This window comes from Necator americanus, assembly GCF_031761385.1.
Source record: "Necator americanus strain Aroian chromosome Unknown Necator_2022.05.29.01.07, whole genome shotgun sequence".
Taxonomy (NCBI): domain Eukaryota; kingdom Metazoa; phylum Nematoda; class Chromadorea; order Rhabditida; family Ancylostomatidae; genus Necator; species Necator americanus.
Genome location: NW_026986548.1, coordinates 107,413 through 224,576, shown reverse-complemented (window position 1 = coordinate 224,576; position 117,164 = coordinate 107,413). Strand labels below are relative to the sequence as shown.

Sequence of the window (117,164 nt, the reverse complement as noted above, 5' to 3'; positions counted from 1 at the left end):
ATGTCAACAATAGCAATCTTATTCTCGAAAGGATAAACGTGTACTGGGTTGATTAATGCGCCATGGAAATGTACCTACACATTCTGCTTCATTCAGAATCGTTTGAGGTTCATGAACACTTGTGCAGCCTATACAGTTATATAGAATAGTATAGTGTAGTACTATACTATACTATATTATATAACTGCATAGGTACATTTATTATATAAATATATATGTACTAATTGTTATACAGGCTGACTAAAAAGTGGCTAAAGTAAGTCGTCTTCGCGTCTTTGGTCATATGTTAAAGAGAGCGGCAGATCGTCTTGTTCAACGAGTTCTGAGGAGTTTGCCGGGTTCGAGCTGGAAGAAGCCACTTGGCCGAAAACGAAAGTTCTAACTGAGGTGGTGAAAGCGGACCTGAGGACACTCGGCTCAGATAGGCAGTTCAGGGGAGACGTAAGGCTTCGCAGAATTCTGTGCAAGCTCTCGCAGAAGATCGGGAAGGTTGGGCAGAGCTGTGTTCAAGACAGATTGCCCGCATCTTCGCCGAGGTGTGACGGCACACCTCGGAGAAGATGCGGGCAATCGCGTCAGCCGATGATATCAGCTCGCCGATTAAGCCAAATAAGCCAAGTATCCAACTATTTAAAGTTTGGAATTTTTCTTCTCCAATCAATACAATTCGTGGATCACAAAGTACCTCCGGCTAGCCATGACTTTTGTGTCAATTGTATTGTGTTGACTTTTGTGTTGAACGATTCCTTTCGTTTTTCTCCTGCAAATATCTTGCATAAGAATTAAATGCTGCCCCAATTTTAAAGTATACTTCATACGCCCGCAATACGTAATACGTGATGATGGAGGAAGGGCATATCACACGTAGCTGCGGCATATTTTGCACCTTCTCTAGAAATCTTACAAAGATAGGATATTAGCAGAGATTTCAGGGAATATCTTGACAATTTTCCTATCTTTTTTACTCCTTCGCGAACTAGAACACAATAATTTAATATTTATAACAAAAACACCAACAAACAGATAAATAGGAATGAAAGATGTGTACTTTTGGATGAGTTACAAAAATCTCGCCCAGAACATAGGCACAACTTTTCGCCGGTGGCAAGCTCAGTTCGACAACCTTCCGGGTGATAGGCGTGAACGAGGGAGTCGTGCGGTAAGCACGTCATCGCTGTCGTAACGCCACGAGTCGGGTGTTGCCTTAACTCTAGGATTTAAAGAGGCAGAAAAGAAATAAATCAAAAGAAAAGGTAAAACAGAAACAAAATTCTTCAAAAAAAGTGGAATACATAGAATAGGCAAGGTGATGGAAAATAATGGAGTCTTAGAAAACAGATTGGCACGACTTCGAAAGAATCGTCTTTTGCTATCAAGTGCGGCATCAAATCTGTGGAAACAATCGAAGCGAGCTGTATAAATTTGATGCTCAATTACTTATTTTCGAAAAATTTCCTTTGATTTAGACAGAAACAATCATTTTTGTTGAAAACCCGAATACAAGAATCCTTTCTTCTCATTATACATTTTAGAAGCTTCGGAACTCAACGTTAAAGGTAGCATAGGTTTGAAAGATCTCAATTTATGTGTTTTACTATGTTGAACACGATCCAATCAAACGAGTGTCCGTCGAACAAACAAATATAAGTAGTGGGGTCTATATGAGATTTTACACTATGCTTTTCTCCGCAATGCTGTTACGTTTTTTCACTGAATCAGTTACCGTATTCTGACCACAGGACACGACCTCTTATGTGTTTGCGGTAATTAGAGTATTGTGTGCATTTGCTTTCACCGAAAGTTCCTTACTAAAACTGATTCTGGTACATTCTCTACAACTCGCTGTTGATTAATTTTATCTGATTTGGGAATAATTTAGTAGTCAATAAGTAATTTAATGTAATCTGTTGGCTTCGCGAACAACAAATCCAACGTCCCATGGTCCTGGTTGTGACAACATTAAGATGGAATGTTCTTGAGATTTCAGAGCACATTGTGTCCGGGTGGATTTCACGTATACTTGTCCTAACAATGTTTTTTCATCTCAAGAGTATCAATATCATTTCGATGGCTTTGATGCTTGGACGGGTTCTGAGCCTCCACATCTGTAAAAATCCCTAAACCAATGTTGGGTTCTTCCTCTAAATCTTGATCTGGGAAAATCTCCACGTTCAAAATTGTTGTGGTCTTAGTATAATTTTCCTTTATTTTAAATGTGTATGTGTTTCCTAAGAAACTAGCCTTCGGCAGAAAATAATTGTAAAAAAGAAAATATGTTTAATACAGCTGCAACGGTTTCATCTGAGGCTCAAGGGCGCATAAACATGGCTAACCACATTGCTCAATCCAATGGGTACCCAGCAAAGGTTTCCCATTCAAATCGGAGCCAAGCAACTGAGAGACGGTGCCACAGGGTAGAACAAACAACAAAGATCCCTTTCTGCCTTCCTTTTATGTCGGATGACATGAGCAATGCAGTACGAGCAAGCTTGCGACAGGCGGGTCTGCAGGATTCAGTCAGAATAGTGGACGTACCACCTGTGAACCTGAAGCAGCAGCTAGTCCGCAATCGCGCCTATGACAGACTTTATGAGACACCTAATTGCATCGTTTGTTCAAACGGGAGGCAGGATGACTGCGTGGTATCGAGAGTTATCTATCTAATAACCTGTCAGTTATGTGGGCTGTGTACATTGGCGAAACAGGAAGATCACTATGTACCCGCGTCAAGGAGCACCTAGACGGACTCGTAAAATCAAAAACATCATCCCCTTTAGGTGCTCATCGCAGACAGTTTCATGACAACACCTCTTTCAAGATAGCTGTCACGATCTTAGCACGCGAATCAGACGTTCTGGCACGAAAAACATTGGAAGCGTTTTATATCACGGCCAAAAGTCCAATCATGAATCGTATAGAAGAAAAGAAATGCATCGCTGTGACCAACGAGTTGGCGCCATATCAAGACCTTTGCGGGTTTTGATCTACGGGGTCAGAGGCGGGGGCATCGTTACTAGTGCGGTGAGCGCTATGGTGGTCTGCTTTTCTAGCGTTGCATTTGAATAATCTGTTTGCTAAGTCATATCTTGTGGGATGACGAGGCGTTTGAGAGAGTAGATTGCACGTGTCTTTGATTTCTCCAGGCTCTGAAGAAGGCGACGACGCCGAAACGTTAGCCAGAATAAAGAGCAATAACAATCTTGGTTCTGCTTAAAAAGTAGTACACAATTATAGAAACCTTGTCGATACTACAAAATATGTATGCTGACGAGCGGGCTACATTCGCCTACACACAGTCTATCGTGCATGTGCGGCGAAATCACAAGAGAATCAATTACTTCCAAGTTGGGAAGAAAAATTCATGAGTACTTCATAAAAACGGCTCGAAATTAAGCTCAGAGGATTTCGCAACTACACTTGATTAGATCCAACAGGATAAGATTTGGCTTAACGACTTGTTTTTTTCAAACTCTTCAAATATTCAAAAAAGAACGGCAATTGGAGTCGAGTCAACTCCTTTAAAATGGCATTTTAAAGATTTTTAGGGACGTTTTGTATTTCAGAAACACGTTGACATGAAACTGGCATTTGCCTATTGAACTTCATAAGAAGTACATGCATTTTTGAGAAATGTGCCCCACCTCTGGACACGAAGGCAGGCAGCACCTTCACAAAAAGAGCACGTTGCGTCGCAGTCGTTACCATCCACGCACCACAACGAAAAGGCTGGAAAGAAGAAAATGAATAGGAAACTCATGCATGCTTCTTCGTAGGATCTCTTCAGATGATTTTTGGATAGTCTACCGTTTTTGTGAAGGTCACTAGTTTTATTCTGAACGAAAAATTGTGTGCAGTTCTTTATATCGTAAAAAAATTCTTAAGATGTGATTAAAAATGTTCCTTAGTTTTCATGGCGAAGCAAAAAAACATCTTTGAGGAAATTTTATATACTCCCTTATTTATTTGGGTTATCGCATTTTTTTAAGACAAACGATATGAAAACAAACTGTATATACATAGTTTAAGGTCGCTCTGTGAACGAACAGAATAGGTGTGAAGTCGCTTCTTTGAAGACAGTACCTGGACTATCTGGACTACGAAGAAATTTGAATTCTTCTGTACCTCTTCCCTGTATATGCACAGGCATTTAAAATCCTGTCTGATCCTCGATTATGAAATCGCGTAGGAAAGTGGAAACATATATACAATAAAAAATCATCAGCGATTCCGACTGGAACTACATAACTTAAATGCGCTCGCATGAAGTTGAAAAAGAGGATATTTCAAAGTTCAACGCTGCTAAGCTAAGAGAGCTACGCTTGGGGATGGGTATCGAATTTTTAGAAGGGTTAATAAATAAAGAAAAAAGAAAAAATAAAGAATATTCCTAACAAGACTTTAACATCCTTCCACTTTAAATTTGTATTAACTCCTAGAGGCTCCAAATCAATATCCACAACGGAAAGCGTACAAAACAGTGTGGAGGTCGAAATATTAGAACTTACTTTTGGATATCATAATGAGAAGAATGATGGCGAGTTTCATCGGAGCATCGCAGCCGGATATTGTCCGACCAGGAGGCCAACGTCGTCGGCAATACTCAAAAGGTGAATTGGCAGTTACTGGAAATAATTAAATTCGAATAGGTGGTTGAGAGCATTGTCAATTTAATTATGCCGGGATTAACGAAAAGAGTAACAGATTTCGTTAAGAGGACACGCGTTATCTGCCTTATACAGGGCGCGCCATAAATATGATCACATTCTTCGTGCGTCGTTTTTTCTTCAAGCAAACGTTTCGATCCTTCGTTCATTTCATCATGTGGAGGACGGTCAGTAGATCAAATTATTTTTGGACCTCCCAACGTCCGTTGCCAGTTTTTATGTTCATGGAAATATTTCTCAAGTAGAACCTATGAATTAATTTTAGATCGTATGTGGTCAAGAAGAGCCGACAGAGGTCTTTTCTCAGCATATCAAATATTTATCAACTTCCACATCGAAATGCATAGAAGATGCATAATTTGCAAGCAACATCACTCATATCCCGAACACCCTTCCTAGTCCTACCCTAAGCGTCTGAAGGCTGTTGGTAGGGCCAAGGAAGGTAATGTTTAATAAAAACTTCTCTTGTTAATTAGATTATTTATGAATTATTACTCCATTTTGTTGTTTCCTGAACAATTTCGGATAAATAGTTTGCCTTTTGTCGACTGACCATATTCATGGAGCTTACAGGTTGCATAATGCAATACTTGGAGGTGATCGATGTCCAATGCATTGCTTACGACTGTTTCCCAAACGAGGTAAAGAAGTGTATGGAAAATGCTTTAACGATAAAAAGTGACTAATTTTTCTATGTAATTTTTACGAGGATTGAACAGAGAAGAGTTAAAAGATGTATGAAGTTAAGATAGCAACTCCTCATACAGAAACACAATGGCAAAGAGGTGAAAAGCACTATAAATGCAAAGACTTAGAATTGAAAATGAGAAGTGAAGAAAGGAAAATTCATTTCTGTCAGAACAAAGAAAGGTGTTCCCTGAGAAATTTGAGGACTGTGCAATGTCAAAAAAAAATTATAGCTTCGGTGAACAGTGGAATGCGCAGTTTTTCTCCATAATTTCAACTCATGAGAGAAGAAGAAAATGAAGAAGTGCACGAAGTTCAAGGAGACGTTGTTCGACAGCAATATTTATTAGGATATAGACAGCATGTAACGATTTTTTTGTGGGCGCTGGAAGTTTTGCATGGAAGATATCTGGATCATGTTTGGACTACAAGCTACCTTCTATCCTCTAATTAAAGAAATGCGAAAATCCAACCAAATTAGTTTGGTTTAGCACTTATACACTAAAATTATTCATAAATAAGTGAAGAAAAATCATTTAAACTTTATGGAGCTTTTCTGATATCAAATATATATCTCATATATACATGCATTGCTTTCAAAGAAATAAGAGCATACAAAGAATGGATGGAGAACATCGTTTTCTTATTCCTGTACTCTTTGTGTGTATGTTGGAGTTAGACTAATTGTGAAGGAAAGACAACGCATTCGTTGAGAAAATTTTCGATCAATACGAAGGCAACATTTTTTCAGTAAATTTTGGGTTATATGCATTAGCAGAGCGAGGTCCAGTAGGATGGAAAAAATTGGCGAAATTAGTGTCCGATCGATGACGTTCCAGAACGTAATAAGGACGTTAGAGTTTCGCCAATAAAACAACAAAAATAAAAGTTTCTCAAGTGTACAAGGACACATTAGCTCTGCCTCAGGTTATCAGCATTTTCGGTGCATGTGCGCCTTTCAGGAGCCTAATGGGTTCCTCTCTCGTACGAATCTGTATATAGCTTTGAAAACTACTACTGAGGATTTTTTTGTCTTGATCGACACACATCTTAGACATTCGTATCTCTTTATTTGTTGAACAAAGGAGAGTTAAGATTGATTAAAGTAAAAAAAAATAAAACTAACTCAACAAAGTGAAAAAATCAATTCTTTGAAAGGCGATGAGTTCATGTTGCTTCTTTAGTTCACCGTACCCTATCCCATCTAGTCACTCCCTAATTTCCTTAAATATCTTTATGACAGACGGCACAAGATCCTCTTCATGCTTGGAAGAGATACGTTATTAAAAGGATAAAGTGTTTCTTGATCGATTTTTTGGGAAGTGCAAACGAATTCAATTTCAACTTAACCCGTAAAAATTTATGACTTCCACCTGTGTGGACCATTCCAGTTTCTTTATTATCTCAGATAACTGTGGCACCAATTTTTCGACACTGCAGTATTTTGTTGGACGGCGTCGAAATATCGAGTGGTCAGGCGTAGTGCTGACCGTTTACCAGTGAGCTACACTTGCGTTCTTGAATACAATAAAACTGTTATTCAATAATGGCTGAAGATCGAACAGGGCGGGCTCGGATATGTTAAAGGACGACACATCCGGGCGAAGAAGACGCGTTGGCCCAAAACATCCGCCGCTCTTTGAGTCACGTAAGTCGAAGTCAATCAAAGTAAGGATAGTCGTTGGAATGGGTAATGTTAAACTAAGACACGGCACAATGGAGGGATGTGCGCAACAATTTTTCTTCAGCTGTCTGGAAGTAGGAATCACAATTTATCTCTCAGTAGCCACACATCGTAACTTTCTTCAGATTCTGCGAGCCAACTCAATATTCGTGAACGTTTCTTAGTTGTTGCATAATCTTAAAACTAAAGAGATATCAAAGTTTCAGCGCACTCATCCTTTTCGGCTTGTCTTCCTTCTTGTTTCATTACCCGTCAGCATTCTGTTTGTTTTCAAGAGGAACACTCTGAAAATATTCAGAGAAGGGCCTGGTGGGAGTAAAACTGCTCGATCCTTTCGTGTTTTTTCAGGTGCATCCAGGCACAGAGAGAAGAAGTAACAGGTAGCGTAGGAAAAAGCTACGCCTCAGAACATCGATGAGGGTGTCTGGCGGGGATTCAATGAAATGAGGGAAATGTCAACATTGCTGCATGCATTAGGTCGTATTAAAACTCATCTCCATAACTCGCATAATTCCATTCTGGTGTGTATAACAGATCGATGCAGGGAATCTGCCGACAGGGAAGCACGCACGTGCAGAAGTACAAATCACCCAAAATCTCTGCAAGTATCCAAGAGGACTTTTTGTGGTTTCTTGAAAGAAAAAGTGGTGATGAATGAAAAAAACAAATAGTTGCAGACAACGAAACGCAGCTTTAAGATCAGGCGCCGATGACCGAAATGCATTCTCAGAGTCGTAAAACTTTCGTAGCTACCAGACGAAAAAGAAAGAATGTAAGAAAAACGACAAAAAATGAGGGAATTTTTGAGAAAGAAGCAATAACACGAAGTAAGTTCCACAAGGAAGCGAAAAGAGATTTTCTCCTTCTTCGTGCAAAGCACGGAACAGCGTTGGGCTATATGCTCCGCTGTAGGGAACTTAATTCTTAGTTATGAGTGATATGTTCAGCGTATGACACTATCGTGAGACACCCAAGCGCACATCGAAAAAGTACACGAAAGGAAAGAGAACTGTCATGGAAATGACTCCCATCCATTTCACTTTCAGAGAATTTCAACACTGGGTGCACTGTGACTTCCGCCCTACTGCGCCACGTTTCGTCGTGCGCATCTTCACTCATTTCCTTTTGCAGATGACACTGTGAGGAAATGAGAGATACTCTCATCTGTCGCCGAGCCTAAATAGCCAAACCCAACAAAATATTGCGTCTAGTAGCTCCGCCCACAAAACTATATCTACTCGTTCGGATAGGGACAGGTGAAAAATCATGATCAATGATGTAGTAAATCATATCCATAACATTCACAGCTGGATGGAAGGAGACAGTTCTTTCTCAGGTTTCTCTTCGAGGTTGTACATGACTTTTCAGTGACCTGCGTTTAATTTTTGTAAGTTTTCGGTTGTTATCATTAGTAATCAATGTGGTTGACGAGAACCACGGCATAAGTGAAAGCCACGTTCCAGCAAAGAATTCGAACAATAAAACAATAATTGATTACTATTAATAAAAGTAAAATCATAGCAGAAACTGAAAAGTTGTTGTTCTTCATGATTCAGGTGAAGCTAATTGGTGGCTATATATAGGTCTTGCTGAAATTCTAATTTGTATGCAGTGATGAGTCCATGCTAAAACCGTTCTTTCTTCTCTGCGCCGCTTCTTCGCTTAATGGCCCATGTTCGTTTCGTAGAAGCAATGAAACGGTTGCATACACGAGGGCTGTGTGATAACTCGACTGAATTGCGTAAAAAGTTAATCGATTTAGGTGTGCTTTTCGCATAACGTGGAATTTAACAGAACGAGTTCTCAGCAACCACAACATTCCCGTGTTATTTTCGAAAAAATTCCCGCATACTTCTTGAAACTATGTAGTCCCTGGTATTCCCGAATGGGAAGATTTTGGCACTTTCAAACCTCATGTGGTTTCTACCGCCTATTTCTAGCGCCAGTAATTACGCCGGTGGCGGGCACAATTGCCAACGTTTACGGAACAATGCAGAATAGGCGAAAGCAGGTGTCTAGTAGAGTAGTATGTAGTAGGAAGAACAACAGGAGGTCACAAACATGAAAAGTAACGCTCAGTGCTCAGTATGGATGCCACAGAGCAATAAATTCATTGATGATCGGATAAAAAACCTTCAAAAGTAATTTCGCGTGTTCTTCAACTACATTGTAAATTATATAGAGAATCAATACAGAGTCTTCGGAATGTCTCAAGAGACACACGTTGCTTCTTACGCATGCGTTGCTATAGAACACTGACTACTAATAATTATGATTGAATTCGACATCAATAATTATGGATTGAACTACTGATCAATAATTGGGGAAATGTTATCGAGGAGAGCTTATCGTTTCTATTTTGAATCAAGAACAGGAGTGAAGAAATTGACAAGGGGTTTAACGATTCCAAGTTCAAATATGGACAATTAACCGAGTGCAACCTGAAAATCGAAATCTTTGCTTTCGAAACCGAGAGAAATGCAGAATTAAAATAAGCGTCTGGATGGTGACCAGCAAATGAGCACGAGGCTTACTGATGGTTCCAACGTGTAATTGCTGTGTAGGCTGTACTCCGGAACGTGATCCTACGCAAGAATGAAGAAAACGAGTGATTATCATGGTTCCTCTGGCACTGAGAAATCTCGCCTTTTTTGGCTCATGTATTTTTCAGCTGTTGACATACGTCAGGTGGTCTTCACGGAATAAATGCACAGGTCCTGGAGGGTATTCTACCTACGTCTCAGTAAACATATAGGAATATATGGAGCACTTACTGGTGATCAATTCACAAAAATTCCAGAAATCGATACTAGTATTCTAAACCCAAACAGAAAAAAATCACATTACATTTACACACATTACTACATTTATTTGCAGTAAATCAGGACGGATAAGTGTAACGGTAAAACCTTATCGTACGTTTTTGTGGTCAATGGTTCAATGCCTCCTTGATGCTGGCCAAACGTTTCACCTCATGAAGGTAAGTAACATTGTACCAGCTTGTTCCGGAGGGTAAAGACACTGGACTGACTGGTCGGTTGGAATCCGCAAGCCGTTGTATAGCCGTATACACGTTCGTAAACGATTTTAGCCTAGTCCGCTATCATTCAGCACACCCAGAAATGCTGAAGGAAAAACTCCATCGTAGGTAACACAGAAGGTGCACAGAACGGAGGCAAAGATTGCATCGCGCAGTCAGGTAAAGACATCGTCTAAATCCTTGCTCACTAAGTCCTTCTAGCCAATCAGACTGTATAGACTATATTACTCGACAGGCACGATTTCCCTCCCAAAGGCACAGCGTCGTGGGCGGCCAGAAAAGACTCCGTTCTCTCTACCCAACATATCTAATGATATGAGTAGAGCAGTACGGGGCTGAAGACGTTAAGCGGGTACTCAGAATGACGAGGGTGTTGTGGAAATACCACCAATAAACTTCAAATGTCGTGGAAATCGACCAAAAGCTAAATCAATAGCTGATCATCACATTGAACATGCTAAGATTCAAAAATATGGACGCAACTATCGTTTCTGAAGGTTATACCTTAATAATTCTGAATTGAAGCCGAATGCGCTGACGCACCTCAAAACGATTGATCAAACCCTCCGCTTTAGCTCATTTTTTAAACATTTCTTAGAAGTAATGAACTCTGGAACTTTAACACTGTTTTCTGTTTTTGTTTGGTTAGGTCTTTTTTTTTATTTTAGACTTGTCATTTCCAGTAATCATAGAGAGGCTCATAGGGAGAGAGAAATTCCTATATTATTGATAGTTATGGATGTAAAAGATTTTCATCTTCCTGTAATTTCTTTAGTAATTGTTTTGCTCGGAAGTCAGTTTTATTTAAAGAAAAATAATCTTTGTGTTGAATACAACCACTCGTAGACTACCGAAGTCCGCAGAAGCGCTGCATGGGTTTTGTTCAACATGGCATTGCTGGAACTCTTGGAAACATCACAGTACAACTAAAAGTAACTCGTATAAAGTACCCTTGATGACAGAAACAGGCCTAAAGACCACCAAGTACCAACTAAAAGGTGACATTCGATCTTTGGAATGAAAACTGAGAGAAGTAGAGATTATCAAGTAATGTACTTCAGAGGAATGCATGAGAGAAAATATGAAAAGAAAAAGAGGAGAAATAAGCGTGTTTAGCAGCATATCATGCTCGTATATCTTTACGTCTCACGTTCGTTCAAGCACCAGAACATGAGTACCGAAGCTGGAGTTCTTCTTGTCAAACGGAAGAGCATAAAGACGTGGCCGAGAAGACGAGAAGAATGGAATTGTGAATGGAACTCGCATGATGGACGTTAGGGGCATTGTGTTGCTAATGAGATGCCCACGTAGGCGAGGAGAAGCTAGCAACAGAAAAAGACCTGTAGTGGTCGGAGGCCGGGAAGGGAGTGAGTGAATTTTATGAAAGAAACGTTCTCTTTGTGAGCTACATAGCTCGCAAATAAATCAATTAGCTTTCGTCCTTGCATTCGAAATGAATTTAGTAGCACTTTCTTTGTTGAATAGCAATCATGTCTCAGTTAATATGAAGCTGGATATCGAATATACTCATGGAAATAGAAATTTAATGCTCTGCTTCTAGACGAGCCCGTGAACAAAAGGCACCGTGGCAGGAGAGTGTGACCTGTCGCTCAGGAGAAGTTGTCCGCTAATAAATTTATGACCCATCGGCGCGTGTCATCTGGACGATATTATTAAGCATTTATGCACGAATTGCTTCGCTTCACGTCCCTCCACACGTAGCACTGATGCGGAACGCAATCGCGTGCTATCGACTATGATCGCATGCTATCGCTCGCGTGTCTCCTGCATAAGTTCTGCGCCAGTAATATTAAACGGGCGAGTCGTGATTGCAGTGAGTTTCCTGTCTTGTGATTAGCGCTGGTAATCCTTTCGAATACGAATGGAAAGCGAAATAATTAGAGCCAATCGGGAAAAGACGAATAGAGCGGTTGTCGTCAGGAATTGGCCGACAAATGGAGACCTGCAATTAATGCTTCCATTGGCAAGAAAGGCTTAATCGCTATGACCATGTGAACAAATGCTTCGCAATGGTGAAGCTGTGAATTGTACAATAAGAATTCTGTGGCGAAATCTGGTGTCCTGGCAGTGCTCCGGCGACTTGGAGGCGAAGAAAACCCGAAGGTCATTTTCGAGGTGGTTGCGATCATCCAGGTGATGTTGAAGCGATCGGAAGAGGTGATAGTCGCTCGGGGTTAGGTCCGGGCTGGACGGTGGGTGCGGTAGAACTTCCCATCAAAGCTCCAGAATTTTCTGGGAAGTCTTTTTCGCGATGTGAGGACGCGCGTTATCTTGCAGCAGACGAACGTTGTCGAGCTTCGAGTGCTTCTTGCCGATCTTGTCGGCCAGTCTTTGCAGTTGGCGCAGTAGACCTCGGCAGTAACTGTCGTGTTGTTCGGCAACAGTTCGAAACGGTAGATTCCATGAATTCCCCACCAGACGCTCAGCATGACCTTCCCCTCATCGATTTTACCTTTCACGAAAGGATCCGGCATTTCATCGCCAGCGCACCACGCACGTTTGTGGGTGTGGGTGTGGTTGACGTAGAGGACCCATTTTTCATCTCCAGTGACAATGGTGTCCGGCCAGTCGAATCTGCGGCTTCTGGAGAGCAGCTGAGTGCAGATGTTCGGGTGTCTTTGGCGGTTGCCGTTGCTCAACGCATTTGGGAGCCAGTGACCGAGCTTTTCACCATTCCGAGAGATCACAGTCCACTGCTCAGGGTGGACACGGACAGCCAAGACTGGCAGCAAAATGCCGCACACCTTCATATGGATGTTGCTCCGCCAGACTCTTCAGTTAGTCGAACGATATTGCGGTCGGTCGACCAGAGCGAGGCTCATCTTCGAGTTTCTTGTTTCCGGCTTTGAAGCTTTGGAACCAGGCGTGCACAGACCGCTCAGAAGGGGCTTCAGTGCCGAATACTTGACTTAGGTTTCGATGAGCTTGAGCAGCGGGATGGCCAGATTCAAACTCATAAATGAGTACGTGTCGAATATGGGTGGAATGTTAGGCCATTATAGGGTGCAAGGAAGAGGGGGCCAGATATGTTATGTGGATACAACCGGTAATGTCCTTATATAATATATTCAAAACGTGAACTTTCAGCACATCTCAAAAAATCTGTGCTACCGCGAAATTTTCCGCAGATACTTTCCGAACGCCCTAGGAATTTGCTAGTTTCACAACTCCTGACTTTCTTCAACAAAGTACATAAGTAGACGGTGAGCCACAGAAAAACTATCCAAACAGTTCATCCCTTTGGAGATGGAAATTTAACGAAAAAAAAGAAATAAATACAGCAACATCGTTCGAGAACTGAATTTCGATGCAAATGCATTCGACTACGGATATGGTGGGAGTTGAACCCGTAGGCATCGAACCTATATTATACAGTGGTTTGAAAAAAACCAACAGAGAGATTTGAGCGAGCGAGCAATCGGTTGAAACGCGAGAATTTTGATTGAATTCTATTCTTGTTAAAATGTCCACCAGAGTCGAAGCTGTTGGAGATGATTCCTTTCTAATGAAGTTTCGCCAAAATCTCCAGAGAAATTTACCTACACTTCTCTATGAGATCTAATACAACAAAATATTTGTACTCATAAACATGTTCACGTGCAAATATGATTTGATGACATAAGCGAGTACATATATACCTAATACATCAAATAAGAATGTGTTGAGTTTAGAAAAAAAAACTAATGGTTCTGACTATGAATGTTATTTTTTAGAGTCACATATTTATAAATATTGTAGCCTTCCAAGAATTGAACAAAATAAAGGAAAAAGATTTAATCATTTTTTAGTTTTTGATTTACCAAAAGCTCTTTATTTCCGGCACTCCATTTGAAGTTGCTATTATATTCATTATATGTACTGAAACTCTTCGTGTAGAAGGTTGTTATTTTTGTCGTGATCTCGTTGACGGACTGTTATAAATTACGTGCTCAAGCTTCTTATTACATTGCATTGTGATGAAAGTACTACTATTTATGCAATTTTGGTTGGTTCATTCACAAACATATTACACACTCAAACATCTTGAACTACGCTGAAAGTGAAGGCTTCAAGGATTCCTGCAGAATGTTAGTATTTAGCCCGTCTAGGTGTTCTTCGCTACACATAATTTACCGAATCCTTATAGCAGTGTGACCCTTCTTCCAGCCCTACTGGCGCTACATATATATATATATATATATATATATATATATATATATATATATATATATATATATATATATATATATATATATATATATATATATATATATATATATATATATATATATATATATATATATATATATATATATATATAGTTATAGCTCTTCCCTGTCACCTTTTCCATACTTAATCCTTCTTACTTGGAGAGAATCGGGAGTGAACTTTTCTTATATCTCCTCTTGACACTACTTTACTCCTAACCTCCCCCTGTGTCCAAGGATAGAGGCGAGACGGAGATCTATTTAAAGGCTTCACCCCACGAATCTGAGGTAGTGCAGATTTCAGGTGGAGTATTCGTATACAGGATGGGAGACTACGGAGAGGGGGGTGATTCCGTCCATTTCTTCCTAATTGCCGTAAAAAACGGCCCGGAAAATACGGTTTCATTCGTTTTGGCGCACCATTTTGTACAAGAGATTCGATTGGAGCGCGCCAGTCTTGTGCGGCGCCGCATCTTCCGGGCCGTTTTTTACGGCAATTAGCAAGAAATGGACGGAATCACCTCCCTCTCCGTAGTCTCCCATCCCGTATACGAATACTCCACCTGAAATCTGCACCACCTCAAATTCGTGGGGTGATGCCTTTAATCCTAACTTCGACACTGTTGCATATTTGTGACCTATAGAAAAACTTTCTAAATCCAACTCATAAGAGATTTTTGTAAAAGCTGTAGATGTGGTCGGATTTTTTTTTATACACAGAGTGAATCAAAAGTTTATGTATTGATTCGCTGCAATTTCGCAGCATTCTTACTAGTTTCGAAATGAATAAGTGGTAAGATGTCACAAAAATGAGAATCTATCAATTTCAAAATATAGAAGCCACTATCATAAAGATGTGCTTAATTGCATGTATGTAGTGGTAGGAAAGCCCCGGCGCGACGACGTCTGGAAAGAGTGTGCGTTGCGGCAGCGTCGCGCGCTCATCTGGTGGAACAAATTATAGGGCGACTATGTATACATGGGATAACTGGCGTATTTTTATAAGTTCATGTGAAATAAGAAAGTGGATGAGACAAGTAATGAATGTCTATCCCCTTCTATCGAATATAACTTGATTGCAGTGTGAATTGAATCGGACATACGTGGAAATGAGGGCTGCGTGGAACTTTTTGTATCCAAAAATGCAGCATTAAAAATCCTATAAATTTCTGGGACTCGTCACATGTCTAGACTAAAATTAACCCCACTTTAAGCAACTTGAACAAGCTTGCTTAGGTTTCCATGGGGTTCTTTATTTCAAAATTCTTTTTAAACCGAACCTTTGAAGAGTGCACTGTTGCATACGCAATCAAGATAATAATTTGTGCCGCTTTTACAGACAGCTTCAATTCAATCTTTGGTATAAGGAACAAAAGAAGAAACTCTCGCATTGTTAAATTATGTAGAGCATAGGAGTTAGCAGAAGAAAGTATGAATATGCTTGATTTACGTGGGTGTTACAAGCGAGGAGAAAGAAAAGGAGTTTCCAAGTTCCGTAGTTTCCTAATTATTCTCTTTTGCGCAGAGCAACATGGAAACTAAGAAATTATCCACAATTCAATTACAACGCAGAAATGGATTGGCGAGCCACGCCTCGACGCTGTACTTGACATGCTGCGTGCGACAAGCAGTTCACAGAAAAAGGATGACCGCTAGGTTCGGTGATTTTGTTTGCCTATTTATTTTTGAATTACCTGGCTCGTTGCATACTGTTTCAATTCGAACATTACATTGCACTAATAGTGTTTCGATGTAGTTGTTTTTTTTCGGAAGAAATATCAAATAGTTTACACCTTGGGAGCATTCTTGAGAAGGAAAAAAGCTATACCGAAGATGACAATGGGCAATGGTATCGATGAGGAAGTGTTGTTGAAATTTGATGAAGTCTTTGGAGAACCTGGTGAACGTGAAAAAACAATGATCAAAATGGAAAATCAAATAATAGAAGAAAAACGGTAGAACGGCCAGGATAAACGGAAAAAAATGGAAGGTTGCGGAAGCTAGTGCACTGCATTGTCCCGCAAATTGAAATATCACCAAATAAGAAGTAAAGCAACGGTTTCTTTTTCTAGTGTATCGCAATTTACGAAGAAAAAATTCAAATAGAATACCTACGGAAAAACCTCTTCAAATATTTTAGGTCGGTCTGCGTGCATGCAAGACCAGCTGGGCAGGGAAACAGTTACTGCGACTACTGATAAGATTTGTGTGCACAATTTTGTGTTTGAGCACATATATGATCACTTTGCAGAACGATGGACGCAAATACTACTGTATCTAATACATATGCAGCGAGGAATTATATACGAAGGTCCAGAAGATTTTTAGCGAGCGCACTCGCTCTGAAAAAGCCAAGATAAAAACTTATATATAAAATTATCAAAGCATTCCGCGTTCTCTTGAACGTCAACGTTATTATAAATGTTTTTTTTGAGATTTCCACTTGATATCAATTCGAGAGTGGTACTGACATTTCTAGGAAACCTGGAAACACGCATTCTGTCTATGGAAAAAATCACTTGTAACGCACTAGTCTCCACTACTTTCGAGAATTTTCTGATAGGCCGGCCTCTTGAACTATCGCTCGCATTCAATTTCTTAATAAGAGTTCAGGATACAGCACAATCCTAAGCGGTCCCTACAGCTTTTGCGGGATCAGCGACATCAAATCGTTCCCCAATGATCATCAAGCCTTTCATTCAGACTGGAGACTGTAAACTGGTGCCAGATTTGCGTGAGAGGACCAAAATACAGGCTTGGTTTTGGTAACTGAAAGGCTTGACACTTCGCTTCACCCTTGCAGGCAATCGCGTGTGTGCTATGCTCTCGTATGTCAAATACGCGCCCATTTACCTTTACGGCTATGAATTGAAGTCAGCGGCGTTCGCGAATCCTAAAAGGACTGCTCGAAGTCGGGATTATTACCCGTTATCCTTTGGGTGGCTCCAACGTTCCATTTTATTTGTGTGTATTTTAAGCCTTTTTCAGTTTAGCCTAATTGAAAATTGATACACGTACGCAAAAATGCATGTTTGCAAATTTTTGATGCAGACTTAACTGAGAATGCAGAATAAATGCATTTTTAGCTACTAATAAGCGTTTTTTGGGGGATATTGGTGCTTGGATATTCGCATGTTTTCTGTGCGCAACGCACCTCTGAAATCGGAGATCCCATGCCAATCCTAGCATCTACAATTGGCCAAATAAATACGAATGAACCAGACTATATCCTTTCCCTCTCATCTCACCAAGCAAGAACAGCAACAGCCGGAGCGGCTCTTCGAGAGAGTTTTCTTCTGAGCCAATCGACAAATAATAAAAATAAAACAAAAATAAAATACTTCCTCTACAGTGACGCAGTTATCTTAAACGCAGTTAAAAAATCCCGGCTCTTTTTATCTGAATAAGACATGTTCAAACTTAACTCTGACGAGACAAAGAAAGCAAGAAAAAAGAAAAAAACGAGAAGTACACTTTCTTCTGTTCGCGAGACATATTTTTGTAGCTGACTAAAAGAACATTTGACTAGAAATCGCAGTCCTCCTGACTTAGACCTCTCCTTTCTTTCGCAAGGTGCGATGCTCAAAACTGTCAACCTCGTATGTAAATTCTCAAGATCACGAAACAATTATTTAATAAATAATAAATAATTACGAAACAATTAAATTTTGCTTGTCCGATCTCCTTATTTCCGTATTTTTTCCATCTCAGCTACTGCTCTCTTCTGCCTGCTCCCTCTATTGCCTGTTATGGTCCTTTCTTCACCTACAACCTACATATTGTAGACTTTCTTCGGAAGTGAAAACGTGTGGGCCTGTGAAGAAAACACTGCTTCGTATGCGGACACCAAGGATAGCAGTATATCAAAAAGAAATGAGAAACGAGAGAAGAAATAAATTGACAACAGGGGAGGGATATATCACACAAGTTAAATTGCCGACGAGGAAGGTATAAGTGACGCGAGCAGTGAAGGATTATGAAATGCTGTGCGGTAAATGGAAATTGCACCGAAAAAATTCCTGGTACTTCAAAAAAGGGAGCTTGGAGCAGGCAAATCCAGGTACAAGAACATTTCCAAAAGCTCTGCCGAACAAAAATCTTCGCGGGGAAAAGTACCAGGATAAGGGGATCGTGGCAAAAATCAAGAAAAGCGGGGTAGCATGCTGGTGCCGGACCACGCCTACCGGCCACGAGATGTAAACGCGCTAAGGAACTGGACTTGTATTACGAATTAAGAGAGGTAATTCAGTGAATGCGACACAGTTTGACATTGCTCGTTGTTCAGTGAGAGGGAGTTCCGCACTGCTAGTTCTTGGGGAGTGACTGACAAGTAAAATAGTAAAAATTGAAGCACAATATGTAAAAAATGCCGACGTTAATGTAGCGATGGCAACTTGGACGAACTAATCTGACTGAGATGGGATCATCTCTAGGGAAGTCTTCCAACTGCGGCACTTTTCCGAAGTAATCCAGAAAAGAAAGCTCACTGGTTAATCATTCAGCTTCTTTAGGAACTGTGCAGTGAAATTAGCATCGGCTGCTGGCCTCCGTGAGCTTGCAGCACTGCTGGTGTTATCATTTTCGCTATTATTTATTATTATTTGATTTATATCTGTATTATTATTTGTTATTACTTCTAAGATTACCTTTTCCTAGTTTTGATGAATCAGTAAAAATTGAGGAGTTCTGTTAAGGAAAGTTTCGTGGAAAATCGGTGAATAGTTCCTTAAAAATGCTAATTCACTGGGGAAAGAGTTTAAAAAGAGTAGTCGGCAAAAAGTGTGCGCGAGAGTGTTCTAACAAACTCAGAAAAAAGTCAGTTCAAATAATTTTTTCTGAAGTTCAATTAATTAAAAACTCACCTCACTAATTTCAATGCACTAATTAAAAAATGTTTGTGATCATTATGAAGAACGTTGAATTTCGAACAGGAAATGTACAAAAAAAATTCATGTGCTTGAAAACAGATCCTATACTTGCACGTTTTGAGATGCCTCAAATCAGTGAAATAAACAGAACTTCCTCCCCATAGGGATATCACAGCTCCACTCATAGTCCTAGCCTCGCCATGAGAAATAATTAGCTCCGAATTTAGCGAGTGCTTGTATGTTAAATCAACAGCGAATTTTCGTTGATGTTGAAATGTGTGGTTATATGTGTAAGGTTATACTGGAATCACCCTAATAAATGCGGCACTAACCTAGAAAATGATGACCATAAGTGGATGCGAAGAATCTTTCTCAAAAACTTTGTCAGTTCGTGCAAACGGAAGCGACCGATGATAATTCAAAATAGTCTTCATGAAATCAGAATTACGGTTTCCATAAAGTTGGTTTTGTTGAAAGTCATGAGACCTTCTCTGCTGAGAGTTCTGAGTTCTCTCCTTTTTTGAATACTAAGTTAATAATCGCATTTGTTAGTGAACATTATAGGTAGTCATTCACTTACACGATTCAAAACCTCAACCACCACGAGGGAACCTTTTTTCGATTTTTGAAAAGAATAATATTAAACAGACAGGACCGCCGCTTCCAAAGATCGGAGAGAAATTAGTTTTTTTTTGCTTTGTTTTGTCTCAATTCGGTTCTGTAACCAGAGTGAACCACTAGAACTTTATCTAGGAACATTTATAGCAAATCGTTTTCTCTGAGAATTAGAGTGACAGGGAAAAATATAAATCAGACAAGAGCCGAGGTTCCAACAGGAATCTAATATACTTGTTTATAACTGATTGATGATGATTTTAGAAGAAAGGGGAAGCTCTAGAAAATCTTTTAAAAATATGAAAACCAGCTTCTTTTTAAATATTTCATGAAGAAGACTAACACAACAGAGTTCCATTCCTAATACGGTTCAAATGGACATGCAAAAATGACTTGGTTTTGGATTTGCAAAAGAACTCCTTTGAGATAAAAACGTTTGTCGGTTCCCGAAACGATTGTTCTAAGGGAAGCCGTATGTATCGACAAAGGACGCGTGTGTATTTGCCCTTGGGTGAGCATCGGTCGGCGGTTATCGCAAATTGCCCACTTCATCACCATTTTCTTGAGCGTCGCAGTAATTGTTATTCCATAGACGCTGTGTGTGTCATTTCGTATAAGTCATGTCAGGTTGAGTGCGGTCCAGGCTGGGAGGCTTACAAATGAGCACGTTATACTGGTTATTTGTGACAAGTAAGAAAACAAAACGTTTCCCACTGCTGTTCACCACGTGTGGGATTTTCCCCCTTTTTTCAGAAGGAGTGTCGTGTAAACAACTGGGCGATAATAAATAGTGGACACTGTGAAGATTGTTTAAAGGCATCACCTCATGAATCTGAGGTGGTATGGATTTCAGAACGAGTATTCGTATACGGGGTCGTAGATTATGGAGAGGAGGGTGATTTCGTCCATTTCTTCCTGATTGCCGTAAAAAACGGCCCGGAAGATGCGGCGCTGGCGCGCTCCAATCGAACTCGTAGAAGATAGCGCGCCGGAACGCTCGAAGTCGTATCTTCAGGGCTGTTTTTCACGGCAATTAGGAAGAAATAGACGGAATCACCCTTCTCTCCAAAATCTACGACTCCGTGTAGGCATACCCCACCTGAAACCCGTACCACCCCAGATTCGTGGAGTGGTGCCTTTAAAGGCATCACCCCACGAATCTGAGGTGGTGCAGATTTCAGGTCGAGTATTCGTATACGGGATGGGAGACTACGGAGAGGGAGGTGATTCCGTACATTTCTTCCTAATTGCCGTAAAAAACGGCCCGGAAGATACGGCTTCATTCGTTTTGGCGCACTATTTTGTACAAGAGGTTCGATTGGAGCGCGCCAGCCTTGTGCGCCGCCGCATCTTCCGGGCCGTTTTTTACGGCAATTAGGAAGAAATGGACGGAATCACCTCCCTCTCCGTAGTCTCCCATCCCGTATACGAATACTCCCCCTGAAATCTGCACCACCCCAGATTCGTGGGGTGATGCCTTTAAACTGCATGATAAACTTGTCCGTTGTTCTCACACCATAAGTTGAATTTTTCTTAAAATTTTCAAAGATTCTGAAAACTTCCTATCTTTTCAATTTTTTTACATTAAAAAACAGCAAATCACGAAATTAAGGTTGCTGGTATCTCACCACGAATAGAATAGGGATGCAGTTCACGGTTCACTCGTGTGGTGATCACACACAACTCTCCATTGCAACCTATGAAAACGGCCTTGTGTGATACCGCTCGTCACGGATAAATAGAACGGTGGCAATCCGCAGTGTGTCTGCGATTGCGCAGGTGAACTATTCTCTGCTGTTTATTTCCGTTATATCACGTCGAATTGTGGACGTTTCGACAACGACGGAATTGTTTGCATTCGGCTACATAATAATTCACATCGCTGGTGAGACGGGATCACACAAAGCTGTTCCACACAACTTTTCTTTGAATTTCTAGGGAAATTTGGACACGGTAATTCTTGCGCGGTAACAGATAACCACGGCATTCGCGCAATCGCAATCTGGTTCGATACTGCGCAACACTAGTCGAACTCTTCTCTCAAGACTCAATAAGTTGGCACGAGATTCGTCTGGAAGGGTGAAGATAGTGACTTTTTACATCGGTTCGGCAACAACAAGTCATAGCAGAGAGTGCGTCCGAGCAGAGTTAATCACCGAGAAAATTTTACATGTACTCTATCCTTTATTTGGCTTCCGACGCAAAAACATACGTGAATGATAATGAAAGCTCTGAAAAAGGTAAAATGATTGAAGGATGAAACGTGTGAAGGTGCAGAATCGCTCTGAATAGTTTACAAGAAATGAAGCTCGATGAGTACGTTTTGTAGGTTGATAAATTGTGTGCTTAAAATCGAGGAAATCCCACAGATTCCAAGTGATTTTGTATTGAGTTGAGTTCTATGCCACTTGAGTTCTATGCCTGAGAACGCACCTATGAGAAAACACGGTCAATAATTCAAAAGTCAGAACTAACCAAATGTAGAAATAAAAATCTTAAAAGAGAAGAAACCGAAGAACTGTGAATGTTGCCGTGAGGTCACAGCTTACAGTTTCAAATTCGCTTCCATAAAGTGGACGAAATTGGCAAACCTGACATAAATGTTGGCATTGTTTACTTGGCAGATCTATTTAAAATGTACTGTCTGAAGACCTTCGGAGGAAAATGCGATTAGCTGCTTCGAGCGCACAACTGGATGGGTTATTCTCGGACCAATCCGCTTTACACAAGTGACGGAAGGGATTCGAACTTCTCTCGTACGTTAACGATCAGAAATCGTATGCAGGAAAGTGAGGTAAGGTGGACCGCGATCTCAAAAGCACTGCAGGGGAACCGCCGACCCGATGGTTAGGCCTCTTTACGAAGTTCTTCAAAGAGAGATGCGATGTTCTTTGAGTCTCTCGCGAGAAGAGAAACCAAGTCTTCCTTGCGACAAGTGACAGCACCACTGATGTCAGCTCGAGCAAGTCGACGAACAAGAGGGCGTAGGTGACAGGTGGACGGTCAAAAATGAGAACATTTCATCCTTTCTTCCATTCAGGAAAGATCGGCGCAACTAAAGGTGTTATTCCTTTATTCAATACATGCATTAGATTGTTTTTAATAATGAACAACTCAAAAAGAAGGAGTATGGCTTGTCTTACAGACTTTCTCTGAAACTGTCTTGTTAATTGGCGAACTACATACTCGACGCTGACTACTCTTTTTAAAATGTAGTGAGTAACAAAAAGTGCACCGTAAACGTCGAAACGAGGGCGAGGGGGACTGAAACTGAACGTGACCTTTTTCTTCTTAAGTCACTGGAAACTCGCTACCACGATGCCCTCGTGCAGAAACCCAAACATCAATGTTTTGGTGCAACACTGCCTTTAATCGCCCTAATTAGGAACCCAGTTGCGCATCACCTTCCGACAACGATGTACCTCTTATCTTGCTAAACTTTTGTTAAAAACGCTTGTCGTAAGAAGCAAGTAGGAGAGCAAAATGAGTACTTCCAGAATATTTTCACTCTCTCATCTCACACACTCTTTCGTCGAAATGTGTAACACTGTGGAGTTTAGACACACACTCTTATGGAGTGATATTGGTGTGGGTAACAGTAGTACATGGACGTAAGACGGAGTTGTGATAATCTTTATTTGTTGCATTCCAGTTGTGAAAAGAATGATAGCGCGCAAGCTCACGATGTCTCGCGAATCTGATGAGCTCACTCGTAACGATGACCGTTGCGAGGTGTCTCGGACTTGTTACGACCCATACCGTAACTCGCTTTGCGAAATGTTGTTCCCAACCAACTAAGAGGAGGGATTACCACGTGTGCAGACGCTAATTTCTAATTTCTGCTGAGGAAATCACAGTTTATACCATTTCTCACATAAATATAGTATGCACTAGACAAATATTGCGGAAAGCATCATTAATTCCATCTGCACATACTCAGAATCAAACAACTGCAAAAATATATTATCGTGAGATGGACGACCCCACTAGCATCCAAGGTTCCAGAAAATAGATCCTTGAGGAGAAGCGAGCCAGTTGGATCATCTTGGTTGAAACAAGATTGTAGCGCTCTTCTTTCCGTTAATACGAGACTTGGAATCCAGACCGTGCATCGTACTTTGCTTTGCGCTGATTTCTTTTACCGTCGATATGAAGAAGCGTCTGCCAAACATCTGTTTAATCACTGCGCGATACTCAGAACTGCAAAACAGCACCATTAAACGGTAATATGAGAATGCAACTAGTCTAAAAAGTCATAGAATCATCCACTGCATAGGTAAGAGAAAAGTCTGCATTAACGGTAACCGTGTGCTTCTCATCTCAACAAGGAGCGAGTCTAGTGCAACGATCTGAATAGCCTCCAAATCTTCAAACTGCCAATGAGTAAAGCTTCAGAACCAAGACAGCATAAGGTATCGCAATTTTTCATGTGACAGTTAAAGGTAGCGTGTCACGAAACTGATGTAGTTGGAAAACCTGTGGAAAAATGGAGTTCGTGATGAAGATTAGGAGTATGAGCGTAGATTCCCCTCAATCACCCAGAAAAACGGCGTAAAAACGGCGTTTGTTCTTTCGAGGTACGTTGGAACGCACCCTCTTGTACATCTTAAGGTGCATGCAGCAGGCTATTTATTGATTTTATTTAGAAAAAAAAAACCGCTGAGAAAACCTCATCGATCTACGGCAGCTCGCTCGTGGACGCGGCGCGAGCACAAAGATAGGGCGTTTTCACGTGTCTTCTAGGAACAATCGCACTCTTCCGCGCTGTTTTTGAGAACAATTAGGCGGACCCACACTTACACTTGTAATTTACACTCCGAACTCTATATTTTCCCACACGTTTCCCTTCTACATCATTTTTGTGTCATGCTGCCTTTGTACTCGGCATTCATTGGGTTCTTTGTAGCAGCAGGTACTTTTCGAGGATGGCAACGAAACAGAAGCACTTGCCATTCATTCAGGGAAGAGGTGGATCAGCAGAAATATACCTTTTAGTGCGGTCTCGAGGACCAAATGAGAATTGTGGAAATACTTCCAACAAATCTCAAAAAGCAACTAGTTCGAAATAGAATGTTCTGTCTTACTCCAGGCTGCGAAATATGGCCAGTGGGGCGACTGCATGGTTTCTGATGTGGTCTATGTAATTTCGTGCAAAACACGTGGGGACCAAAACATCGGCAAAATAGGTCGACTTTGTGTTTGTATTAAAGAAAATCTAAATGGGATGACGCGATCGAATGCAGCAAACTCTCTCGGAGCTCACCGCAAATAATGTCACGAAAATGCTCCTGTCTGCATTGCTGCCACGTTCCTATCGCACAAACCCGAAATTATAGCTCGCAGAGCTCTAGAGGCGTTTTGGATAAATGGTCCAAAAATTAAAGGAAGAGAGCATAGCCGTGACCAACGAGCTGTGTCTGTATCACGTCTCTTACGGGTCTTGGTCTATGGGGTTGTATGCGGGTCGCATCCTAATTGGTATTAACAGACCGATTCCACCTTGTGGAGGTCCGCTAACATCACGGCAATAAGGCTACTGAACTGAGCACTACCAATTTCGCTTTGATTCTTGGTTCCGGTTGTAATATCTTAGGGGATGATGACGTATTCTGGATGAAGCATTTGAGAGGACATGTTGCAAATGCTCTGACTTTCCAGGGTCTAACGGAGGCGACAACGCCGAAACGTTAGCAGTAATAAAGAGTGTTAACAGTCTTGGCTATTGGTTGACATTGTCAACCGCATACCTTTTAGGTTTGGCAACTCTTCACAGCTAAAGGAAAGGCAGACTAAAAGCGCATAGTAGGGATTCGTGCCAAATTTTTTTACACAAATCACCAATACAAATAATGGAATTGCTACCATAAGTTAATGAGTTGCTTCCTCAAGTGTACTGATCACTTTGGTGCTTCTAGCCCATCTTTTCGGGAGTTAATGTTGGCGATATTACGAATTTGTCAGTGGGGGATCTGACCAGGAATAGATGGGAGTGAGGGCGTAGATCAGTATTAGTGCAATCACGCTCAATTCCCCTTGTAATCCAGGAAAAATTGTCTTGTGTGATCCCGCCTCCTCAACCCGTAATTCTTACAGCCCGTAAGCGGGATGCCGCTAATTATGGGTTGTAAGACGATGTCAATCCGGGACGCTTCTACGTGCAGGTTGGGAAGCTTCGGCTGCTTATTTGAGTTACATTAGTGTGATTGCGAGCGTTGGACGACAATGGAATTGCTCGCGTAGCAGGTTGCATTGTTGGAGGGTTGAGGAGACACAGAGCTACTTTACACGACTATTTCTGAATTATCGGGAAAGATTGAATGAATACGTTCGTAGTCATGAACTACCCCTCGGCTCTTGCCTAGCTGGCAAGAGGATTCTACCTCCGGGACGGACTGACGGTTTTTTGTTGAGACGCTCGCTTTCAAAATCCCCTCATGGCGACAAATGGCTGCTTGTTAACGTTTTGTGAAAAACGCTACAGAACTCTTATCTGTGTCTACATATGCATGTAACTTTCGAAGGCTATGGGTGTGTGATAAACCACAATCATTGTCCTGTAAATCAGAATCGGCTTTGCAAATGAACGTACTTGATTGCGTAGTAAACAAAAACATTGGCAGCTAATCCGATGTTCACAGTTATTCCTGCATACATGTTGATCACCATTCGTACGTATGGATCTTCAGTGATCACAAAAGATAAAGTGTTGACGAGAAACGTTGCAAACCAGCCGACGATCACGATGGCAACAGTGACGAAAATCGACTTGAATACTGTCCTCATTTTTGAATCTGAATCATACAAAGTATGAAAATAGAATGAGGAACGTTTCCTCCAAGACATTTTCTAGGATACTCTCAACCCGGATAAGCTTTGACATCGAGGTGTACTGCTGCTATCGAAAGAACAAGAGAAAATTTCTTTGCTCGGTGCAGACTTCGTCGTGACTATCTGATGGTCCAAGGATAAAATTTCCAGTGTCATTTTCCCAAATGAACTCGATTTAAGGCATCACCCCACGAATCTGAGGTGGTACGGATTTCAGGTGAAGTATTCGTATACGGGATCGTAGATTATGGAGAGGGGGGTTCATTCATTTCTTCCCAATTGCCGTAAAAACGGCCCGGAAGATGCACGAGGCTGGCACGCTCCAGTCGTAATCCTTGTAGAAAATAGTGCGCCGGAACGTCCGTAGCCAGCACGGCAATTAGGAAGAAATGGACGGGATTACCCCTCGCTCTATAGTCTACGATCCTGTATACGAATACTCCACTTGAAATCCGTGCCACCTCAGATTCGTGGGGTGATGCCTTTAATGTGCGTAACGCTTCAGTGAATGCTGAAGTCATCGCACTAGCTACAGCCTTAATCTTGAAATGGTGCAGCAACTGCTCAGCTGAGGCCTATATCTAACATTTAGATTTGCAAGGAATGGTCAGAATTCCAAGAACAGATTACTTTGAAATGGAGTTTTCGTGTAAAGTTCACATAGCAGATGATCATCGTTTGTAGTGTGTTTCAGTGTTTTTCTAGATATTTCTCCACTTCATATTTGGTTGGGCTGTAAGTGCTGCAGTTTTTTAAAGGCAGCATACCACGAATCTGAAGTGGTGCGGATTTCAGGTGAAGTATTCGTATACGGGGCCGTACATTGTGGAGAAGGAGGTAATTACGCTCATCTCTCCCTGCAAACAGCCGCCTGCAATGAGTTGAATGTTTCGCTGAATGACTTTTTCGAGTAGGAACCAGGTAATTTCTACAGTCGGGCATTGCATAACTTGTTGAACGTTGGGAAGAAGTTCCAATAGTAATGAAGAATACATTGCTGTATATTTTATTCATTTCTTGTTCATTTTTGAGGAAATACAAACCTTGAAAGAAAAAAACCAGAACTTATGTGCAAAACCAGTAGTTTTGTTGTATTAACAAGAGAGAAAACTTACTTGCTTTGCTCTTTCTCAGCAGAAAATATGTTAAACAGTAGAGAATTACAATGATAACGTTGATAGCGAATCCAATTTGGTTGAGTAATGCGAAAGAAACGCTACCGAAAGCCTGAGGGACGGAGCACTGGACAGGTCTGAAATTGTTGAGGAAGAGATTTTGAGACTAGGGATGCTGTGAATAGGCGAAGTAATCTAGAGACTTGAAGGAAGAAGGAGTTCTCATCTCATCAGATTACTCTTTGAAGCACATTTTACGGTGCTCCTAAACGGTAAAGCCGAAGACACGGTAAAGCCAGCTGTCACGGTGAAGCCGAAGACAATCTACAACCGATCCTCGTTTTTTGACGATTGTAACCGGTGAAGTCTACTAGTGTGCTTTCATTTATAACAAATGAATAGCGATGGATGTGCGGTGCTAAAAAGGTTAGTAAGAAGAACGCAGCAAATACCCAGTTAGCACTGTTGTTGAACCGCTCAGTTTATGAAGAAAACGGAACCTCACGTATTATCTGCTCGACTTAATGGAGAGATGAAATTCAATTTTTATGGAAAAAAGTAAAAAGTAGACCTAAACTCACGAATCTTCTCTGGTTACTAAGGCCCATGTGAGAAGGTATATAGTATAAGCCATAGGTAAGGTCAGCTGGCATGCAACATAACTGTACGGTATTGTTTGCAGGAAGCGGTACCTGTCAACAAAAATAAGAAGCATTAGGGTGATGGAAAAAGTGTCAACAAAGGTTTTGGCGCCAGAATTCGCAATCTACAGAGCGCCACCAGGATGTCTTTGGGAAAGAGTCCTGCTAGCATTTCAAATGCAACTTCAGATTCAAACCTCAAAGTACAGGATGATGGTGCACTGCACTTCGTAGGACTCGAAAAATCCGGACCTCCTTTCTTCCGGCATTTTGTAGTTCTTCGTTATTTTTGGGCATAGGATTATGAAGTCTTGGTAGTTTTTTCTCTTGATTCGATCTACCACTTGTTCTGCTCCTAGGTACCTCTATTCTCTTGGTTCTTTTTTTCAAGAATTCAAATGCTTTTTTTATTCTGTTCTCTTCTCTTGTTTTACGTAATTCTGTATGACTAGAGATTTTTTCGTAATCTTAGTCGTAGTAATAAAATTCCAAAATCCATCTTAGAAAAAGGCTAGCGATGTACAGTTGAACAAAATGTAAGACTGAAGTCTGGTTTCCACAAACTGAGGTCCTCGAGGAGATGCCCTGGACCAAAAAATATTTCTTTAATAGTCTTAATATCAAAGGAGCAAAAAACGGTTCCTTTGACATTACGACTATTAAAGATCCCAACAGATAAAGTTAATGGCAGAGGATTTCGGTGAGACTAGCGGTTGTCTGGAGATTTGTTATTTCAATGGTACCGAGAAAAATCAGATTTTCTCTTCAGACCTATTCCACCACTTACACTAGTACACAGAATCAAAAATGATGGATACCACAAACTGCTAGAAGAAATGAGGTCCAAGGAGCTTTTCGCTCACTGCAAAGATGGGTTAGTTTCACCAAGGAGGGGTTCACGCTACTCCCCTACAAGACGTTCTACACTGATCGCGTGTATAAATGCGTGCAAATACATTTTATAGTTATGATATTATGGTTTTCTGAATTCTAAGAGAATTCAAAAAAACGTCGTGGAAAATAGTACAATTGTTGCCTGGATGCAGAAGGAAATGTGCAGATTTATGAAAATAAATTCTATATTTTGGTCCTTGGTAGACATGCGATGGTGTCCAAGAAACACGAAAGTATGAAACTACGAGATAAACCGAAAATTACTTGCGTGGTTTCCAGCTTTTAAGGTGGGTTTTTGCACTGCAAATCTCCTTCTTGAATAGTATTCTTGGATGCACGATTGTAGTTACGCTTTTTTGACATTTGAGTGTGTTTGTGCTCTCGGCTCAGGGGAAAAGTGCACGGATCGGATGTGTTCGGAAGTTTCGAGGAAACCGTCCCCCTAGTTACCATTGTATTGTTTGTGATGTATCCTTCATGAAGAACATTGTACCCACTAATTAACGCTTTGGTTTTCACCTCGAAGGGAACGATATCGCGATTAGACGATCTACTCCGAGGCTCAGTATCAGCGGACTTCCAATGCATGCGCCATACACAGGTATTAATTGCAGATAGAGACAAGTATGTTGGGGCATGTTACCTGGAAGAAAAATGAAGCGAAGAAAAATAGAAAAATAGACGAACGCATTTCTATCATTTTGTGCTTACTCCTGTTGTAGAAGTGATACACAAACGGATACTGGCCGAGTTCGTGAAGTAGATCAGAAAAACATGTGAAAGCGATTAGAATGTGACATGGAGATTGCATCCTTCTAAATAAAATAGGCATAGGTAAACATAAACACACAAGCACTGGTGAGGAGATAGATTGGAAATAGCGTTCTGGATCAGGGAAACAAAGTTCTTGAACTTCCATTTTTTGTAGGAGGAGAGCTACATATTTATGCCAGTATATTTATGTTTGTTTCTGTTTTTGATTTAATTATCCCACAGGAGTAGGACTGTGAGATTACAATGACAATAGATTGAGTGCGCCTTTTCCTTCTTAATTCTTCGTTCTCATAATGTTCTCCTCTTTTCTTTTTTTTTCCTCGGACATCTGGTGTATGTGAAGAAATAAATGATTATTTGGATGCGAACTTGCATCTCTTGCAAGCGGGTAACTGCATTTTTGTAGAAGCAGTACTAGGTGAAATAACATCTCCGTTCAGCTCAGCTTCACAAGCCTTCTAGTTTCTAATTCTTTATTTCTCTTTTTCTGCCAATCAAATGCGATGATCAACCGCGTTAACACAAATCATAGGTGGTGAGGGCTGGCGCCGAGGTTACTCGAGTCAAAACGGCAGGAAGCTCGCTGCAGTTGCGTAAGCGGCTGCGATTTGAGGTAGCGCGAAATTGTCTCCAAATTGCGATATACACTTTAGCAGAGCAATGCCTGCATCATATAGCGATATAACGCCATGGGTAGAAGTTGGTTGCCACATCGGTAGGCGATTATTATCGTATAAAATGTTGCTTGGTGTTTGTGTGACTTTTCAGGGGACCGTCATCTCTTCGTAACTTTTTATCCACTGTTCTCCTGTAAATACTACTCATATGGTAGAAGAAAAGACGGGACGTTAGGATCTGAACTTCCTTATGCGGTAAGGGGGGAATTACTGGTACTGGATCACTAGACGCTTCATGCTAATCGTTTCAATGGTTCTGTAATCCAGAATGCTTGTGTGTGCTTAAAATCCTGGAGATCCATGTCTCCTCAAAAAATTTCATATGGCTGTGAATATTTCTTTCTTGGCTGGGGCTCAGCTCTTAAGAAATGCGCAGGGAATAAGTTGTGTGAGAGATCATGTAACCAATAAGTTAATCTGAAAACTATTGTGCAACCATTTGAGGACAGTTTGCCTACTTTCCGCTTTGAAATAATATAAGCACAGCAAATCAAACGAACAAAATATTCTTAGACAGAGGTTCAGATGAGTGTTGTACGAGAAGAGTGCTAAGAAGACCAGCAAACTTACTTCGCTTTAAACGTCGCGATCACCATGACAGTGTTGCCGACAACACCAATAGTAGGAAGAGTGAGGAACATAAAAGTTAATGGAAGAAGCACTGGATCGAGTCCTTCTGCCATGGTAACGCTATCTAGGTAAGGAGTTAAATATGGCGCTTGAAAACCAGCAGTACCATTCGAATACAAAACGTTTGTTTGTGATTGAAACAAAAAAGTAGAAAAGTAAAACGCTGATAACTTAGGGTTTCAGCTTGAGTTTCAAAATTATTGATTAGATTGAAATACTCGTTCCTATGAATTGGCAGAGCTGCGAAACTGGGAAAAAGCTAGTTATAGATTCACTATGTATCAGCCATGAACTTTTCCTACTACGACATGCTTGACAGACGTAACTATTGTTACTGAAACTTTTTTCGAAAGCAAACAATAAGCTATTGTTCATACACGCAAGAAAAAGGCGAGAAAACCATGGAAAACGTGAATTCACGGCATTGGTTTCTCGAAATGTATGCTGGGATCAGTGGAACCTGCAATGTAAACCTTTCTAAAAGAAGTAACTACAGTGTTTCTCCTTGTCGGTTGTTTCCACCTTTTTGTAAGATTCCGAAGATAAATGGCACAGTTGGCTTTGGGATCTTTTATACAAAGAGGCTACAGAACAAAACTAAAGCATTCTAGAACATGAAAAAAAGGCGAAAAACCATGAAACACGTGAACTTACGACGTTGGTTTCTACGAAATGTATGCTGAGATCAGGTGGCACAAGTAATGTTTGTGCTTCTGCGGGAATTTCTCCTGATACGTAAAAATTATGCACCTGGGATCATGAGAACATGATCTCTGCTGCTAATGGGCACGATGTAGAAGGAGTATGAGTGCTGTGCTGATGACTTTTAGAAGGTACGAAAAATTGGTTATTAAATTTCACCTTGAAATCTTGTTAACTTGACTCGAAGCTGAGTTTTACGAGGATGTTTTATATTTGAGAGAAGGATGTTACAGAAGTAGATAACTTATTTAAATAGTGTCAGCAAACAGAAAATTACTAAGAAAGAAACGTTTTCGACATTTTCCGTAGAATTATATTTCTACTTCTAGCGACGCTTCTTTCGTTCTTTCCTTTAAATTCAAGCATTCATGAAATGATGATGCATTAAACTGATGATTTCATTGTTGTTTTCCTGAAGGTGTCAGTACTACACTTGGAGAGCATTCACACTTGATTTCACATCTACATATATCTCTTCGATGCCGTAACTGTTTGGAAACGTAATTCAAAGCATGAGTTTTTCTTCTCTTTACCCACTACATTTAGCTCAGAATAATGTGCTGACATGAAAAGAAATGAACGTCATCATCGTACTGATGTAGATAAGGTTCTACGTTTGATCATTTGAACTGTTCGCTACTATTTAAGCAGTCGGTTTCATTCATGTTTCCAATTTTTGAAGAAACGATGTTATCAACTTCATGTGTCAAACGCGCAACGTTTAATTCTTAAAAAAATTCGTTTGGAGTTATTGCGCGATACTACTGAATCGGCGCATAATAATTCGAAGCCGTGACACCCGATCTTACCGGTTCTTGGCGCTGGCGCACCAATTCGACGCCGTTGAAACTCACTGCTCTCTGGGATTTCGTCACACAAACGCACATCCGGAGGGGAGAGAGAGAGAGACACACACACACACACACACACACACACACACACACACACACACACACACACACACACACACACACACACACACACACACACACACACACACACACACACACACACACACACACACACACACACACACACACACACACACACACACACACACACACACACACACACACACACACACACACACACACACACACACACACACACACACACACACACACACACACACACACACACACACACACACACACACACACACACACACACACACACACACACACACACACACACACACACACACACACACACACACACACACACACACACACACACACACACACACACACACACACACACACACACACACACACACACACACACACACACACACACACACACACACACACACACACACACACACACACACACACACACACACACACACACACACACACACACACACACACACACACACACACACACACACACACACACACACACACACACACACACACACACACACACACACACACACACACACACACACACACACACACACACACACACACACACACACACACACACACACACACACACACACACACACACACACACACACACACACACACACACACACACACACACACACACACACACACACACACACACACACACACACACACACACACACACACACACACACACACACACACACACACACACACACACACACACACACACACACACACACACACACACACACACACACACACACACACACACACACACACACACACACACAATGAACCCGTTATTACATGGTATGATGATTGGAATGTCTTGAGTAATCAGAATATTATGAGCGGAGTTCCATTATTCCACTCCCATGAACAGATGAGGAGGACACTGGCTTTCATGAACGTTTTTTTATTGCCATCAAATGAATGCTGAACTTATTTGATGGGTACAAAAACTTTGTGATGAAAGATTTATTCTTCTAAGCATAAAAGACTAAAGCGCTAATCTCCAAGTCCTCTCTTCTTCAAACCTCGGGATTTGGAAGTGTATTTATGTTTTCTTGTTATGCCAATGAGGTTTAGGTGAAACTTTCTTATTGGCCTGACATTTCGACAAACTCGTCTTTTTTAAAGGCCAGTTTCACCGACTGGCGGGGTTGGAAGTTGTTCTTAAAGATTGCCACCAAGGCAAATTATTCATGCGAACGCGGCGGCGCATCTCAAGCAGGTTGATTAACGCTTTGTCACCAAGGATTCGCCTTAATCAACCCGTTAATCAATCTGCTTGAGATGCGCCGCCGCGTTCGCATGAATTCAGAACCGTTTGAGAATTATGAACGCTCTTCTAGCTTATACAGTGACTTACAGGAGTCAGCCAATGATCAACTCAGTACTCTTATCATCACATACAAGTCTGGTCGACCTCGAAGAGATGAAAGGTTTGATGCGTACCAGTACGTTTTCGAACCGTCGGTCGATGGTGGAGACACTGCAGAAGTTCTTACTGACAGCCGGCCTAAACGTTATGGAGCACATTCCTCGCACATTCATGGTGTGTTGTCAGGTCAATCTCCAGCTGAAGAAGGAGAGAAATTCCTGCACACGATTTTGACCATCACCTTTATGAAAATAGTTCTATTCGTTACCTGTTCTCTTGCAGTCGAATAGCCCTCCCAATTTGTGTGAAAGCCGCATCTCTTATGCATGCGCAAATGAAGTTAAAGGCGAAGGCAACTTCCTGTTTTTTGTCTCGGAGAATTTAATATTACTGCTTGCTACTGCACCAATGATAATATCGATCTCAACTGCACGCTTGTAATCTTGAATCTTGGAGCTATTCGCGCGATCCACTGTTTTGCATTAATTTGAAGCTTTTACAGTCGGTTCGATTATTAGGCGCATAGCAAAATAACCAAGAAACAAAAAAATAAACTAAGCAGTTGGCAGTATAGTACCTACGTATATTACCTCAAATAGCGAGCACAATTTCACTGCTGCAAGTCCTATCTCACGGCTCAGAGCGGCGCAGCGGTGCCCCTGGTCGTCAGACAGCTATGGTGGCGAGACTTTGTCTCGGCAGGTTCAACAATGCCACAAAGGTGCCCGGCTAGTAGGCCAGTCCTAGGGCCGAGGCCACAGGCTAGCTAAGTGACGAGGTACCACGATTCCGGTGCCAGGCTGCTAGCCTGCTAGTGCGACAACCCGACCCAGGATAACAACGTCGCGTCATACTGCTATTGTCTACTGTGTGTTCTTCGTAGCTAGGGCGTCCCTCAGAAGCGACGCGCACTGTCCTCGCCAGGGCAATGTGACAAATATGCGAGGGCTACCGGCTTGAGGGCGGAACCGGCCAAAGAAGTTAGTCAGTCTTCGCCAGCAACATCCAGTGTGCCTGGCAACACTTAACGTTGGGATGCTTATCGGAAAAAGTCGTTAACTGGCAGACAATCCTAGAAAACGCTGTGCTGACATATGCTCCGTACAGGAGACTCACTGGAAAGGCTTTAGAAACAGCGCCACGGTTCACCGACTATCGGATCGCCTAGTGACTGTAAAAGAAGACACAGGAGAAGTGGATCTGCGAGTCGTCTCTGCTTATGCGCCACAGATGGGCTGTAGTGAAGAAGAGGAGGCGTGCTTTTGGGAGGATTAGGAACAGTACATCCAATCTCTGGAAGGCGAGGAAGTACTTCTAATCGGAGGTGACTTCAATCGACATGTCGGTTCTCGGAAAGGAGAGAATCGAGAGTTGTCATTGAGGATACGGCTGTGGAGCTCAAAACGAATCCTGGAGTACATTGTTGCAAGTGACTTGATCATTGCAGACATGCAGTATTGGAAAAGAAAATCGCATTTAATCACGTACACCAACAGCAGTCGCGAAACACTAACAGATGTCTGAATGTTACGCCGACGGGATCGCTGACTTCTGCAGGATTCAAAAGTCATCCCTACAGACCATTTCGCCATCCTACACCATTTGCTCGTCATTAACTTGGAAATATTCCGTCCAAGGAGGAGACATCCAAGGACAGCGCATCAAACGGTGGGATCTGGAGGATCGAAAGGAGGTATTCTCCGCATGCGTGGCTCCGTCTACACTCCCCCTCCCTACCCGTGGTGTGGAGGAAATGTGGTGTCCTATTTCCAGCGTCATACGCTTGACCGCGGAGGACACTCTGGGAAAAACGACTCTAGGTAAGCTTAATATACAAAATCCTACGTGGTTTTGGAACGGGGACGTTCAGCCGGCAATTCATGTAAAGAAGTCCAAAAATAAGCTAGGCTATAAGCTGGTGGTGGACATGTCAGCCTGAATATTGTGGTGCCTAGCGGCGAAGAGAGAGGCTAAGAAGGCAGTTTCCAAGGCCAAGTCCGAACGCTACAAGGCTGCGACATGCTTGATGCCAGAGAAGGCGAGCGGGCAGTGTATTGTTTAGTCGGAGCGCGTCACTGCTCAACGTTGGATATGGAGCACACCAAGATCGTTAAGCGAGCTGATGGCGCCGTTCTGCGTCGCTCTGATCAGATCCTGGAGAGCTGGCTAGAGTACCACAATCAGTTGTGTAACAAAGAGTTTTGTCATCCCCCCCCATCCCAACTGTTCCCAGCATCGAGGGTCCTGTTTTACCAATTACTGCAGTCAAAGTCAATGCTGCTCTCTCAAAAATGAAGTCGAACAAGGCAACCGTTCCTAATGAAGCTGCTGGGAGATCGAGGATCCGTGTTGCTCACAACTTTATTTAACAAGATCGTTGCAGAGAAAGGGACTCAAGGCATTTGGCAAACTTCCGGGACCGTGCTTATCTGGAAAGGGAAAGGAGACATTGCTGAATGCATTTTGCACAAGCCTATATGACTGCTGTGCCACACGATGAACGTTTTTGAGCGTGTCCTGGAAGCTCGTCTGAGGACGACTGTCAGCGTTTCGCTCACTCAGTGCGGTTTTGTGAAGGACTGCAGCACTGTAGATGCTATTCATGCTGTCCGCATCCTCCTGGAGAAACATCGAGAAAAGAACTGCGGTGTGCATCTTGCTTTTCTTGATCTGCTTTTTGCTTTTGAAGAAAGCTTTTGACCGGGTCCCACATGAGCTATTATGGATGTCCATGAGGTCGCATCGAGTACCAGAAGAATATGTGCGGTGAACGAAACTGCTTTATGCCAAGCTTACCAGCGTTGTACGGTGTGCTGTTGGAATAAGCAGGCCATTCTTTGTACAAGTAGGGGTTTATCAGGGTTCTCACCCCTGCTGTTCATACTGTGCATGGATACGATGATGAAGGGAATCCAGAAGCAGCATCTGTGGACCCTACTCTTTACCGACGATGTCATGCTCGTGTCGGAGTCTCAAGGTGATCTTCGCAGTCTTGGAAGGATCGGCTGCAGCAACATGGATTGCGCCTCGATGTATCAAAAACTGAGTACATGGAGTACGGACCTAGGATAGAAGATGGCTCAATTCGTGACGATGGCACCGATTCACTTAAGGTGGACTGTTTTAAAACCCTTGAATCCAAAGTGACTTTCACAGGCGACGTTGATCAAGAAAAAGAAAAAAAAAGAGCATCTGTGGACCCTACTCTTTACCGACGATGTCATGCTCGTGTCGGAGTTTCAAGGTGATCTTCGCAGTCTTGGAAGGATCGGCTGCAGCAACATGGATTGCGCCTCGATGTATCAAAAACGAGTACATGGGTACCGGACCTAAGAAGATGGCTCAATTCGTGACGATGGCACCGATTCACTTAAGGTGGACTGTTTTAAAACCCTTGAATCCAAAGTGACTTTCACAGGCGACGTTGATCGAGAAAAAGAAAAAAAAAAGAGCATCTGTGGACCCTACTCTTTACCGACGATGTCATGCTCGTGTCGGAGTCTCAAGGTGATCTTCGCAGTCTTGGAAGGATCGGCTGCAGCAACATGGATTGCGCCTCGATGTATCAAAAACTGAGTACATGGAGTACGGACCTGGGATAGAAGATGGCTCAATTCGTGACGATGGCACCGATTCACTTAAGGTGGACTGTTTTAAAACCCTTGAATCCAAAGTGACTTTCACATGCGACGTTGATCAAGAAAAAGAAAAAAAAAGAGCATCTGTGGACCCTACTCTTTACCGACGATGTCATGCTCGTGTCGGAGTCTCAAGGTGATCTTCGCTGCCTTGGAAGGATCGGCTGCAGCAACATGGATTGCGCCTCGATGTATCAAAAACTGAGTACATGGAGTACGGACCTAGGATAGAAGATGGCTCAATTCGTGACGATGGCACCGATTCACTTAAGGTGGACTGTTTTAAAACCCTTGAATCCAAAGTGACTTTCACAGGCGACATTGATCAAGAAGGATAATGCGGCGTGGATGAAATGAAAAGTGGCAACACTCGCACTGTGCGACAGGAAAGTTGCTGTTCTACTGGAGTTGAAAATCTAGAAGACGGTTGTGCGTCCTGTTGCCCTTTACGGATGCGAGTGCTGGACGAAAGCCTTGGAAAGAGGGCTGCACGTTATGGAGATGCGGATGTTGAAATGAACGATATGTCTAACGCTTAAATACAAAGTAAACATCGAAATTGTACGCTCCATCTTCGGCGTCGTCCCGATAACTGAAATGATGAAAGAGGCGCGGCTGAGACGGTTTGGTCACGTCTTGCGGCGAGAGGAGAATTTTGTTCCAAATCTCTCTGAAGCTTGGCGTTTCAGGCGTGAGGCCGCGGGGCAGGCCTAGGAGTTGGACCTTGTGAAGCTGGATATGAAAGATGCGCGTTTGCGTACAACTAATGCGCTGGATCGAACCGAATGGAAGACAATAAGTAGAAAGGCGGACCCTGCAACAAACACTAGGAAGAAGAGGAAGAAGCGAGCACAATTTCAGCATTCCAGTGTCTCTTTGTTCAAATGAACATGTCAGACCCACTTGACAGGGATATCCACCATTTATCAGCACTGATGTTCAAAAATTGAGGTCCAAACGTTTCACCAATTAACTGATGTCGTAATCTTCCTCCTCAAAGCGAAATGACAGCATGAAAACGTGGTGCGCGATGATATCGCAATGGATGCACTAATGCCTTTGATTCCCCTGAAGCACTTCCCAAAATCAAGCATGTGTCTCGAGACTCTGGTGCTCCAAATATAGTTGATGGAGCCTCTAACAATTCTAGGGTAAATCTGAACGAACTCAATTTTCTTCTATTTCTGTAAGATTATCAGTTTTTAGGCAGTTTTTGATTCACTGTCCCAAGACTTTCCAGCGTTCAGTGCATTTTTCCTAACATTTCAATTGGTTTTCAAATTCACATGCTGTGGTAACATATATACGTGTGTTGCTTGTTTTATATTAAAAATATCTCTTTCAAGTCCAGAAAGGATTATAATACATGAGTCCTTGTTTATTTTTTACGTAGACCCTTGTGCCCACTGAACTTTTCAAAAGAGTCTACATCGTTAGAAGTTCACTACTTACGACTTCGATTTGCACGTTTCATTGTGTTTTTGCACATCTAATCTGTTGACGTGACGGCGAGACCAATGATCAACTAATTTTTTGTCCTTCTGCTCAAATGAGTGGAAGAATTCTGTTTCCTTACGGACTTTATCTACAACACATACCAGCCTCCACAGTCAGAAATTGTTTGAAAGAGTCATTCATTTGTCACAGCTGGTGTTCTGCTCCAAAAACAAGAACTGCTGAGAACACTTCAAAAATGCTCGGAAAATCATGCAAGGAATCCAATGAATCTCACATCCTGACGTCACCTATTCCTTCCTGGGCGAATGGGTCCTGGCAAGAAAACCGTTCATCAGTCCCTTGGTTACGGTGTCAGACTGGTCATGCATTTTCCTCCAACTACATTGTACTCCAATATTCCCTCCGCTCAAGTAACAACTAAACAGAACAATCACATCCGGTCAATGATGTGATCTCTCCGCCAAAAACTACACTTTTTGATTCAGCTGTACTTACACAGTTCTAGTAGTACGTTTAAGATGCTACTAGACAATGTCAGCCAAATGATGCCGAAGGAGGAAATGTTTACAATCATATTCACATCTGAATTGTTAAAGGTGAGCAGAACGACCCCTGACCCAGCAACCCTAACTGGTTCAGACACGGCCGAACCTCTCCGAACCCCAACTCTAGGTTTTCCCGCGGATTCTCTCATCACGTCAGATTCGTGGTATGCTGTGTTTAACATAAGGATTCATGAACGGGTGAAGTGGTAGCTCTGCGCACTCTTGCCTTAGGAGCTTAATTGACTCCTTCGATCGTGCACGACTCCCTTTAACGTTCTGGGTAAAAGTAAACAAAAAGCTTGAGCTTTGAAGTATGAACACCCTTTGACACGAATAACTTAATGTAGTAATTAACCTCCGTGTCAAGGTAACGTTTTTTGTCTTTATTTTTTCATTGTCATCTACGTCTTTTTTTCATCTTGAAACCAACCCCACTAGATGAAAGAATGTGTTTTAGATACATAACCTATCAAAAAGTTTCCCTGAAGCAAGGGAAGAGACTGACCATTGCAGTTTATATCTGCGGTAGAAGTTACAAGACAGTACAATATTCTAGATTTGCTCCACTTGACCAATATATATTATCTCAACTTGCGTAGTTGGTGACTTTCGACTCACTTTTAACCAATATAGGTAAGAGGTATATTTCTAGGAATTTGCTTTGAGATATCTAGTCTACTTCATATGAAGATTTTGAGCTGGTTTTACTACACAATTTTGCTCCGGCATTTTTCCTGTATACATTTTATACATTTGCAGAACGACATTTTATCGAAGCTCAGCTTTACAAATCCCGAAAAGTGTCATGGATTTTTCTGCATTATTTTTAGTGCTTCTTTTATGCCATTTGAGAATTTTGCCAGTCTTCATTTTCACTTTCTCCGGAAGGAATTGATTCGGTGTTTTCTGGATGTTCGGCTTGGTTTACAGCATCCAACAGCACATCTTCGGCCGTGTTCGGTAGCGAAGTTTTTTCGTGACTTCTAGACTCATTCGGTGAGTTGTCTTCATCTCCGGACTGATAAGGAGAAATGGAAAAGTGGACGGCTTCACGACCACGAGGTGGACGGATAGGAGTTGCGAAGATGTTGGGTCTAGCTAGAAGATGAGGTTTTTTAATTGTGAATGGCACGATGAGGGGTCGCAAGGGTTTTGCAGGAGCATCGGGAGTTTCCTCAGCGACAGCACTAGTGACAAGAATTTTTGTAGGCGGGTCCGTCTTACTGCTGCTAAGGCGCGAATCTCCTGTTTCCAAAACCGCCGAGGTTCTTGTGAAATATCTCATTGGCTTCATTGGGGTGATCTGATTCTCAATACCAGAATCTTGAACAATTTCAGAGTCATCAGGGTTGTCTCCAATTAAATGGGTCAGTACGTTCGCCGAAGCAGGTGCCTGGTTCACTTTGACGCTCTTTTTAGAAATCGCAGATTTCTCCGAAATGGCAGTGTTGGCATCCTCTGGGTACTCTGAAGAAGCGGATGGTGTAGTGCACAGCGACAGCATAACATCAGAGTTGTTAGGTTTCTGATAGGAAGAGCTTGTCAATGCCGTTTTGAAAGACACATTCTTTGGTGGAGATGCGGCATCGACTTCTTCCTGTTTGGAGGAATTATGCTGGTTAGTGCATGAGAGACTGGGAGGTGGGTTGCTAGGAAGTGGAGGAACAGAAGTGGCAGATGTCTCTGACATAACGACGAGTGGTTCAATAGTATCATTGCTCCTGCGCTTCCTCATTGGGGGCACCAGCCGAGGCATTTGAAGAAGCTGAACAAGGAATTTGTTTTATAAATTTTAGGACGCACTGAATCCAATGTTCATATGTCCAATGAACTAAATGTGACTTTCTAACTAGGTTCAATATTGGGAAAAAATGGCAAGCTTTTTCTTCTTTAGGATAAATATCAACCTTAGCTTTTTACTTCTTACAAAAAAGTGTGTGTGCAAAACATTAAGGCATAAAGTAAGGGGATCAGCCTTAACAAAACTTGCCGGTCATTAACTAGGATCAACTACCCCAGCTAATATTGCAAATGCACTTTTTCGCTATTCTAGTCTAGATGCCGGGCGAAGCAGGCGAAGCCACTCGATTCTGCACGATGTTTTTTACCACAGAGGCAACCAAAGCCAGAAAAATACATGCAAGCACTGTCTAACGTCGCGACACGTGGAATGGGCCAATCAACATGGCCAGTTTTTGGTACTCCACCATTTGTGAGAAATAATTAAAAAACCAGAAAGTGGATCACTCTAGGAATGATTCTATTCGTTTGTGTTCCAATTTGATAGACGTATTTTTATAAAATACTAAAATAAAAAATAGTAAATCAAACCTCTCTCTCGTAAACCTGGCAGGCTTTTGACGGCTCCACGCTTTGCTTACTTTTGAACGGGCGGAGCGATGAGGTAGCGCAGATCTTACGTTGAATACGAGCTCTAAGACTGGCCACACTTCGTTTTCCACGACGAACTGACTGCCTAGACAATAGTATCGTTTAGAAGTCTACTCAGAAAGACGAAAGCAAGGAAAATGAACAACTGACAGGGGTTCTCTCGCAGACACATCTTTGCTGGAACTTGAGATATAAGGAGAACCTACTGAAGATCTGCGACTTGGCTCCGTTTCAAGCTGAAAGTGCAATTTTTCTCGTCACATATTTCCTGCATATGACATCCCACAAGGTAACAATCTATATGTCCGACTTACTTACCGTTAGCTTAGAGGGCGTTCCTGTGCACACAACCGAATCATTGCATGGGGTGCTCTTTTGAGTTTCCTGGCACCTTGGCGACAGACAACCTTGCTTTTCAGAGACAGTATTGGATTCTGAAGATTACATTCTATTCGATGAGGTGTCTACAAAACTATGTGTGATTATAACCTTCAGGAAGCTCGTAGTAAAGACGAGAATATTTGTCGATAACTTCGTCAAGAGCAACTCTCCATCTGTGAATAGCATCATTGATAAGGAAGATATTGAGAGTTCCGAAGTCAAATACAATTCTGTAGCGGCAGACAAGCTGAAAGACTTCTCAAGTATTTTCCACTGCGTTATCGATGTGGTATCCAAACAAAATTTACCAAAACTCTTCCAGTATTCATAGTAACGGTCTGCGTAGTCACACTAGTCTTTCTTACGGAGTTTAGTGAAAGAATTAGCCCTGAATTATGTTGTTATTGTTAATTATTTTGCACTTAGGTTATCTTACGCGAAATGCGAACATGAACAGCAGCTTCAGGAGTATCCCTCTGTTACACCGAGCGCGATCGAGCATTCAGGTATTTCAGAAACATACGATTTATATAGCCTGCACAACTGTATGACGCAAAATCCCCAGAAAGCGAAAAACGGTACTGTCAAGATGTACTGCTGAGTGCCGTTGAGTGGACTCCAACAACCCACCTTCTCTTCACATTCAGGAAGACTTCCGCAATTTCTCTACGTCTCGTGCCCTTCAGGAACACGCATCAGAGACCGGGTCGTCTTCAGTATCGGAGGCTACAGAGACACCATCTACTGGGACATCCTTATCTTTTTTATAGATGATGTGGACACCATCCGTTTAGTCAACTTGTGTGAAGGGACAGGCCTTATAATTGATTCCATGTTCAAGAATAATCATCCATGTCGACTTAGGAGGCAATAGTCTCTAACGCCTGAGGATGAAAAATCTCAAAATAAGAGGATGAAAACTCTTAAACTTCAGCTCGGCTTGGTTTAATGAGCAGCATTCCCCAGTCGGAAATCTGGAATTGTTTGGGACGCCGCATTCGCCACTGACTACCGTTCGGTTCCTCTCAGATTCAAAATACGGTTTCACGAGAGAAGTCAGAGAATTCCTCCTGAACCGAAAATTGACGTAGCATGCTTGAAAAACGAAAAGTGCAGGATAAAATTTCTCCAACGTATATCTATCTATTCATGTTGGATACGGACCAGGGGTAAGCTTTGCGATTTACATCATCTAGATCCAGATTCTTTTGAAGTCTCTCGCGAAGTAAAAACAGAAGCTCTTCCGATTCTAAACTGACTCTGAACTCTATATTTGAGGTGAAAGTTTGCTTTCGCTTTTGAGGAGACAACATTCGCTTATAATTCTGCATATGCCACCAGCACTCAACCAGGAGAAGCGTCTGAGAAAGAATCTGCATCGTCAGCTGCAAAATTGCGAAAACGAATGGACGTCGAAACCAAGGGAGTTCGAAACGTTATACGAAGACAGAAACTTGGAGAAAGCCTATGCATTATTAAGAGAGTATAGCGGCCAAATGAAAATGTGTCTGTCGGCCTCAACATTGATAACTGTATCGCTCTCTTCAGGTAGAGATGACGGAATTAGTGCAGAAATGATACGATGTTTTCCTCCATCCGGGATTTGTGGAGTGAGGAAGGTCCTTTAGTCATTATGGATAAAGAAAAAGATACTTGGTTCGTGGAAAAATGTTATCAGAATTCTCCCAACGCCTTCCACTGCTTGCAGGGTGCTCAAGGCCAGTGCAGTTAACCTTTTGCGCTTCGTCCACTTGATGACATGAATCAACGAGCAGCTGTTATAGTGCGAACACCAGCCAGAGTAAGACAAGGGACAGTGGAAGAAGCTCCCCTTTTTAATTCCTGTATTGATGACATCATGCAAGGAACAGTCAAAGAGTGTCCTGCCGGAATCATCCTAGCATCATCAGAACGGCCTTTGGGCGGATCTCGACGATATTGTGACATTCGCAGGGGAAGTGGTACGAAACTTACACCAGTGGAACTGAAGTGAAACTTGTCGACCTTGTATCGGACCTTGATGTAAATATAGATTTCGCCAGCGAACTGATACGTATGAGCAGATGTGGGTCTCCTCAAAACCTTTGCAAAGGGTCAGTGGACATGAGCAGCCGGTCGAACTTGTGAATGAGTTCTGCTACCTCGGCTATATGCTGAAGAACAACCGGAGCAACGAGAGTGGCATACAACCGTTATTCAAGTCCTTGACCAGCCCTTTGTGATCGACCCCATCGCACGCGAAATTCGACTGTGAGCCTACCAATTCTCTAATCTAATAAATCTAATAATACTAATTTGCCCTATCATGATTTACGTATCTAGGGCAGCGCAGTCCAAAGTAAGAATAGACGTTTATAAATATGTAGTAAATGTAGTAACAAATAAATAATATGTACACCCTGTTCCTCTTCAAAGGAACGGGGTAACCTTATTGGTGAGCCAAAATGCGAGGAAACAGTGAAACCCAGAACAGTCTATTCGGCGTGCAGACCTCGTGCGATATCGTGAAATTACGATTTCCGAGATGCGCTTTTGTCGAATTCTAGAATCGCGGTCGTTTTGGGTGAGTAGAAATATCCTCCGAAAGCGAAAGTGATGGATAGACAAGAGACAGGGGTGTTTGGGACATGCGATGTCTATGTCGATGTGATAGTAATAATATTTTATATTCTCTCGATTACCACTTTTAATCGGATATGCTTTTTTTCACATTTTGATCATGACGTATACAATTACGTACAGCCGACTACAGCATTTCGTCTACAGATCACCTGACCTAGAGCGCTCATTCACTTGAGTGTTCCAGGCTCGAGATTGATAGTATGGTATGATAGGTTTCATACCACATTATTACTGTCGGATCTGGAACACTCAAGTGTTTACCTAAGTTTTTAGTGCTAGCACAATCTACAGAGCGAAAATACTCACCGTTTTCTGAAGTTTTGTAAATAATGAGGGTGTCCTTATTAGTAAGGGACAGTTGATATTTCGTAATTTTTCCAGTCCTCCGAAAAAAGGTTCTCTGAAACAAATGCAACGACTGAGTTAGCTCTAATACTTTAAAATATGTAGTAGCAATAGCACTCGTATATAAATACGTCCTATTTAAAGCAGAGCGCAATCAATCGTTTGGTTTGCTCCCCACAGCAGCATTTCCATTGGTTTTACTTAAATAAGTTGGTGAGCAGGGTCAAGGTTGCGTTGAGAATTTCTCGACAAGGGGTCGTAAGAGGGGTGTCGGAGGGGGGGGTCGTAAGGCTTGCCAAAAGAGGAGAAAAAATGAATAAAGGAAGAAGAAAAAGACGAGGAGAGTCGATTTCAAGTAAACTCATATTAAGAGATGCAAAATGTTAGAAAACTAGATGGCAGAAGTATTTTCTTAAAGATTTTGCTGGCATAATTTTACGCCTTTTAGTCCAGGACTAGTCTGGGAGAATACTAAATAAATGAAGGAAATCCGGATTATCATAAATGCGAGGGGTCAAGAGAACGAAGGCAAGAAAAAGAGTGTAAATTATGCATGCATTCTGAACGAAAACTTGAGTCTTGCGGCCTTGCTTTTAAGTGAGTTGTTAATAAAAAATATTGTAAAAATTTCACCAAGAAAATGGAAAATATTGAGTAAGAGAGAAAGAATCATAGTGGTTATCCGGTATCCATAGTCGGCTGGAGCTCACTGAGGTCAATAATACTTAGTACTCATGGCAGAAAGTGATGTCTAGCCAGTTTTTATTGCCACTGTCAGGGATCAATCCCTGACAAAAGTCAGATTTTTTGATCTGGTGTGCGAGAGTTAAAATAGTACATTTTACATACGACAGTAACGAATTTATTATCATAACTCGAAAAAGCAATTTCGATGCTGTTAGAGAAGAAAAGGCATCCACAGGCACAAATAGGAATAAAATTAGTGCAAAGTAGGCTCCACGAGTTTCTGAATATCGACACTCACCGTGAATCTCATCCAATAAAGCTGCATGCAATTTGTATTTCTATTTTTTTCTGCATTTTTCTTCTGTATTTGTATTCTGTCTGTACTTTTTTTTTGAAACCTAGCTGACAAAAATTCTAGATTTTTCCTCAAATTTTCGAACTTCTCTCAAAAATGAGGGAGAACCATAGCACATATAGAGACCAAAATTAGCAGCCGAGAGTTTTCCTTGATGCTCCATCAAAATATGACTACGAATTTTTCAACCGCGCTACCGTAACCTTGCAAGTGCGAAATCTCAGATTTTTGGCAACGCGTTAAAATCTGTGCGACTTCAAACGAACTTCAGTTACTCAACTCGTATTCCATAATGAAGAGTTCGTTTTGAAGTATGTTGTAGAGAAAAATTCTTCTATCACAACTCATTTTTACATTTTTCCAGATAAATTTCGTTCTTTCAAGACCTAGTTGAAAAAAGGTTGAGAAAAATGCTAAATTTCTCAAGTTTTCCTCAACTAGCATTCAAAAAAAAAATCAGAGGGTTCCTAAAAAGGATATTTTAACCTTTCTATAACGTGAATCTTCCTTAACAGGAAGCAGCCACCTTTGTCTTCCTCCGTCTCTTCTGTAGTCCATTATTCATATTTTTTTCAAGCTGCTAAATTCGATCAGTGAAGCAGTAATTTCCAATCAAGGTTTCGTTCTAGTCGCTAAAACGATCTCTGATAACACCTCAATGCGGTGAAAAGTGTTCTAAATCCAATTTCGGAAAAACTGGCGGTGGAGAGTTCTTTTCAGTAATTTTTATCAGGTTTTCCAAAAATTGAGATCTCGGCAAGGATCAAACTAATCATTGTCTGTAATCGGCCGCGTATACAAGTCAGATTGCTACCTATTCGTGATGGCCGTGCTGTAACTAAACGCAATCAGGTGTGTACGCATTGGGAAAGTACGAGCGATGTGACCTACACTGTTATATGGCGAAAAATTCCCATATGTTGCAAAAAGGTGCAGTCGTCCAGTACATCGCCAGAACCTACAACCTGAATGATCAGCTGCCTGAAGGGAGCATGGAATCTTCGGCAACAACTATTCGTTTCGTCACGCTGAACTGCCGAACACTATCGAGTGAGCTCCAACAAACCGCCCTGTTTAGGCTTCTGCAATATCTCTGTGCGCCCTTTGCTGCACTGCAGGAAACACGTGGGAGAGATTGCCCGTCATCAGAATCGAAAATTACGCCATATACTGCAGGTACTGGTGGAGGGATTTGGCTCAATGTCATCTAGATGTGCCTTCGTACGACTGCGGTATCGCAGAGGACGTAAACTCTGAATCGTAAGTGCCAATACACTTACTGAAACCGCTGAGGATAACAGTAAGGACGCCTTCTACGATGAAATTAATGCGTTAATGTCTAAAATACCCAACCAGCAGGTTGTCGTTGTCGGAGTCGACGCAAATGAAGGGATTCGAACAACAATCTGATGTGCTAGGAAAATGGTATTATCCAGCGGAGTGCACGTCGGACAACGGTGGCCGTCTGGTTGACTTATGCGAACAGACAGACGGGCCTCATCATCGCTTCCACATTTAAGAGGATTCATCGACGCCATCAGCTCATGTGGCAGGGTTCAACCCTTTTGACGCCTGAAGAGCAGCGCAAGCGGAAGATGAGGACTCTCAAACTTTACCTGGACTACGTTCTGACGAAGAAAATCCCCCAGTCGGATATCCAAAAACCCAGAGATGTTTGGAACGTTGCTCTCGACTCAGACCGTCCAGTTCTTCTCAGCATTAAGATACAGTTCCACAAGATTAACCGAGGTGTACCTCCTCAATCGAACATCGACATTACATCTGAAAGGCGAGAGTGCAGAACGAATTCCCGCCAACGTGTGTCTATTCATGTTGGAGTACGGACCAGAAAGAAGCTTGATTTCTTGCGGATTTCTTTGCAGAGTGCATCCAGGACGAGTGCGAAGAAAGCACTCCCGGTTCAAATGCCGCGGAAGAAGTTTGTCTTTGCATCTGCGGAGACAAGATACACGTAGAATTCTGTATGTGTCGCTCGCATCACTGGCCATTTCAATTCGTTATCGCGGTCTTGTTGCATAGCCCGACATATGCGGTTAGCCAGGAACCACCGACCGAGTCGGAGGTTCTGATCTTTATCCAAAAGATGAGAAATGGAAAATCTGGTGGAGACGATGGAATCAGCTCGGAAATGCTGATGTATCTTCCTTCGTCTAAGATTCGTGAAATGACAAAGATCATCGGTTCAATATGGATAGACGAAAGGATACCTGACCCGTGAAGGCTCGCTGTTATAATTCCTCTCCACTAGAAGTTCACAGACCCTAGGAATTATCGAGAAATCTCCTTGCTGCGTGTTATGTGCAAAGTTTTGGTGCGGATTATCCTGGACCGACTTATTAAACATCGCGAAAAAACAACGCACGACGAGCAAGCTGGATTCTGAAGCCGATCTACGACTGACCAGGTGTTTATCGTTAGGAGAGTGACCGAAATCTGGGAGCGGTACTCACAGCCGATGCAAATAGCCTTTCTGGACTTTGAAGCCCCTTTCGACCCTCCTCATCGAGGCCGTCTTCTCGACGTGCTCCGCGTCGATAGATTACCATGAAAGTTCGTTCATTTGATGACATGAATCAACGAACAACTACTGCAGTTCGAACACCAGCCGGATGTAGTGCTGCTTGGCTATTATTGGCCTAGGGTATCCCAAAATGAAGATCTTCACGCAGAAACTGATGTGGTACACCTGCGAATGACACGTGGAAGATATCAACATCTTGCACCGCCATCGAAAGTGGCTTCAGAAAATTGTCTTCGCTGCTTTGGTCATTTAATAAGGAGACCAACAAATTGCCTTGTTCAATGAGTTTTGAGGACTCTGTCGGATTCAAGCTGGAAGAGGCCACTTGCCCACAAGCGGAAGCTCTGGACTGAGGTGGTGGAATAGGACCTGAGGATACTCGGCGTGGACAGGCAGTTCAGACGAGACGCAAGGTTTCGCCGGATATGGAACAGTGACGAATGGATCGGTTCTGTGCAAACTCTCGCAGGAGACCGAGAAGGTTGGGCAGATATGTTCAAGGACGACACACCTCGGTGAAGATGCGGGTAACCGCCTAAGGCGATGACATCGGCCCGCCGGTTAATTCAAGTAAGTAATTGTCTGTAATCACTATCAATGAGTAGAATTGTGTAGAATCACTATCAATGAGTAGAAATGTGCAGGAAGTAGAAAATGGTGAAAAATGCTTTTAGAATGCATTCCCACGGATCTCCCTCTCTAGAGGGATCACAGCCGGTTAGTCGCGAGGCTACGTGGCGCGTCCCCGGGTGGAGGATAGGGGGCTAATCGCGGACCAAACGCGACCTTGCGCTTGCCCAGAGACGCAGGTGGATTCAGGGGATGGACTCCCTGTTTCTGCTGAGCCAGGACTGACTCATGACATTCTTGTATCCCGCACGTCGGTCCGGCCAAAAGCCTGCAATCAAGTGACTGGGAGGTGCAAGGGAGGCGGTTTGGAGTCGCCTCCAACAAATAAGCTCCACATGTCCACACCGGGAGAACGAAAGTTCTCCCAGAAACTCATGGGACTAGAGGCTTGCAACCTGCCCATGGGTTTTAAAATTTTTAAGCAAAACACAGTAATAGAAAAGAGTCTACTGATTCCGGAGGAAAGCCTGGTACGGTAGCGCCAGGTAGGACGGGGTTGCAGGAGTCATGTAGGCTACCAAAACGGAAAAGGACTAGGATGGCGATCTGTACTTATAACGCACGTACGCTTGCATCGGAAGCGGCCATCGAAGATCTGATGATGCAAGCCAAGAAGATCAAGTACGACGTCATCGGACTGACCGAGACGAGACGACGTCACCCTCTCAACGCCGTGTATGAAACTGGAGAAGAACTGTTCTTAGGAACATGCGACAGTAGAGGTGTTGGTGGAGTTGGCGTCCTCGTCAACACGAGTATGGCAAAGAACATCGACTCTTTTGAACAACTTACGACCCGAATCGGACGTCTGCGGATGAGAAGATGTGGCCCAATACCAGCTTTGACTATCTTCGTCGTTTACGCTCCAACATCAAGCTACGAAGAAGAAGAAGTCGAAGCTTTCTATATGGACCTGGAGAAGTTCTACCAAGAAGATCATGCCTTCTACAAGGTCATAGTTGGCGATTTCAACGCTAAGGTTGGCCCAAGAAGAACGCCGGAGGAACTTCACATCGGGACCCACGGCCTACAATGGAATGACCAGGGAGAGAGGCTCTCCGAGTTCATCATGACGACTAAGACCATCCATGGGAACTCGCAATTTCAGAAGCCCTCTTCTTTACGCTGGACGTGGGAGTCACCCGGTGGAGGGTACCGTAGTGAAATAGACCACATCATCGTCAATAAAAGGTTCTGCCTGACGGACTTCGGTGTTGTACCAAAGTTCTACACGGGATCGGACCATCGCCTCCTCCGAGGAAGATTTTCCTTCACAAGGAGAGCAGAGAAAGCCGCCAAGTTCAGAGAGAGAAATCCCAGGACTACCATCAACTGGGATCTCTTCGCTACGCTAGCCGGCTTTTGGGAAGATTCCGCAATGGACAACATCGACGAGGAATATGACCGGCTTGTCGAACACCTTCACGACTGCGTGAAGAAGGCTGAGAGTTTTAAAACCACCAAGAGGCGCCTGTCTCTTGAAACTCTTGAGCTGATACGCCAGCGTGGAGCAGCACGAGCCGCAGGGAACCAAGAACTCACGTCCGAGCTCGCAAGGCTTTGCCGAGAGGCGATAAAGGAAGACCTTAAAGAGAGAAGAGCAGAAGTGCTGGCTGGCTGAAGCTGCAGAGGCGGGGAAAAGCATCCGCTATGCCCGTCGAGACTTCGCCAGTCGCAAGACGAGGATGACTGCTCTCCGGAACCCAAAGGGAACAGCCATTGCATCGAGAAGGGGGATGGAGAAAATCATCTACGACTTCTACTCTGATCTCTTCGACAGCCATGTCCACTTGCCTCCTCACCATCTGAGGGAAGATGGACAAGTCATTCCAGAGGTTCTCCCGTCCGAAATACGACATGCTATCATGTCGGTAAGAAATCGTACGGCACCCGGTCCCGACAGAATAAGACCAGAACGCCTGAAGAGCCTTCCGCCAGTACTCATCAACACCCTGGCGAGGCTCTTTACACGTTAACTGTCGGAATGCAAGGTTCCTAAACAGTGGAAAACCAGCAAGACCGTGTTGTTGTATAAAAAGGGAGATCCACATGACATCGGCAACTATCGCCCAATCTGCCTACTGTCCGTCATCTACAAGCTCTTTACAAGAGTAATCCTTAATAGGATTGAAAAAGTCTTGGATGAAGGACAGCCATGCGAGCAAGCAGGGTTTCGAAAAGGATTCAGCACGATTGACCACATTCACACTGTTTCGAAACTCATCGAGGTATCACGAGAGTACAAGATGCCGCTCTGTCTCACCTTCATCGACTTAAAGAAGGCTTTCGACTCGGTTGAGACGGAAGCGGTCGTGGAAGCCTTGGACAACTAAGGCGTCCCTACTCAATATATAAAGGTACTTCGAGAGTTGTACAGTAACTTCACGACCGGAATTTCGCCATTCTACAAGAACATCATCATTGACGTGGAGAGGGGGGTCCGACAAGGTGATACAATTTCACCCAAAATATTCACAGCCACCCTCGAGAACGCAATGCGAAAGTTGGAATGGGACGACATGGGAGTGAAGGTTGATGGTCGGCAGCTACACCATTTGCGCTTTGCTGATGACATCGTACTGGTAACACCTAGCATCAGCCAACCAGCTGACCGAATTCGACGAAACATGTGGATGCATCGGTCTTCAGCTGAATCTACAAAAGACGATGTTCATGCGGAACGGATGGGTCTCGGATGCCCCATTCACGCTCAACGGAACGAACATATCCGAGTGCACCAGCTACGTTTATCTGGGTCGGGAACTGAACATGATGAACGACCTGACCCCCGAGCTGGGCAGGAGGAGACGAGCGGCTTGGGGAGCGTACAGGAGCATCGAGGATGTAGTGAAGAAGACCAGGAACACCCGGCTCCGTGCTCACCTCTTCAACACCACCGTACTTCCTGCTTTGACCTATGCTTCGGAAACCTGGGCATTTCGCAAGCAGGAAGAAAACGTGGTGAGCGTCATTGAACGCGCAATTGAGAGAGTGAAGCTAGGAGTATCCCGTTTCACGCAAGTGAGGGACGGGATTCGAAGTTCTCTCCTACGTCAGCGATCGAAGATTAGAGACGCCGCCGCGTTTGCCAAGGAAAGTAAAATAAGGTGGGCCGGACACGTGATGCGCTTTAATGACAACCGTTGGACCAGAGCCGTGAGCGACTGGGTTCCCCGCGATATTAAGCGCACTACAGGAAGACCGTCGACCCGATGGTCAGATTTCTTCACGAAGTCCTTCAAAGAAAAATATGATGCTCTTCGTGTCCCACGCGAAAGGAGGAACCACTGGGCTACTCTGGCACGCGATCGGGACAAATGGAAGAATTACTGGCGCCCGCTCGACCAGTTCGAAGATCAACGGGAGTCAAGGTGATCAAGGTGATCAAGAATGCATTCTGCCTCGGTATTAGTTTTTTTCTATTGTGGAAAAAAGAAAAATTCCGGCGCGGATCGAAGTCTCAACATTTCGTTTCCATTGTCGATGAGTTAAATTATTATATAGTAGAAATAGTGATAAGATGGTTTTAAAACGTTTGCAGCTGTTTCTTCCACTTTGCAAAAATATTGGTTCCTGCGGGGATTAAACTTCCGAACGTTTAAAATCACTGTCAAAAGAAGATTTGTGTCGTCGAATACTCTTAAAGGCTTCCTCATCTTTTCAATTTATATGTGCATATATGTACTGACTTACTTCTAATCCTTGCAGTAAACTATTAGTGACGTCCATATTATATTATATATTTTTATTTTACTTGCGGCACTTTATATTAATATTCATTATACCACTTATTATTAATATTTGATGTATTATATTGTTTGGTTTATTTATTAAGCGTCCAGTTTGTTTCTTTAACTCTGTTTATTACGACCACTTTTTCATTGCTATATGAGCGGCTATACTTGAAAGAATGAGATGAAGGTTCGTTTTCTGGTCTTCTGTGGAGGGGATCGTTATCGGGAAGGTTTCTTCTCCAACTACACGCTTGACCCTGTTGGTGAGGAGATCTCATTGACCTCTGACTGATCGGTCGTGAAGGCGGCGTGTACACAAGGGTGGAGCATTTACACGTACTTCGTTGAAAGAAATGCAGTCTTCCACGCCGTGTTTCAAGATCATTAGGGGGGACTGAGCGGGGATACACCCAGCTTCTGTTGCAATGTGCAACCATTGCGTCCCGCCCGTCTGCGATTCGTCGAACACCCATTTGGACGAAGCCGTCATAACAAACAGCGTTGCTAGGACCTCCGTTTGCACTGGTACAGGGAGAGATGAACGGAATCAGCGTCTTCCCCACAATCTACGACATTAGCATTAGCCGGCTGAAACCTGTACCTCCCCAGATTCGTGGGGTGATACCTTTAAGTGTTCGTTAGTATATAGAAAATAATTTGCTGTGTGAAGGTTGTGGTACTCATCAACTAACAGTTCAGGCATCTGCTAAGTCACTATCTAGTTTGAATTGTCAGCATCAACGATGTAAACCATGAACTTCGCTTGCCTTCTTTTTAAAGCAGCATTGCAACACTTCATTCAACACCACATTTGGAATACTGGCTGGTAGACACACTGTCTGAAATGATCGAATATCATCAACAAAAGCATGAAAAAACTGCTGTGGAAATGTTTGGTAAAGTGTTCATTACGAAGCGGCATCCATAATATCCATAATTTAATATCCATCGTACAACGAAATGACAGGTCTACACATTTCGAATTTACGTTTTCAGACTATACACAATCTTAGACTTTTTACAGGATTTCCTAGTTACTTCGCGTGTTACATTTTTTTCGTTCTGTATATGTTTCAGGAACGTTTGAGGTCTGGGAGTGCAAAATAAACAAGCGAAAGCAGCAGAATGACAATGAAGTAACGATCGTCGAGCCGTTTTTTGTTGGTTTGAGAGCATATGTGATTTTGCATTGAGAAGAAGCTACACAGATTGTAGGAGAATAATCAGAATGAAGGTAAAAAAAAGCATCAGCTGTAGTCTTCAAACGTTGTGGAGTTGATGCCAGAATTTGATGTTTCGATAAGTCTGATGTCAACGGATCCTATTCAATTCATTATTGATTCGGCTTTGCTAATGCTATGGAGGAGCAGGAATTACGGTTCCTCTAATGCTTAGGCAACAAGGAAAGGCAGCAAACGAGTATTCAAAAAAGGAGACACCCGAAACTTCGCGATCGTTGTTGGGATCTCTGGAATGATAGAGATCCATGGCCTGTGATAATCAATACGACCGATATTTCTGAAACAAACAGAAAACGAGCGATACAGATTGTGAGTCGATGCCTATCGATATCAATGTTATTATCTCATGATTCTCTTGATTACATTTCATTGCTGGAGTGATGCAGTTCCAGTAATTAAGCAGGAGTGCGCAGTGGAGGTTGCAGCGCACTCGCCCGAAGAGTTTGTGCACAGTTTTCGATGCAGTGAACTCCTGATTACTAGAAGGTCTGAAAGGCACCATCCCACTTCATTCACGGTCATTGCTTCAAAATTCCTACATCGATCTCTAGATTTTGTCTCTGTTAAACACAGGGTTTTATGCAACTCTGGTCAGCAGAGCGCCGTCTGCGTTTTACCATTACGTCAATTATATACTGCTACATTACAAGCTATGGTTTCTGTGCCAAATGACCTATTTCTGAAGGAGTGATTGCAAAAAATGTTAGATTCTGAAGTAGAATGAAGATAGAAGAACTGCGCAATAAACTCCAAATTAAAATTTCGAAGTGTTGAGATCAATTTTTTGGAGTTTCAGAGAGTAGCACTGTTTTGATGGAAACAAACATTCTAAATAGAAAAAGACAACTCTGAAATGTGCTAACATCATCAAACGAGCCGGATCTCATTCTCTCCAGTGTCTCCTTTAGCCTTTCCTGTACGTCATACTTGTAGGATTCAGAGAACCGGGAGCGGTTGGAGACGTCACCTTCGGCAACTGAATTCGTTCGTTCCACGTTTTCTTCGTTTGTTTTTTCCTGAAAAAGAGCCTTTTGAGAGTAGGAAAATACGCAAAAGTCGTCTTAGATTGACATAAAGTAGATGCATCCGAGGCAAACATAGTGAAAACGCACACTGTCGTCAGCAAAATCAAGTTCTTCTTCTTGCGGTTCTGTGAGCATAAAGGCCCTCATCATCTTGTGAATGACTACACTAAGGAATGAACATTCCTGATCGACTTTCATTGAACCAGGATCGTTATACGTTGTTTACGTGATAACTGATCCACTGCAACGAGTGATATTTGGAAAGCAACGGTATGGGCCGTCTGTCGCTGTGCATGGAAAACATTGCGTGAGCAAGGTGTGTTCTCATCGGCTTTTTCTTTGCGCAAGCGGGCTGAGGGTAGACCAAAGAAGCGGAGAAAAGACTAAATCTGCAAAAAAGAGATAAAGCGTGAGGTTATTTAAAAACAAAAAAAAACAGAATGGTGCCAATAATTCCTGTCTCTACGAATCCACTAGTGTTACTTCTACAAAGTGTCTAGGTATGTATGAATAAAGGATAAAAAAGGATAAAGTTTCTGGCGTCAATCAATCCGCTTGCGATGCGCCCCCACGTTCACTTCAATTCAGAATCGTTTGAGGTTTACGAACGTGTAAGTGGCCTATACAACGATGACTTGCGGTGGCTAGCCGATGTGTCAAGTCAGTGTTTTTATCCTTCCAGACAAGTCTGGTACCAATTTATCGACCCCGGAGGGATGAAAGGCTTGGTGAGCACTAGGGCGGATTCGAACCTCCGATCGATTGTGCAGTAAGCGGAACCTCTAGCCGCTACCTTACACCCGCCCCATGTATGAATAAGGTGGTGATTATATCGACATATGTCGCCTGGCATTTTTTTACGGTATTGTTGTTTCAACACTCTCACAATGATCCGCTACGAACTAAAACAGCGCAGTCATTCACTATCTGAAGACTTTTGCTTCACATAATCGTCCCTCAGAAATTGAAGGATCCTCGTGCGCCGACCAACAAATTACGTGAAACCGCGAATTGCGCACTAAGTCAAGTCACCAAGTGTTGAAAGTGTAATGCAGCGATAGAAACACCTTCCAGGTGCCTGAGTTGATCTAATGTGATGCACCTCAGGCAACACTCAACTTTTTGCTTTGGAAAGATGCTATCTACAGAGGAGAGAAGAGATGAAAGGATTCCAAATTTTAGAGAATTTTGGAAAAGGACTGTTTCAGCATGAACTCAATTTCCTGATAATGATACGAACAAGAGACTTCAAAACTACTAGAACACTAGGAACTACGCCAGTGTCGTAAACATTCTGGATCTGGGAAGCAGCAGTAGTGAGCGGAAGCGAAGCGTCACCACTCTCTTCGTTGGCCAACGACATCCAGAGACTTTTGTTCGCATTCAAAAGCTGTGTCTGAACTACTATCGTTAAATCATCACAACGAATGCAGATGTCCCTAACAAACTTTCTTCATTCACAGCATCTGCGACCGAACCCGACAGCGCATGCACTCTATCGGCGCCCACACGCACTGCGCCAACTTGGCAACACTGCTATGGTCGTTGTTCTCCTTGAGGAGAGTCAACAACCTTACGATTGCGAACCACCTTCAAATGCGAACACATGAGGAAAAACTTTGATGGATAGAGAGGACCGCTACTTATAATTTGTTCTCGTGAGCTGTTTTGATTTAGAGAAAAATAAACGTGCTCAGCCAGAAATGTAGGCAAAAAGGTGACGTCATAAAGAAAATACGTTTCAATACTGTTTGTACTTACACTTGCTTAAAATGAACTTCCCGCGAATTCTTTTTGAACTTCCATGTTATTCCTTCCAAACATTTTTGGCTACTCATAGTAATTTTCAAAAAAAAAATTGAACTACAGCACATAATAAGTAATGAAAGAGCAAGAACCCTGCTGCAAAAACTTGGCGAATATACGTAGACTTTTATTGAAATCTTTACTTGTCGTTTTGAAGAAAAGAAACTACTTTAATATGAAGTTATTCAAACCACTAGCATTATCGCATATTGAATCAATTTTGAACAACTGTTATTTGAAACCGACAAATATCTATAAGGTATTCTCATATCGGGTAGGAGCCCACGGTTATTTCTGCCCTCCAGTGATCATTAGGCAAATCACTAAGACTGCAGTACTAATGATTCCCGGTTATTGTTGCAGGTTTGTTTCGGTTTATTTGTTGTTTCCTCGCTATTTCCTAGAAAAAAATGCCTTGAAGAATTGTTACAGGAATGTTTAGTCCAACGCTAAAGTTCAAATTCAAATAAGATCGATATCGATATAAAGCCATCTCACGGATTCTTATTAAAATTCTTCTTCACGAAGTGTGCATCTTAAACACGCACAAGCATGGGAAAAGACTGAATCTAGATAAATTCTGGATAAATTTTATTCAGTGAAAACGACAATTCTTCAACAGAGCTTTCGTCATTTCGTCTTTACTGTTTTCGCCCTTCCTCGAAACCATTTTCGCTGTAGTACCACTGAGGACGTTGAGATCATACATATTTCTCGAAGGGGCACAATGTCCTATTTTCTTTGCTTCTTTCTCATTTGGACTCTAACATTTGTGCCAATCAATAGTCGAAACATAGATGAAGTTTAAAAATGAAGAGTGCAGTGGAGTAAAAGCGAAGAAAAATCATATTACCTCTACACTACATAGTTCAACAAGCCATAGGTTCAAACAATAGCACAGATGTGTTTCACCGGGCCTTCATGTCCCATTCCGATGAGCGCTTTGTTCTGGAAGCACCGCATTCCTTGAAATGTGCCAGATTTGGGTCTGCTGTGATGTTTCGGACAGATGAGAGAGCGTGAGAGAGCGTTAAAAAAAAGTGTGGAAATAAGTGGTTGTACATTATCCGAGCGTGGAGGAATAATTTTTCTTGACGGCATAACCAAGACGTTCTTGGCAGGGTGAACTTCTCCTTTCTTATCTGTCATTGTTTCTTTATGTTGATCTTGAGCAGTTTTTTATAGTCGGAGGAAAATTTTCATCTCCAATCATCCATCCAGTACTCGCATTGTTCGACATTTTTTAAGATTAGTCCGCGGTTAAGATCTCTTTGGATAGCCACAAGGATTCCGCTGACCAAGTAATATGGAACCTACTGATGATCATACGGAGTCAGGTCCCTTTCATTAAAATTCTGCACGGAGTATATTCGCTGTTGCTGATGTTTTTCCCTGAAAACTAATCAATCGCTGCTTATGACACGTGTAATGAAACGTGTGCATCGACGAACGATTCACAACAAAGTGCACTTGAAAAGCGGTCTCATATCAGTCGAACAATAAAATTCGATTTTTAGTAATTCAGTGGAAAAAAGAGCAAACGAATATTTTCTTTTCTTGTAAGCGGCGCACAAATGAAAGAGTCATTCTGTGGCTGCAAGCCACCACAGAATGACTTCTGAAAACTTTTTCACTTCATTTTATTTTCACCTCGTCTCTCGCAGCGACCCTTCACAAAATCTGTTGTTTGCTTTAAAAGTGTTCCAGCGGGACAATATTGATAACGAGTGTTGACTATACACAAAAACAATTTTTGACGTACATTTTTCTAGGTAAGAGTCACTTTCATTTGCGTTTTCTTATTTTTTTTTTAGCCAGTGAATTAGTTAAAATTCTTCGAGTCCTATCGTTATTGTATCGTTATTGTAAATACACCAGAAGCTTTCATCATTTTTTTTTCTCGAAGACGACTAGTGTTTAAAGGATGTGGAATGCTGCTAAAATCAAACACACCATAACATGTACCTACTCCGGGATCTGCATATAAATCGAAACAAGAGATTATTAGTCAAGTTTTTCTAGCCGTTTCATTCAAAACCAACTCATTTCTTATGCAGCGAAAGGGAAATTAAATATCGCTCCGCTAGCGAAAACTTACATCTTCCATCATTTCTCATGATTTTGCAAATAATTCAGTTTTCATTCCTATAGAGCTGCCTGTGAGTGAGATTATGTTATGAATTTTGACCAACCTTCCATTCCATTTATGAATCAAATTTAATTTGCATTTTGATTGCATTTGTTTCTGCTGAACATGTAAGTTTATTTACAGATTTGATTTTAAGAAAACAGAAATAAAGTATCTACAAAACAGCAACTAATATCACTTCTTCTCTCGATAGGATGCTGTTCACAAAGTGTGCTCTTCCATGGGAATAATGTCGATAGCAAGTATTGACTCTACACAGATAAACAACTTTTGCCTGCATATTTTTCTACAGTAAAGCTTTTTGAGATTTCACAGATGAGCATTAGGGTTTACGTATTCCAAAGTAACTGATTTGCACTGTTCGGAAGTCTTACTATTTATGAATAAGATCATTTGGAGACTATTTTTTAGACTTGCTCTATAAAAGACTTTCTGCTATAAGAAGTCAAAAAATTCACTTGTGAATATGAACCATAACCACCTGCAAATATTTTATGTAGAGATTTTGAAGAATTCGAATGCCAAGTTTTCGACAAGTTGAAGTTTTGTAGAGAACTGTAGGGAATATCGCATTTGAAGCAAAATCATGAATGCTTAGTGAATACTCTCACATACGTGTCCGTGCTTCTTCGAGTCATAAAGATCGTTTCCGTTATGTGATACGGATGAAAGTGAAAGTGTCAGGACTTGAATCTTTGAGGATAATCTTTACCCAACACAATTGGCTTTTCCTTGTCAAACAAACTTTCCTCAGATGTTGTCGTCTTTGTCGCTGTTACACAGCAGTGAGCCAATGTGTCAATTTTTCGGTCAATTCCAGTTGTAATCGCAGGCTACAAAAACATAATGCGAACCAGCTGAGCTGTTTTGTATTAAGCAACTTGAAAAGAAAATAAATCTGGTAAAAAGGTGAAAAAAAACAGTGAGAAGTTAATGGAATTTTATGGTAAAAAGTTACAATAGATGAGACTCAGAATAATGTCTTTGGCACATTGCTACAGTTTTTTACGACACCAAATCATCCCAATGCAGGTACAACGATTGATTGGGCAGCCAGTTTGTGTTGGGCAATCACAGTAAGTGGAAATTGAGAAATTTCGAGTAGAGCAATAGAATGTATCCGAAAAATCTATAACCAGGCAGCAGAACGTATGAAATATCCCAGAGAAAATCAATATCGCCAAACGGAAACGAAACGGCGATCATTCAGATTCGGTTTATTGTCGTTTATTTAATCGCTGGATACGGCACAGTGAACGTCATAGTCAGTTACCTGAGAATTTTTCCTGTACAAGAGCGCCGCTTAAAGCTGCCGCCTGAAATAAAGTTTCTCCAGAACTCCTTTAGTATTCAAAGAAACAAACGAAAAAATTTCGTGTTGAATTTTTGATAAACCTTCGCATGATGGTGGCTGTGTATGTGTTTCTCTGAGTCGAACCGTACAGACGATTGTTACGATCCTTTTTCTTGGGTTACGTTTCGTTGAGTTCACCTTAAAAGATCAGAAAGGTAAATCCAGAAGAGAAAAGAAAAGAAAGTCTGCATCGTAAGATTCACCAGTGATACTTCAGATGTGTCGAGCAATTTAATTTTTATCGTCTCATCTTTTTATTTCCAGCTTAAAATGTATGTGCACAAGCGCGTTTGCTTGTCGATATGTTGGTCTCCACGAGCACGGTTTTTCCTCATCCATACAAACCAGATCTCTCTCGAAACTGCAATTTGTGAATCGCACAGTTGTGTGATTATTTAGGTGGCTGCATTCATTCGCTTAGTACGCAGGCTAATATTCTGCTGCCACCTGTTTATGCAGCCGTTGTTGTGGCGGTTTAATTTTGTGGTAGGCGCTACCGGAACTGTACTACTACCTAGCCTTGTCCCACCAGTTCACTGAGCATGTGCAGCTAGGGTTTCCTCCTTTTGTATGGATTTTTGTTCGGATGTCACGGATTCCTCATATGTTCTCTTATTCATCCCTGATTTTGCAGTTCGTATCTCCTCTTCCTACTGTTTTTTCTTTGTTCTTGTTGAATAACTCACTTACAGGAGATGAAACTACTCGTTTTGGTCTTAGTGTTTGTGTTGGTGGTCGAAGCTGCAGTGGACAAGAAGAAAAGCGAAAAGAAGGAGGCCACTAGTGCGAAGAAGGAAGATGCAAAGAAGAAAACCGACGCGAAAAAGGAAACGAATGTGAAAAAGGAGGATACAAAGAAAAAGGCCGAAACGAAGAAAAGTTCGTTCTCGTTCGTTGGCAAAGACACGTGGGGCGAAGAGTCGTTGAAGATGTGCTACAAGAAGCAGCCGTTGCCGGAAGGTAAATCCAATAGAACACCTGTTTTTTTTTCTGGAATTTCGTTCTGGTATTCTGTGTATTTCATGCCGGATGTCTGTTTTTCTGGACCTAGTCATGAAGAGAACGAGTTGAAAAATTGCAGCGATTTGTAAGAAAGTGTTATGAATATTTCAGACTACAAGTGCTACGTGTACTACTTTAACTACGAGCCAGTTTATGTAGATCCACTGAGCACGAATCCTATCATCATCATCTATCGTCGATTCATTCCTAAGAAGTTCATCGACGACTTTTTGTATGACGTTGAAAGAAAGCAGAAAAGGAAATCTGAGGTGAGAATTATTGTAGATTCCCGGTGAAAGTATAAAGATACAGATATTTGACTTGTGAGAATGAGCAATATTCTACATATTCTACGGTATGCTTTGGTACAGTATCTAGATGAGCAGAATCAAGGCTCTTTCGATATTTTAAATCATGTTCATTGAGTTCTGTGCGAAATGTTATGAAGGACGAAGTAGAGGGAGACCTTGCGAGGTGAAGCACCAGTGATATCACGGGTTACTCAAATTTCTTGGAACTCTGCTGCTCGGTGTTCCACTAGATCTACTGAACTCTGATCAGCATTAGAGATGTAAAAAATAACAGATTCTGACTTTTATTTTCATTCACTTTACTCTTTTTTTATTTTTAGATTACAGAACCTTCTCTTGCTGATCCTTTTCTCTTTTGTTTTTTTTTATATGTCATTACTATTGCTGTCTCTTGAGTAGCCCAAGTCTTCAAAAGAAAGACACCGAGGTTGGAGTTTGCTACTGACCCGCTGATGACGGGAGTACACGTAAACGTTTTTCTTCCAACGCTTCAGCAGTGATTATCGATGGAGCAGTAGTCCAGCCGTGGCTCAGATACGATGATAGCCCGGCCGCACAGAAATTAAAGGGTCTCGAATCATTTTGAAAACAATACCTTTCTTCTTTTTCTTTTTTTGTGAACTAAGGAGTGTAGTGTTCACATAGTTCCATAGAACCTACCCAAAATCCTCTATATCCTTCTCTGCAATGGAACGTTCTGGAAATACGGTGCTGTAGGAGAGCAAGAAAATCCACCCACATAAAAACCAGCTTTGTAAAGTGAAGTATATTACGCTCCAGTATATCTGCTTTAGTGTCTTCAGTTTGGACTTCTAGGGAATAGCGGAGGTCCAAAGCAGAGAAGAAACGACAGAAACAGACGAAAAGTGGGATTTTGAAAGATTGTGCTGCTGTAATGTACGATCGGAGTTCGTCTGTTCAAATACAATAGAACATCATAAAATCCAGATATTGCTTAGTTTAATCTCGGTTCTATTGGCTTAGGTTCTTTTCTCGCAGCAAAATGTTCAAATTAAAGGGAAACCAATATTTCACGCAATGATCAAGATCGCACGAGTGAGTAGAAAAAGAATAAGTCAGCAATTTTGCATTGTTGATTTATTCTTTTTCTACTAAACGATAAACTATGAACGACTTTTCGATGGAACTCAAAATGACGAATATTAGGAGATATGAATAGTTCTGGAATTTTTATTTTGAGACCGGATGAAAGCGAACGACGGTGGCTGACGGTGTCGCAGCGTGAACATCGGTTTTTCAACTCTCACATTTAGTATTGTACTCTCCAGTACATTCTTGGAAGTATTTACTTTTTTTCCTTATTTCAGTGGATACAAAGAAAACCTAATGAAGGTTTACTCACTAAATTCTGAAGCTTACACTTCAATCGAGTAACAAGAGGAATCGCTTTTTTCTGCTTAGTACGTGGGGACCGATAGGAATTCAAAAAAGAACGGACAGGAAAAAAAACTGAAGTTTATGTAATTTCATGAAAGGACATGACAAAATTCATATTAAGTAATTCATATTAAACAAACCGAAGGGAAATCTGTCAGCATAGTCACTCGAAAATCCAGTTTCCACAAGTAACAAGGAAAAGATTGGATTTTAAGTTAGATTCAGATGAGTTGCTGACTTTCTAATTGGAGGAAATAGATCCAGTGGTTCAATAAAATCTTCTGAGACACAGCAAAAAGAGGAACAAACAGATCATTCCGATTTTGTACGTGTGATAAGCAGTATCTGGAGTTTTGCTATGTTTTTGGCGTCCTTTTTTTAAACTTTTTCTTGCATTTATCAGTGCGCTTATCGCTGTGAAAGTTGGGTGGGAATCCAGGATTGAAAGAACAAATTAAGGTTCAATTTAAAACTTGTTGTTCTGCAACCGGGTATGATAACGGGATTTCAGAAGAAGGACGATGAAAACTTCATGGCCGAATACATCAGGAATTTCCAAAGAAGAATTGCTAACGAAACGACTGTTTCGCACAAAAGCATGAGCGGAGTAGCGAGAGTGTTTCGCAGAACACAGGCACTCATCCCTATGCTCAACTTCTCGAACAGTGGACCATGGCAGGTTAGTGTAGAGATAACGTTATCCCTCTTACTTGCACCGGTGAAAGATTCCGTCTCCTGGAAAATGACTCGGGTCCGTAAATTCAGGCCTTCCATCCATGAGCTAGTAATATGAGCTAATAGATTTCCCTGTTTTAGGTGCTATCGTACAAGAAAGGTGGTCATCATTCACCACATTACGACTACATAACCTATTCTTCACCAGACCAGTACAGTCGAACTACACGTAAGAACGGAAATCGCTTCGTGACATTTGCACTAACTCTGAAGGCTGCAGATATCGGAGGAGGTGAATTCATATTTATAGCCCTATAAAAGTTACAATGCGGTGCGCAACTGCTTATTTTTTTAACAGCAATCTTGTTGTTAATGTTGATTATAGCGACTTTCAACTTAAAGGCATCACCCCACGAATCTGAGGTGGTGCAAATTTCAGGTGGAGTATTCGTATACGGGATGGGAGACTACGGAAAAGGGAGTGATTCCGTCCATTTCTTGCTAATTGCCGTAAAAAACGGCCCGGAAGATGCGGTATCGAGCGTTCGGGGGCGCTACTTTTGAGGCGAGTTCGATTGGAGCGCACCAGCCTTGTGCACGGGCCGCATCTTCCGGGCCGTTTTTTTTTACGGCAGTTAGGAAGAAATGGACAGAATCACTCTCCTTCCCACAATCTACGACCCCGTATAGGCATGACCAACCTGGAACCGGCACCACCTCAGATTCGTGGTGTGATGCCTTTAAATGTCAAGTTTTTGAGGAAACACATTTCCGAGTGGTTCGCAAACCCCAACTATTCATAAACCCGAAAACAGGATTCAAGATACTATATTGAGGCAATCGAATTGCAATGTTTTCAAAAGCGCAGGGTTTGCAAGCGTCACCTTTTAGCGGCTTACGATCGGCAAGTTGAAAAAACCCAAAATACTAATGCTAGCTTAGTTGACTCCCTCCATAACTCCGTTTATACGAAATAGCGGCAACTTCCTGCGGGTCATTTTAGTCCAACGCTGCTGGTCTGATGAACTGCTTTGGTCATCACCATCATTTGTTTTCTTTTCTTTTCTAATTGATGTGTTTTATTTTATTTTAATATTTATTGGGTTACTATTCATTATTCACTTTATATTATTACGAACTTACTTTTATTAATATAATTTTCAATAACCGCATTATTGAACGTTTTTTGCCAATATTGTTTATTTGTTTTTTTTAAACTTATTTTTAATAGACTACCTGCAACGTATATTACGCTCGCTTTCCTACGAACGGCATGAGGCGGTAGAATGTTCACGAATTATTGTCAGCCGATTCTGGGCGTGGAATCCATTTTTTAAACGTTCAATAAACCTTGAGTTATCTTTCCGGTCATATGATTCAGGTAATGCACCACCTGCGTAATTATTTTAATAATATTTTTTTAAACAGCTATGAGTGATGTGTTTCTGAGCGCCTGACCTATTTTCCCCCAAATTATTGGTCGTTCTGGCTAGTAACTTCTCGATTTTTTTTCCAGAAACTATATTCGTATATGCGAACCAAACGGCGGAACTAGAGGCAGGCGACGCGTTGCTCTTCACGCTCATAAACAAAGACATGACTCCGGTAAGGCACTTGGTAATTGTCAATTTACAATTGACTTGCAAGTAGGAAGTATAAGAAATAAAATAATGTGCGCAAAGTGCACGGCGTTGATCAATCCCTCCGGAATGCACACGAGTTCAATCGAGAACCGCTTGAGGTGTATGGTCGCACGTGCACCCTGAGAATGACTTCAAAGGGCCAGTCAATTTCTCTAGTCAGTGTTTTTATCCTTCCAGACAAGTCCAGTAGCAATTTATTACCCCAGGGGAGAAGAAGCGCCTGGTAAGTCCAGAGCTGTTTCGAACTGCCGACCGTGCAGTTGTAGCCTAACTTCATGCCAACTACTACTTCTAAGCATGGGCACAACGCTCCCTTTCTTTTTTACTTTCAGTGAAATGGTAATGGCCAATGATTTTGAAGATAAATAAAAACTTAAAGTTTATGCAGTTCCCAAGTATGGAATCTCTAACGAATTAGCTACTTTCGAGTTATAAACAACTCTCATTGAGTTACTATCCTATACATGTCTGATTTGGAATACAGCACAGGAAAAACCAAAAAGTCGGATGAGTCGGATAAGTCAACACACAACGGACACACAACCTATCGAGCGTCTCAAGACAGTCTCAGGGTCCAACTCGGTGTCAACCTCCGAAATCTCCATTTCTTGCTCAGCGGTTCAGATTAGCGTAGAAAGTTACAACTAAGTTTACGCATATGTTTCCCGTCCACATTTTTTTTGAACTTAACTTTTCGAGAGTCTCCTGATTCCGGAGGAAAGCCTGATACGGTAGAGCCAGATAGGAAGGGGTTGCAGGAGTCATATAGGCCACCGAAACGGAAAAGGACTAGGATGGTGATCTGTACTTATAACGCACGTACGCTTGTATCGGAAGCGGCCATCGAAGATCTGATGATGCAAGCCGAGAAGATCAAGTACGACGTCATCGGACTGACCGAGACGAGACGACGTCACCCTCTCAACGCCGTATAAGAAACTGGAGAAGAACTGTCCTTAGTAACATGCGACAGTAGAGGTGTTGGTGGAGTTGGCGTCCTCGTCAACACGAGTATGGCAAAGGACATCGACTCTTTCGAACAACCAACGACCCGAATCGGACGTCATCACGCCTTCTACAAGGTCATAATTGGCGATTTCAACGCCAAAGTTGGCCCAGGAAGAACGCCGGAGGAATTTCACATCGGAACCCACGTCCTACAATGGAACGATCAGGGGGAGAGGCTTTCCATGTTCATCATGACATCCATGGGAACCCGAAATTCCAGAAACCCTCCTCTCTACGCTGGACGTGGGAGTCACCCGGTGGAGAGTACCGTAATGAAATAGACCACACCATCGTCAATAAAAGGTTCTGCCTGACGGACGTTGCTGTTGTACCAAAGTTCTATTCGGGATCGGACCATCGCCTCCTCCGAGGAAGATTTTCTTTCACAAGGAGAGCAGAGAAAACCGCCAAGTTCAGGGGGAGAAATCCCACAACTATCATCAACTAGGATCTCTTCGCTACGCCAGCCGGCTTTTGGGAAGATTCCGCAATGGACAACATCGACGAGGAATATGACCGGACCGTTGAACACCTTCACGACTGCGCGAAGAAAGCTGAGAGTTCTAAAACCACCAAGAGACGCCTGTCTCTTGAAACTCTTAAGCTGATACGCCAGCGTGGAGCAGCACGAGCCGCAGGGAACCAAGAACTCACGTCCGTGCTCGCAAGGCTTTGTAGAGAGGCGATAAAGGAAGACCTTAAAGAGAAAAGAGCAGAAGTACTGACTGAAGCTGCAGAGGCGGGGAAAAGCATTCGCTATGCTCGTCGAGACTTCGCCAGTAGCAAGACAAGGATGACTGCTCTTCGGAATCCGGAGGGAACAACCATTGCATCAAGAAGGGGGATGGAGTGAAGAGGAGAGGAGATGGAGAGGAGAAGGAGAAGAAGGGATAGAAGAACCTTCCGCCAGTACTCATCAACACCCTGGCGAGGCTCTTTACACGTTACCTGTCGGAATGCAAGGTTCCTAAACAGTGGAAGACCAGCAAGACCGTGTTGCTGTATAAAAAGGGAGATCCACATGACATCGGCAGTTATCGCCCAATCTGCTTACTGTCCGTCATCTACAAGCTCTTTACAAGAGTGATCCTTAATAGGATTGAGAAAGTATTGCATGAAGGACAGCCTTGCGAGCAGGCAGGGTTTCGAAAAGGATTCAGCACGATTGACCACATTCACACTGCTTCGAAACTCATCGAGGTATCACGAGAGTACAAGATGCCGTTCTGTCTCACCTTCATCGACTTAAAGAAGGCCTTCGACTCAGTTGAGACGGAAGCGGTCGTGGAAGCCTTGGACAACCAAGGCGTCCCCACTCAGTACATGAAGGTACTTCGAGAGTTGTACAGTAACTTCACGACCGGAATTTCGCCATTCTACAAGAATATCATCATTGACGTGAAGAGGGGGTTCCGACAGGGTGATACATTCTCACCCAGAATAATCACAGCCACCCTCAAGAACGCAATGCGAAAGTTGGAATGGCACGACATAGGAGTGAAGGTTGATGGCGGGCAGCTGCACCATTTGCGCTTTGATGACATCGTACTGATAACACCTAGCATCAGCCAAGCGGAACGAATGCTGACCGAATTCGACGAAACATGTGGATGCATCGGTCTTCAGCTGAATCTGCAAAAGAAGATGTTCATGCGGAACGGATGGGTCTCAGATGCCCCATTCACGAACATATCCGAATGCACCAGCTACGTTTATCTGGGTCGGGAATTGAACTTGATGAACGACGTGACCCCCGAGCTTGACAGGAGGAGACGAGCACCTTGGGGAGCGTACAAGAGCATCGAGGATGTAGTGAAGAAGACCAGGAACACCCGGCTCCGTGATCACCTCTTCAACACCACCGTACTTCTTGCTTTGACTTATGCTTCGGAAACCTGGGCATTTCGCAAGCAGGAAGAAAACGCGGTGAGCGTCATTGAACGCGCAATTGAAAGAGGGATGCTAGGAGTATCCCGTTTCACGCAAGTGAGGGACGGATTCGAAGTTCTTTCCTACGTCAGCGATCGAAGATTAGAGACGCCGTCGCATTTGCCAAGGAAAGTAAAATAAGGTGGGCCGTGAGCGACTGGGTTCCCCGCGATATTAAGAGTACTACAGGAAGACCGCCGATCCGATGGTCAGATTTCTTCACGAAGTCCTTCAAAGAAAAGTATGATGCTCTTCGTGTCCCACGCGAAAGGAGGAACCACTGGACTACTCTGGCACGCGATTGGGACAAATGGAAGACTTAATGGCGCCCGCTCGACCAGTTCGAAGATCAACGGGGATCAAGGTGATCAAGATGATCAAAGTTTTCGAGGATTTTCAAGAAGGAGCAGAGATTTTCGCGGCGTCAGAGTCATCTACCCTGGTCAGCCGGTAGGAGAAACAGAACCACAATAGGGTTATTTTTTGGTGGAGATTTTAATATTGATTTAATAATAATTCAGAACAATTATTATATCCCAACCTTCTTCTTTATGTTTCTTGTGCGTGCGGTAGGCGCAAACTCGAATCCACGACGATAGTTTCAAAAAAGGAGAAGAAATCGGCTTTCATAGCCATTCAGGTCCAAACATCAAATTCCTAAACCCTAAGCATGCTAGCCTGGAACAATTTGAGAGCGAAAATTAGTTACTTCTTTCACCTACCTATCAGTTCTTCCAGACACGATAAGAACTCGTAGCTTTCTTTCAGGAGAAATTCTGCTAGTCTCCTCCATTTTTAAGGTGACAGACATATAAATTCCTTGAACTGGTGTATGGAGAATGCGTAAAAAAGGATAAGTTCTTGGCGCAGATCGATCGTTCTGTGATTCTCTAACGACTCGATTGACGTCATCACAAAGTGGGAAGTGTTATATACGTTTTTAAGTTTTAAGAAAAATTACTCTTCCATATGGTCGAAAATTTTGTGCCTATACGTAAATTCTTTGGTTCCTTCCTATCTATTCCACAGCATTGATTTTATTGGTTGGACAGTGGCTTTGCAAATATATTCTCGCTTGTTCGTGATTATTAAAATATTCTTCTCCTAAAATTATTCTCTGCTGAAAATGTCAGTGAAAAAAGTCTTTTTTTTGTAGTCTACTTTTTTTCTTCTAAGAGCAACAACAGTCTTGTAGAAGCTTTAAGAATTGTTTCTCATGATTTTTAAGCAGCTGGAATAATTGAAATATTTCGCAGAAGGAGCCAAAAAGGTGCCTAACAAAACTATCTAAATTTGAATGTATTTCACCCTATCCTAATTTAATATTTAGGTCATAGTAGACATATATAAATATGCAAATAATGCAACATTCTACACACTGCTTATTTTTCAAAACCAAAATACGCAAAAGTCTTCTGAGATTTAAGGCAACTTTTCTTTTACTTCCTTCCTTTTTTCTCTTTCATTTCTTGCAATCCTTCGTACTTCCTGTAGACTCCCAGGGCCCCTCTTTTAAAATTCACTTCTCTGTGGCGAAAAATACTCTTGGGACTGATACTCATGGGACTGAAAAAACCCCGCTATTCATGATTGATCCGATAAATCTTTCCGTGGTTCTCACTTATTTGTTCGTCCCTGTTACGACCGTTTTGTCTTAAACGAACCAATCGAAAAAACGAAAAGCGATCAGTCAACGCGCTAAGTCAAGCTCTTCATGGAACGTTTCGCAGATAACTTTCCCATTGATCATCACGTTCCGCTCCGTTAATTTATTGTTACCTTTCATACTAAGATATTCAGAGTTTTTGGACATCAGCGAAGTTAAACAATGACAGCAACAGGTGCGATGAATCTGGCATGTTTTGCTGTCATTGAATTTTTTTTTTCTGTTTGGTTACGCTAACACAACACAGAACTTGTTCCGGAAGAAAGCTTTTCATTGTATTTTCAACAACAGCTTATCTATCACCGTGCTTATCTATCACGGCGCTATGACAAAGTGATGCTCTTTAAAACATCAGAGGTGTACATAATTAGGTAATTAGTGTGCTGCGGTAGGTAGGATATTCGGCTTTGGTTGCACGATCGATCAGAGGTTCGAATACGTCCTCGTGCCAATTTTGTCTTAAATCCTTCCGAAGTCGATAAATTGGTACCAGAAGAGTTTAGGAGGTTGGAGACATTGGCTTGTCATTGTAAAGCTGCAGATGTGTGCATAAACCTAAAACGATTCTGGATTGAATTCGAACGCGTACTCCCAATATGTGTCAACACAGCACACATTATCTCCTTATCCACTTAAGATGTAAGATTCACGAAGAATCCAACTGAACTACTGCAGCATTTGGCGTCAACAACGTGAGTCCTACTGCTGGACGTTGGAGTGCTTCCTATAACTAAAAACTAGTTTCTAACTATGGATTGCCTTTTGCAAAAGGAAAATTATGCTGTTCATTTTCATGCAATTATTTAGGCGATTGGTGCCGCCCATGCAGAGTGTCCTGTACAGAAAGGGGAAAAAATCACGGCCACTCTCTGGTTGCGTCCCAGGGACCAGGAACTCTTCTATGCTCACCCTCAACAGGAGAATTTGTTCGCTTACGACATTGAGAAACTCATTTCACCTAATATGAATTTCTTCTGGAAGAGTCCATTCTATGACTTTTACGCATATCAGCAGTACATGATAGCGGCACTCCAACAGCAGCTTCAAGAGGAAGAGGCGGCAAAGAAAAGGAAAAATCCGTTTCTTTAGAACAAAATAGAAAAGATTAGAATTGGATTGTTTGAAAAATTTATTTTGTACTGTTTGAATCAAATATTGTCTTCGAAGTATCTTGTCACTCGTTAATCGCAGATCACGTATCTGCTCACTTTTCTGCATATTTCACTTCTATTTTCATTCCGCTTCTCCTTCTGGATGTTTCGCTTTGCAACATTAACGGTAAACCTTCTCTAGGTGTTGTATTGCTAAGTGTTAAGAAATCTTGGTAAAAGGATTATTACGAGGTTCAGTGAAGTGATAACGTTGTTGGTTTATGTGTATGAACTGTGAATAAAAAATTTTTGTTATGTTACTGTATCACTGCGCAACTTCCCAACGAAAAATAGAGATGTCGCCTTCTCCAACGACAAACACAGAAAGGCCCCTCACAAGAAAAACAGAATGGGCAACGTGTCGTGGTGTCCTGCGAGGCGCCGAACTCGCTACGAAACGCCAAAAGACGCGCCACGTCTGCGAGAGCAAGATGACACGCCGTCTCTGTCGATGAGTCGGCACCGGCAGTGAACTGACCGTCCGTCCGCTCGTTGGCGTGGCGCGTCGGGTACTCTCGCAGAGGATTTTGTGGGGCGGTTCGATGCGACAACGTCGTTTCCTACGCCGTTTTCCTGGATAATTAAATGAACTGAAAGGATTGATCGCGCTCATACTCGCAAATTATACCCTTACCTTACCTATTTGTTTTAAAGGTTCGCATACTTTCAATTTAGTGCTATGCTGGTTCAGAAGAAAACTAAATTTGAAAGAATGATTGAGTCAAAGACTGCTAAATGTCACTCAGAGATTTACAAACCAGTGTTAAAGTAATGATATTTTGACTTAAGCAATGGAAGGAGGAAGTAGAAGCAAACAACAGCTGGAAGCTCAACACTTAAATAGCGCCAAATTTTTCAGATTTCAAGGAAACGTTTCCTCGTGGAGCCCACCTACACAGCTCGCAAGTCGCATAATAAACAGGAGCATCCAACTCACTCTAATCGGCGTATCCACCATGAAACACCTAGCTTTGCATTAACACTTCGACAGGGTTACCAGTTTCGATTTGACCCAAGTAATAATTAAAATCAATTTTACGGTAAATTTACTCCAACGTTTTTTCACCGTTTTTTTTTCGATTTTTTTTCTTCCCGCACAAGAAATGTCGACTAATTAATGAAAACGGGACTTCCTTTGTGAACTTCTCAGCTTAATCATCGTATTGATTTAGTGAAGGTTCTCGAAGATCTAAGGATTTAATCAATCAGTCGCGACATAAAATCATCTGTTTACAATTGTTTATTGCTTTAGATTAATCAAGAAAGTGAAAGATTCTGTTTCTGCTTTTTTGTTCAACACTTCCAGAACTTCTTTTTCACTTCAGAATGCATCGCAGTCTGCATCAGATAAACTTTAGATGATTATTAAGTCAATTCAAAAAAAAAATTGCTCTATATTGTTTGTTTCATTGCTGAAAATGCCTTACAATACTACGAGAGGATCCCAGCAAGATAAAACTAAGGAGGCTCCCATGCTTCCTCTTTCTTCCTACTTTCCCTTCTTTGATGTGATTATTCCATAAAAAGCAAAACGTTAGCTGAATCTATCCATTCTTTGCACTTTAGTTCCATGAGCGTCGAACAAATCCTGACTTTTTCCGGCCACCATATCGAAAATGACATCCATTTGGATTAACCGTCATTGCATTGTTGGTATTCGCTGCAACAACTGAATACCTGGACAGGCGCTTTGTGTCCGGTGAGAACTCGAATTCTATTTTGTTCGATGTAACTGCAAGTCTGCTCTTCTCTTTTTTTTGAAGTTTTCCGTTATTTTTCTGGAAAATGGTTTTTAGCGCAGTACTCTCGAATCATTGTCACTGCAGCGTCTCCCCCTACAGAGATGAAAGTTGCAATTTTCGTAATTTTCGTGGCCGTGGATGCTACTGATCTGGAAATGCTGAAGGAATGGAAGGATTATGAACTGGAACAGTGCGACGGCCCTCCTTCAACTGACGACTGTGAGCATCCAACTGACATTGTGTTCTAGCTGTCCTTGTGGAACCTTGGAATCGTCCTGCGAAACTGAGCGAATCTCTACCGCGCTGCTCCAAATGCACCTCAAGTCAGGTCACTTCGGCCTGATTACACATTTGCTTGGATCTTTGCCTAATTGATATCAATCAATTATTATCTACATACATTGACTGTTTGTCTCTCCATCACCTCATAGCCACGGTAGCCCCGATCGATATCATAATGTTTGGAGATTTCAAATAATTTCGTCTCTTTTTCAGTATTCCGTGTTCTAAACACAGTTGATTACCATTCGATAGATGAGAATTTCCAGTCTACCAATGTTTTTCGTACTTGTGGAACTACGAGTTGGTGAACATGGAACTTCTGCACTCTGAACCTCCTATAATCGCTTATCGTGATTTGCTGCCAAGAGAGCATGTCAAACGGTTTCTTGCTGATGTTGAAACAGAACAGGTGAAGCATTTTTATTTTTCTCATTTGGACGGACTTTCTAGCGGAGAAAACACTGCCAGGTCGTTTTCCCAAGATTTTTTTTCCTAAGAAAGGGCATTACACTATGTAAGTGTGAGGATTAGCACGTAAGAATTTCATACCATGAGGAGTTCGATTCCACGGATCACTTTTTCCAACCATGGATAACTTTTTAGAGGGTATTATTCACCGATGTTTTTCTCTTCTGCAACAGTTTTATAGCGAATACGGAGAAAAAGGTTTAGATAGATTCTTTTAACGGTCGACAAACTTGTAAATTTTGGAATTTATTTTGATTTATTTATTAATTTGGAATTTGGAGTTTACATGCACAGTAAATTTGAGAACACTAGGAATAATTTGGGCATTTATATACATTTACCATATAAGGGGCGCAATGCTTTGAAGAAAAAAAAACAGAAATTACAAACCTCAGCAAAAATTTCTCCTTTTCTCCAGAACTAGTGGCCATTGATGCTGATGAGCTAAAACAAATTAAAGTCAGAGTGAAAGCGGAGAGAAAAAGGGAGAGCACACTGATTCAGGAAGTTTCACCTAGAATGTGGTTATCGCTCCTTTTCTTATTATACAGAACCCCGTATCATACAGAAGTCGTAGGTCTTCCGAGAGGGCATCCACCTACAGAGTTCTAAATTTGGGCAGTTCTAATGAAAAGCGGTCATGCACTGTAAATGTCAGCATTTTGTTCGCTTATGACCTTCTTTTTGTTGCTTTCAGAACAAACTCGGAGACTCATGAACAATAATTGCAGAAAAAATCTCAAAAGGATCTGAAAGGTCCCCCGTATGCCACAGAAATTACAATTGGACTTAGGGCAAAAGATGGAGCACGGCGAGTGTTTGAAAGGATATCTCGGCTAATTCCTTTCATCGATTTCAAAAACAGTGATCCATGGCAGGTTTGTTTTTCTTCCTGAGAATACGGACAAGCAAGAGCTGGTATGGACCGATCAATCAGTTTGTCCGCTCATAATGTCACCGTATAAAGAGCTACTTTTAAATAGGTGCTAATTTTCAAAAGAAACGACCATTTCGCTCCGCGCCATGAATATCTGGAGACCAGTGCTGGAGAAGAGCTGGATGCATTCACGAAAAAGCATGGAAACCGATTTGCAGCATTTTCCATAACACTGGAAAAACCGGAAAGTGGAGGAAGTGAGCGATAAAGTTCACATCTCAGCAACTAGGGCTAAATTTCATTACATGGTAGACAACCTCTGAGGGATACGTAGTTAGTTTTCCACATAGTTTTCCAGCAATAAATAAGGTATCAGTGAGGTTGTAAATGATTTTGTTGCATTACTGCACACTGGTTTGAAAAGATTTGGTTTAATTCATCTTTTCCTCGTTTTACTTTCACTAATCCCCTTGTAAAATTCTCCTTCGATTCCCGCTATTGAAGTCACCTCTAGGACCTCGAAATAGTGTGACATGGGGTTCGGTTTCGTTTCTGAAGTACCCGTTTGAGCCGAGGCGACTGCGATTGTGGTGAAATGTTCGATAGAGCGCTAATTTGTGGTCTTCGCGGTAATTTGGATGGAGTGTTCGCATAGAAGGAAAAGGGAGAATCGGAACATGTTCGCACTTGAGTACTTAAGTGACATCTTAGATGTGGAAGAATAAAAGTCATATGTGGTAGAATTAAAATATTTTTGAAAATAGGAAATAATATGAAAATAGCAGAAACATACGAAGGATTTTATGAGTACAGACGTCTACCAGCGAATCGTTATACGAATTGTCGAAATTGTTGAATTTTTAAGAACATGTCTTTCCAATTACATCGAACACATGTGAAATGGAAGTCGGAGATGCGCTATTGTGGATCAACGTGGATGTGGATAGAAATAAGGTGCCTTACGCGTGAGCAAATGAGATGTTTAGCCGTGGAAGAATACTCATCAAGAGAATATTCACTCAGGAGTTTTCAATGATTCACGGAGACTGCCCGGTGAAGGAAGGGACGAAAATTACAGCGACTCTTCGAATCCGCGAAAACGGACAGTACCTTTTGATGTCTTCATATCCAGGGGGATTTTACAACTACGATATGATTGTTGCTCCTAATCTCCAATACGCTGGAATGTGTATGGAATAGAGTGTTGTTTAATAGAAGCATTAATATCAGCACAAAAATCTAATTAGTTTTTCTTTTTAGGACGTGTTTATTGTATTTGTTTTGTATTTATCTTTTCCACATCCTCTTTGCCATGCTATTGAGCGGAATAAATGAATTAATACATTAATTAATTAAATTTTTAGAAATTAATCGGTGAAAAATTAGTGATCAATCGTTGGTTCTAAGCCGCCCTACTGCCAATCAAGAGTTTAATCCTCTGACGCGAACAGGTGAACGCGTTGGCACATCCCAAGCAGATTGACTAACGCCAGACATTTTATCCCATTCAAAGGCAGGTATTACGATTTTGACGTTTTTACGACGATTTCAGTAGCAACGCAAACACACAGAACTCTTGTGCACGCGCCGCAGTCAAGTGCGAGCGGTCGAAGGTCAGTGATTTCTTGCTACCAGCCTATTCAAGCGAAACCAATGAATAGGCTGCTGAAGGGACTGGAACGTGTACACATTTGCGTGCCAATCACTTCGTAAGAATCAAAGCGATTCCCACGGCATTCTCTACAGTCAGCAAAAGATGAGCGGAACAATACTGGATTCCGCAACCTACTACCCAACTCAACGCTTTCGCGGTGGGTTCCGCTCCGCGTCAGAATTGTGATAAGCTGCCTTCAATACCTAGGGAGCCAAGTTTCAAAGACTAAGGCACTAGGTTTCCCGTCATTCCTATACACAGCGTAGCGAGCAACAGTTGTCCGTCCATCTGTCTGTATGTCCGGAGCGGAGTTCTTTAGGGAGGAATTATAGATGGGCACAACGGGACCTGGACCACATAAACTGTCGTTGGAAAACGAACACCACAGTTGCTTTGCATGGAGCAATCAGGTTCGTTGACGAGCGCATTTCTTGCAAAGCTCGATAACTCCACCTATTAGGGTTCCTGAATGAGGTTATTGATTACCTTCACGAGGAGAGCATAGAAATCGATTTAAATATAGGAAAAACATCGACAAATTGCATTTATTATTTCGGGGCACCGAAAAAAAACAAACACAAGACCTCAAATGATGGTGTTATCTCACACACCGGTACGAGAATTAGAGTATTTCTCAAAAAGTTCTCTTACATAAGGTGCGAACGTCACAGAATGTCTTTAAGTTCGGCGTCATCGACTGGAGGTGCTGTTATCCGGAACACAATGAGTCCAATCACATGACAACAACTTCTTCGCCTCCAAATCCCTTTGGCTCTCAAGTCATCTTATTTATAGGTGACGAATCCGCTGCAAACTGGAAATGAATGACTGCCATGAATCGCGGTGACTTCAGCTTAATTATCGTCTTTGAAAAAGAAGCCATATCTGCTCGTCTTACTGCGTACTTCTTTCACTGACCTTCTGTACTATACTGTAGTAGTTCTTTTTATGTATAGTCCCAGTTTCATCAAGGTATGTTAATTGGCAGTGACACATAAAGCGACAATGTGGAAACCTGGTGGAACTCATAGGGTGTTCGGGGTGTAGACTGCGAATCTAAAATAAATTTAGTGCTGCTAGATTTCCCCTGATAATCCTAAAAACAGCGTTCGTTCCTACGAGGTAAGCTAGAACGCGCCATCACTTTGCCCCGCATCCATGAGTGTGCGGTCAGAAACAATCAGATCTTCTCGGCAGTCTCTTCAGGTAAAACCAACGAATAGGTTGGCTGGGGGAACTGCAACGAGTACATGAATAGTGCGTTGTAACATGCCTCGTAGGAACAAACGCTGTTCGCGAACCGTTTCTCTGGAGGTTCAGGGGTTAGGAGGAACTAAACGGGGCCACGCTCATATTTGTAATCTATACGTCATCTATTTTCTCCAACAGGTTTCCACACTAAGTCATGCGATTTAGCTTGGCGAAGTGGTATTGTTTTCTCGTGAAGATTCATCATATCAGCTCATGTGCGTTCGCCAAAGGAATAAATACCGAATTCACGTCGTTGATAAAGAGCCATACTTCGAAATTGTCGATGAACTGTGTGCATGGAGGACACATGTGCCTGCAGAATTACATAATTCCCTTTAGGTACGTGAAGCAGAGTCTGCGATAATTTTCTAGCTGGTGATTTCCTTCCCCAATGTAGTAGCTTTTTATTTGTTGAATTTGTAGAAATATTAATTGGCTGCCACAGATGGCGCTGTTTTTGACAACGGACGACCTCATAGTAACGATTTTGTGCGTTGCAAAATGCCCTCGTCGGCACATTTTCCTACTTCTCGATAGGGATCAAACAAGTGAGCACCGGAAATTCTTGGATTTGGCCACTGAGGCTTGTCCTCATAAATACGGGAAATACGAATAAAAACTACTACGCTTCACTAACCGCCTCCCTTCTTCTCCTGCATTTTAATGCCCGAATATTTAGGGTCCTTCAACCAAACTCTATACAGATGGTTTATTTACGGCACTGTACCTTTACTTGAGTGCATGCTTAGCTTAGACCATCAGAATGTGTTATATTGATAGCATTGACACAGTAATGGATGTGAATAATGCTTTTCTTTGGATTTTTCTGTCCTTTCTCAGTTTTTGAAAAATTTTCTGGTGTTATAATGACGAAATTCCTCAGCTTTTTAGTTAGTTTTTTAATATGTTGCTCGGTCGGACGTAATTCTTGTAGAGAGACACATCCGAGCCACTTGAATCCAATGATCACTAAAATGTTATCTTGAATCTGTAAATGAATATCACGAAAATGCCACAGAACGACTTTATTTTGATAGGTTCGCAAGCGCTTAACGTCTTGTTCCATCCTCGAAGAAGACACCACCGTCCAGTGCGCAATACTTCGGACAGATTCCGCGCTCTCCAGGTCGTCCATCCATTCCAGGAGGTCCTGGAGGTCCATCTTCTCCGTCGTTTCCAGGCTTTCCGGGGATGCCGTCCGATCCTTTCTCGCCGTCCATACCAGGTTCGCCATCCTTTCCAGGTGGACCCATTTCTCCCTGTGGTCCAGGTGGACCAGGTGGTCCTTGTTCGCCGTTTGCACCAGGCTTTGGCTCGTCGCTCTTCCCAGCCTCTCCTTGCTCGCCCATAGGACCGGGACTGCCAGGAGGTCCAGGTGGTCCCTGCATTCCTTTTGTTCCAGGTGGTCCTCTCGATCCGTCGGGTCCCTTCTCGCCCACTGGTCCTTGGGAACCGGGGTTGCCCTGCGGTCCTTGTGGCCCAGGTTTTCCGGCCGGACCCGGCGGACAAGCAGGACAAGGAGGTGGAGTGATAGGCTCACAAGGTTCCTGTGGAGGTCTTCCTGGGTTTCCTGGTGCTCCCGGGGCGCCGTCCTTACCGGGACGGCCAGGCTTGCCGGGTGGCCCTTGTGGTCCTTGTGGTCCTAGAATTAACAGAGTTTTGTTGCAATCCTCAGTATCTTTGAAAGTGGAGTAGTCCACAACCTCGGACACAAGTACCTGGAAGACAGCAACCCTGGCAGTAGTTTTCAGTGTCTGCCTGACGAGCCGTTCGATTACGTGGGATGTCGGGAAGGCCGGTGACATCCTTGAAGATGTCGTTCGCTTCCTGGCGGCATTCCATCAGCTCAAGGTGGACGCTGGCACGGGCATTGTGAATGTAGTTGTAGACCATAGGCAATGTCACGCATACGGATAACACGGCTACCGCCGAAAAGGTCAGCGCCGCATAACCGACAATGCGATACGCCTGAATGAAATGGTTCAGTGGCATAAGAAATAAATCCTTAGCAGTTTTCTATAACTGAAGACGGTTGACTTACCGCAGCTTTGGTGTCAGTCTCCATGGTGTACATAAAAGTACTCTGAAGGTGGCGCATTTATAGCGTAGCTGTCGACGAACCGGTCTCAATGCCAGCTTTTTTTGGTCACAAACCCCCAGGGTTTCACATTATAAGTGTAACGCGTCGTGAAGAAAAGCCGCTCGGTTACGCTTACTTTTTTTGCCGGAGACGAAAACATTTACTTGTGTGGATGTCGTTCTTGGCAGAGAACGAAGTCTGCGATATCATTTTTACACAACTTTGAGTGGTTTTTAAAGCGCTAATGAAAATGCATTTGGCAGAATGTCGTTAAAGTACGGTTACTCATATCGATTCTAGCCAGTTTCTAAACAAGCTTTAAAAAAAGCTTGCGCTAAGCACAGTGTGGTAAAAGTCAACGTTAAGTAGTTGAAGTTTGTCCATTTTGAAAACTGTAACAGTTTTCCTCAGTATTCTAAAATGGCGGTCACCTCTCACTATTTACATTCTAGCCTTCTCAATTTATAAAAACAAATTCTACAACTTCAGCAATAGATAACCTTTTATGTCTTGCACATACTTTTAGAGCCCTTCAAAGAAAAGTTTGACGCTCTTTGTGTCATACGCGAAAGGAAAACCCACGAGATCGGGGCAAGTGGAAGACAGGACAGGCGGTCGGTCGATCAGTTCGGAGAACAGTGAGAGTACACGCGATCAGGGTGGTCTACTTTTGCCTCAATGCTTCATAAGCGAAGCATAAAGAATTAAGGCCTGAGTTTTTGGCGTTAATCAAGCCACTTTGGACACCACCCCTTTCACTCCAACTCAGAATCGTTCGTAAATGGATCTGAATTCTTTTGGGGGTTACGAACGGGTGTTTAGCCTATACAGTGACTTGCGGGAACTAGCCGATGTATCATGCCGAAGGGCTAGAGGGTAAGGCGCGAGTAAAACAAAACATTCACGATGCAATTCAGTGTAGACGCAGATCTTTTGTGAAATGAAATGCGTCTACGTTCCGTACCTCACTGTCCGGTCATTGATCATCGGTGTCTGAAAGGTAGCTGTACATTCCATAGTGTACCCACATTGTATCGATGCACTGCGTGCCTGACCCATTTTGAATTCTAAGTTTAGGAAGATCTTTGGAGTAGGAAACTCACACAGCCGTGTTCAGAGAACTGCAATGTAAAACAATGACGAAAGCAAATATTTGAGGCCACAAAGCATTCGTTCACTATAATAATAATAATAATTGATCAATAATAATGTTGCTGACGTTAGTCAACAACGCAGAAACACCTCTTTAAAGGCATCACCCCACGAATCTGAGGTGGTGCAGATTTCAGGTGGAGTATTCGTATACGGGATGGGAGACCACGGAGAGGAAGGTGATTCCGTCCATTTCCTGCTAATTGCCGTAAAAAACGGCCCGGAAGATGCGGCGCCGCAGAAGACTGGCGCGCTCCAATCGTACCTCTTGTACAAAATGGTGCGCCAAAACGAATGAAGCCGTATCTTCCGGGCCGTTTTTTACGGCAATTAGGAAGAAATGGACGGAATCACCCCCCTCTCCGTAATCTCCCATCCTGTAAAAGAAAACTCCACCTGAAATCTGCACCACCTCAGATTCGTGGGGTGATGCCTTTAAGAATTAAAATCGACTCTGATCAATTAATCGATCCATCTGGTGTGACTCAGAGGACTTGGTCCTATGAAGAACTCTTTAAAAATTCTTCAAAAGCTGGTACAACAACGAAATTGTGCAAAAAATAATTGAATTTTACAAGTTGTGACTATATAAAATATAAATTTATAAATTGAACTATATGAAATTATTTTATATACACGAAACTGTTGAGAGCGAATAAGTAAAAATTTAGAAAGTCTCTGGCAGTTCAGCTTAGCGAATTGGAGAGTTATCATAGATTTCAGGTATTGCAGAAGAGGGATTAAAAAAGAAACAGCTGACGATTCCACGGCAAGGGAACCGAGGATTTCGAAATATCATGAGAACGCGGATCGGTATACAAGCCGAGGATCGACATTGCACTGCTTCCGCATTAAGCTACTGCTTTCCCGACGGCTCTTTTCATCTTGTTTACCGTAGTTTTCTCGTTAAAGGTTTCCTATGCTTACTCGGTTGAGCTCACCCATATGTTTGGTTCTGCTTGGTCTTTGCGTTGCTCCACTTGATCTAATCTTTCTGAGGACTTCGTGATAATCGCGCGATCGTGTTTGTGTGCTATGGGTTTAATTACTCAAGTTTGAGGACTAAAATTGAGAAAATAAATATCCACTGAATTCGACTGCTACAAAGACCCGTGTGACAACTGCGACAGTCAATCCTCTCTACCACATTCCTTCCAGGTATTACACCTAGGTGTTGGCTTTACAGGACAGCAACACTTTTTGTAAGTTATACAGCTCGTACGAGTCGTGAGCGTACACTCAAATCCCTGATTACATTCAGTGTAAGCAGCAGGTAGCAATCAAACTCACAACTCCAAAATGATTCAATGTCCAGTGTATGTAACTTTACGCAAAAATTGTTGCGAGCTGCGCACACCGGAACCAAACTTCAAACTCTGCACCTCTTCTCGGTCAATGCTTTTTTTCTCTAATGATTTTCTCGAAGTCGTGAATTTTTTCGAGACAACATTACACATTGACGAGAATGTAAAAAAGGTCGTAACACCAGCGTACCCTGATCAATGCGTGTTCCAAAATACACAGTACCCTTAGACTCACCCTAGCGAAATGTTACGAATGCACACACATGTTGTTAGAACACTGAGTCTCAGCATCGGTCCTGCAGGATCGCTCAAGTTACAACGTCTGAAGTTGGATGCGTCGAACATGCCTCACACTGGACACAACGAAAATGTCAGTACGGAAAACAGACACTGAAAGTACTACTTCGAAGAAAGTTATGTTCAATGAACTGAGTATTTCAAAAACCTTGAACCAGGTTACGTCTTAGATGGTCCTTGAGTCTTCGCGTGTTGAATACAGAGTTTTAAAGGCATCACCCCACGAATTTGAGGTGGTGCAGATTTCAGGTGGAGTATTCGTATACAGGATGGGAGACTACGGAGAGGGGGGTGATTCCGTCCATTTCTTCCTAATTGCCGTGAAAAACGGCCCAGAAGATACGTCTTCATTCGCTTTGGCGCACCATTTTGTACAAGAGGTTCGATTGGAGCGCGCCAGTCTTGTGCGGCGCCGCATCTTCCGTGCCGTTTCTTACAGCAATTAGCAAGAAATGGACAGAATCACCCCCCCTCTCCGTAGTCTCCCATCCTGTATACGAATACTCCACCTGAAATCTGCACCACCTCTGAATCGTGGGGTGATGTCTTTAACTGATTTGCTTGAGCTGCAGCAAAGATTGGTGTCGATCTTTATTAACAGCTGACGTTTCGCCTTCGTCAGGATTTCATGTCTTCAATCTGGTAACGTAGCAGACCAGTACCACGTGAGTTAGGTTGAATTTTTGATCATTTATAATTTTAATTAATTCAATATTTTAAGTAATGCTGTGAGCTTACGAGACAATCGTTTGTACCCATACATTTTTAAAATTCAAATTAGTTAAATGTTCACTAAGAACCAAAAGTGATCATGCATCTTCAAATTCCGGTTGTGTTAGTTCGTTCACGTCGAACAATTTGCTCCCATCGTTGCTGCCCATCATTTGTTGATCTCTTTCACGAATCCACAGAGTAGCAGCAATTTTTTCTCCGTCGGTGATAGGGCAAGCACCATGAAGAGAGTTGACATTCTGCAAATGGAAGTTCAAAAAAGTAAGGAGATTCCACTTAAAAATATTAAAATATTATTAAAATCTTTTTTTGTTCAACTACGCACTGCATGTGCACACACAGTAGAGGTTTCATGAAATTCTATCAGAAAAGAAGCAGCCACTACAGAAGCAGAGAGACATTGTGATACTTCTGTTAAAGGAGCACCTGAGATTCGCTCATTTTCTTTCCCACTTTTTTTTTGAAGGTTACGTGACCCTTTACCGGAGTATAGAAGCGAATTTTCGGGAAAGACAACTCACCTCGCTATAACGAAATAACAGATTCGCTAGTTTGGTCCCACTGTGCTGGTTAGCGTATAGTGGCAAGTATCGCAACAAGTATAGTGGTACCCACGTAAGGTGTACATGTGATGGCTGTATTGTTTTAGGTTGACGAGAAAGCCTTGTCAATTTTGTATCTTTTTGTATTTGTATTATTCTATCCTCAATGGAAATCAATCAACAATATGGTCGCGTTTGTTGGTCACTACAGTGCTCCATCTACTGGGCAAATCAGCGATGCCCTTCTCCCAGAAATAGAGAGGCTGGGAGTCGGAAAAGTCAGCGACCGAATGTCATCGAACCAGGTGAAGGTTTCCTCAGTCAAGAAAGTCCTAAAAGGAGAAGTAAGTGGTGATCAGAGAGGGGTGTGTCAGGAAAGTAGGAGGTAGGTCATCTCCAGTATCTAGTCTAGCACTCCGATTTTTTCTTAGCTGAATGGGGCTTCGCGTTACCATTAAGGAGAAGCACCGAAGCATGTTTCGGCCACTTTTTTTCCGAGCAGCTTTTGCGAGTTTCCGGAGTTGAGTGGCGTGAATAACAGCGATGAACGTGTGTCTTTGTGGGAGCAGCTCGCAATACAGTATTCCCTCGAATCTTCGTGTGGAGGCGTCCCGACCGGTGCTTGTCTTCAAAAACAGTGTCTCCTCTTCCAAAGCCAAGCAGCGGTGGACAGTAGTGATGGTAGTGGTGTCCTTCCCCCAAGGCGCTGTTGATGTCGCAGACTGCCGACGTCGCTCCACTGCCGCGGCGTCATTCATAGAAGATGAAGGCTGGAAACTGCTTCGTGGAATTAACATCACGCTTAAAGGGGTACGCTCAATGGTAGTCGGCTATGCGTATCTTTTGCTGGGAAGCTTCCAGAATTTTATACACTTCCCACATGATACATTATAGGTATCGGTCAAGAATCGAAAGGAGTTCCTTATCGACCTAGTAAGAAGCTTTGTATCAAAATGTCAGGACTAAAACGAGCATAATCTTTTATGGAACAGTCATAATCCAACTCATAGCATTCGTATTATCGTCTCTTCCTAGCAAAGTGCTATAGCACTAAAGCACTCATAGTTGCACTGAAGCCATCCTTGATAACGAAAAAAGTATTTAACGCCATGAAATGCCACGTGCATGCACATGCTGGTCCTTCTTTGTATGCTTTTTTAGGAAAAAACTTCTCACTCCCTTTCCCTGTCGGTCTAGATTTGTCCAGAAGAGAACGTCTCCGACCTTTGGAGTAATTGTCCTTTGAAGAAGAGGATACACAGTTTCTGAAAGCATCTTGGTGTTATCAACTGGGCTTTGCTATTTATTATCCTAATGTGTCGCTTTAGGTTGGAATGAACCTCCGCCTTCTTTTGCTGTTTTCAGGACCAGAAGAACAGTAGCGAAACGATTTCCGTAGTCCTTCATAATCTGATCCCAGTGGTCTTCAGATTCATATTCGTAATAGTCGTGATGAGGTACATAGTGTCCTCCAGGCAAGTATGAGAGAACCTGAAATATTTGTTTGTTTATTTGTTTAAAGGCATCACCCCACGAATCTGAGGTGGTGCAGATTTCAGGTGGAGTATTCGTATGCGGGATGGGAGACTATGGAGAGGGGGTGATTCCGTCCATTTCTTCCTAATTGCCGTAAAAATCGGCCCGGAAGATGCGGCGCCGCACAAGGCTGGCGCGCTCCAGTCGAACTCCCTGTAGAAAATAGTGCGCCAGTACGCCTAAAGCCGTGTCTTCCGGTACGTTTTTTACGGCAATTGTGAAGAAATGGACGGAATCAACCCCCCCCCCCCCTTCATAGTCTCCCATCCCGTATACGAATACTCCACCTGAAATCCGTACCACCTCAGATTCGTGGAGTGATACCTTTAATTTTATGTTTGCTGAAGATAAAGATAGGTGGCATCTCCAAATTTTTCCACAATTTGTCATTTATAACCCATGATTGGATCTGCTAGAGGTCCTAAAAAGCTGGGAGAATGTTCACCACGCAAATTCTAGACTTAAATCCTTTTCTTTGAAGATTCGAGAAGCTGTGCCTGTGCTCTACTTTGGTAGCAACAAGTTCGTATAGTTAAAAATCGCTTTTTTTGCAGAGCTTTTCACTGCGTATTGGCGACAACTAAACCATGACACATTTTTTGACAAAATGTCTTCAAAATTTGTCCTGCCTTGTGATTAGCTATTAATTATCCCTTCTGAGGTATCCGATTGATATAAGAGAATTTCCTTGTCAAGAAAAAGTCTCAGCATGTTTATGTGAGAAGAGAACAGAAATAGAACATTCACTGAAGTAAGAAACTGAAGAGAAATAGAACACTTATATCTATGTCAAAATTTAAAATGAAATTTTCCTCCTGAGAGATGTCTTCAGTGAAAGTAAGGAACGATTTTTGTCGAACTCGTACCTTTTACCCTCTCACGGACCCTGGGAGATGTGAATAAGTCAGCAACTATAAGCCAGTTTCATGCACTCCGTTTGAATTTCTGTGTATCTATGACGTGTTAGAGTATGATGTTCTTTATTCCTTTTCATAAGCTGTCCATAAGCTAATGTCCAAAACTACGAACTCACTAAGAGCAAAAAGAAAGTTTGTCCAAAAAAAAATACGACATCAAACATGCATGTACAATGCACAAAGCTCCACCTCAGTCCATTTTCTAAAAAGTTGATTTGGAACGTTGCAGAAATTTCCTAAACTCCTTAAAACAAAAAAAAACAAGTCACATGTTATTACACTTTCAGATGTTATCATCAACAACTTATTTGCAAGTTTAAATGCAATACACGAATTTCTTAAAAGAATTATTTAAAGCGTTTCACACCTGCCACAGCTCACTACTTCCAAAATCCACTGCCGGGATTGATTTTTTCATTTTTCGAAACAGTGCTCCAACGGCTCTGCCTTCCTCATGCTCAAAACTAGTCCCATTTGCTAGGCGATGCCTGGTAACGCTTTCGTTTCCATGTCCACGATAAACTTTCTGCAATTAATAAGTGGTACGGTAGGTGAGACGTCAGTCGCTTTTTTGCGTTTTGTTTTGACCCATGGAAAGGGTAGTGTTAGTGTTGTAGGAGATACTCACGAGGGAAAACATCTCTTTTGTCTCGGCATCCGTTAAAAATCTTTTTATTTCTGGCTTGCTTGCAAATTGATGATAGATAAGTAGGATGGGGTCAAGATTAAGCACTTCGACTTTCACAATCTCGAACTCTACGCGATAGGTATAGCAGGAAAGTCCTAGAAAGTAAAATCACGAAGAACTTCTTCATGAACATGAACTTGAAGAGCTGCATCTATTAAGACTGGACGAGAAAGGTAAAGAAATTTGTCTTACCTGACGGTTCATTTATTGGGATCATGCATTGTCTGAGAAAGTCGTCGTCCCAGAGATCGTCACCGTGAAATTCAGGAAAGTCGAACGGATCTTCGTAATTGATATAACACAATATAGAGATAAGAGTGAGAATTGTGATACCATGATACCACTCGAAATCGCTCATCTGATCCTGGAAATTGGACGAAGCTACTTTTTGTCTTTGGAATCAACTTGAGTAAACTTTGCTAGATATCTACAAAGATAGGTAAATATGAAAATCGACTCTTTTATCCGCTTGCTTAATTCCTATTCAATCTCTTGCAAATATTTGGTACATATTTGGAGAACACATTGAGGAACTAATAACAATACATTATATTGTTAGGAGGTGACTAACTGAGTTTGTTTGTATGGAACGACCTTGAGGGGAGCATGAGCATCTGATGTAAAAATTGTGCACTCACAAAAATATATAAACGTCTTCAAAGTATAACTAACCGCCAGATAGGTGCATTAAGGTGAGAAATTTTTACTAGCACTACAATAAAAATTGGCACGCCAACATTTTCGACGTTTTCGAACATAAGGGTGTAAAGCTGAACCTCTATAAAAATCATGTTGCCGAGTACTGGTGGAGTTCTACTTTTAATCCATGGCAGTATTTTCCTGCATGTTTTTTTTTGCATTTCTCCGAAATAACTTTCTTTATATAACGGAAATTACATAAATCAGATCTGTATGCGCGGCCCTATATAAGCCCGCCTTTACAAGTCTGATTGCTAGCTACTGGTGGTGGCCCCTCTCCCACTTAACGTAATCAGGCATTCGAGTTTAAACGTGAAGAACCCACGAGGTATACAACCTGTATCTGCCAGAAGATTCCCATATATTGCAAAAGGTACTGTCGTCCAGAACATCGCCAAAGCCCATAACCTGAAAGGTCAACTGCTTGAAGGGAGCATGGGATCTTTGGCAACAACCACTCGTTTCGTCACGCTGAACTGCAGAACATTATCGAGTGAACTCCAACAAATCGCCCTGTCTAGGCTTCTGCGATATCTCTGTGTGCTCTTTGCTGCACTGCAGGAAGCACGCGTGAGAGATTGTCCTATCATCAGAATCGAAAATTACACCATATATTGCAACGATGCTGATGAGAACAAAACAGGTAGCTGCGCGATAGCTGTGAGGAACGATTACAACAATCTGGTTGAAGAATTTGGCTCAGCGTCGTCTAGGTGCGCCTTTGTATGACTGTGAGATCGCAAAGGACATAAATTCTGGATCGTGATTGTTGTCCTCAGCACAAACTCTGGAAATTTGTGCTGAGGACAACAAAAGGTACGCCTTCTATGACGAATACAATGCGTTAATGTCTGGAATACACAGCCAGCAAATGGTCATTGTCAGAAACGCTTCTATGTTTAGGAGACATCACCGACACCATCAGCTTACGTAGCAGAGGTCGACCTTTCAGTTGCCTGAAGAACAGCGAGCATAAAATGAGAAGTCTCAAAGTTCAGCTCGACTAGGTTCTGACGATGAACACTCCCTAGTCGGATGTGGGAAAATCTAGAGCTGTTTAGGACGTTGCATTCAACTCTGACCACTGTCCAGCTCGTCTTATCTTCATGATACGTTTCCACAAGAGATACCGAGGGGCTTCTCATATAACTATATTATCTGAAAATCGATAGAGACGAAGAATCCAGAAAGAAATTCCGCCAACTTGTGTCTTCTCATGTTGGAGTAAAGACCAAAAAGAAGTTTTGTGATGCGGATCCCTTCACAAAATGCATCCATTACTCTGCAATTGAATGGCTCCTGGTTCTACTGCCACGGAATCTTCTGCTAGCTCGCATAGAACCATGTATCGCGATTCGAAACTTGTAATTATCTGAGAGAATACGGTGGAAATCAAACTTTTACGGACACCTCGGAATCACGTCAATCTGCCATATCTGGCCAGTACAGAATACACGTACAAATACGCCAGCGACTTCACTATTATCATTTACATCTTACATTAAGTTGCTGTAGCTTGCTCTATATATTTTGCTTTCGTTGTAACGCAGATCACTTTCCAACAACACAACTTTGTGGAATCTTCTGAGACCGAGACGTTCTCAACCGCTACTACCTAAATTATTCAAAGGAAAACATTCATCCTTTGGTTCCTCGAAGATAGTTGAGATATACGTTCATACATATGTCTGAACATATGTCCGGCTAAATCCTAGGTAATTAAACCCAAGTTTTAAATTGTATCTATATTATATTGGAATCAAAGGAATGTTTGAGGCTGAATACTCTGAATGTAGAACTGACGCGTTGACGTGCGGAGATCGACCACATATCCACCAACCGGCGGCGGTGTCTACTTGACGTCTCAGTAGTACCATCCTTTTGTAGTGGTTCTGATCACCGTCTCTTTCGTACGAAAATACGACTTAGCCACACGAAAACATCTGCTATCGGCAACGAAGGAGAAAAAAAGTCGTCTGAGACGATTGCGTACTCGAGGACTCCTTGTCCCAAGGTGACTGGCACATCGAGGAGGACCCAAACGTGGACTACGAGATACTGCTCAGAGGATTACGAGCCTGTGCTGAACGTGCCTTGAAGCCGCGCACGACAAACTTGGATCGAATTTCGAAGACCACTAAGGAACTGTTGGAAAAAAGAAGGGCTTTGTGGCTTGATCCGAATGCATCGCACATTGAGCGGTTAGTAGCAAATACTAACTGCAGATAAGCGCTGTAGGAGGACCTTTGAAGTAATATATAGTAATATTCCGCTAGCAGTCTTGCTGAGCGAAGACGGGACTCGCACGTCTTCTCGTCGTGAGATGGAAATCATTACGGAGAGGTTCTACTCGAACCGTTCATCAACTCCTGTGTCAAGCCCGAACATCCTCACTGGCGAAGCTCCACCACGGATTCTCCCTTCGGAAGTACGAGTCGCTATCAAGAGCATGAAACCTGGCACAGCCTCCGGACCTGACCTGATTTTATATCAGCAGACTTTGTCCGGGCTTGTGACCATCCGCTTCATGTAATCTTAGCAGCGCACATGATATCCTACCTTCAGAAAGAAAGGATCCCAGACCAGTGGAAGACCTCGCAACCGTTCTTATCCATAAGAAAGGAGACCGAGAGGACCTTCGAAACTAAAGACCGATATGCTTGCTGAGCGTGTTATACAAAGTATTCACTAAGATCATCCTGTTGCGCATATCTAGGACGCTGGATGAAGCCCAGCCTCAAGAATAAGCTGGATTCCGCCAGGGGTTTAGCTGCTTGGACCACATCCAGACCGTGTCGAGGGTCATAGAGGTTTGCTGGGAATACCGCCTGCCCCTTGTTCTAACCTTCGTCGACTATGATAAAGCCTTTGACAGCGTAGAAACGAATATAATACTGTCAGCGCTGATCGATCAAGGTGTGGACGCGTCGTATGTGAGGACATTAGCCAATTGCTACGATCGACGCACGACTAGGATACAGCTTTTCCACCGCCCTCTCACCACACCCATTGGAGAGGGGGTACGACAAGGCGATACTATGTCGCCAAAGCTGTTTACGGCTGCATTGCAATGCATAATGAAATCACTTTCTTGGGAAGAAAAGGGCATGTGTGTTGGTGAAAGATTCCTCTCCAATCTTCGTTTTGTGGACGACATCGTTCTCTTTTCGTGAAGTACCAATGAAACAGAAACAATGCTCAAGGAACTGAACGAAGCAGGGAAGAAAATAGGACTACGGATAAACAGAAAGAAGACACAGTTCATGAAGAGCGCCCACTGCGAGGACGGAGGAGTACAACTTGAAGGCTCCCAAATTGTGGAAACTCCGTCATACGTATACCTCGGACGTTCTATGAACATGGAAAACGACTTGAGGAAAGAACTGAATAGAAGAATGAGAGCAGCGTGGGCAGCATTCGCAGCCGTCAGGGAAGCTAAGGACCAACTGACGGACCATGATCTTCGTGCCCATCTGTTCGACTCGACAGTCCTTCCAGCGCTCTGTTACGCAGCGGAGACGTGAGCAGACTCCGCGGCCACGTCTAGGAAGCTACTTACTACCCACAGAGCCCTTGAGAGATGTCTCCTGAAGTTTAACCGGCGCACACAACACCTAGCCGACTTAAGAGGAATGCCCCGTCTTCGCGATTCAGCGGAATATGTATCGAAAGCAAAACATAGATGGGCCGGTCACATCATGAGAAGAATCGACGATAGATGGACTAAAAGAACGCTAGAGTGGATCCCAAACGCCCCCGAGGGAGACCGCCAACGAGATGGGGTGACGTGTTCACTGCACGGATAGACCAGCTGAGAGCTCAGCTGGATACGGCTCAGAGACCTCGTCAACGTCACTCACGAAGCTTGAGAACATCTTGGATGACAATGGCGAGGGAACGAAACGAGTGGAAGAGATGCTGGGGCCCGCAGGTCTAGTGAAGACGGGCCATCTAAGTATCTAAATAAGTACAATTTAAAAGCATTACTCGAATTATGGGTGTTCCTTCTGATTTCCCTCAACAGTTATCACAGAATTATGTTTTAACATAAAATGACTTGAACAACACCATCGTTTTGAAAAAGATAAGTTCCACACCAGATCCTTTAAATTGTTGGATACTATTTAAACAGCCGTTTGTGTGGATGTTTCCACTTTCTGAAGAAGGCAAACTACCAATTTGAGGCAAACGTGCAAGGAAATGGATGCGCGGAGGTGTCAGGGGTACAATGCAACAGATGCAGTGGACATGGATATGAAACGGTTACAACGTCTCATTTACCTTCCACAACATCCGCACGAAATTACGGCTCACCAATTCGACGCCGGTGGACCACCCCCTCTTGGAATTTTGACACACACACACACACACACACACACACACACACACACACACACACACACACACACACACACACACACACACACACACACACACACACACACACACACACACACACACACACACACACACACACACACACACACACACACACACACACACACACACACACACACACACACACACACACACACACACACACACACACACACACACACACACACACACACACACACACACACACACACACACACACACACACACACACACACACACACACACACACACACACACACACACACACACACACACACACACACACACACACACACACACACACACACACACACACACACACACACACACACACACACACACACACACACACACACACACACACACACACACACACACACACACACACACACACACACACACACACACACACACACACACACACACACACACACACACACACACACACACACACACACACACACACGTGACAGACTAAGCCCGTTATCATATAGCATGATATATACATGTATATGTATATATAAACAATTATGTGGTTTCAACATGCCTTATTCTCTTTTTCTCCAAAACGTCGCCTTTTTTCTACAGATTTTGTCATCTTCGTGTCATCCCGTTTATCTCCCTTGTGGGTGTCCGAGTAAGCGAAGAAGAAGCTGATGCACAAGATCAGGAGTATTTTTAGCTGTGTAGAAAAGCGAATACTTACAAAACTATTGCTATTCATTAGTAATGAAAGTAGTGAACCGCTATCATTCGGGTGTATTTGTAGAAGTTGTGCGAAGGAAGCGCCAACATTCGAGACTCTGTTAAGTTTGACCGTTCAACTAAAAGTTCAAGCTAGGTGTATTTAGCAGTTTAGGTTCCGGATCAGTTCTTATGGTTCTTCGCTTTCGATATCTACATCTCCACTTATTTTTTCGCAGCCGTAGTGTTCGTCAAAATATTTCGTTAATATTATATTTTGTATTAATACTTCATAACACTGTATTGTTGTCAACGACAAGAAACTTCAAGAAAAGGATGTGTTTCGAGAAATTCAGGCTATATGCACAACCTCTTTGGTGTTTCTTCTTTCGTTTATTTTTTCACAGGCATCATTTTTTTAGAATCAGGAGAGCTAAGAAAGGGTTCTAGTAGGTCCGGGAACAGACGAAACCTCATAACATGTGTATGGTCGCAAAATGTTCTTTCTACATGGTTGAAGCAATTAGACTGCATATATAAAATGATAGAAAGATCACTTGTGGGATGGTACACAGTTGTGAGGAAATGGAGATAATTTAACATTTTTATGAATTTTATGATGATTTCAACATTGATGGATTTCTACAAGAACGACTGAATGCGTTTTAGATGAGAATAGAATAACACGGTCTCGACTCCATAGGATAACTGACAAAACTAAATGAAAATGAATTGCCGCTGTAAGGAGGATGGAGTTACACGAAGAAAATGAAAGCCGAAAGCACGCTGCTTTGAGCGATGAGGAGACGCATAATTGCACAGCGATCGGATCGCAACTTGTTCTCGATGACTTTGTTTTCACTTGATCCCGATGTCCGCTAAGAAATGTCAACCATGCGAACAAAATGGAGCCATTCAAGCATATGATTTTTTTGATGAGCTGCAGATGAGGTTGTTATTTCACTCCATTGGCAAATTGTCTTTTTCAGAGCCTGTAATGTGGAATATCTCCGTTTTGCAATGAAAGAAGGAAGATACTTATCAGTTAGTAGCAAAACAGAACCAGTTAGCAGCATTGTGTTATGCCGAGATTCATTGAAAGTCGAACAGTCATTTCATGCATAGTTTTCTGCAAAATTTAAAGTCCACATCTTGAATGAATTCACCTTCTGAAGAGTCTTTTAGAGCTCAGCTTACCCTCTTTGAATTGTTTTAAGCTTTAGAAAGAGAGCATTCCTTTGAAAGAAGGAGCCTCAGCCTTTCCAACCAGAAATTGGTGTTTCAGCGTTGTCTGAGATGCTTATGAATTCACTGGGTCTCTCTTTTGCGTTGAGAGAAGGTGGATGCTGATCAACCAGTATTATAAAAGTCTCTGGAACGGAATGCATCCCTCAGTGTGAGTCCCACAAACTCATAGTACAAACGACTGAGTAGCCGTTCTATATCAGCCTCTAGTTGCTGTTGTACGGCGTAATACATTCTATTGGATGACTACGCGTTAGAAACAGAGTAGCTGACGAGGCTGTGATTTCTGTGGGCAAATACAGAGTTCGGAGTGCAGATCACGAGTATGAGGGTGGCCCTGCGCAGTTGCCTCTAGTCGCCTTGAAAAACACGGTGAAAAACGGCGTTTTTTTCCTTCGACATACGTTAGAAGACGCCATCGTTGCGTATGAACCGTGTCCACGAGAGAGCAGTCGAAGATTCGTTAGGTCTCCTTGCCTGTTCAAGTAAAACTTCAAGTGAAACTAACGAATTGGCTGCGCATAAAACCGCGCAAGTATGAGGGTGGCGCAGCTTTCACGTACCTCTCACTAACTAAGGGCGTTCCCACGCGCTGCTTCAGGACGATTAGGGGCAATTGAACGGGGATACGAGACATTCGTAATCTACACCCCAACTCTATAGTTGCCCACAGAAACGCCGACATTGCCAGTTTCGTGACACAGTGCCTCTAACGAAATCAAGTACGAAAGTATTATCGGTATCATAGATTTCATCTTTAGTATTTGATTTTTGATCATAAAATTCCACTGGGATTCTATTTTATGTGGATACCTAATTGCTGGATGTACTTATTCGCAACATGAACGCCTCCGAGAACTGGTAGACTCCATTTTAGTTTAGAAATCGCGATCAAATTTACTTTTTTGTTATTATTTATTGAGAGATTCTATCGTGTCCAAGATTGCCGATACTCGGGACTGCTGGCGGATAGATCAGCAGCGGTGGTTGATCCGGTCAGGGTTGCGGACAGGAAGTGTGAAGACATTCGGCTGCGTAGTGGTAGGAAGTGCTAGAGCATTTGTGCAGCTCATCCTTCGTAACTTGTAAACGACGACTACAGCCACGTGATACGGTTGCTGTACGAAAATCATCGAAATTACAATAGGTCCTGTTACAAACTGTGCGGTACGCAGAATCCATTCTGCACGAACATCGTCGTCTACGGTAGTCGCCCTTGTCAAGTAGAATATGGAGAACTGCACTGGAAAGAATTTTTCATGATCCATCGAAAATATCAAAATAATATCAGCAATGCGATGCAAAAGTGTACCATCCAAATCATAAGATCATTTATAACTCTATTTAAAAAATAGAATTATAAATATAATGTAAAATTATGGAATAAAACATATAATTTATAAGAAAAATCTACGTTAACCAGATTTAAGTGTAACATTTGCTCAATACGACTTGCTTCGACTGCTACTGAAAATAGATTTCCTTATTTGACTCTCCACAAAATTTTCTGTTAACAATTTTTAAAAGACTCTTCAGCTTTTCGTTCTGTTTTCTTCCAAGGATGCATGGCTGCAATTACTGATAGACTGGTTTAAAAGTCCAATTAAACGCAGTACTTGTTATGTTATAGTTAAAAAATGCGTTCAATGGAGCTTCCATCGAATATACGGTAGACGCGATGGGACCTGTGCTGGGCACGGTCTCGCGCTGAAGGCCACTCGCTGGCTTCGATATCCACGTGGTCAGCTGCGAGCAGTTGAGTGAAAACTTTGCATACCTTTGCTCCATAGGTGGAAACTTTTTGACGGCACCAAGGAACCGCATAAAACCTTATATTCGCTCAAACTCTCAAAACAGATAGTGCTAAAGAAATCCACCCACAAAATAATCAGCGGGTAATTTTGTCTAATAACTGCTCAGAAGTCCTACATGGAGTGATGTTTTCAGCAACAAAATCAGTTGTCCGAGCCCACTCCTGATTTTGGAAAATCTCCTGTCTGCGGTACAGTGGAAGGATATCCCATTATTCGTCTAAGCATTACATGGAACGTGGTTGCATATTTATGGATATCATTCGGTATCTAGATATATTACTTTGTTTTTTTTATTTTAAAACGACATAAAGTAGAAAATTATTCTTTAAAAACTCACGAAGGCTATACCAGTAGGGAATCAAAGATATCGTTAAAGGCATCACCCCACGAATCTGAGGTGGTGCAGATTTCAGGTGGAGTATTCGTATACGGAATGGGAGACTACGGAGAGGGAGGTGACTCCGTCCATTTCTTGCTAATTGCCGTAAAAAACGGCCCGGAAGAGGCGGCGCCGCACAAGACTGGCGCGCTCCAATCGAACCTCTTGTACAAAATGGTGCGCCAAAACGAATGAAGCCGTATCTTCCGGGCCGTTTTTTACGTTTTTTTAGGAAGAAATGGACGGAATCACCCTCCTCTCCGTAGTCTCCCATCCTTTATACGAATACTCCACCTGAAATCCGCACCACCACAGATTCGTGGGGTGATGCCTTTAAAGCAAAAATAGCAAATGCAAGTCTGGCCCTCGCTTCTATCACCACTGGATCTTTGGACGAACGTTTCCGTTTACAACAAAAAAGTGAAACCAACGACTGAAACATACTAAATTACTTGTAAATATAAACCGGTTGAAAACAATAAATATCTCAGTTAATAACGAGGATGTGCTTGAAATTTTCTGAGAAAGCCACAAACAAATACAAACTGTACTAAGTAAAAAAAACAGTCACTACAGTCTCCAAGTCCTCTCTTCTTGAAACCTCGGAATTTGATAGTGTATTTATGTTTCCTTGTTATGCCAACGAGGTTTAGGTGAAACTTTTTAATTGGTCTAACGTTTCGACAAACTCGTCTTTTTCAAAGGCCTGAAAATGGTTCGAGTTCTTTGACACCATGCATATCCCATCAAACTCCTCCTCCCTCCCAGCCAACCCTCGATATTGTTCCAAGTACACCACGCAAGACCTTAAAAGGAAAACAACTGACCAGTTTCACCGACTAGTGGGGTTGGTAAACCACCACGTTCTTAAAGATTGTCACCAAGGCGAATGAGATCTACGCACTGTGCAGCGTCCTTAAGTACTGGTGTGTGGATAACGTTAAGGAACTGCATGTGGGACAATCTTATAGCTCACATCGGAGTTATTTACCAAATAGAATGCCTAACGTGCAACGCCATTTATATTGGAGAAACTGGAAGGATGCTGAACGAGCGTATCAAGGAACATTTGGCTGGTAAAAGGCGAGGGAGTGCGATGACACCGTTAGGGGGCCACAAAAATGATAAGCATGATGGAAATGAGTTTGAAATAAAATGTACAATATTAGCGCACGAGAAAGAAATATCTGCTAGAAAGGCATTGGAAGCATTCTGGATTTCCGTCAGAAATCCGTCTATGAATAACAAAAATGAGTGCTTATCAATTACCGACGACTTCTTGCCGTTCGTAACACTCTGTGAGCTATAAGAATGTCCCACATGCAGTTTCTTAACACCATTCAGACACCAGTATTTAAGGATACTGCACAGTGCGTGGATCTCATTCGTCTTGGTGACAATCTTAAAGAACGCAGTGGTTTACCAACCCCGCTGGTCGGTGAAACTGGTCAGTTGTTTTCCTTTTAAAGTCTTGCGTGGTGTACTTGGAACAATATCGAGGGTTGGCGAGGAGGGAGGAGGAGTTTGAGGGGATATGCATGGTACCAAACACCTCGAACCATTTTCAAGCCTTTGAAAAAGACGAGTTTGTCGAAACGTCAGGCCAATAAAAAAGTTTCAGTTAAGCCTCGTTGGCATAACAAGAAAACATAAAGTCATTACAGTATTCGTTTAAAAACTCAGAACACATACCAAAATAGCGAACAAAGTTAGGACAAGACTCGTTAATAAAACACTAAGTGTTTCCATAAATTTTGGTAGCCTTTGATACGGTTTGTCGATAAAATAATGATACAGAGTCAACAGCAACGCACCAGTTGTATCGTAGAAAATCCAACCCTAGGAATTTAATTATATTGTGTGACAGCTCTGTGAGTACTGCGCGTTTTTGTGGTGGAGGCGTTTGCGACACAACTGCGACTCTCCCAACGACTTAAAAATAGTGGAACTTTGTATGAGCAATATGAAATTTTTGGGTCTTCTCGAAAAAAAAAAACATCTTTCAATCAAGGAGGATTTCATGTGAGCAGAGCTAATAATTCCCAGGACTTGAGAAGAGATGCTGGTTTTCATAGATCGCCAGCTACATAACTTATTTCTCTAAATTATGATTATAAAACCTATAGAAATAATGATGTAAAGTACTACTGCAAGCGTTTTTGTAAATAGTCGTAAAAAAAACCTTCGAAAACGCCACGCTCCAAGTTTTTTTGCACTTGGAAAAAGCAGGCTGCTGTCAGCAGAAAGCTCGTGGGGCGGACGAAAAGACTTGGGTTCTGCAGCGAAGTTTGAGAGAACACAGTTTTCAGACAAGAGATTTCTCGGAAAATTCCAAATTCGGAAGGCAGCGAGGCAACAAATAAATAATCGCCAGACATTTTCGGGCGTGGAACTGCTATATAAATCCTTTGCGTAGCTAATAGTAGGAGTAGTAAATACGCGCAGAAGATGTGTTTTGTTCATTTCTTCGAAACAAAATAATGAATCAGCTTCGACCTGAGGACCGTGAAAAACAGCATGCCTCCCCTTACCATTCTAAAAACACTCGCACGTCCTCGTTGAGGATTTGGAAAGCGTGTTGGCCTACACAATGACTTGCGTAGGCAGCGATGACCAAGTCAGTGTTCTTATCCTCTTAGACAGGTCTGGTACCAGTTTATCTCTTACTGACTGCGCTACACCCGTCTATTCTACAGTACGGTAGTACTCAATAATAATGGTACCAACAAGATAAGATTATAGTAATCAATTCGCAATACCAACGTTTCACTATATGCAGCAGTCGAGAGAGGTACACGAACCACCGAGTTCACAACACTCCACAACTTCGTATCGTAGAAGCGGATAGTGGCACCATAAGTGCGTTTGCGAATGCTTTAGTGAAATCCTTACTGTCCACTTGCATGTTGATCACCCAGAAGATGACCACCAAAAGCAGCTCAAAACCAGCAAGTGCAGTCCCGAGGGCTTCTGCAAAATATTTTACAAAATGAAGTTTTTTATAATTTGCTACACTGACGGCATAGCAACGGTCAGGCGCTTAGGGTATATTATAACAGGGATTTGGCATGAAATACCCCGATGATGATCCCGCATGTTTTTCTCAAACCTCAACTGGGAGTCACGCATAGGCACCCGTTCAACTCACTCGCTCTTTCTGCAAGTCCCATCATCACTGGTTTTCGTTACCAGATCACAGGAAAACAGCTCTGAATCGCGAAGTAGAAACTAAAGTCGTTTTCGAGCCACTTCTTGGTTGTTGACGCAGTCGCAAGGGAAGCGACCTTCTCTTCAGCTGCAGAACTGATCAGTACCAAGACGATAATGAATTTCTCCACGTCTCCTTGTGTATTTGAAGAAACCGTCGCCCAACGTTCTAACAAGGAGAACTAGAGAGGAGCTCGGTGGGAAAAAATGTGCGGTCGGGAAAATTCGGTCAACATGAAATGATTATGTATTTGTGTCACTCTCTTACGTTGAGACAAGAGGGAAAGCGCACAGCAAAGATTGATCAACGCCGCGCACTTTATCCTTTCGTCCACTCTAAGATACGCACAAATTATTCCACTGAGCAAGTGCAGTAATTAATGTCTACAATGCAAATCCTACTGTTCGACGTAGGGGTGCATCCTGCATTCTTTTGAAACAGACTTATAATTTAATGCTACATAATAAGGGGCTTAGTCTGTCAGCTTAGCTAAAGCCGGACGTTCAGACTTTCTGTGGTGATCAAAGAAGGTAGTAGCGGCATTTTCTGTGAAACTAGATTGGGGTCTTTCTAACAATACTTTCTTCTTTTTTGTATGAAAATAAGTGCAAGATTTCATAGTTCTCTTTCTAAGTGTTCCACATTTGGAGATCATCCAAACTTCAGCTTCAAGCACCCTTTCGGTACCAACATAATATAGAAACAATTTGAAAATATTACTTGCAGTATGGGTTTTCTTCCTGTTTTCCCCCAAACGGTTTTCACAGAATCATGTTTTCACGTAAAATGATTTGAACAACACCGTCGTACCGATAAAAATAACGTTTCACCTTTTGCTTTCGCTACTATTTAAGCACCCGTTTGCATTCCTGTTTCCACTTTCTGAGGAAAGCAGGCTACCAACCTGAGGCAAATGTGGAAGGAAACAGAGGCAAGAAGACTCACAAGTGACAGACTAAGCCCGTTATTATATAGCATTAAATTATAAGTCTGTTCCAAAAGAATGCAAAAGCACTCTAACGTCGAACTGTAGGATTTGCATTGTAGACGTTAATTACTGCACTTGTTCAGTGGAAATGCGTTAGGGGCTTACAATGCGTTAGGGGCTAGCAAAGTCAGTATTTTTGTCTTTCCGGAAAGTCTGGTTCCAATTCACCGACGTCATCGCGGTTATGAAAAGCTTGGTTGGCACCACGCCAATTCCAAACCATCGATCGTGTAGTCAGAGCCGAACTGCCTACTGCGCCACACCTGCTCCTCTATTTTATCCTCCTGCATCTCCATTATTCTCTGCGATTATAAGCACGCAAGTTATAAGCAAACTCATCCTTGACGACTACATTTTAGCACAAGGTAATCCTGATATGCAATTTTGCCGATTAAGGGAGGCAGTCTAGTTAGCGTTCTATTCACTTGAATTAAGGAATATTCTTCTTCTGAGAAAATGAATCACGGTTAGCTCTTTTTCAGATGTTCACTATTCAGCCAAGCGCAAAAATCAGAACACAAGGGACCCACAGTCGTTCCGTTACCTACGTTAGTGATGACCTCATAAATTATCAAATTATTACATCTTTTTGAGAAAATGAGTCCGTTTAAGTTCAGATGTCATTTGTGATTGACTTCTGATTATTATATTTATCGTTTTAGAAAATTATCCCCCTTAATTTTATCGCTGCCACTTAAAGTCCCCAAATGAGCAATGTCTGATGCTTGGATGAAATATGCAGCTGACTACTCACCAAGTCCCTAAGGTGTACTACATTCCGCCAACAAATTTCAAGATTTTTAACTCGTGGAAAACAAAGTTTTTCTCAATTTCTCTTTCTTTTTGTTTCAAAAGTGCACGCGTACGACATTGAGAACTCAAAAAAGGGAAGAGATTCCCCTTGAGATTTCCTCATCACTCAAGAAGTTCATAGATGTTTTTCTTCACTTTGGTGTAGATACTATAGATTTCGGAAATGTGAACAACTAAGAGAAACATTTTTCCTTTATTCTATGTGAACTGAATGTTTTTCGTATTTTTAACACATGTGCGTCTAAACAGCGGTCAAAGCTAAAATATTTCTGCTAGAGCGCAGTTTCGGACTACTCCATGTGCGAGTTTCGATAAACCTTAAAATGATGGTGATTCATTATTTGCTTTCTTGAAGGCATCACCCCACTAATCTGGAGTGGTACGGGTTTCAGGCGGGTAACGCCTATACAGGATCGTAGATCGTGGGGAAGAGGGTGATTCTGTTCATCTCTCCCTGTATTATTGTAAACGAGCGACCCCAGAACTGTTTCTTACGACGGCTTCTGTTGCCGCCCCCGCCTGCAATTCGTCTGAATTGGTTTTCGACGAATCTGCGGGGGAGATGAACCGCATCACCTTCTTAACCTCTACGACCCCGCTTAGGCGTTTCCTGCCTGGAACCCGTACAACGCCGGATTCGTGGGGTGATGCCTTTAAGTTCACTCGGACGCAAGGTTCTATTCTACATGAAGTATTGCAGCTTTGCCCGCAGCTTGAGTGCATATTTACGAGCCACTGGCATGAAACACATTCATTTCACATAAAAAGAAGGAAAATTGCTTCACTTGATTGTTCACGTCTCCGAAATCTATAAAATATACCAGCATAGAGCGGAAACATTGTGCTACTGGTGTACTTCTTGAACTACTTCCTAAACTTCTTAAACTACTGTACTTTTTGAGTCGTAAAGACACTATCTGCTCAGTAGGAGCTTGGCAGAACAAGGACTGTGCAACTCATCCAATTTAGAAAATCTGACTGAGAAAACGTTACGTAAGAAAAAGGTTTTTGATCGTGTTGAGAAAAATCAAACCAGGAATACTACAGCATAGACAACGAGTGATTTAGAACCTGTCCCAAGCCAAAAACCACCGGCATCCTTAATTTTTCCAAAATTTACTAGGGATCTCTCCTTACGCGGCGCTCACCTATATCCACTCATTTATCAACCGAAACAAGGAATTTGTGGCGTTTCTGAAGATTGTTAGTACCGTCATAATTTGACTCGAACTAGAACCTTATTTTTTTTAATTTTTGACTTCTATTCTAGCAAATCCTATCCACAAATCCTTGTTCTGATGTTTGAAAATTGTTAAAAGAGGCAAATAGAGAGCTATCTGCATATAACCCTTCTAAAAGGCCTCGGAAATTAAATTAGTAGAGAAGTCGGCATGAATTCTTTCTCCTCGTTCTCTTAATTTCTTTCCAAAAAAAAGGGGAAAAAATAAATAAATGAATAGAACAAAAAATGTTTGCTTTTAAGAAAGATTAAGCAGTTATCTAGTAAACAACTCGGTTTCAACTCATTTCCGCACATATGCGTGCTTTTATCTGAAAGATCAGAGAACACCAAAAATATAATCGAAGCTACGGTCGCAGTTCTTAAGGACGGCAGCAAATGCTGAATTTCCTTTTCTGCGATCATTCATTTCCTACTAGATAATTTCAATCTTGAATGGTCCGCAATTTTCTAGTATTGAAACTGCTTCCTAACTTATTAATATGAATAGTTTATAAAAGTACGAATGGAGCCGCGTATACGGGGTCGGATTGCTACCTGCACGTGGTAGCCCTGCCCTAACTAAACGCAATCAGGCGTTCGAGTGTTCGCTTGGAAAGTACGAGCTATATAACCCGCACTGTTATATGGCGAAAGATTTCCATGGGTTCCATCTGGAAGAAGCCACATGGCCGAAAACCAAAGTTCTGGACTGAGGTGGTGAAAGGGGACCTGAGGACACTCGCTGTGGATGGACAGTTCAGGAGAGACGTAAATTTTGCAGAATATGGTATAGCAACGAATGGATTGATTCTATGCAAGCTCTCACAGAAGATCGAGAAGATTGGGCAGAGTTACGTTCAAGGGCGGCATACCTCGGTGAAGACGCGGGTAATCGCGTGAGGCGATGACATCAGCCCGCCGATTATGTCAAGTCAATGAAAAGTACGAATACAAACTTACATGTATTCTTATAATCAGTCGTTTTGTTGGTTTATTGAATGGTGGTGCTTAGGAAAAAAAATTACAACCATTAAAACTGGATGGAGAAAAGACACAAGTTACTAAAACTGCAAATCTTTCACTGCTCTGGAAAGATCCTTGTAAACAGCCTATTTCTTCGGCCCTAAAATACTGAAAGCCATGGCCGAGCAGCTGCTCATGATCTACAACTGAAGATCAATCACTCTTGCCGCGTTGTCATTGTGGCTGCGCTACCACAAAACATCTGGTTTATTGCTTTAATGTGTAGTAGGGCGCGGAAAACACAGAAGAAAAAAAGAAAATTCACTGACCATCAAAACGTAAAATGCAACAAAGAGAAGAGAAAATCTACAAATGTGCCGCCACAATGCGTTTCACTCTTTCTAAAAATGTACAATAGGCGAAAATGGTCTGTACAGAAAATGAGTATCAAGCGGAGCTGGTCTGCTGCATTTGAAGGAGCATCTTTGCCACCGGCGCCTTAAAATTTCCGACTGAGATTTGGAATTGTTTATTTATTATGTGTAAAAAATGATGAAATTAGTGTTGGAGTTGAATGGAAAGTTACATAAAGTATTCTTTGTAATTTTTCAGTAACTTTATCGTTACTCCAGTATTGTGATAACTAGTACACTCAAGTAAGAGATGAAAATTCACTGATAGACATCTATTGCCTGGAAATTAATTAGTCACGAGATCTAAAAAGATGAGATTTTTTGGATGTTTTCGTTGGAAGTTCAAATTATTTTGAGTCAACTTTTAGATAAGTTTGGTTCTTTAGGTCTCTCACTTAGTCTTTTTTAGGACTAGAAGTGGTGAGTCCATGCAGGCGTTTAGTGATTTCTACCGGTAAGTTACTCCGAAATAAATTTGTTTCACCCAACCACTCACCTGTCCATTTCTGATGAGAGCGTCAGTCATTGGTCCAACCCAGTGATTTTTCGTCTTAAGCAAGCAGATCAACGCATCCACCTGTGCTTGAGTGGATTCCTAGATTTGGATAGAGATTTAATCAGCTCTTGAATTTAAAAAACGATGTATGAAAGATTTGCCGCTGAAGAACGGTTTTCAAGGATCAAATCCTTTTTTGTCTTGACTTCCTTCAAAAAAAAAACTCCCAAAATTAAAATTCCTTCTAAAAAAAACCACGATGTCAGTTTTAGATGGCGCCTTTGAGTGAAATCTTTTTGTACTTCCATAATTTCTCCCAGATCTTTGCTCGCAAAGGAAGGGAGGCCCTTGAACAAAGGTAGAAGTCCGACAAGGAAATATGTAAACAACATGTAAACAAACCCCGCTTTCACAGGACAAATTCAAGAACCCGTGCTGTTTAGTTTATTGGTTAGTCAATAGGCAAATACGTTACTATTCAATGCCAACAGTCTGGAAAATTCGAAAACTCCCCAGAAATACTACAGAGGAGTTTTAGTACACCGATACGACATTCTTTTTCTACTTCAACACCTGCAACTTCTGGATCTCTATAGATGGTCAAACTACTCAAAAAAGTAGCGAACACAGTACCAACCGTGTTCCTCACTTTTGCAATTATGCCTGACATTATAAAGTGAGAATTCTAGAAAAACCGCAACGACACAACTTCAAAAAATCATTATGATAGCAGCCCCGAGATAAAAGATCGCACATGCAAGACACTACCCAGAACGACGTCTATATTTTCCCGATTATAAAATTTTTATAGCTATGATGAAAAAACATTTATGGTTTTGCAAGCTTGTTCAAACTATTAACTGTACATTTGGAAAATTTCTGATCCAATGTGACATGTTCGAATCCTTTCTGAATCTAAAAAAAATTCAGACCGACAAAGATGCTGTTCTAACGTTCTGCGATTTTCTCTTTTTTTCCAAATTCTTCCCCCAAAAAAGCAAGGCTCATGAGACGATGTTTACTGATTACTGTTTCAAATCTTCCTCAAATCAAATAGTAAAAACTCAATCCCAGAATTGTTAGCAATTGAGAACGTAAAATCTTTTCTGATGATAATTCTTCATGGACGGATAAATCTCCTGGATAATGCTGCCTGGACAATGTTGAGGTAAACATAAGGCTGAGCTGAGATGATCACCTTCGCGTAGACTGCACCCATTTCGTAGGATTTCAATACGTTCCTTGCCACAAGTATTGGCACTAAGTCTTTCAGATTCATGGTCTCAAGTGTTGAACGCAGACGATCGAGGTTGTCTGCCTAAAATAAAAAAGAGATCTTACAAGCTTGGATCAAAAACACATTCCTAAAAGTAATATTATTAGTATTCTTTACCCAATGATGGCTTCTGTGTAAATAAACCAACCTAAGAGGAGCATATCAAGAAATTCGCATCTTAAATTCTTTCCACGAATAATTAAAGAGAAGGGTGTGGGTGACGAATAGTATGATCGTCCTCAATACCTTTTGATCCAAAGAAAAGCGTGCGAAACAGAAGCGTAGCAGCAGGTAGCATCGTTGGGAAGACGGGACGAGACAAGGATGTTTCTGTCTCCCAAACGATGCAACTGATTACGAGCAGTAGAATGAGGACAATCAGCAACTTGTCCACAATTGTATAGATGGGGCTATCTTTGATGCTTATTTGAGATTAAGATAAGTTGGATTGCAGGAGCTGGATGACGAAGGAGTTCTATCGCGTAATAAGTTGCGTCGTTGGGGAGACGAAGTCACAGAGTGTCTCTTTAGAGTGGAGGATTGAGAGCGATCACCTACTGTGGAGGATTGAGAGCGATCACGCTCACGCTCCTTAATTATACTCCTACCCCTATCCATTCGTGGAGACAACCCGATTTCATTAATTACGTGATACAACATAAACGCCCCAAAGTCAGGATAAACGCATCTTGCAAACTGCTTAAAAATTATGACCGACTCAATGCGTCACAGTAAAAGTGAGACGCTAGCTGATTTGTGCTGCATTCAGAAGTTCGCATTTCGTCTACTGCGCACTACTCGTAGACGTGATCATATACTTGCATATCACTATTGGACTTTTGCATCTCCTTTCTCCCACTTTTAGATTTTTTTGTATTCTGGGATTCGCAGGGTATTGTGTACTCGGAGCTGCTGAATGGTAATCAGACAATCCGCGCCAGACTCCGCATGCGAAGCGACTCCCGAAGCCGGCCGATACAGCGCGCGAAAAACGCCCAAAACGCCTCGAAGTCGAACTGCTGCGTGACAGGGCGAGACCTAAGGTGGCAAAGGAGAAACGAAAATTTCTGGAGGGCATAGGCTGAGCGACCACCTGTACACCCTCCCTATAACCCGGACATCGTCACATCCCACCATCGCATGTTTGGATCCCGAAGCAGCATCTGGACAAAAAGAAGCTTCAAAAGACCACGATAACCTTAAGAACGTACTCAACGACTTTTTATCGTCACAGTTCCTTTCCTTTAGGGGGAAGGGCACTGAGACCTCGCTCATCTATTGGTTAGATGTTGCTGATAATGATGGCAGTTAGATTGTGGATCCTTGATTCACACTAATGCAATTTATTCCTTTTAGAAGGGGAGCAAAAATATGAAAAGACACAATAAAACATGTTTTGCAGGGGTTACACTGTAATGTCATGCAATTAAAGAGTAGGGCAGTCAAAAGGCAATTTTCTAAGAACTTGTGCGCTGGAGCTACGTATTATGGCGGAAGTAGGCAAAGACTTCCACGCACTTGGAGTCAGCATCCAACGAGTTTTCGGTTATAGCTGGTTTAAAAACTACCTTATTTGGAAAATGGTCGCAGTTACATGCGTGCACAACGCGAATTTCCTACATTTTCATCATCCGCTTCGTGTTTCTGCTCCAACAGAGAAGAAAAAAAAAGAATCAAACAGCAATAAGAAAAATCAGCTTCGAGCAACTGAAAAATATGATAACAAAAGGCATTCGGCAAGAATCTCCGGAATTCAAAGCTTGGACTCTTAGCGTTCATCGAGTACGTTACTGACTTACAACCACGTTTCGTTGCTCACCACTCTAACGCTGCGCGAGGTCAGTATCTCACATCACACAAACCCCCGAGACTCCTAAAAATTCCGGTCGACAGCTTCATTCCGTTCTTAATGTGACGTACGCCTACTAACAAAATTTAATTGAAGTAAATTATTTTGGTGCAGCAACAATCAGTTTCAGTGATGCATCTACAATTACCCACAAGCAGCAGTCCTTGGGCACCTTTGAAGTAAAATTGCATAGAAACTAAAAGAATTTCTTGGAAAACATACCTGTTCGGCACGGATATCGGCCAGACTGCGTGAACAAGAGATTGACATGACGAAGTGAACTGAGGGTTGCCCAAGAAAAAAACTCTGAAGAGCAAACACCCATCTGACACGGAGATTTTTTTGAGAACACGAGCAGAGATCATAGACCGAAATTGATTTCTAAGGCAACCGGAACAGCGAGAACGACATCCGAACAACTGTTTTGCGGCCGCACAGACAAATGAGTGACCGAGATTAATTGGATGTGAGATCTAACGGCACTAGAAATCCGGACACTGTTGGCGGAGCGTGAGCACATGCATTCTGTTGCACTTCTCTTTTATGCGGGAGCGACGAGAAAAAATATGCGATAACAATGAAAAGGAGCTAATTTTCGCAAAAATCGTCACTGCATAGCTCGAAAACAAGGAAGTGACGTTTGCGGATAGATTCTCTCGGCGTTAAAATAAGTAACAAAATAAAAACGTTAGATAATTCAACCAGGTCAGGTAACTCAGCTAGCCGAGCGGATAGCAATTTCGACAGGATCGGATGAAGAGGTCAAAATGGAGATCTGACAAGCAAGTAAATTCCTATTTTCGAAACTTTTCCTCGAGATTACGAAAATAAGATCTTCATGAAGCAGGTTGTAAAAGCTAGATACGGTACGCTCACTAGAACTCATCGTTATCAGAACTGTTCGAGATTTTGTCTCAATAAGTTGCTTCCCTTTGGGATTGGGATCAAAATGTGGGACAGAGCGCCGCAATTCTGAGGCAAAGCTCTAATCTCTTGGGTATTATTCGACAAAGGCTTAAACAGCACGGGTTTCCAAGCAAGCACATAATTGTTTTCTAAGTGATGACCACTTTTTTTTTTCAAATCTTGACTAAAAGGAGGACTTTACTAACCAGAGAGGAGTTCTATTATGGGTACGAGAGAGAGAGCGTACGAGATCAGTGATCTTCGATGCCGCGTCGTGTGCGCTGTCGGTTTCTGTGGGGAAAAAAATTTTTCTAGAAATCCAAACAGAGACCCAAGTACTGCTAGTTGGGGAGTAGAACTAAAATTAGACTAATTTCAACCAAAAGGAGGTCTTAATGACTTCCTGTGACGTAAAAAGAGTCTGCGAAACATCCTTTGAAAATCCACTCGCCAACTATTCCAGACCGACGGGATCGTGCACGGCGTAGCAAATGACCTTCGAAATAAGTTGAAGGCATGGAAGAATCAAAAGTAGTAGTCGAATAACAAGCTTCTCTATTCAAATTTTTCCAAATTCCTTTAAACGAGATCTTTTTCTCTTCACATACGCAGCTGCAAAAGATCGCTTGCAAGGAGTGTTTTCTCCATCATACGATGAACATATGACTGACAATTCCAGAATCGTTGTTAGAAGTTGCTTTGACGAGAATGCTTCGTGAAAAACCAGCAAGTAGAACACGTTCTTGTAGGGGGATCCACCTCAGAGAAAGTTGTGTAGAATATCGAATGGATCTTTGCTGCTTCATCACCGTGGGAAAACTTCATTTATTTCTGATATCGTGCGTACGGTAACTAAACGTATATGTAGAGAGAAAATAAGACGCCGCCTTATTTACAGCAAGTTCTGTTTTACATGTGTTTTTCTCATACCGGTAGCAATGTATCCATGGCAACGTATTATATGGCCGAAGAAGCAATTTACTGCTACAAGTAAGAAAAGTACAAAAAAGCCCAAAATGGCAAATTGTTAAGGTAAAAAAGTAATATAATATAAATAATAAATAATGACAAGATAAGAAATACGAGAACCACTAGCTTAATTACGATATTCTAACGAATTTCTAAAAAAATATTCTATAGAATGTGGAGGCGTTCTTTTGCTGTCAAGAAAAGTGTCGTTAAGAAAAAAAATTGTTTAGAATAATGAAATTGTGCTCTTTTCTGAGGTACCATCATTGCAAAAATGGCACAAGCTTCATCAGCCTGGAAATACATACAAATATCGCTTCTCTCCACCGTAAGTAGGTCTTCATTATCCCAATTCCTTCCGTTTCGAACTCCGTGGTGGAGATGGCGGTTGCGATCGACGTGGGACTATGGTGAACTGCAAAGATCAGCGGCGCTAGCGTGGGTCCCTCCTCGATCATAACCGCTACCCTCCACCACACCGCGCAACCGCTGGTGCAACTACATCAACTACCAGACAGGTGACGGCTATGGTGACTGCCTCTGGTTGCTTATTTTTCCGTCGAGCACAAGATTTCTATGGACGATAAAGTACACGGTGTTCATCCATCTCCTTGGGATCCGCCTACGCGTTGGATTCAGGATCGCTTGAGGTTCATGAAGCCTTACAATGACTTACAGGGACGAGCCGATGTGCCAACTCAGTGCTTCTACCCTCCCAGACACGTTTATCACCAATTTATCGTCTCCAGAGAGATGAAAACCTTCGTTGGCGCAGTGCGGCCACGAGCCATCGAACAGGCATTCGAACTTCTCCCGACTTTTCTACACCCACCTTCCTCAGCAAAGTATTAGTCTCAGTTTAATAATCTCCTCTCAAAGCTCCAACAGCGAATACACAGTACCGAAATCGGTACTGTGTATTCATTGTTGGAGCCTTGCCTTGCTCATTCACCTGAGCGCTGCATCGTTGGTCTCATAATGCGCTGCTTTCAAAAGGAGGTGGAGGCAAGCGAAAAGAGGGTCAGTGGTGTAATTTCCGTGTGTTTCGTTGCGGTCACAGGAAAGAAAACAAGCATTCTTGACCACGGATAATTTCGATAATCACTCTCTGACAGCGGCAAAAACGCAGAAGCTCTGACTGTAACTTTCTCCTCGAATATTTCGATAATATTTTGTAACTAAGAAGGACAGAGCAAAAGGTGACGCACGCAGAAAAACGTTGAATTTCAACTTCAATTCTAATTTTACTGAATGTTGCAAGAAGAAATAATAATAAAACAATGTAGGTAACATGTAAGTAAGAAATAATAATAAAACAATGAAAATGTGCAATTTTATAATCAAATAAGTACGTTTCAGCAGCATTTTAACTATTATTAATATGTAGACGAATAGTCAAAAAATGCTAAAATCCATAATTAATTTACCAACCTAAGTTCTTTTCCGGAAAATTGCTCCACATTAATGTGTACAATAGTGAGTACGTATAGAGACTAAACTGAACACCACTAACAACAGTTCTTATTTTTTTTTTGTCGTGGAAACATTTAAAAAGCGCGATGCGCTTTAATCCAAGCAAAATACTAGTATTGAGAATTAGGGCAAAATCGAGCAGAAATTCAACGGAAATCCACTAATTTTCCAGCAGTGATGGGGAAATGTCCCGCAAATGCTTCGTATAGTCACCATAGCATACAGTGCAGTGATATAAACGGAATGATGACTGTGTGTGCAGAAGTAGAAGTCGCCTCGACTGTCTCATTTTCAAATTAATTTACTCAAAACGTTTTACTTGTTTATTATACTTCTCATTTTGTTTTATTTTCCTCCTTAGGGTGTGGTTTTATGTGTTCAACTGTTTTGTAATCAAACCACAACGTCACTTTATTATTATAAATAGTATTATTATTATTTCCATCTCTTGACTAGCGAAAACCCCTAGATTTCCTCTACTCTTTCGAGCATGTAACTAGTAACGTATTAACTCACACATGAACGCACTAAGGGGGTTAAAAAAATAACGTAAACAAGACGGGTGGAAGAACAACATACATATATACAATGGTACGAGAGATTTATAAAAATATGGTGAACAAGGAAATTCTATGGATTTTCTGTGGAAATTAACTGTAGGAGCCGAGAGGAGGAATGGACATAACAGAGGCAAAACCGATGGACAGGTGTGGCAACAATGTTCTGCTGCTGTTGGATGATTGTCTGGACAATAGTAGTTACGTGCCGTTAAATCGGCACACAGAAAGAAGTGGGATCCGTTACGAAGAACATGATTGTAGCTAAGGTTCGCCTGCTTATTTATTCGCTTATTATCAGCTCGCACAAGAGAGCGTGGATCGGCAGCGTTACGATGTCGAAATTTAAATAAATTTATCTCAACCATTATAATTTTAGAGAAGTGAGGAAAGGCAGTCAGTTAGTGTCCCGGCTCAGATTTACTCCGCTACACGCTTAAGTGACTGAAGCTGACTGAGATCCTCACGTAAACGAAACTACGACTGTGAGAAGAATCAAAACGTAAAACTGCAAAGTGAAAGGTCCAAGCCACCCTTGAAACTGCCAGACAGCCAAAGCGTGGAAAACTCAACACCACTGAAATCTAGTTATCTCCACACACACACGTGCTTCCGAAAGTGACAGCCGATTGATCAAAAAACAAAATCACCACCGAAAACAAATTTACTTTTTTCCCCACCACAAAATACTTCACACATCTGCGCTTTCATATGCAATTTGTGCATGCGAGTAGCTACGTAAAGAATGTCATCCATAGATTTGCCGAAAGAAAATCCTGAAAAACAAAACGTTCAGAGATGATCCGCAGACGACAGACAAGGCGGTGGATCAGTTTTAGATGGAACTGTTGGGGAGGAAGACCATTATCCTCTCTCTACACTTATATTAAAGGAAAATGTCTTAGATTCGCAGCTATTTTCCACAGACTGACCGGAAAAGCAAGAAATGAGCACTTGAGGCACCGAGAAGATTTCGAAGAGAGTTGTTAAGAACAGCTCCACAAAAAAGAGATAAAAGATGTCCATTTTCTAAAAGTTAATGGCCAACGAACCCTGGACTTCGACCTCATCTCATCAGGCGACATCGCTTTTAGGCCACATGAAAGTTAGAGTAATACTTGAAAAAATTAATTTCCGCCATAACGGATCTACACGATAAAGTAGACTTCCTCAATGTCTTCCTCAATGCATTACTAAAATTTAAATAAATATACAGTTTTTGTCTCTCCACTATTTTTGTTTTTTTCTAGAAAAAGAAGAGGTTTTCGAACGCGAAAAAAAAGAAAGTTTGAGAAATGTAGGATGCTCATTATTTTCGCTTTTTGGAACAAAAAGAGATTTTCGGAGAGCAGGGAATGTTCTAAAAAAATGTAAGAAAAGAAATTAAAAAGTCTCATATAAGACGCTCCGACTCTTGACTATAAAACCTAGAACAGGATCGCGGTAATCAATCGCTGCTCTTCAGGACACCTACAGTTTGTGCGTGAGTTCTTAGTCATTCCATTCAACAAATAGATTTTTCATGATTTTTTGTTTACGGTTAAAAAAAAGGAATTTTATCGTAACGACCCTATTCGTCTAGAAATATCCGGTATTCTATGGATACTTAGTTCCTACAAATATTTAAATTAGGAGTGGAGGTAAGAGTTGGGGTGTTAGCAGAACAAGGTCGTTATATTCGAGAACACCAAAGGCGAACCACAAATTTCGGTTGTCTTCGGTGGAGCTGAACGTTGACAGTAACACTCACATTTAAAATTTTTCGAACTGATCTGAAAATGTGGAAGAAATTTCAGAAAAAGTAATCTATCATGGTGGACTGTTTGTCAAAACATTTGCGTAGAATTACAGAGAATCTTAAAATTACCCTTACAACTGCAAAAACAACTACTATGTAGGGCAAATGAATATAACCAAAATGTGGCTCTTGACGGAACTCCCCACGGGACCGTTCATTTTGAATTTGCAGCAAATCACGGACAAACAACGGTACAGTCTGCAGCCAATTAAGCAATCCATTATATAAATAATATATCTGCGTCGCAACCGCGGGCCACAGAGGAAACGTTGAAAACGAAATGGAAAAACAACGATTCACTGAGGCTCTATGCTAAGCGCCTTCGACGAGCTCTAATGTATACAAAGCGCAGTCTAACAATAATAAACTGCGTATCGTACTTTAGTGTTAGTTAATTTACACAAAGACTAATGAACCTCGCTTAGGAGGGTGGGTGGTGGTCAGTTCATTAGGCGATAATCGTATAATCTCCATTATTCACTACGATCACCCAACCTTAAGGAGCAAACGAGGCGTTCGGCCGGAAACCAAGTGCTGTGCGACTTTTCTCGATAAGCTATAACCGTATTTGAAAAGTATAAGAGAAAGCTTCCCAATAATTTGGTTCCGCCATTTAAGAATTAGGTTACTGCCGTGGAAGAATTTGTCCAGAAATGAATTCATCCCTGTGTTATAAAAACAGGGAAGATCCGAAAACGGATGGTGCTGGGGAAGGGAAGCAGCTGGCAGAGCAGTGAAAGGAATTTGAAAAAAAAAAGTTTAGCGCATTTTAACACACAGGTGAATCTACAAAAGTGAATCAAAGTCAATCGTTGAAGAGTTTTTCGTCAGTTTTTTCTTAACACCAATATTATACAAATATTCAGGAATCGTTCTGCTGACCAAATAAACCACAGAAATAGCATAAAGACCGCCATCCCCCTCTTCCGCCTCTCCCAAGGAACTGGAGCATTTGATAAGTGAAAGAAAAGCGGTAAGCAAAACGCATTTCAGCGAACCATCAGGATCAATGATGTATTTCTTCTGTTTTGTTGTTTTGTGGTTTTCGCACAATAACACCTGGGTAAAGTTGTAGATCAACTATGAATCAGTCGGCAACTATACACGAACCTAAATTATAACTGAAGAAATTTCTTTTTACTGATCTCCTTGAGATGTAGCCAAGACTGGTATTGATCTTCATTAAAAACTAACGTATTGGCGTTAACTCCTTCGTCAGAGTCTGAAAAATCTGATGCCATCGGTGATTTATCCTTCCCGATGAGTTGTTCCTTGAGTTGCTTGTCGTTTGAATGCTTTCTGCAGGGTGGTGAGGTGTTTGAGAGGAAAAAACACGGATGGCTTTGAATTTCCAAGTTGCGAATACGATAACGTCGAAACGTTAGCTTTGCTGTTGACAAAGATCAATACCAAGCTCAAGAAAATCCACAGAGAAATCCTGCACATTCAAAATGTCGAGATTCGAAGACAGTCGAACATGGACAATACTCAGAGTTGGAGAAATTCCAACCTATTTTTGAAGAAAAAAATTAGTGATGAACTTAACAAAGTTTGTTGTGTACCCAGAAGAGGGGCAGAATTAGCCAACCCAGAAGAGGGGCAGAATTAGCCAACGCTGATTTCATGCTCGGATTTCTTGGATTTTCTTTACTGACCACTGAAGCGAAAAGGAGGAAACATAGAGCACGGAGCCTGCACAAATCTCTCGCAGAGACTTACTTTGTTCTCATTGTGTTTGAACTTCGTGACCACTACCCTCCGGATGAGCTTGACGCTTGAGCTTTGGCTAACCATCACCGTCTTAGTCACACATAGTGGTTCACCTTCGTGCCAATTCCGAAAGTTCGCAAAAATTCCGTATATTGACACTAATTCGACTAAGAATACCCTAATTTCCCGACTGCAAAGTCGCTTCGACTTTGCAGTCTTTAAAACGTTATATATCCTTCGAAAAGGAATTTTCCAACAAAGCATCATCACACTAATTCGTTGACTCCATTAAGTCTTGTTTTTTTCAGATCAGTAAAGCAGGGTGACAAATGGACAAAACGGGCCATTTTCGACATCGTTTCTCTTTCTATTTTGATTTGAGCGAGACAGTAAAGCGGAAGCTGAGATCACTGCTGTGAATAGCATTTCATTTCTTATTTGCATAGAATCTACGTCGTGAAACGTATCCTTCTTTCCTTTATTTATCCGTAGTTCCAGAAACTTACAAAGATATAACTGCTGGCTGAAACACTTCTGAATAAGCCTAGCGCAATTTTGAAAATGGTCAAAATCTCCAAAAAAAAGTGCTATATGAACAGCAAAATGTTCCAAGAAAACTATTTTCTTCTGGATATTAACACATCGCAAATACGATAAAAAGGTATAGTACAAATAGTACAAACGATTCTTCGTAGATCTAGTAAGCGTATGTAAATGAGGAACAGATAGATGTGATTCAACCACTCGATGAAAAAATGGAATTCGTACTAACGACGAAAAACTCAAAAAGGATGGAAAATAAAGGCAGGCACGACCTTCCTGCAACCATACTGAATGTGTTATTCACTCAAGATCACCATGTTTATGTTAGAAACTTGAAAAGCCTGACATCATCGGAAGTTAAGAAAGTCTGGAACTCACTAAAGGATGTCAACACTCCTTGAAAATATTAGTTTTTGTAGAAATGTGGTAAAGCAGAAGATTATAGCAATCCACGTTATTAATTCCGTTGGGAACTGTCCAAAATAATAACCAAAAATTTCCTTATTTTCAAACTAGTTTTGAGGTTGGGATCGAAGGCCACCGCTTGCATTTCATTCACATTTCATCGCTTATACGGATGTTGCAAGTGGTGTTTCTTCCCAGTACTTCACGCCCCTTTTTCAAGAATTCCCGTTCCTGCTCAACAAAAAACATCGTCAACAAACGTGTAGTTGCTGTCACTGTATTTGCAGTGTGACGTTAACTGTCAGTCGATGCCGCAGCGCATAAAATTCATATGGGTGCGTCCAACAGTCAGCCGTTATTCCACGACTTAGTTATGGGTTTAAAATGCAAAAAAGAAAATTAAGAAAAAGAGACGAGAAAATAAGAAAGTACCGTACTATTATTTCATGTCTTGGGCTATTTGGCGAAAACTAAAAAACTGCTCAACTCCTACGTCCTGAGAACTATGGAAAAGTTTCTCATTTGATTTTGTTTAAAACCGCATATTTCATTTTTGGAAGGTTAGGCAGAAGATGGGAGAAAGCCAGCAACGTAACCAAGGCTACCTACTCCTCTTTTTTAAAACGAGTGCTAATTTTTATCAAAATTAAAGCAGCGAAAAGAAAATAACTAGGTTCAGAAAAATAACGTGATTAGAAACAGATTAGATGATAATCTCCAGAAGAAATATACTTTTAGAAAATATATGTAGATCATCAACATATTTTTTACGATAGCGATTGAAAGGCTCATTGGAGCCGTAACTTCCCCAAAATCATGATATAAGAATTGTTCATAGCGGTTA

General features: G+C 42.0%; 21 protein-coding genes across 32 annotated transcripts; 14 read left to right on the top strand and 7 right to left on the bottom strand.

Annotated features, from left to right (window-relative positions):
* Positions 1-251: 251 nt before the first annotated feature.
* Positions 252-4,813, bottom strand: RB195_026474 (uncharacterized protein; the record flags this gene model as incomplete). 2 transcript variants are annotated; one of them, XM_064176916.1, is made up of 5 exons in its annotated part: positions 252-345; positions 1,093-1,203; positions 3,642-3,726; positions 4,506-4,622; positions 4,762-4,813. In XM_064176916.1, the coding sequence occupies 5 exons, from the start codon at positions 4,811-4,813 to the stop codon at positions 252-254; spliced, it is 459 nt and encodes a 152-aa protein (XP_064070924.1). The 2 variants fall into 2 exon arrangements, with proteins under 2 accessions (XP_064070924.1, XP_064070925.1); XM_064176915.1 differs by lacking the exons at positions 252-345; positions 4,762-4,813 and having other exon boundaries at positions 999-1,203; positions 4,506-4,545.
* Positions 4,814-11,339: 6,526 nt separating this feature from the next.
* Positions 11,340-12,945, top strand: RB195_026473 (uncharacterized protein; the record flags this gene model as incomplete). The annotated part of the gene is made up of 2 exons (XM_064176914.1): positions 11,340-11,442; positions 12,134-12,945. 2 exons carry the CDS (start codon positions 11,340-11,342, stop codon positions 12,943-12,945), a joined length of 915 nt encoding a protein of 304 aa, XP_064070922.1.
* Positions 12,499-12,945, top strand: RB195_026472 (uncharacterized protein; the record flags this gene model as incomplete). Its single annotated transcript, XM_064176913.1, has 1 exon — positions 12,499-12,945. The coding sequence occupies one exon, from the start codon at positions 12,499-12,501 to the stop codon at positions 12,943-12,945; it is 447 nt and encodes a 148-aa protein (XP_064070923.1).
* Positions 12,946-23,806: 10,861 nt separating this feature from the next.
* RB195_026471 (uncharacterized protein) lies at positions 23,807-30,055 on the bottom strand (the record flags this gene model as incomplete). Of its 2 annotated transcripts, none has more annotated exons than XM_064176911.1 (6): positions 23,807-23,966; positions 26,356-26,557; positions 27,710-27,846; positions 28,291-28,401; positions 29,764-29,887; positions 29,956-30,055. In XM_064176911.1, 6 exons carry the CDS (start codon positions 30,053-30,055, stop codon positions 23,807-23,809), a joined length of 834 nt encoding a protein of 277 aa, XP_064070920.1. The 2 variants fall into 2 exon arrangements, with proteins under 2 accessions (XP_064070920.1, XP_064070921.1); XM_064176912.1 differs by lacking the exon at positions 27,710-27,846 and having other exon boundaries at positions 26,356-26,410; positions 26,478-26,557.
* Positions 30,056-30,678: 623 nt separating this feature from the next.
* Positions 30,679-38,301, top strand: RB195_026470 (uncharacterized protein; the record flags this gene model as incomplete). 2 transcript variants are annotated; one of them, XM_064176910.1, is made up of 8 exons in its annotated part: positions 30,679-30,733; positions 30,787-30,890; positions 34,316-34,499; positions 35,905-36,145; positions 37,186-37,302; positions 37,563-37,674; positions 37,846-37,968; positions 38,134-38,301. In XM_064176910.1, the coding sequence occupies 8 exons, from the start codon at positions 30,679-30,681 to the stop codon at positions 38,299-38,301; spliced, it is 1,104 nt and encodes a 367-aa protein (XP_064070918.1). The 2 variants fall into 2 exon arrangements, with proteins under 2 accessions (XP_064070918.1, XP_064070919.1); XM_064176909.1 differs by lacking the exons at positions 37,846-37,968; positions 38,134-38,301 and having other exon boundaries at positions 37,393-37,573.
* A 2,503-nt stretch (positions 38,302-40,804) lies between these two features.
* Positions 40,805-47,305, bottom strand: RB195_026469 (uncharacterized protein; the record flags this gene model as incomplete). Of its 2 annotated transcripts, none has more annotated exons than XM_064176907.1 (8): positions 40,805-41,731; positions 42,298-42,442; positions 42,508-42,593; positions 42,676-42,791; positions 42,847-42,985; positions 43,047-43,126; positions 45,667-45,760; positions 47,234-47,305. In XM_064176907.1, 8 exons carry the CDS (start codon positions 47,303-47,305, stop codon positions 40,805-40,807), a joined length of 1,659 nt encoding a protein of 552 aa, XP_064070916.1. The 2 variants fall into 2 exon arrangements, with proteins under 2 accessions (XP_064070916.1, XP_064070917.1); XM_064176908.1 differs by lacking the exon at positions 47,234-47,305 and adding an exon at positions 46,691-46,702.
* Positions 47,306-48,291: 986 nt separating this feature from the next.
* Positions 48,292-48,723, top strand: RB195_026468 (uncharacterized protein; the record flags this gene model as incomplete). The annotated part of the gene is made up of 1 exon (XM_064176903.1): positions 48,292-48,723. The coding sequence occupies one exon, from the start codon at positions 48,292-48,294 to the stop codon at positions 48,721-48,723; it is 432 nt and encodes a 143-aa protein (XP_064070915.1).
* A 1,734-nt stretch (positions 48,724-50,457) lies between these two features.
* Positions 50,458-51,540, top strand: RB195_026467 (uncharacterized protein; the record flags this gene model as incomplete). Its single annotated transcript, XM_064176902.1, has 1 exon — positions 50,458-51,540. One exon carries the CDS (start codon positions 50,458-50,460, stop codon positions 51,538-51,540), a length of 1,083 nt encoding a protein of 360 aa, XP_064070914.1.
* Positions 51,541-51,604: 64 nt separating this feature from the next.
* RB195_026466 (uncharacterized protein) lies at positions 51,605-52,252 on the top strand (the record flags this gene model as incomplete). Its single annotated transcript, XM_064176901.1, has 2 exons — positions 51,605-51,790; positions 51,911-52,252. The coding sequence occupies 2 exons, from the start codon at positions 51,605-51,607 to the stop codon at positions 52,250-52,252; spliced, it is 528 nt and encodes a 175-aa protein (XP_064070913.1).
* A 162-nt stretch (positions 52,253-52,414) lies between these two features.
* Positions 52,415-53,294, top strand: RB195_026465 (uncharacterized protein; the record flags this gene model as incomplete). Of its 2 annotated transcripts, XM_064176900.1 has the most annotated exons (2): positions 52,415-52,501; positions 52,569-53,294. In XM_064176900.1, the coding sequence occupies 2 exons, from the start codon at positions 52,415-52,417 to the stop codon at positions 53,292-53,294; spliced, it is 813 nt and encodes a 270-aa protein (XP_064070911.1). The 2 variants fall into 2 exon arrangements, with proteins under 2 accessions (XP_064070911.1, XP_064070912.1); XM_064176899.1 differs by having other exon boundaries at positions 52,415-52,894.
* A 939-nt stretch (positions 53,295-54,233) lies between these two features.
* On the bottom strand, positions 54,234-56,117 carry RB195_026464 (uncharacterized protein; the record flags this gene model as incomplete). 2 transcript variants are annotated; one of them, XM_064176897.1, is made up of 4 exons in its annotated part: positions 54,234-54,278; positions 54,421-54,492; positions 55,758-55,910; positions 56,007-56,117. In XM_064176897.1, 4 exons carry the CDS (start codon positions 56,115-56,117, stop codon positions 54,234-54,236), a joined length of 381 nt encoding a protein of 126 aa, XP_064070909.1. The 2 variants fall into 2 exon arrangements, with proteins under 2 accessions (XP_064070909.1, XP_064070910.1); XM_064176898.1 differs by lacking the exon at positions 54,234-54,278 and having other exon boundaries at positions 54,391-54,492.
* Positions 56,118-61,923: 5,806 nt separating this feature from the next.
* On the top strand, positions 61,924-67,192 carry RB195_026463 (uncharacterized protein; the record flags this gene model as incomplete). Of its 2 annotated transcripts, XM_064176896.1 has the most annotated exons (7): positions 61,924-62,188; positions 62,342-62,499; positions 64,451-64,618; positions 64,756-64,906; positions 66,131-66,219; positions 66,435-66,480; positions 66,957-67,192. In XM_064176896.1, 7 exons carry the CDS (start codon positions 61,924-61,926, stop codon positions 67,190-67,192), a joined length of 1,113 nt encoding a protein of 370 aa, XP_064070908.1. The 2 variants fall into 2 exon arrangements, with proteins under 2 accessions (XP_064070908.1, XP_064070907.1); XM_064176895.1 differs by lacking the exon at positions 66,435-66,480 and having other exon boundaries at positions 67,016-67,192.
* A 78-nt stretch (positions 67,193-67,270) lies between these two features.
* Positions 67,271-67,546, top strand: RB195_026462 (uncharacterized protein; the record flags this gene model as incomplete). The annotated part of the gene is made up of 1 exon (XM_064176894.1): positions 67,271-67,546. The coding sequence occupies one exon, from the start codon at positions 67,271-67,273 to the stop codon at positions 67,544-67,546; it is 276 nt and encodes a 91-aa protein (XP_064070906.1).
* A 209-nt stretch (positions 67,547-67,755) lies between these two features.
* RB195_026460 (uncharacterized protein) lies at positions 67,756-71,949 on the top strand (the record flags this gene model as incomplete). Of its 3 annotated transcripts, XM_064176892.1 has the most annotated exons (4): positions 67,756-68,114; positions 68,363-69,326; positions 69,384-69,644; positions 71,668-71,949. In XM_064176892.1, 4 exons carry the CDS (start codon positions 67,756-67,758, stop codon positions 71,947-71,949), a joined length of 1,866 nt encoding a protein of 621 aa, XP_064070902.1. The 3 variants fall into 3 exon arrangements, with proteins under 3 accessions (XP_064070902.1, XP_064070905.1, XP_064070903.1); XM_064176890.1 differs by lacking the exons at positions 67,756-68,114; positions 68,363-69,326 and having other exon boundaries at positions 69,505-69,636; XM_064176891.1 differs by lacking the exons at positions 68,363-69,326; positions 69,384-69,644; positions 71,668-71,949 and having other exon boundaries at positions 67,756-68,118.
* RB195_026461 (uncharacterized protein) lies at positions 68,484-69,335 on the top strand (the record flags this gene model as incomplete). The annotated part of the gene is made up of 1 exon (XM_064176893.1): positions 68,484-69,335. One exon carries the CDS (start codon positions 68,484-68,486, stop codon positions 69,333-69,335), a length of 852 nt encoding a protein of 283 aa, XP_064070904.1.
* A 411-nt stretch (positions 71,950-72,360) lies between the features above and the next one.
* On the top strand, positions 72,361-76,580 carry RB195_026459 (uncharacterized protein; the record flags this gene model as incomplete). Of its 2 annotated transcripts, XM_064176885.1 has the most annotated exons (8): positions 72,361-72,479; positions 73,697-73,710; positions 73,808-73,972; positions 74,302-74,444; positions 75,235-75,381; positions 75,487-75,637; positions 76,246-76,334; positions 76,404-76,580. In XM_064176885.1, the coding sequence occupies 8 exons, from the start codon at positions 72,361-72,363 to the stop codon at positions 76,578-76,580; spliced, it is 1,005 nt and encodes a 334-aa protein (XP_064070901.1). The 2 variants fall into 2 exon arrangements, with proteins under 2 accessions (XP_064070901.1, XP_013290988.2); XM_013435534.2 differs by lacking the exons at positions 72,361-72,479; positions 73,697-73,710 and having other exon boundaries at positions 73,855-73,972.
* Positions 76,581-79,334: 2,754 nt separating this feature from the next.
* On the bottom strand, positions 79,335-80,178 carry RB195_026458 (uncharacterized protein; the record flags this gene model as incomplete). Of its 2 annotated transcripts, XM_064177016.1 has the most annotated exons (2): positions 79,335-79,927; positions 80,004-80,178. In XM_064177016.1, 2 exons carry the CDS (start codon positions 80,176-80,178, stop codon positions 79,335-79,337), a joined length of 768 nt encoding a protein of 255 aa, XP_064070899.1. The 2 variants fall into 2 exon arrangements, with proteins under 2 accessions (XP_064070899.1, XP_064070900.1); XM_064177015.1 differs by having other exon boundaries at positions 79,335-80,090.
* A 3,749-nt stretch (positions 80,179-83,927) lies between these two features.
* On the bottom strand, positions 83,928-87,891 carry RB195_026457 (uncharacterized protein; the record flags this gene model as incomplete). The annotated part of the gene is made up of 6 exons (XM_013435536.2): positions 83,928-84,089; positions 85,569-85,657; positions 85,733-85,883; positions 87,213-87,371; positions 87,474-87,628; positions 87,726-87,891. 6 exons carry the CDS (start codon positions 87,889-87,891, stop codon positions 83,928-83,930), a joined length of 882 nt encoding a protein of 293 aa, XP_013290990.2.
* A 776-nt stretch (positions 87,892-88,667) lies between these two features.
* Positions 88,668-90,765, top strand: RB195_026456 (uncharacterized protein; the record flags this gene model as incomplete). The annotated part of the gene is made up of 3 exons (XM_064176990.1): positions 88,668-88,875; positions 90,247-90,433; positions 90,495-90,765. 3 exons carry the CDS (start codon positions 88,668-88,670, stop codon positions 90,763-90,765), a joined length of 666 nt encoding a protein of 221 aa, XP_064070898.1.
* Positions 90,766-91,426: 661 nt separating this feature from the next.
* Positions 91,427-91,756, top strand: RB195_026455 (uncharacterized protein; the record flags this gene model as incomplete). The annotated part of the gene is made up of 1 exon (XM_064176975.1): positions 91,427-91,756. The coding sequence occupies one exon, from the start codon at positions 91,427-91,429 to the stop codon at positions 91,754-91,756; it is 330 nt and encodes a 109-aa protein (XP_064070897.1).
* Positions 91,757-104,372: 12,616 nt separating this feature from the next.
* RB195_026454 (uncharacterized protein) lies at positions 104,373-108,229 on the bottom strand (the record flags this gene model as incomplete). The annotated part of the gene is made up of 4 exons (XM_064176960.1): positions 104,373-104,423; positions 104,835-104,933; positions 106,033-106,152; positions 108,182-108,229. The coding sequence occupies 4 exons, from the start codon at positions 108,227-108,229 to the stop codon at positions 104,373-104,375; spliced, it is 318 nt and encodes a 105-aa protein (XP_064070896.1).
* Between the last annotated feature and the right edge of the window lie 8,935 nt (positions 108,230-117,164).